Source organism: Phaenicophaeus curvirostris, chromosome 4 (assembly GCF_032191515.1).
Source record: "Phaenicophaeus curvirostris isolate KB17595 chromosome 4, BPBGC_Pcur_1.0, whole genome shotgun sequence".
NCBI lineage: Eukaryota > Metazoa > Chordata > Aves > Cuculiformes > Cuculidae > Phaenicophaeus > Phaenicophaeus curvirostris.
The window spans coordinates 36,722,722-36,866,900 of record NC_091395.1 but is presented as its reverse complement, the minus strand read 5'-3'; the positions used below and the strand labels follow the sequence as shown (position 1 = coordinate 36,866,900).

Sequence of the window (144,179 nt, the reverse complement as noted above, 5' to 3'; positions counted from 1 at the left end):
GGATGAGGAGGTTGTCAACACAAAGCACAGAAATTAATTTTTCACACCTCTAGTTTTTCATTTGTCATCTGGTAGCACTGGAAGTTGAAAACAAACACGACATAAAGGTATTGTTAATGTATTAGTCACGCTACTTACAAGGCTTATCTCGAGCTAAGTACGTCTTATATGAAGTATTTTTAACCAAAATCAAAGTGCTACATACTATAGCACATTGGTCGACGTTTAGACTAGAGGCATCTCCCAGCATAAAACAAGCATTATTTATCATCGATGATTAAATAAAAGTATATTAGCAGCTTACTTACTTGCAAGACTCAAGAATCACTGCTGTCCCAAGCTATGTAAGAAGTTTGTGCATTCAGTCCAAGTTTCTGACAATCAATAGCTTTAATTCCAAAACATTATTTCCCTCTGCTGCTTTATAACGTGATCTGGTGTAATTTGCATGTAAGGAGGTGCTGCCCTTGTAAGGCCCTCAGATGTCTTGCCTGCCAATGCTGCTGTTTCAGAATCAGATCCACCTATTAGGAGACACATTTTACTACCCACTTCCCATGGCATAGTGAGTCAAACAAAGTGAATAAATTTAAACAATAGATTTTGTTTCAAATTCTTTCTAAAACTTGCAGTCTGAACCAACTGATGTCAACCTTTGAGAAACTTTCAGTGTGTGCCCTGGAACTAGTAGATGCACAAGACATGGTGGAAGGCTTGAATGAGGGAAGAATCAAGCTGCCAGCCATTAGGACTGGCTCCAATAAGTAAATCATTACCCCAGATGCATCTGAGACCTCCTTCTTCACAGTGACTGTAAGAGTTAGTTCATATCATAGTATCTCTTGTTGAACAGAGGATTCTGATAAACTCAGAAAAACTCTAAAAAAGCACACAGGTCTGTCTCTCACACCTTGACATCCACAGGCTTACATGCTGTATCTTCCCCCAGCTAAAAAAAAAAAAAATGCATTTTTTCCTCTATATTTTGCTGTAGTTACTACTTTTCGCCATACTTTTGTCTTTGTGGAATAATAAAGTCTTTTCTGATGTCTCATAGACATCTGAGAAGGGCAAGTATTCACCACATAATTATGAACAAACAGGTATAACAAAAGAGCATCATAGTTCATCTGATAGCTATCCTGGCTACTTCTGTTTCTTACACATTTTAACCCGTCCCACTAACCTTCAGTATAAGGACTGTTGGGGTAAAGGACAGTGTTGTGCCGGAGGGTTGTGCAATACACCTAGTTCCTTTCACTAGTGTTAGATGTTACACTCTGTAAAATATGTTTACTCTTACTATTCTGACATGGTCGTATTCTGAACTTACATCAACTCTCCTCCCCAAGTATGTAGGTACAGAATAGTATATAACAAATTGACATTCACGCACAGGGCACTGAAACACAGGAAGGCTTTTTGTTGTTAAGATGACATTACTCTTTATCACTTTCAGAAATGGTGAGAAAGCAGTTTTCCAAGTCTTTGGCTAAGGTTCATTGTCAGGAGGGATACTGAGTCTGAGGCCAGGGCGTTACCCAAAAGCAGTGAAGAGCTCAGGGACAGGCAACTATTAAAGCCCTTGAATCCTGAGGGTAGCTGTGTCAGCCAGCCTGCAACCCAGGCTTGTCGGTATTCCTTATGCTGTTTATACAGCAGAAAAGAGTTTAAATGCTCATTAAACCTGGAACTTTTCCAGATGCTAAAATGGTATGCTGACTTTTCTAGCCTTTCAGATACGACAGCACCATACCACCCTCTGTTTTTTATCACCTCCTACACTGAAAAGCCCCACATCTAGGCCACTTTAATTTTTCAAAAATAAATAACATCTGCTATGCTGTTACTACTTATGGTTAGTCACACATAAATATATGGAGCATATTATAAGAATTAAGCAATCTTTATGATAGCACTGCTTGATCATTTAAGCACAGATGTTCTCCAATGACAGTTCTTCATACTGACTGATCTTATGATACTGGCTTGTAATAATTTCCAGCAGCTAAATTGCGAGGGAAGACAGCTCAAAATCATTCAGTACTTTCTCAATATTCCTTAGTCATACAAGCAATTGCTGTTTTATCCTAGCCACCCAGTGTGATAGTAAACAAAAGGAGATTGCAGTCAGATTCTCCAATCTGCTCCTGCTGCACTGCATCAATAGACTGCAACTTACCCTCGGCAGGGTGGTGAGGCAGGCTCCAGTCCTAACATTGCTCCCCTTCAGTTTAAAAATTACTTTTTCCTGAATGAACCCCTGTGCTCTGTAAAGAAAAACAATGTCTTGTATTTCATCTTATTCAGGACTCATTTCCTTAGAATGGCACAACTAAACCCACCATCTGTAACTTGCCTTCCTGTGTTTTACGATGTTATTTTGATGGACATCATTTACAAGAACTGACAGACAACTAGAACCAAAGAGCAGACACAGGAAAAAGTTCCTCAAATCAATATTTTGTTGCTGAATTGGAACAAGTTACAAGACTTATAGGACTCATAGGAAAATCTCTCAGCGACTTAGTCTGAATCATTATTTTGCATACATGGAAGGGTATTACAAAGCTCAAAGTGAAACTTATATCAAGGGAGGAACACATAATGGGGGGAAATCTCTGCAACAAAATGCAGATCATGAAATGAAATTAAAATCCTTACTTACATAGGTTCTGTGAATCACAAGCACTACTAAAACTGCCATGAAAACAAACACAAGAAAATGGAACACCTATCCCTATTTTCTCCTAAAGTAGGCATAAAATTGTGAAGGACCTTCTCTTCTTCATTCAGTTAAACATAACTCAAAACCCAGTACAATATATATTACAAAGTCTTTAAAGAAGACTCCATACATTTTATAGAAACAATAATCCAAACAAAATATGCAGTGGCCACTAACAGAACTGCTAGGTAAATGAGAAATATGTTGTCAGTATTCATACATCACAAACCATAGCAGCCTGTCAGAAGTTTGCCACTGGTGTTTATTGTTTTCTTCCTTACATTTGCTTAATAATTTCTTTATCTTATATCTCTTCTATGACTGATTAACAAATTTTACTTATTGTGGTTGCTCTGTTTTTAAAAAATAGGGCTCATTTGTGCAAAGAAACCACATATTCAACACACATCATGCAATGTCCGTTCATGTGGGTTAGCAAAATGAAAGCATGCGCCACTGAGTCATATCGCATGTCTTCATAGAAAAGATTTCCCATCTCGAACTGGCAGACAAAGGACCCAGAGCTGAGGGGGAGCCAGGGCCACGGGGCAACATTTCCCTGTGTGAAGTGGAAATGGATCCATGCCCAGCTGCCCTGTGGCATGCTGTAAATTTTCCTCTAAGAAACACAGATGCACAATAAAAGGCTGCTTGAAAGTCAGTGCCATAAAATTTTCCTGAGCCACCAGCACTCAGGAAGCATATGAATTCCAGCAGTTGTATATAAGGCCATTCCCTTTCCAGATAATTCCCACTCTTCTCCTCAATATTCAGTATTTTATGTCATACAGTAACTTTTATATGTGACTAATGACAATTATAAAGCATGTTTATGTAGTGCATAAGTTGATCTTGGAAGCTCCTTTACCAGTGACCAGTTTTTCTCATTTTATGATCAGCAACACATTTGTCAGTATTGTCTTAATTAAGACCATTGCTTATGTTGATATACTTTTAGAGTAAAAAATGAGCTTAGGGAATACCAGATCTGAGAACTGGATCCCTCTCCAAGTTATGCAGTAAACACTGTGCGTTCCCCATGCCACGGCAGAGGAAGGTGTTGGCCACTTGAGCATTTAGAGATCAGAAGCTGCATCAGTGGGTACAGTCTGCCAGCTGCCCAAAAGTCAGAGCAAAGGCAAAGAAATAGCCCTTCTCAGAGACATGTTTGGGTATTTTCTCACACAGCTACAGTTTTGCTGGCAGTAAAATAACTTCCTACAAATATGCCTAGATCATTCACAGACAGCCCCTCTCATCTGAGCAGTTCACGCAGAGGGAATTGCCAATTTTTAGGAGGAAAATTGTAACCCATTCCTATGATGTTTTGGGAGCTATTCCTCCAAAAGAATAGGTTGCATCCTGTGTTCCTAGCTAGAGACAGTGATGAATTTCAGATACCTCTATAGCAACTACATTTATTACAAAAAATAAGTAAAACCTTTTTTTGCATCGTATAAATAGTAGTGTCTATCTCAGGGAGTTTAGAAAGCGGTTTTGTGTTGACTTCTGCATGCACATCACTGCTGCTCCTTTAAAATTAGCGTTTGCATCTTCTGCCTACAAAGAAAAATATGTTGGACTATAAAGGCAAATCAAGGCTGCACCAGTCTCTAATCATTAGTAATGTTTCTGTGATGTGCAAATGGAGAGTGTCATTTAAATATAATTTAAAAAAACCAATTGTTTCCTAAAAAATCTTCATTGGTGAAAGGAGACATTTGCATAAATACAACACCCAAATACAACAACACTTATTCTGCATCTTCCCTAGCTGAATGAATAGTGGAAGATTTTTTTCTCATCTGAAACTTTATTTTTTATAACCAAACCTTTACTTTAATAACACCGGGTATTTCCTGATCCACACTAACTTAAATTTGTGCATGCTTTCATGGATGTAACTGGCAGGAAATTGCATTTATGCTAAAATAAATAATATAAATAAAATGCAGCTTTCATTGCTGTAAACTGATGTAGACAGGATGTTTCCAGAGCTCAGCCTTACTTAAAGAACACCTTGTCAAGTAGTGAGTCTAGAAACTGAAAATATGGAAGCTATAAAATATAAGCTGAGTTTCAGGCTGAACTGCCCAGGAAGCATCACACTAGGGTTAAGTAGGAACCAACACACTAACTAAACTGAGTAACACTCATGGCAGATCAATATACTACACCAACCTGCACAACAAAAACTGTTTTCCCTTCATGTCAGTGCCTAGTAGAAATCTTTGATTAGAAGCAGAAAAAAGAAACTGCAACTGCTATTAAAGCCGGGAGAGAGAAAAAAAAAAAAGATTTCAATCACAGGAGTTTTAAAGCCAGCTGTTCCATCTATGCTGTATAGGTCTTTCACAGAATGAAAAGGCACATTTTAAATTAAAAAAAAATGTATTTTCTAAGTCCAGATTGTGCTTCTATGTACACTGCTACGGAGACTCGGCTCTTCCACACAGGCTTGCTAAGCCCTGAAGCCAAGCTGACTGAAGCTAGAGATTATTGCCAGTGGTAGAAAGAAACTTGATGCTCTCTGAATAATTTTTGTTTTGCTTTGGAGTTCAAAAGTGTTTTCAAAACTGTCCCTGATGATGCAATTCACACAAATACACCCCAACACACACCCCCACACACACTCAAGCACACACACAAACCCCTTTTTTATTCACAAATGATTTTTAAGATATATTCATCACAAAGCTTTATTTTCAGCTATTTTAATCATCCCTGAGTACGATGCCATTTCACTGCAAGAAAAAAAGAAGGAATTTGATCCTGGGCGTGAGATGATCTATTTCAAAAGGTATTCATTAATAAGACCTCTTAATGGGTTTTACAAGTGATACAAAAAAAAAATCCAACATTTTTGGTATGTATAATTACTTCATCCTAATTGAATAAAAATTAATTTGCTTGTAGTTTTGCAATACAGAAATATACTGTAACTTTCAGATTTCAAATAGAAGTATCCAAAGTATTAAACTAGTTCAGCTACAGCTTGCAAAGTATCTGCATGGGCTAAGAGCTCATAGCAGCTTCATAACTCAAACATTTATGCAATTTCTGAGAGTTTTGAAGTCCATATAGAATTCTTGGCTTCTGTGCCAAGACTCCATGACATTAGCTGGTTAAAATAGGTTCATTCAAGTCTAGTCTAGAAGGAATTTTTGCCTCTAAAAACCACTCTGTCCCGTATGAAGAGCTGGAATAAAAAGCACAAGTAGATTTCAGGGATACAGATGTATTTCAATGAACTCCTGCATAACGAGGCTAGAGGACTTTTCAATTCATTGATCAAGGTGCACATAGTTCACATTTTGAGTCAAGCAAAGCAGTGAAACAGTAATTCCGAACAAATCATTTTCATCTGTCAGATTCTCAGGAATCACGTAAAAACTTAAGTTCTTGAAAAAACTGTATTTTTAAATAAAAAGAAAGTTTCAAGATTTTGTCACCTGCCAATATGATTTTAAACTAGATCATATTTTTTATGTTCTCAGATCTGAAAGAAATATGGAAGGAACGTAGACAGCATTTTCGTAGACCAAAACTCTGGATTAATAATCTGCATTCGGCCAAGTGGTTTTTAACTGCCAATAAAATGAACAGTCTCAAGAATTCTTGTTTGAAGGACAAGCACTCTTATTTGTTTTCATCCTCCTACATCTAGGAAATTGAGCATCCCTCAGGAGCTTTTTCCCCTTTGGTGTAAATTTTTTTCTGGGATTTTTGGTTGTTGTTGGTTTTATTTGTTTGTTTCTACACACTTTCATATATTAGTTAAATACAATTGAAGGCTGGTCACAACTGGTGTTCCCCAGGGCTCAGTGTTGTGTCCAGTTCTGTCCAGTATCTTTATCAATGATCTGGATGAAGGCACTGAGTGCACCCTTAGTAAGATCGCAGATGACACTAAGCTGGGGGGAAGCGTTGACATGCTTGAGGGTAGGGAGGCTCTGCAAAGGGATCTGAACAGCCTAGACGGCTGGACTGAGACCAGTATGAATGGTATGAATTTTAACAAGGCCAGATGCCGGGTCCTGCACTTGAAAGACATTGAGGTGCTGGAGTGTTTCCAGAGGAGGGCAACAAAGCTGGTGAAGGGGGTGGAAAACAAGTCTTATGAGGAGCAGCTGAGGGAACTGGGGTTGTTTAGCCTAGAGATGAGGAGGCCTTATCACCGTCTACAACTACCTGAAAGGAGGTTGTAGGAAGGTGGCTGTTGGTCTCTTCTCCCAAGTGCTATGTGATGGGACAAGAAGGAATGGCCTCAAGTTGCACTAGGGGAGGTTCAGATTAGATATCAGGAAAAAATTCTTCACTGAAAGGGTTATCAAGCACTGGAACAGGCTGCTGAGGTAGTTGGTTTAGTCACCATCCCTGGATGTAGCTAAAAGATAGGTAGATTAAGTGCTCAGGTGTGTGGCTAGTAGACAGGTACTGTTGGATTCAATGATCTCAAAGGTCCTTTCCAACCAAGTGAACCTATGATTCTATGATACATAATTTGCTTCTCAGCATAAGAGAGTTCTGTTTAGCAAGACAGAGTGTTTGTGAGGGGTAATCTATATGACCGTCTTAAACCACCCCAAATACTGTTTTCAGATCTCAGACTGATGTTTCTACAGTTACTTTAATCCAATAATTTAATGGAATTTATTTTTAGCATTATTCCTTATGTGGCCCTGAAAGCAGTAAAGACCATAAGGCTGCAAAAGACAAAAATTACCAGCACCAAAAATTAATTACAGAAATAAATATTGAAAGGTTTAAGCTAAAACACCATTGATATTAGCTAGGAGTTCTAGGGTTTTCTCAGGAGCATGACAATAGAAGAACAGGAAATAACCAGTTAGGCTAGTTTTTCTTCTATTTATTCAAAAAATATTTGGGTTTGTGGAGGAAAGCTTGTTCCAGAACTTGTTTCCTTTCACAGCTAGTATTTCCATTTGATGCATTTTCTTTAGATTGCTTCCCTCAAGGACTCCAGGCATAAAAATATTACAGAGCAGCAGAAGTCCATTTCCCAAGAAAAAACATGGGCAGGAAACCTAATTTATCTTTTCATCATATAATAAATTGTACACCCATCTAGTTATTTTTAGCCAAAATCACTAGGAATCTGTGACTGCCAGGCTACTTTTTTTTTTTTTTGGGGGGGGGGGAAGTAATGTTTGCTAAAAGAAATTTATTCACAATTCTTTTAAGAATTTTTTTACAGCTATTTATTGAACCTACAGCATGTACTACCCCAGAAACATGTTGTGTATTTAATTAACATCTTAATCAGATTTGTTTCTTTACTATCACTAGATTATTTAGTTTTCATGTACCATTCAGCTCAAGATCAGGAGTTAATATGAAGTAGGGTAAAGGAAAAAAATATTCTTTTTTGGTTTTGTAATTTAGTTAGTCATCAGCTATTAAGTATATGATAGCTATCAGAAAGTCCATATAAGATCATCAGGGTTTTTTTCCAAGGAACTGGAGTAGCTGAAAGACAACAAAACAAACTCATTATGCAAATTTAATTATTGCCTTTGCCTCATCTTGGTAAACTTTATCTAAGGAAAGGAAAAAAGGCAGGCAAAAAAAAAAATAATCCTCCTCTAAATATTGGTGGTTTTCCAACACATGTAGCATTGACTCTACTCAAGCCACATCATTTGTCAAACACAAGCTCTCTGGGCCACACCTAACCCAAATTTACTCTTAGAGCTAGGAGCATCATTCCTTCTGGCCAGGACCTGGCTTTCAGCTCCTGCTTCTCCAGGGCACACTTCCACACACACAGAGCTCTACTCACTGCTTATGAATCAGAGCTTCTTTTCTATTTGTCCACCACCTAGAAAACCATTTAATCACATGCCATAGCCTTTCTTCTGTTCATCTGAACCTAAGGGATTTATATTATTGACTAAAGCCTCCACTGATTTACCAATTACTAAACAAAAGAGCATGAAACTATTCCTTCCTTTAGCCTGGAGAGAAGGATGGCTACTCCAAGAAGTTTATACCCAGACAATACCTGTAGTCAGTTTAGAAGTGATTCAGCCTTGTGAGTTCAGAAATCAAGATGGTAGGAAGTAGTAAAACATGGGGATAAATACTAAAGTATTTATAATACTTATGTATAGTACTGTTCCAGCACTCCACTCTCATTTCCTTCCTCCCACACAGACATTTGAAGTAAACAGAAAACATGAGGTATTGCAGACTTTTTTCAGAACTGAAATGTGACTGCATGTGCAAAACAGGTATGTACCCTGCCAAAATATTCAAAAATACAAAGATCATATTCATCTCTCTTAGGAACTAAAATATATGATGCGATTTATGTAGCTTGTCTGCACTGGTTCAGGTTAAAATATCCAAACACTCACCCCAAACACTTACAAATCTGGAAACGTTTACAGAAATATTTTGCTAAGAACTCCATGTACTAAAATGATAAGGAAAAGGGAAAAAACATAAAATAATGTATTGTTTACCAGCTATTCCATCACATGTATTGGCAACCTAGACAGTCAGGTAAGACCTGACCATTCTATCCGTTATTCCCCTCAGTTATGTTAGCCCACCTTCCCTCAGTGTTTCAATTTTCCTGAAAGCAATACTTGACCTCCACAAGGAAGATCTTAATGGTGCTTCTGCAGTGCTGGATTTTTGTACAAACTGTTCAGCTAATCCTACCTTTCTGCCATCTAGGAAAAGGCAAGCAGTATAATGGAAGTATTTAGAATCACAGATCCTACTTCATAGCAACTCCTAAAATACTGAGCTCTACCGATAATGAACACATGGAGTGTAGGTGCACATAGGTAGATATAACAGAAAAATAATTTTTAAGCTACTTTTGAGTAAATTGATCATCTTATGTTTGTTTATGAAATTTTATTTACTTGCAAGAATATTTTATTTCAAATAACTGCTGAAAATACCATACAAATTTGTACAGCATGGAGGAAAATCCCAACAAAGAAGTGCCATCACCACCAGAACAATGGTAATCATTTCTGTGATTAGATGTACTATCTACTGCAGTCTGTATTGAGGTCAAGGATTTGTATTCTAAACTGTTCATAGTATTGCATATGGTGACGCTATTAAAATTCATAATACTATATGCAATGTTTTCTATGATATATAACAGATACATTTGATTTATATAGCTATATGTGAGAAAATAGTAGGCAGTGTGATAATATAAGGTCTTTTTTTATTATTTTTAAGAACTTCAGGTTAGATAATCTCTCTGGTAAAGTTTTATCTGTCAACAGTCCATTCAGAAAGAAAATAATAATGTATACTATTTCTTGGTCATTTTTTTTTCTTGCTTAATGTTAAGATACTTCTGAGGAATAAGCTTCAAAACAATGACAACTCATTTTATATCCTATTCCTTTTCTGCTGTGTAATTTCATTAATATTTCATCTGATGCTGCTTTTTTCTTAGTTTATTAACAGCATCTGCCAAAAGATATCTTACAGTATTTCACTGCTAGAAATTTAAGACAGATTATTTATTCCCTATCCCTTTTTTTTAAGAAGGGATACCTGATATCAGCAGGTTTTTTTAACTGGAGGATGTTTGCTTACTATTCACAAATTCAGTTACCCTTCCTTGGTATAGAACAGTCTTTTACATTATTTTATTTTGCACTTTCAAGTTGCTGATTTTTGCTTTCCTTGCTTATTTAAGCAACCCTGCCATCTTTTGATGATGTGTCAGCAGGTCTTACCATGGGGGAAACAACCAACAGTCAAAAAGTAGCTTCAATTCACACTTTGAATCAAGTTAAGGTGTAGATTTCTTGTTTTCCTGACAAGATTAAATCTTTCTCATAGCAGATAAAACAAAAGTGCCTGGTCTCTCACTCCACCTGTAGCTGACTCTGAATCTTCCCCCACTCATTTCAGCTGATCTGGGAGAAAACAAATCATAAAGACCAGGCACATTTGCTCTATTTTACAAAAATGTGCCATCCTGGAATGACACAATTGAAAGTTTGCATCATTAAATGTTCTTATATCCTCTATTTTGGCCTTGCTGGTGCTTGACACTGAAAGCTCTTGCTGGTGCTTGACACTGAAAGCTCTTGCTGGTTTGAGCAAGACCTGTCAGCACTGTGTCCTTCCCAGCAGTAAAGCTGCCTCATGCTCGGCAGATCTCACTACACCTTTAGATGTGCAGCCTTTGGGAAGTGCCATTTCCAGCTGTGGTCTCCCATGCTCATATTCCACATATCCATATCCCTTCATGTCTCAGCTTTAGTTTTCCCCTCACTCTAACCACTGTTCTACTCTTCAGCAGCACTGGCAGTAGTGCACATTAAATCTTTTGGGGTGGTCTTGCAGATTAGCTTAGCATCACTAGAATCAGCTGCAAAGAGAGTTAAGGAGAGGCAGCTAAACAGAGTTTGTAATAAAAAACAGGGTAACAGGCAGACACTGATGTACTCAGCTACGTTTTGTTAATCATATCCCAAAATAAGATTAAGAATGTGAACATATCTATGCATAGATAAGTCCCAGAAGTCATTAATTCAGCCAATATCTACATTTGAATAAAAGATTCCTTTCAGGAAACTGAAATATTCATAAGCCACAAATTCCTGTTATCCTAAGAGTAATCACATGAAACTGCCAGTGTGAACAACCACTCACTTTTGATATGGGTATTTTTCATACTGTCTAAAAATAACACAATACTGACTTCATGTTTACAGCAGGCCTAAGCATTTCAGCCCCTAAGCAATTCACACTGGTAGCAGTTATATTTAGACCTGCTCTCAAAACCCCAAAGAGTACTCTTGCTCTCCATCATTACCTCAGATGTCAAGCTCTCCTATCTCTCCCAGGCAGAGACTCTGCTGACAAGACTTGCTTCCACTGGAGTAAAACCCTTCTCTTAATTGCCATTTCTGCTGCTCACATTTTGTCACAGCACAAGCTGAATTTCTCTCCTGTTTCTCATTTGCCAGGCTGGCTTCTTTCTACTTTCACGTCTTACTGTCCTTGGTAACAAGAACTTAGGAGTACAGGTTAGACAAACTGTCCTGTGCAAGATCTTAGCTGACATGGAAGCACTGACTTGCACCAGATTTTCTCAGAAGAAAATGTTCTACTCTGAAGAAAACTTGTGATATATTTATCTTAATTCCTCTGAGACACCACATGCTGTTCATTCTTTGCCATGCTGGTGGAAACAAGGACTTGTGCTTTTAAAAACTCCGAAAAATAGAAAGTGAGGCACTGACATTCTGTATCTTGCTAAGAGAAAACAACACTTTCACAGATGATGTGGTCCACTGAGCATGTCCCCCACTCTACTAGTGCTTTGGGATAGTTTAACAAAGGTTGAATTTCTTCTTTCCAAAAATTGATAGAGGACAATGAAACACAAATAATTTCCTAAGAAATGGATCAAGAAACAAAATAATGTGATAGTAACAGATCATCAAAAAGAATGTAGAAGCAATCTAGCAGAACTTTTCCAGGGTGAGAAAGAAGAATGGAAGGTTGCAGCTGCTATGTTTGTGTAATTAGAACTAGAGTTTAGATCATAGCTTAAATTCTAAGAAGTGGAGGAACTGTACAAGCTTTGCAATTCTGTAACAAAGTGGAAAAACCAAGCCTTATGTTGAGTCATGATGAGGCAAAAACTTTGAAAGAGTCTTCACTCAATCTGTTTCTGCAAAACTCAAGATTTTAGATACTTAATTTTCTGTTTCTTCCTGCCACTGCTCTGAATCTAGGTTTAAGTTGGTTTCTGCCACCCCAAGAGGTGATTCTGGAAGAAGGTTGCACAGAGAAACCAACTAGAGGAAGACAGCCATCCAAACCTCAGAAATGCAATTAGTCAGAGATCATATCTGCAGCCTTGCATTTCTTATTCCAGTTTTCTTTTTCCAAAGCTTCTTTTATCCTTTCCCCTTATTTCCAGCCTTCTCTTGTAACATTAGAAAGGTATCTGCCACTTCTCAGCTGTTGATTCTTCTGGTACGATGCAGCTTTCTCTCATTGCTGGCTCTACTTCATCTAGTTTTATTGCAAGCACTCATCTGGACCTGTTGGTCTTACCATGCAATAACATCATTGAAGCCACAGAAAACATCAAGGTTTATGTGCTGCTATACAAGTGACTGAGGGTACAGCAATTAGAAACTAAATGGGATCCTGTGACTTTTAATAGAAAATTAGTGATTAGGAGTCATATCTCCAGCAGAGTCTTACCATTCATGATAGGTGGCTCAAGCCTTCTTCAGTTTTATATTTTCTTTTCTTCTTTTAATTAATGTAATTTATTTAATAGAAATATTTAATATATACACAACTGGAACAAATGCTGCATAGCAATGACTTGGATCAGAATACAGTGACTCTTCACACAGAAAAAGTAACTGTTTTCTTCAAAACTTTACAGTCCAAAGAAGTTCCCTGCCACATGGTTAGCACTTCCCTTCTTTGCAGTTTGGCACAGAGAAGAGGAAATTTGTAACAAGTATTTAATGAAAAGCTTTTATATATTGTCCACAGAATGCAGAAATGTCATACTTTGAATTTAATAGTTTACACAGACAATTAAAAAAAAGTCTTAGTGATAGGAAGTAGGAAGATAAAGTTAATATAAAGTCTGTGTTTGTTCAGTTTTTATTAATCTGACCATCAGCATCCTGGTGAAGATTTTCCTAAATTTCTGAAGGAGTTTTCCACACTGCAGAGATTCCTTTGCCAGCCACAACTGTTTCAATATACCACTGTATGTCTGTATTCACTGGTCAGGCTACTAAATCTCTGTTACACATTTTTGGTTAATGCTTACAAGTATATTCAGTAGCACTAACAAGGTACAAGGAGATGAAAATGGTTCATGAAGCACTGAAAGGTTTCCAAAGGTGTTCTACTGCATTTCCAATATGAGGTTTCACCTTCTTTCCAATTACTCCTTGTCCAAAACCAAATTAACACAGAAAAATAATGGCATGTATTTAGAGTTAGTTAATCTATTCCCAGATATTGCATTAAATGTCTCTGTCATTTAGAGGAACAGTACAATTTATGTCTAGGTGGACTTAGCAATGAATAGCTTATGGTGACTAAGTACCTCCTAGCTTATCCTATATAGACATAGATGATTGCTAAAGGTGACAAGTAAAATGACTTTCGGCAGTTGCGCTCAGTTCCCCAGGGAACAGCAGTCAAATTCAGAATATATGCAATAAGAGAATGTTGTGTAAATGTGCTACCGAGTCTGACAGGTTGAAATAGTCTCAGTAGTATAGCAAGGACAGACTGAAACAAATCAGGACCCATAAAGGTTTGCACAGTGTTTGGGGGTTATATTATTCAAGTGGCAGGGGTAATAGAAAATCAACACACCGCTTCCTTATCACAAAAAAAAGTTCCACTGATTTGATTTTGTCATCACACTCACCCCAGCTTCTAAGCTAATAACAGTTTGTGTAAAGGTAGTGCTGTAAAATGAATTAGTATGTGTAAGGTAAAGATGGTGTGACTGTGTTGCCCTCTAATAATGGGTTGTACACTACGTACTGAATTTGCAAGCCCTCAGGACTGAGGCTGATCCAGTTTGGTCTGTTTGATATTTTCTTGACCTGCCTGCACCCTTTTTTTACTTTGGCTAGCTCTAAACAGCAGATTTTCCTAATTGGCCAGGATCTTGGGCTAATTTCATTTACCTGTGTTTATCTTCTATAATACAATCATAGTTTTATACAGAGAACAAGGAGTTATTCCATGTAGAATGACATAATTATGCATAACACAATAATAGAGAGAAATACAGGCCTGGTGCAGTAGCAGAGGCTTGAGAAGTGGAAAAACAGGATGGAGCAAAGAATAGTATTGGCATGAGAAAATAAAAACTGTGACACAGGCCTGGTACCAGGTACTCTGCAGCTATAAACAGTTTATTCGTGAACACTAAAAGAAGAGTGGACCTGGACAAAAGTGGGATTTTGTGTAATAAAGAACAAAGAAGTAGTATCCAATACATGTGAAAGGCATGAAATTTGGATGAGAATTGGAGCTGTAGGCCAACGAAGAATGACAAACAATGAAGAAAGAGTAAAGGCACAATATCATGTTAGCAAACATACAAACCAGGCCCATACAGACCCTTGAGCAATAGAGAAGAAACCATCAACATGAACATAAAGTTCTTCCCACTATACACCGACAAACCACTGTAGCACCCTCACCACCACCCAAACAAAACTGCTGGGCTTACAACCCAGATGTCAGAAGAACAGGGGAAGGGAAAGCAAAACAATTTCTGATCCTTTCCCTCATAAGTAGTGTGTGAATAAAAACTTTAACTCTGTTTTCATTATTATCAACTTTTGCTGTATAGATGTATTGTTTCCCTTTTTGTAATAAATACTTTTGGACCAGTAATAGTTCTTGGATTAGACTATTAAGACTTCAATTCTGTTTGCAATAAATCTTGGCTTTTGGTAAGGTGTGTTTTATTTTTGCCCATAAACAATATTTTGGATGCTGCAATGGTTGGTAGTTCTAACTACATGGAAGTTAAACAAATATTAAACTTTAGATTTGTTAAGAAAAGGTCACGTTCTGAAGAGTAGTTATATTTCTATATAAAAAAAGAGAAAAGTATTATTCAAATGTTGTGCTTACTTCCCCAGATACATCTGTAGTGTTGTATACAAATAGGACTGTATCTTTCATTTTGAGACCGTTGTATCCTATTCTCCTTCATGGCTTATTGTTTTACTGTCAAACAAGCCAATAAGATCATAAGACTGAAAAGTCCCTCCAAGGCCAAAATGTTAGTCGATAGTATGTCAGAAAACTTGCTAATATTGCTATTCAAATTAGCTACATTTTGCCTACAGATGTTTATGCACTGTTTGTACTTGCCAACGCTATTTGTTACTCAAAAAATGATCTTCACTGTCCATGGTTATCATTCTAAAATATTCAGTGACTGGTATCATACTTCTCAGTCTTTATCTTGCCAAGCTTTTAATTGCCCCATTGAGCCAAACTCTAAATTTTCCTTAATAACTTGAACCCTTTTTTTTGCTCACTCCAATTAAACTCTTCTGAATATGAATAAGCAGATAAGATAGTCCTACTACTAATCCATACTATTAATCCTTAAGTGTTTGCCTTACCTTTGACTACTAGATTTATTGTTAAATTACACTGCATTTTTCCAGTGCTGTCCAGCTTCTTCCGTTCTTACCATATTTTCTTCAGGGTCTTTCAGCACACTGCAAATGTACATTGGCCATTACATTTTAAAAGTGCGCTTTCTGTACCTCAATAACTTCTGAAATTACTGAATGTGATAAGTCTTAACTTCAGGATCAGAGGGGCACCACTTGAAATCTCCCTTTATTTTAGTAATTCCCCCACTCACTTTCTATTTAATCTGTTCCGTACACAACTCCCATGCTTTAACTCAGTCTCTGTCTTAATCTACCTTCTGCTTTCCCATGCAGCACCATGTCAAATGCCTTATTGAAATGTATACAGATTACACATATTCTTGGTTGGTTGGTTGGTTTTTTTTTACTGGACTATCATCCCTCCAAAAATATCAGGTCAACTGGCACTATAAAAGAAGTCAAGCTTGGACTTTTTTGGTAGCCCATGGAATCGCCAGGTCGGAAAAGATGTCCTGGATCATCGAGTCCAACCATTCCTATCTGCCACTAAACTATGTCCCTGAGCACCTTGTCTACCCGTCTTTCGAATACTTTCAGGGATGGTGACTCAACCACCTCCCTGGACAGCCTCTGCCAGTGCCCAATGACTCTTTCTGTGAAATCTTCCAGCTTCTTCTATTAATTCCAAAGAAACAGCTGCCTGCAGCTGAAGATCTTGTGTCTCACTGACCTCAAAGCAAACAATTTCAAAGGATAGTATTTAACCTGTCTTCCTATATTATTACATACTGAACAGAAAATTATTACAGTTTGTATGTCAAAATCTGTAATTGAAGATCTACATAGTTCTCTACCAAATCTCTAACCCGTTCAATTTTATATATAGCTCTTCAACATCAGAGGCCTTAAACCAACATTTAAAAGACAAGAAGATATAAGCTAAGCAGTTATTTAGCAAGTATTCCCCATTAACAACCTCTGCATTGAAGCAGGGTCCATCTATAGAGGTAGCTGTCATTTCAGCAGTATGGCATCCTTCTCACCTCACAGTTAATCAGTGTAACCTACATCAGTGCTGTATACTTCAAAAATTTCAGGTTAAGAAATTGAATATTTTCCAAAGCACTTAGATGACATGCCAAGCACTCAAGAGTGCCTAATAGATTTGAGTTCTCTGTTTATATGCAACTATCTTGTCTATGAACTGGAAAATCTGAGAGGGACTAAATGCCTGTATATACTGGTAAAATAGAAGCAGTCCAAACCGTTTCTCTTCTTGGGAGATTTAAACAGTCCCCCTGGGAGCACCACGACCTGGAGCACGGCAAAAAGGAGTAGGGCAGAGAGGAGCGGGGCAGTTCGAGCGGCAGTTTGAGCGGCAGTTCGAGTGGGCAGGGTGAGAAGGCAGGGCGCAGAGAGGACCTAGAGACTAGACAGAAGACACCGAGGACCATGGTGGCCACCAGGCAGAAGGTTAAAGCTGCTCCGTGTGCTGCAGCAGGCAGGATGGATGCTGCCACTCAGACAGAGCCACAGTGGGTGCAGGCAGCTCCCCAGACCCTGGGCTGCAGGCAGTGCCCCCTTCCCACACCAGCTCGTGCCTCTGTTACCGGCTCCACTTGTGAAAGCTGCGCTTGAGTGGGGGAACTCCTTCACATGGTGGAGGAGTTAAGGGAGGAGGTATAGAGGCTGAGGACCATCAGGGAGTGTGAGAGGGACATAGACCAGTGGAGTAGTGCCCTCTCACTAACCCAGCAGCCTGCTGGAGCTGGTGTGTCCAAACACCATCCACCTGCAAACTGCAAGGTTGGGGTTACAAGAGATGGAGAATGGCAGCAAGTTCCTGCCAGATGAAAGAAACCTGCTCCCCTCCCCCAGACACCAAAACCCCAGACCCCTCTGGTGAACAAGTACCAGGTGCTGCAGGTGGAATCCAACCCTGAGGATGAGGATGATGGTTCCCACAGCCTAGAATCCTTCCCTAGGCCACACCATCCTCAGAAAAAGATAAAAACACCCTCCATTAAGAAGAAGAGGAGGGTGATTGTTGTAGGGGACTCCCTCCTAAAAGGAACGGAGGGACCCATTTGCAGACCGGACCCACTCCACAGAGAGGTCTGCTGCTTCCCGGGGGCATCAGTGAAGGAGGTAGCTAGAAAACTTCCTGGTTTTAGGCTGGACATTAGGAAAAAATTCTTCACAGAAAGGGTCATTGGGCACTGGAACGGGCTGCCCAGGGAGGTGGTTGATTCACCTTCCCTGGAGGTGTTTAAGGCACGGGTGGACGAGGTGCTAAGGGGCATGGTTTAGTGTTTGATAGGAATGGTTGGACTCGATGATCCGGTGGGTCTCTTCCAACCTGGTTATTCTATGATTCTATGATTCTATGATTCTAAACTGTTTAATGCAGTCCTGGCATTAATTAGCAGCCTTCAAAATGATTCCTGGCCTGGACACATTTCAAATGTTAGCATAGGATGGGGACCATTATGAAATCTGCAGTTTTTTAGTAGCAGGTTGACACCTCCCTCCCTCCCTCCTTTCCTTCCTTCCTTTCTCCCTCTCTCCCTTTTCATGGCATAAGAGCATTATTCAGTATAATCAAAACCACAGGTGTAACACATCCTCTATTAACAGGCATCACAATGCCTTAGTTGAGAAGGGGGAAGCTAGTCACTTTTCTATCCTGCCCTACGCTTGTTAAATATGAGCTTAAGAAAGAAAGTTTCAAGGCCAAACTGAATCAATTTGTAAATGTTTTCTGGTCTGGGTTGGTTTTTTCCTCCTTTACTTTAGACTATCAATAAAACATTAGATGTGAATGACTGGTTTGTTTCAGTTCCAGCAGGTATGCTCCAGGCTCACTGCAAGGCTTTTCATTTTAAAAATGTTTTTGGTATAATATTTCTATGTTACCATCTGCCTGAGTGACAAATCCCAGATAAACAGCTTTATTGGGACACATTCTGTCCCTTAACATAAAATATATGCTAAACTTCCACAGGCAGTTTAAAATATCTTAAAACCAAAACCAAGCACTACAAACTTGCACTGTATGGAACACATTGAAAGGTTATACTAGTAAAGGCCAGTAAAAAATATATGCTGTACTTATTATCTATTAAGAATGAGAAAAAAAAAACCAGTCTACAATCCAAGCCATATTGTTTTTCCATCTCACGATGGATGTCACAATGACCTGCAAGGAAGGAACGGGAACGAAAGAAGAGAGTCCTTTACCCTGGTGATGAGGTAGGAGTCTGAAAGCTTTAGGTACCTCATAGCATATGCTGAAAGAGCAAAGGTCCTTTACTGCCACCACCTGGAATAAATGAAATCAGGAAAACCCCTTCCTTTTCAAGCAACACAGTCAAAACTCATTGTGTGCTTTTATGCAGATAGAATGACAACATAAGCTTGGTTCCTCATGAGAGTAGTCAAAAGCAGCAAAAGCAGCAAAATTAGAAAATGGTATCCCTCAAGAGAAAAGGGTATATCTTCACCTAGCATCTGCACAATGAAACCAAGTATTTCTGCAGAAACAGGTAGCGTTCTACATCCCAGCAAGGCAAGGGCTTCCACCCATGCTGTGCTCACAGAAGGACCTGCAGAAATAAACCCGCAGTTAAAAGGTGTTAAGAAAACAAAATGAGACTCCATAATATTTAGGAGAAAATACAAGAGCGTAAAGCAGAATCAGCAGGTGTGTCAGACAGAATGGCAGTGGGGCTCTCAAGTCTCCATTTGTTGATTATGGTAAAATTTAGCTAAATATTATCAACTTCCCTTATGTTCCATGCTGACACAAAAATGCATGCAGTTGATGTTTGGAAAGAAACAGCCACAAACAAACATTCTAATCTGTTTATATAATTTATCTGCTTTTCAGTAGATCCCATATAGACCTTGCAGCAACATGTGATGGACATTACTAAAGCTGAAACCAAAAAAGGAACACTGAGACAATGATTACTGAATGCCCTTTATCCTCTGCTGCATAATCATTCAGATCTGAAAAATACTGAAGAAGTCTTACACTGAGAAACTAGTAAGAGCTTCTCTATTTAAACAGGCACCTCAAAACATTATTTGGATCAATAAAGATTAATCTAGTAGCTTTAAATCACCTCTCAGAGGTTTTTTTATTCCCCATTTTAATTCACTGCAGTGATGTAGCCTTAAAAAATACTCAGATGGTATGTGGAGCAGGTCTATATTTTCTGCTGTTCAGCATATCACTAAGGAGTCTTAAGACTTTTATCAAAATAATATGGGAAAAAGGTAACCATAATTCTTTGAATGAAATCTGTGCTGTCGGGGAAAAAAACCTTCCATAGGCTTAATGTTCAATAAATTGTCTTTTCTTATTCAATAAGTAAAATGTCGCTAAAAATGCTGAAGCTGCATTTCAAAGTATGAAAGGACAAGATGTCAGAAATGTTGCAAATTCAAAGAGCAGAAAACTCGAAATATTAGTGCAATAAATTTTTCCATTTCCTTAAGTGTGTGTTAAATTAACAGGGGAGAGAAGATGCACAATAACTGGCAATTTGATGGCTCTTGAACACTTGGCAAAAGCTGCCAGCTGCAGCTTTGATTTGGATAAGCAGCAAGCAGGTTAAAGGTCTGTATTCAAACAAATTTTGTAGATGCAACAGTAGTTAAAAACCTAGTCATAAAATTCTACAGCTGGTGTAAATACTCATGGCTCTTTCATATGAAATAACTGTTCTTAGTGTTTCATTATGTCCATTTTCAAATCGAAGCAGAAAGAGAAATAGACTGAAGGCCGACACTGAAAATTAAGTCAAAATGTATACATGCTTTATCAACGTTTTAATTAAATCTTTATGTCCATCTCCTGAAAATGTTTCTTAGCTGTAACACTTATCCTAGGTCAAAAGTAATGGGCATAAGACACAAAAAATCTAGGGTAATAAATACTTTACTTGAAAGAAATGATAACAGGAAGCTTGAGAATAGAGAAACAGCTCTGGGAGGCTGGGGTGTGAAGAGTATATGTTCTACAAGAAGAGGCTCGCTTGTGGCAGCATACCTGAAACAGAAGTCTTGTGAGGAGGTTTGCTACGCTAGAAACTCACTGCTTGCACACAGAAATATTTTCAAATGCAATTTTGACAAGTTCACTTCACAAAAAATATGAACATTTTTTCCCATGACTATGAAATACGGGAATTTGCCCCAAAGAGAACCCTTGGTGAATACAAATTTTGAAAATAAAGTCAAATGCCAACACTATGTATGAAAACCAGCAAAACCAAAAACATAAGCATAACTACTAATTTAAGGCATGCATCTCCTCAACTTTAATAGAAGCAAAGCACCCAAGGGAAGGATTTCAAAATCTGCTAAAGACCTTAAAAACCTGTATCCCACTGCAAGTCATGGATTTCAAGGAGATTATTATGCTATTAACAACAGTGTTTAATTTTTTCAAGGTCCTGTTGTAGCAGCAGAGTTAAATCTCAATTCCTGCCTTTGCCACATGTACAAAGAATGTGGTTGGAAGATACTTCTGAAATGATCTATTCCAAGACCCTGCTGAAAGCAGGTGACTTCTGAAGTTAGGGCAGGTACCTCTTCCAGCCAAGTTTTGGAAAGCTCCAAGAATGAATATTTTTTATGCTCTGCATATAACTTGTTTCAGCTTTGGAAGGTCATTCAAATAGTCTGACTTCCACCTGTAAACCAGGGTAAGCCACACAACCCTACTTTCAAGCAGTTGTCTGGTAATAAATTCAGTGTCTGTGACACATGCTTACCTTGATTAGGAGATCTACACCCACACATAAGCAATGTCTTAAATTCCAATGCATTTGAATATCTCTCTGCTAATATTTAAAGACTTGGGAATGTAATTTTAAAAGATTATGAGGATCTAATACTTCCAGAAGGAAATTCTGATTTAAGGATCCATTTTGGAATACTTTTGAATAGTATGATATTCAAAACTATAAGAGAAACTGGAATCAGCTGCTTTATGAAGTTCAACAATACACTATTTTATTTTTTTTAGAAGATGATAAAAGCTTTTTAAGAGGAACCGTCCACTGCCTTGTTATTGCACAACACACTGCAGAATAAACCCTTCCATTTTCCTCTTATCCTCATTTAAGTTCAGGCCTTTTAGAATTGCTTTATACCAAAATTATAATAGTTCCTTTTGATAAACCAATTCAGATTTTATAGGCAATTGCTTTTCCCATAGAGTGACCCTCCCTCAATTCAGACACAGCTGCAGAGTGCCCTGCAACAACAACTTCAGTCTAAAACATTTCCTAAGATATTTTCTTTGGATGAAGTTAATGGCCCCTAGTCTTGCTTCAGGCCATTAACCCTCTCAGTCAGTCATTAATCCCCAGAAATTGGCCAGGGCCTCATCGTTATTGCTTAAACACACTAAATTACTTTTTGAACAACCAGAGCAAATGAAGGTCAATATCAGGAAACTGAATTCAGTGGAAATTAAAGAAAACTCTGAGATGTATTCATAATAATATATCTGAATCAGTTCAAGGGATGCAAGGACTTTATCACAAGGCATTCTCTCATTAGTGAGGACAGGGCCAGAAGAGCAGGGAGTTTACTTCAAATTTCAATAGGCTTTAGTACAGATGCTTAATGCTCTAAACTCTCCCTTCTGGTACAGGGTGAGGTTATAAAAGGTGCCTGCAATGTCAAAATGCTGAGAACAAATTATAGTTGCACAATATTTTTCGTTATCCTAGGGTAGATGATGCATTTCAAATACACTCTGTCACAGGACTTTACAGATACTGGAAACACTTCTTTCCAGACTTTCCAGAGAAAATGTGATTGATTTTGTTTGGCCTCCCCCCCCTCACTGAGTAACCAGCAAAACGTGCAAGTTAGTTAATATCAAATAATTAGCCAAGCAGAACTTAATGGTGCCTTAAGTTGGTCACTTCATTCCATACAGTGTAAGAGGACTGATTTTGGAACACATTCATTATTTTCCATGGTTTTTTTGGAGATGCTGTACAATTAAAACTCCTTGGTTTTGCATGGCCACTGATAGAGCTCCTACATGCTACTGCAGTACCAGTAAATCAATACGCTTACACAAGTAAATCTACTGGCTACCACTACAACACAAGCAAAGATTATGCCAAAAGGTTTGTCATTTTCTCCTAATGAATACATGCTTTTTGTCAGCAATACCTGACTTTCACAGCTTTCCAATGCAGTGCAACAGCAAAGGAACCGCGCAGGTATCAGTGACATTTGATCTATATTGAAAAAAACCCATCTATTGCTACATTTTATGAGCATCACAGACTGCCTGACATGGAATATGGCAGATATGGATTTTTATCCTCATTCCCACTTTCATCCCAGCTAAATAATGCAGAAAACAGCATGAGATCCTTTTATACTTAACTGTAAACCCATTCTGCTAATAAAACCCAACATTTTTACTTCTTAGTCAGATATTAGATCTTGAGAACATCATATCCTTTGTTTCGAATCTATCAGTGCCTTATTAGTCTCTTATTAAGCTAACATTTTGCTCTGACTAACACAGAGCAACAGAAAACTATACAAAAAAACTACATATGGCTACATATTTTAACCTGTTTTTACTACTGCTTTATTCTGGACAATATGCTCACAATCGAAATCCAAAGATTGGCTGTTAGGGTTCCACCTACATCTATGCAGACAAACTGGTCTCCCTCCTTCTGCAGTCTTTGAGTGTCAGGAAGTTGTATCCAGAGTTAGCTACTGTTTGGGGAAAGAGCTTCCCACAGCAGCAGATGCAGATATCCCATCCCCAGCCTGGCAGCATCAGGATAACATCTGCCCAGGGCCCCCTTCCTTATAGAAGGCTGCTCTCTTCCTGAGGTCACTGCCAGTGCAGGTATAATGGTCTTTTATCACAGGGGACGGGGAAAGGAACAGGCCAGCCTGAGAGCAAGAGAAGGAAACATTTCCTCAGTCCTTCAAGATCCTCTGAGCACTCCCAGATCATGTTCCTTTCCAAGAATTCCCCTTCACCATCAATCTCTGGCAGTCCACCATGACCCAATGGCTTGTTCTCACATCACTTCTGAGCTTCACTGATTCCCTCGTGTTCTTTCCACAGACCCTCAGAAATCCTACAAGTCTCTTCATAGTCCTCCATACCAGCCTCCCAAAGCTTCCTCTGATCTCCAACCCCACATTAATCTTTCTCTGACACCTGCCAGTTCTAACATCACTGAAACCTCCCAATACTTCTAAAGGAATATTGCATGTGTCTACAGACAACTGGGTGCACAAACTACCTGAATACACATATATGTATGTTTTTTCATTCTTTTTTTCTTTAAATGAGTCATAATGGTTGAATTTGAAAAAAAGCAGCAGAAAAATTATACGGAAAAAATCCATAAAAACTTGCCAAGATAAAACCTGCCATATTTTTGGTCTACTGTCACACTTTTCTAAGTGCCTACTTTTCACTGTTCTCAGAGTCAGGAAAGTGTCCCAGATACACAATTGGTATGACATGTTTTTACAGTCATTTTCAAAACCAAACACTTGTCTGTGAAAATCTTTACAGTCACTCCTATTTCATAAACATTTTTTTTACTCTGTTATTCTATTGCTTGACATTGTAAGAATTACTAATCTATTACTTCCAAAGTATTTGTTATGAAATTTGAGGGGTATCTTGCAAACTGTAAGCATTATTTCATTCTAAGAGCATGCAGGGAGAGAAACAAGAAATCTTGCTTGAAACTGAAAAAAACAAATTTTGTTTAGATCTAGAGTCGCATTTCTCTCAATGGTAGACAGGAAGAGTCATAAGCCAGCAGAAACCATCACATCTCTACTGTTGAATTTATCTCAATTTACCTGGCTGAGTACATCCTCCTTTTCTCCTTCCTTGAACATTTTATAGTGATATTAAAATATGTTGCAAATGGAGTTGCATCAGCAATTATTCAAAGACATTAGTTTCTACTTATTTCAAAATTATTGTGGCAAACAAAGATGGACCTAAACTGACCTGCCACATATTGCAAAACTGCAGTGAGAAATGAGTAATTTCAGTATTGATCAAGTTAGAAGTAGGCAAGTGACAAAATAAATTAAAAAATATTTATTATTCCAATGCAGACAGTTCCTAGTGTGAATGTTCTTTTAAAATAACATTACCCTCAGTAACGTACTAGAGTAAAGTAGAGCGAAGTACTTACAGCAGATTTTGCTCACTTCTTCCTATGTGGCACCTTCTTCTTCAATGCTTACTTAGAGCTGGATTTTATGAAGTTATAATACTGAATTAAAAAAAAAAAAAAAAAACAAAAAAAAACAACCAAACACGAAAACAAGTAAAAAACCCAACTATTCTTCTGCTTGTTCTCTGGAAATGTCAAGAGGAAAAACGTGCCCTTGACTTATGTTCTCCTTGCCAAGAGAAGGTCAGTATCACATCTTCAGACATAGGTTCTCCTGTCCATATTCCTGGTAACACCAAAAACTGAGGGCATAGAGTAAGTACAGTTGCACGGCTGATCTGCACTGGGGATTGACAGTATTTCCATACTGAACTCTGGATAAACTTGATGCTAAATAACATTTCAGAGGAACAAGGCAGGGAGCAAAAAATCCCATAAAGGCTTATGTATACATTTAAACCACGATCAGAACTGCATATTAAAGGTTTTAAATATTAACAATTTTTAGCAGGAGCCCTGCACACCCAGGAGTGCTTAACACGAAAGAAGGAAGTGTCCAGTCTAAGGTATGGGGCAGACAGTATGTAACATAACCATGAGAAATTAATATAAGCTGTTTTATTTATTCAGGTATTGTAGGTGTATACACTATATATGTAAACCAAAACTGAAAGAATTGTATGAAACTGAGTACCTAAATTAATCCCCGAAGAAGTGATATGTACAGTTCTGTAAATGCTTACTTCAAGCAAATGGCTTTGAGCTTTGTCTTTTATTTAAGCCCAGATAAAAAGGGTAGCTGCTGATTTAATTAACTTGTGACAGAGGATCTCAATTCACTTGATTATGTTCAACCGTAAAACTTTCTACCAGTTTGAAAGCACCTATTATTTTATTATTCTTCCACTCCAAGAATTCCTCAAATTGACAACCTCCAAATTAAACACTGCAAAGGCAGTCACTGTCTATTTGGCAGCCACTATCTATTTGGCTGTTGCAATTTATACCTCCTTACTCATTGCAGTTTTACACACAGCCTGTGCATAGCTAATATATCACCCTATATTCACTTGGTTCTGTGTTTATTGACTCCTTTCTTCAAGTTCCTGATTAGCTAGAGGTACCCAGACATTGTGTCACCTCTTCATTGTTGCTCAGAAGAAAGGCAGAATTCTGCCTGCTTTATCTAAAGTAGCTCTGCTTACTGTTTTATCTACTTAAGATTATTTATTGTTATATTCTCACATAAATGGTATCTCATGATGCTTTTAAGATATTTCTGTCTTATAAAATTTCAGGGACCTGGACAAGCTGGAGGAGTGGGCCTGTGTGAACCTCAGGAGGTTCAACAAGGCCAGCTGCAAGGTCCTACACCTGTGTTGGGGCAAGCCTCAGTTTCAATACAGGACGGGGGATGATGTGATTGAGAGCAGCCCTGCAGAGAAGGCCTTGGGGGTGCTGATTGATGAGAAGCTCGACATGAGCCAGCAATGTGCACTCGCAGCCAAGAAGGCCAATTGTATCCTGAGCTGCATCAAAAGAAGTGTGGCCAGCAGGTCAAAGGAGGTGATTTGCCCTTCTATTCCTCCCTTGTGCGACCTTACATGCAGTTATTTGCAGATTTAAATTTTTGGGGGTTTGGCGGTTTGTTTTGTTTTCTTAAACAAGTAATTAATTGCTGGTAGCCAAGGCTCTAAAAGAGGAGTGGTTCATGCCTGTTTTTTATGGATGCCACAGCCAAGATTTGAAGACAGACCCTAGAAGCGGAGCAACTTTGAAAATCAAGACACCTAATGATACATGAAAATGACATTTAGGAACTACATTTAATGCATTTAACAGGAAAGCTCCATTTCATGACAAATGTTAAGGCATAGTAAAGAACTATATTTTCCTAAGGCCTGACAACATATCCAGTTCTCCTGAATTGTAGCACATTAAGTTGCTTTTAAATTATCAAGGTGCCAGTAACTGCACAACCTTGTGTCTCTTTTTGAAGATAAAATCATAATTTCTCAAGGCCTTTTCCCCAAAACGTGTAAGAATCTTTCCACTGTAGAAGAAGCCAGGTATCCATAAGTAATTATGAAATTTAGAAGAAAATTCACAGATTCCCTCACTTTTTCCTCTGTTGTTTTATACCCTACTCAGCTGTTTCAAAATGTTACAAGACAGAATAATAGACATAATGACACAATCCTCAGTGGTAACATTAATCATTACAAATATGTAACTATGATATCAAACCTGTATTTCTAAGTCAGTTGCTATGTATTAGGCCCTCTAAGGAGCTCTCACAGTGAGTTTGTCAGCAGCACAGACTCTGACGCTAGCTACAGCATCAGTAGGTAGGGAAGATGAGAAGGGCAGTCCTTCGTGAAAGAAATTTAATTTCACTATGTGCCATGCTCTTTGCACACTCATAAAACAATGCTGATGGGGGACTGGGTTTGCACTGCATTCCTGAGACAACTGGTAGCAGCTGAAAGATTTTGGGATGATAGGGGAGACCTGCGTGAAGCTCACAGTGCAGCAGCTGAGCCAGTCCGTGTAAGAAAGCATGAACCATCAGCATTGCCGGCTGTTAGCAGTCAATAGCTAACTTAGTGTGCTGGGGTTGCTGGTTATCCTCAGCTGGAAAAGGCACTGAGTAACTGGCTTTAACTGGACCTGGTGTCATCTCCTCTAAAATAGTTTCAGGGCTCTTGAATCTTGATCTCTCCACTGAAAGTAAAAAGATCCTAACTCCAAGTAATCTGCACAAGGCTCATAGACCATTACTAAATTTCCAGTAAAGGTCATTTATTAACATGACAGGATCCTCGGGAAGGATGTCACTTGAAGTTAGTTGTATATGGGTGTCAACATCATCTTTTCCTGTTTAATTATCCATGGTGGCATATTTGTCTCTTTAAGAAGTTTACAGAAGAATATGTGAGTGAAGTAAGGTGATTATGAAGTTTTACCGTTGTATCCTGAGAGAGTTTTGACAGAAGAAGCCAGACAAGCTGAAAGATGTGTGCTAATTGAGACACCACAGAAGAGGTCATTAAGATTTCACAACGAGGGGAGGAATCAACAACTGAACAGTAAACTATATCATCCTGTGATTTGTCATCGCCTAATCATTGCTGGGGAAAAAAATAAAAATTCTTTACAGGACTGGAGAGGAAGCTCAAGTTTTCCAGACTGACCAAGAAATGCCAGGATTCACAAAGCTGGTTTTGTTCTGCATTTCTCACACCCTGCCAGGTAGAGGGAGTGGAGGATCAGCAGAAAGTGCTTTGGCCACAGAAGCAGAGTGAACAAGAAGAATTTCACAGACTACGTCAGACTTGGGGTGAACAGCGTATTTAGGCTGTCATCCTCCTGAAGAGGAAACACTGAAAAAATAAAGAACAACTTAAAAAACACTCGTGCAAACAAATAAGTCTGAAAAATGTATCTGAAATGAGATTGTGTGTGCTCTCCTTCTGTACACATCACAGAAATGTTTTCGTCCTTACATGAACAGGATAAAATGAAACCATTCTTTCACGGTTGAACCTTGTCGAATAACATAATTTACTCTCAGGATATCTGATTAATAGACTATACACTACTTTTCAAACAGCATTAGACATACTGGATTATTGTTGGATCATCCCGTGTCCGGACTAGGCTGAGGGCACACAAGTGTCTGTTCTGCAACCCTACCTCTGCAATCCTCGCCATTAGCTCTTCCCTGCATCACAGACTGGCCGTTAGCTGCCTAACAAATTCAAGGCACATCTCTGATAAAACACATCCATATCACCTTGACTCAGACTGCTTTATTTTTCTGAGCTGTATATATGCCACTCACAGAGCTTTTCTACACCAGATAAAGACACTCAAATGCACTGACCTGAAAGGGGAGCCATAGCAGTGTGAATGCCCAGCTCGAAGCAAATAACACTTCAAATCTTTGAAAAGATGCTCTCCTAATGAGAGATGAAGAGACCAAGAGAAACTGCCACCAGTGCAAGGTAGTGCTATGTTAGCGTTCAGATTACTTGATGCACTTATAAGCAGAAACATTATCGAACACAGATATTCCTCCCGCCAAGGCAAGTTAAGAGCTGTGCCAGGCAGACAATGGCTGCTTCAACAGTGCCAGGCAAGCTGGGTACAAATTACACACTTGGCTATAGATTACTTTCAGTGGTGTTTGTTTAAATTTTTTTTTTCTTCTAAAGTTCTGATACATTAAAGATACCCATAAACATAAATTCTTGAAAATCTTGTGGATCAGTATTGAAAGAGGAAATGTTGCTCAGGTATTGCTTTTTTCTTAATGACCTGGCTTCAGCTGTACTATGAAACAGGCTTGCCATGTCTACTGGCTTCAGCTGTACTACGAAACAGGCTTGCCATGTCTACTTCCTCTCTGTAGACTTCCTTAAAAGGAAACAGAAGTGACTCTCTGCTCAGCAGTTTAGAAATTTGAACGTGCTGAGAAGAAATACCTACTTAGAAGACAGAATCAAGAGAACAGATGTTTGCCTGAAAAAAAAGCAACAGAAGAGTCAGCAATTTTTAAATCTGACTTAGAGGAATGTTAATGGAACCTTTGTGAGAGAAGGACTTCAGCAAACTTGATTTTCAATCAGCAGCTTGTTTCATGGAATTCTTAACATATCAGGCTATTTTTCCTTATTATACACACAGGACGAGTTACAAGGAGCCACAGTGCGTTAGGAAGATAGAATCCATTATGCTGGTAGGTAAAGATCAACTGCAAGTCATTGATTAAAATCAACATAATTTTTCTAATAGCTTATTCATGGGACTGTTAACATTTGTGATATCCTCAAATCTTTCTTTGCCAGAATTAACAATTATTGGATTCACCAGGCAGTATCAAAAAATATTGAGAAATATTGTTACAGAAAATTAGGATTGAAGTGTTAGTTCAGCAAGACAAAAATGTATGCATTTTTTCCAATGTGCTGCCCTACATCTACCATGTAGGTCTTTTTCAGTTACCATGTGAGTGTTAAGTGAATTTTAATTGCTCCCACCATATTTTCTTCTCAGCATTTTCTTCCCAAATGACTTTAAAAACTATTTTCCTGTTCTGCTATGGTTCTGTCACCTGTTTTGCTATGGTTCTGTTCTCCTATGTCCACACTCATTACTATCACCTCCAACCATGTACAAAGGGTACAAAGGCTCACAGTCTTCTCACAATCAGTTCTATCACTGATGGGAACAACTACTCCCATTGTATGATGAAAAGCAGTATTATTCTTGAAGAGTAGGAAGATATTCCTTTATGTCCTGACTTGTTTTTATACTTCACCAAGGGAAGCTAATGCATGACTTACATATGTTAGGGCCTGAGAAACAGAGAAACATCTGTAATCAAGTTTTGGATCATTAAGTTTCAAAGATAAACAGTTATCATGAGTTTAAACACAAGGCTGTATTCAAATCATAGCTTCTTCCATGAGATATTCAGTTCATCAGTCAGTGATGAGAAAAATGTCAGAGCGCAGATATTGAATCAAAAACATAGACTACAGTTTTCAATGCAAATGGCTGCAACATTTACATGAGTCATGTACAACATTTTGAAGTAAGCAGTAAAAACGAGAAAAAAGGAGAATAGTGGAAAAAGATTCACCGACTACAGATCTGATGATATTTTGTAGAACTTGGACTGGTGGCAACATTAATTGTAAGGCAAGAAGACTACAGTATAATTGCCATCACGGAAACGTGATGGGATGACTAGCATAACCGGAGTGCTGCTATGACAGGCTGGATAGGCAAGGAAGGAGAGATGGTGGAGCAGCCACTCTCTATGTCACAGAGAGTGTTTTGATACCCTAGAGCTTAATGATGGTAATGATATGTTGAGTGTTTATAGGTAAAAATTGGCAGAGCGCCTATCAGGGTAGATATCGTGGTGGGAGTCTCCTATAGACCACCCAGCCAGGAAGAAAAGACTGATGAGTTACTCTACAAGCAACTGGGAGAAGCCTCATGATTGATAGCCCTTGTCCTTCTGGGGGATTTCAACTTGCCAGATGTCTGCTGGAAGTATAATACAGCAGAGAGGAAACAGTCAAGGAGGTTCCTGGAATGTGTAGAAGACAACTTCCTGACACAACTGGTGAGTGAGCCGAGTACAGAAGATGCCCTACTAGACTTGCTATTTGTGAAGAGAGAAGGCCTTGTGGGAGATATGACGGTTGGAGGACACCTGGGCATAGCAATCATGAGATAATAGAATTCTCAGTTCTAGGAAAAGTAATGAGGGTCAGCAGAACAGCCACCTTGGACCACTGGAGGGCAGACTTTAGACTTTTCAGAAGGCTGGTTGATAAAGCTCCATGGGAGACAGTCCTTAAGGACAAAGGAGCCCAAGAGGGCTGGATGCTCCTTAAGAAGGAAATCCTGACTGTGCAAGAACAAGCCATCCCTGTGTGACAGAAAATGAGCCATCGGGGGAGAAAACCAGCTTGGCTGAGCAGAGAGATCTGGGTGGATCTCAGAAAAAAAGAGGAAAGTATATGAGCTTTGGAAGAAGGGGCAGGCATCTCTGGAGGACTATAGGGATGAGGTAATATCATATAGAGAGAAAATCAGAAGGGCTAAAGCCCAACTAGAACTTAAATTGGCCAATTCTTTGAAAGATAATAAAAAATCTTTCTACAAATATATCAACAACAAAAGGAGGGCCAAGGTGAATCTCTATCCTTTACTGGATGCAGGCAGTACATCAGTGAAAAAGGACGGGGATAAGTCTGAGGTACTTAATGTCTTCTTTGCCTCAGTCTTTAATAGTAAAGTAAGACATTTTCTGGGTGCTCACACTCCTAAGCCAGAAGACAGGGAAGGAGAGCAGAACAAAGCTCCCATGATCCATGAGGAAATGGTTAAAGACCTGCTCTGCCACTTAGACATTCACAAGTCTATGGGGCCAGATAGAACCCAGCCAAGGCTATTAAGGGAGCTGGTGGAGGTGCTTGCCAAACCCCTTTCCATCATCTACCAGCAGTCCTGGCTGACGGGAGAAGTTCCATTGGACTGGAGGTTGTCAGATGTTACACCCATTTACAAGAAGGGCCTGAGAGAGGATCCAGGAATCTACAGGCGTGTCAGTCTGACCTCAGTGCTGGGGAAGGTCATGGAGCAGGTCATCTTGAGTGCTATCACACAGCAATGCAAAATAACTGGGCAATCAGTCCCAGTCAGCATGGGTTTATGAAAAGCAGGTCCTGCAAAACTAACCTGATTGCCTTCTATGACAAGGTGACCTGCTTGATGGCTGAGGCAAAGGCTGGGGATGTGGTGTACTTGGGCTTCAGTAAAGCTTTGACACCATTTCTCACAGTATTCTGCTTGAGAAGCTGGCTTCCACTGGCCTGGACACGTGTACCCTCTGATGGGTTGAAAAATGGCTGGGGGGCCGGGTTCAAAGAGGGGTGATAAATGGAGCAAAATTCAGTTGGAGGCTGGTCACAGTGGTGTTCCCCAGGGCTTGGTGCTGGGCCCAGTTCTGTTCAATATCTTTATCAATTATCTAAATGAGGGGATTGAGTGCACCCTTAGTAAGTTTGCAGATGACACTAAGCTAGAAGGAAGTGTTGATTTGCTTGAGGGTAGGGAGGCTCTGCAAACGGATCTGGACAGGCTGGACCGCTGGGCTGAAACCAACAGTATCAGGTTTAACAAGGCCAAATGCAGAGTCCTGCACTTGGGACACGACAACCCCCTGTAGCACTACAGGCTTGGGGGAGAGTGGCTGGAAAGCTGCCTGGCAGAGAAGGACCTGGGGGTGTTGGCTGACAGCTGAATATGAGCCAGCAGTGTGCCCACATGATCAAGAAGGCCAATGGCATCTTGGCACATATCAGAAACAGCATGACCAGCAGGACCAGGGAAGTGATTGTGCCCTTGTACTCCGCATTGGTGAGGCCAGACCTCAAATACTGTGTTCAGTTTGGGGCCCCTCACTACAAGGAGGACACTGAGGTGCTGGAGTGTTTCCAGAGAAGGGCAACAAAGCTGGTGAAGGGGCTGGAAAACAAGTCTTATGAGGAGTGGATGATGGAACTGGGTTGTTTAGCCTAGAGAAGGTGAGGCTGAGGGGAGACCTTATCATTGTTTACAACTACCTGAAAGGAGGTTGTAGTGAGGTGAGTGTTGGTCTCTTTGCCCAAGTGACAGGTGATAGGAGAGGGAATGGCCTCAAGCTGTTCCAGGGGAGGTTCAGATTGGATATTAGGAAAAATTTCTTCACTGAATGGGTTACCAAGCACTGAATAGAACAGGCTGCCCAGGGAGGTGATTGAGTAGATTAAGTGCTTAGGGATATGATTTAGCAGTAGACAGGTATGGTTGGACTTGATGATCTCAAAGGTCCTTTCCAACCTAGGGCTTCTGTGATTCTATGATTAGATATTTTGCACAACATCAACAAAAAGTAAAGACAGCGTTACTGGATATGTCTCTTATTGATAGATAAACAAAAGGATTTGTGTATTTAAAAAAAAAAAACTTAAAAAGAAAGTAAGTGTAAAGGAGTAACTATAAATACTGGCTAAATAGATCTGACAAATGGGATTCCCAGCATCATGCACTAATGGCTCCTCTGTGTAAAGTGCTGTTCATCAGAATACCTAAATGCTGCAGGAAGATATAAGCCATTTTGGTAAATGTAATTAGCTTGGAAAGAATGAGAAGGAAGAGTAATTCAAGTTGCACAAGTTTCTACATGCATCCGCAGGCTTAAAAATAAGGTTCTACAGACAGAAAACAATAAAAATTCTGTGTGGATTTAAGTAAATTCTGTAGACTGGAGGCTACATTACCTTTGAATGTGCATGAAAATTAACGGTGATTTTTCAATATGGAGATCTGATTAATCATAAAAGGAGTTTTCATTTGCCTTTTAACAATAAAAGAAACAGGACTTTATATCTTCCTTGTCATGACGATATTGGAAATTGAGCTCACACTGTTTATTTTCAGCCTAATGTAGCTTTTCCTGCTTCCTGCTTTGTAAGTTATTTATATTCACAGTACAATATATTGCATACAAGATAGAGCTATATGTCCATATCAGTTCTTACTTAATGTTTTTCATTTACAGCATCTATTTTAAAAAGGTACTGTTATACCCAGTGATAAAGGGAAGATGGAGACACAGACAAGTAAGTCTGCTTTCCCATGGGGCCTCAGCCCATTAACTGCATGTCCAAGAACACACACCAGGCATCCTGAAGTCCTTTTTTAGGTTTTTACAAATTATTTCTCACAACACTGAAAATGATGACCAAAATATAGAAATCATAACCTCAGATTACCACAGACAAGAGTCATGATCTCAACACTGGAGAGGAGGTTAAAGATGATTCTTACTTTCTACAGCTAACTCTCAAAAGTTAGGCTTATGTTACTGGCTATGCCTGTAAGCTTTCCTCCTTAGGCATACTAGACATAAATAATATTATCTTTTGAGATGAAAGTGCATATGCTAGTGCCAAACTTACTCCAGTTACTAGGGCAACGAGGAGAACACACATACAAAATGCACAAGGCAGATAAAATCAACTCCTGTTTATGCATGAGTTGTGACTATCAGCAATGGCAAAGATTTTAAAAAACAGACAACCGGTGTTAGGCTATTAAAAAGACACCATAAATTTTACTTTCTTCTACTGCACACAACAATTTTCATCACATTTCACTTATGTCCTTTTGACTTCACTATTAAGCAGAAAATTGCTCTACCTTAAATATGGACCTTATTATCATTCCTTCCTTCAGATCTAGGCATCCAGATAAATGAAATTTCAACATTTTTTGGCATCAAGCAGCATCTAGATTCAAAGGCTAGTGGAACTGCTCAGGATTAAAAGTGGTAAGAACAGGCTTAACTGTCTGCAATAATGTAGGCAAAATATCATGTCATTTTTATGTTAAGTAATTTGACAGTGAAGCAATAATATTGCACCTTACATTATACCTAATCAAGGGTAAATTATAGCATCATATCAAACCTTTATTAAATTCATCTTTGGAAAACAATTCTCACATAAGTTGATTCACTCTATCAATAACACTTCAGTCACAGCAATAGCAGCTCTGCTGTAAACAACTTGCTAATCCTATTTCTTAGTCTTTATGGTGGGGGATGTACTAACAGATTTAAGCATGTCATTACAACAGAAAATTTCCTCGCCAGAAACAAAAGTTCACAAAGAAGCTATGCTCTCCAGATAAATTGTAGTTACCTCATGTACCCACCCACAGCCACTTTGTTTCTTTATGAAAGCTAGCATGATAGATGAATGACATATATTATCAGCCCGAGCATGCAGCAGAGAAATATTTCATCCTCTGCAAGATCAGGAGCTTGCATAATGGAAACAGCATCATAATTTGACAGCTTAGCATACAAAAAATCATACATTCATTATGTTTTCTCCAAGCACCTGTGTAAATCTGTGGTCTATAACCACGGATTCATTTTATATGCTAGTTGTGCTATAACTTACAGTACATGATAAAACTTATAACATTTAAACCAAGCATCAATGTAGAAAATTACAACTACATCTTCCAAACACAGTTGGGCTTAACAAATTGTCTAAATTCACACTATTTTGTATTTTATTTATAAAACTTCCATTTTAAAAGTAATGTCCTGTCTATGGGAGCATAGTTCAGCATTTCATTGTATAAATTAGGAATCTTTAGATGTTCTTCATAAAACATATCAACTTCTCGAAGTGTTTGAAATAAATTCCACATGTGTAACTATCTGATTTATTTTGAAATTGTTAATAGATAAAATACATGTCTATATGATTTATCTGCCATGAAACTAATAAAGTTAGTAATAAAATACCGAGTTAATCAGAACTGAGAATTCACCTTTACATAGCTGTATTTTAAACTGGAACACCATTGTACCAAGAATGCTATGAAATATTGCTGCTGTCTACAAAAATTAGTAGTGAAGAAATCTGGTGACTGTTTCCTTTTCATTTTGTAATAATATTTTAGACAGCAGCTTTAGAAGCCTCACTGCTAAGATAATTATGTGGTTTATGGCCCCTTCCAATTTTTTTTTTCATTTCTGTGCAGATTTTCTTAAAGAAATACTTTTTCCCACTGTTAGGCTCCTAGAAAAAGTGGATTATGTTGAGATTAATAAAACAAGCCATTTTTAAACACTATGCAGAACATCCAGGATAATGTTTTAAGTAGTTTTCAGAACAATTCTGCTTAAGTATAAGAAAACACTTCCTAAGAGGACTCACTTCCATTCACTCATATTTCTACTACCTCACCCCATAAATTCCTGAATGTATCATAGATCCACTATACTCTGTAAGTTTACGTTTGCCTTAGGCATAAATTAATTTTCTCTACAAAACGTCCTGTCCAACCACCCTTTGAACAGTGTAACATTCATTTAAAAAGGAAAAATAAAGAAACAGTTCATATAGTGTTGGACTACAGCCATATCTTCTAGGTCAACAAATATCTGTCTTAATTCGTACAAGTATTTCCTTCCTATGGTGAATATATTTAAAGCTTAGGCTTTTTTCTTATAAATGCCAATTTCTTTAGCCTTCTGGGCTATCAAAGAAAAATGACTAGAGGGAAAATGCTAAGAGAAAAACTCCTAGGGCAGAGTTAAAAGAAAGCATTTTTGTACATTCTAAGGGTGAAAGAAGCACATTTTTTATATATACACCTTTAAGGACTCTTTATGCCTTAAAGTACAGCTCTATGTATTAAATTCCTGTACAAGTCCTTTCATCTGCCTTCTCACAATATAGTTCATTCCAATTTCAATGTGGATTTTATTTTGTGCAAATTTACATGTATTTTGCTGTTTACATTACTATATAGGAAGTGTAATTCAGAAAGATGCCACCATAGGATTTAAGCGCAGATATGATGGATGCATTTGATCCCTTAACCAAACCAGCGATAGTTCAGTTCAGGCTTCAGAAAATTATGCTGTTGATCAGCAGAGGAGTAAGAGAAATATCTAATAGGTCTACTCTGGTCTTGAGAAGAGACTCAAATCAGGATTTTGTGTGTTCATGTCTAGCCACTAGTCCTCCTGTACTCCTACATTTTAATGCTTTTTCCTTTTCTCTAGTGAATTTTACATCTCTATATTAGTGTACTCGTAGACTCCTAGTTATTATCAGCTATTGCACTAAGTGAATACTTTTGAGCCATTATCATAGAATCACAGAGTCATAGAACAGTTTGGGTCGGAAGGGACCTCCCCTGCCACAGGAAAGGACGCTTCCCACTAGATCAGGCTGCCCAAGGCCTCCTCCAACCTGGCCTTGAACACCTCCAGGAATGCAGCATCCACAACTCCCCTGGGCAACCTGTGCCAGTGTCTCACCACACTCACCATGAAGAAATTCTTTGTTATAGCTAGTCTAAATTTACCCCTCTCCAGTTTTCTGATTAACATCATTCTATGATGTTAATACTCCTCTGGAGCAAGACATTGATAGGAAAAAGGACTTAATAAGCTAGTCACACAGTTTTTACACAAGCAAGCATTCCTTTAGGCTCAACAAAGCCTGGAGTGGATAAAAACTTTCCCAAATTTGACAATAATTTACTAAGGAGTGGTAAAATATGCAAAATACAGCTCAACATGAGATACAAAGTGTAAATAACTATGCCTGTGAAAAAAATTTGCCTTTAATTTGCTCATTTGAATTCTATCTTTTTCACTCATTATCTGTAATCTTGGCAAATACAATACTTGACAGATAAACAAAGGAAACAGGATTAGATATAAACTATCAAATGTAAAACAAACAAACAAAAAAGGCAATTTCCCAAAAAAGGAATAATAAATTACAAAAAGCAGAATGTTTTTATTGTATACACACCCTCTGAGGCAACATAAGTGCTATACATTTGTTGTACAAATATGTATTGTATTTAAAGTCATAAAAACAATTACAATGACGTCTCCCTCCATCTGTACTGCACAGCTTACTGTGTTATCCATGACTAAACATTTTAAACTAACTTCTGTAAAGACAATAACTTCTGTGAACAAGGATAAAAACCAGTTCAGTTTGTAAGTGAAATAATTCTTAATGCCAATTATCAGTTGCCATGGTAACAACTGACACTCAACAAATACATATTTTTCTTGTTTGGCATAGACAACTTCCTTCCCAGAATGGTGCACATAGAGAAAGTTAGGTGTCTGTAGGAAGACAACAGCAAAGAAAGATACTCATCCTACTAGTATTTACACATTGCCATTAAAGGTACATGTTAGTACCTTTAATTATTATGTTTGGCTATCTTCTTTTCCTATTTTTTAAGCAAATAATTGGTAACGGTTCTAGGCAACTACTACTTGACCAAAATTATTTTACTACTTAGGGGTACTTAACAGTATAGGACTCTGGGGTAGGGAACTTCTAGAAGTGCAAAAATGTCAGTGCAGGCCTAGTATAATTCTCCGGTATCCAAATCAGTGACACTCAGAATTGACAAGAACTCTGCAGGCTCAAGACTCTTTTCACCTTCTTGTGCTGATGAATGACTGGAAAATGCAAGTCTAAATTATACTGACACAATGATGGAAACCAAATTTTACACTCACCAAGTAATAATGTTTCTGCTATTTCTAGAAGCTACACCCACTGCACCTTCCATTACTCAATGTCTCATTCAAACCCTACATTCTTCTTTAAAAGCCTCTATCACTTTACATGGTCAGCCTTCTGTCACTGGCAATATCCCAAATAGCAGCTGGTAATCACCCTTCAAAGCTGCAGATCGCCATATTCACAGTCCTCATTGTATTTGGTATTGTCTCTGTGTACACGCACCATGCTCAGCGATCTTCTCAGAAAGAGGGCAGAAGGTGGCTCTGGCAGCCCTAAGGGGAAATGACAGGTAGATAAATGCTCAAATTTATTTTGTAATCTAAATATGGACTTTGGAGTTGGAAAAGTTAAATTTGACTCACAGATCCTACAGTGATGCATTGCGTTAAGGTATTTACCACCACATACTTCACTTAATCGTGGTGAGTAAGATTCTACACATGATTATAAACTCCCACAGTGAGTGTAATTACCATTGCCACAATTTTACACACCCAAGACTGTCACAATTTCAATACAGGTAGAGATTACCCTTCCACCACTATTTCTTGACCTCTGTTGTGTACTCACACATTCTCTACTATGTTGAAGGCTTGCAGTTCCACCAGCTCTGGTTATATTCACATTTTCTTTCCAACACATAAACAGCATAGACAGCAGCACAGAGTAAAAAGTCTTATGCTTTTACCACATTACAGCTTGCCACTGTAGCAATCTTGGACAGAACCATCAGTAAGAATGTGTTAGCATTCACATTTCTATATCTGAACAGACTCCAGAGTAATACCCTAAGCTTATTATAGCAATAATGTGAATTTTGGTTTTAATTTATAAGTAACTGGCATGCTAGAACCTAATTTTCAGGGAAAACAAACAGAATAATTTCATATTAAATCACTTATGCTTCTTATTTTAATTAAACCATTCCTTTTTAGAAGCATGTGGATCTCTAATTAGAAATTAGTTATGCCTCATTATTTGTACTCAAGGTTTCATTGAAATGATCAGTTGAAATGTCTAAACCTAAGCACATCAATGAGCAGGAGAAGGGAAGTTTGAGGAAGAAGTTTAACACAGGTGAGAAATTCCATCATCTGGGAGGACCTGAAGAAGAGGAACTGATCCCTCCTTGCTCCTACAGAAAATAATTAAATGTCTCCAAAAAGGAAGAACGAGTAACAAAGTGAGAGAGTTGAAAATTAAGAAGGAGCAGAAACAGGAAATATTTTAGAAGGAAAAAGGAAAGGAACCAGGTGCCCTATAACCAGGTGAGAATTGCAAAGGTGAAATAGAGGGAGAAACAGAAAAAGATCCTTTCGTCTGTCGGGTTCACTGTGAACAGGAAGACAATTCAATTTTTTTACTTCCCCTTGCAACAGCTTTTATTTTCTTGAACTGTTAAGGTTTCCTTCACTTTTCTTCAGTCTAAAAAAACTGAATGTTTCTTGTTTTACTGTAATTATTTATGCTCTTATTTCTTCAGTCTCCCCAGGTAGTCCTTATTGGTTTTAAATGTGAGATTGCAAAAAACACCTGCAACACAACTCCTTTGGTTTTCCTCCAAAACATATGATAAGCTCCTCCCCTAGAAATTATTCACACCTCTGACCTACCTAGTCTTGAAGAAAATTTAAAGGTGAGATTACGTTCAACACATTCACTCTGGTACACGAACGTGAGATCTATTTTGCTGAGCATTATATGGACATGTTTTGCATTTCCTTGTTGCAAGCCATGCCTCTTGACTTGGAGGGGACATGGCAGGAGAGGACGTTCACAGGAAAAAAGAATGATGAAAGTTCCTATTCTGTTGAATGCTTTGTCTCCCAGTTTCTCTAGACTATCTCATGACTTTTCTCAGAAAGATTAATTAAAAATTGAATCTAGTTCAGTAATCAGTTAAGTGCTTTCCTCACATTTTACGCCAGTATTTCACAGAATAACAATTTTTGTCTACTTATTTACACCCTGTGGTTCCTGACCACTGAAGGTTTTGACACAAGAAGACTAAAACATTGCAATCCGATAAACTTAATCCATTTTATGTTGTACTGAAGATTAACTATATTACATTGTAATCACTACAAGGAAATTCAAGTAAAATTAGAGTTTGAAAAAGAGAGGCTTACAAGGTTCTCATATTCTTATCACTGCTTTAAAACATGTATTGTCAGGATACTGAACCCTGCTCTAGTTACCACTTTCAGTACCTCTTTACATTAAGAAAACCAAGAAAATTTGAAGTAATTAATTCAGATTTTGAGCCACTACTGCTGTCCAACTATTGCAGAAATATTATCTATACTGGTATCCAATCATGATAATGGCAGCCTATGCCTTCCATTCAAGATGTAGTAGAGGACACACAGATTGATTGTGTACTTCTATTTTGGTTTGGGTTTTTTTGAGAAAAAATTTTATATCCTCAATGGTTTATGACAGTAACAGTCATCATTAACACAAGAAATACATGGTGTTACTTAGATATACTATGAAAAACATGGGTTTGCTGTCAGTTTGTATATTTTGGACTGTGTAAGTCTTCTAACAGAGCAGTGTTATAGGATTTTTTTTTTATGAGCTCTTTGCAGGATTTTGCGAATTGTAATATCTGAAAACATCAAGGGAGACTCTCATCTACATGGTTCCACTGAGGCCCAAGGATCTGCCCTCATTACTCCAAGTATCACATAAGGGCTATCAAGCCTCTTCTTTTGCACGCCAGGTACAAATAGTTATTAGAACAAGTGATGAGCTGAGCAATTTCAGCACAAGGAAAAAAGGAACTAGACTCAACTCAATCTGAAATGTAAATGATTAACACACGCACTTTCTGTGAGTGAGCCTCTCCTCCTGTGACTAGCTGAATTCTGATTGTTAGAATCAACACAGCCGAACAGAGGGTGTTGTACTAATGACTCTGTTTACCTATGTTATAATCATATTTATTCATATATGATTAATGACTATGTATACAGTGAATCTATAAAACCCTATGACGTACAGTACTAAGCAGTGTTCCTGCTTTGTTGTTATTTTGGAGCCTAATGTACTTGGTATTGCTTTGATTGAATGATTTCTCTCAGTCCAGTAAAACAGAATAAGAGCTAACTTTATAGTTACTGAACTGCTAGTTTTATTCTAGGAAAGCTACCATTTTCATCTCAACAGAACTTGAAGATTTCTATCAAAATGTATTGTGGAAATTATGTAAGTATTATCATCTGTTCTCTGAAACCTTTCAAAACTTTTCATTGCTCTTGATTTGTTGCCATACATGTTGAGACCTATTTCCCTCCACTGCTAGAAATTAATCTCAGGTGAAGTTAATACTTTTGTGATTTGGCTGTAATTCTGGAGTTACTTGCAGTATATATGTCTGAAATATCTGAAAATGAGAACTATCAGCTCCTGTTTCATAATTTTAGACCTTTCAAGAGAAAATAATTTGTCTTTTATGCCTTCGTGTGAGACTGTAGGTTTTCCATATTTGTTCTTAGTTGTTATCCAAGACACATAATTGTATACTATCACCTAAATGTACTAAAAATAAAAATGTGAGTTGTTGAGAATACGCTGATTCATGGAACCATTTTGGTGGGTTTCTATTTTTACAAGACAGCCTGTAACTACATAAAGTAACTGAATAATTTTATCATTTATAATCACTTAGGTTTGTTCAAAATATGAAAAAATATTTTAAAGCAAAGAAATACTACCTCTACAAGGGCCATAACACAGGAAAAGCTATCCATTATTGCTCTCCATTAATAAATTATAGCAATATATTAAATGGTTTCATTAGCACTCTTCAAGAAAATAAAAGTTCATACTGCAATTTTAGATGTCCATTCTGAAAGCTACTACATATTATTTCATGACAGCAAAATATGAAATAGCTGCACCTGGCAGAAATTACTGATAATCAGAAATACTGATAATTATGTCCACGAGGGACTTTCATATTCTTTTAATTATTATTAATAGGAATAATGATTCATTCCTCTCAAATGTTTTTTGCATGTGCATTCCCAATAATTTTATAGAACAATATAGAATTTTCTTTTTAACTACATTATTAACCTGTTCCTGATAACTAAACAAAGATAGGAAGAATAATTCCATCAACAAAGCTAGTAGATTCATTTCAGCTGGAGAAGTCAGGAAGTTCAGTTTCTTTTCTTCTACTGATTTATTGGGAGCAATTGTATTTAAATAATTGACACTGCATTTACATATCATATGTTGCCTAATATTAATGGCAGTACATTATAAAATAACTTATAGAAGAAATTATTTTGCTTTTTAGTCATTAAAGTTGTAATCATAATATTAGTCATAATATTGCAAAAGTTTGATAATAGTAGGAAAAAGTCCAATAGATCCCACATTAGTTCCTAACGGTGGGAGACATTTACACCACTTATTTCAGGCTTAATTTAATGTAATGGTTCTGCACTAGTCAGCCTTTAGGACCACTTAAGCAGAGAAGGAACTTAATTTCCTAATTTTGATTCTCTGAATTGAATTAAAATACTCCAAAATAAAAGATGTGAATAGCACCTTTCTATTCTTTCTGCTTCTAAACATACTGAGACGCACTGATTAGACCCTATTTTTTTATTATAATTATTATTGCAATCACAGAAGTAAGAGTGTAGAGAAGCAACTGTAGACAATTGAGCACAATCAGTCTCAGGAAAGACATCAAAACCTGGCTACAGGCTTTCTCTGAAAAGTATTGTAATGGATTCTTAGGTTGGGTAATTTTTTTTTCTTTAGTCCTATTTCCATGTGTTATGGGATGGAAAGAGAGAGAAATTAGGGTTTTGTATGGATTAGATCACTGGATCCTAAGCAGTCAAGCAGACTTCCCCGCTGAAGCATCCAGACAGATTGGGGACACGTAGTGTGGAGCCTACGCAAATGATCTCCCCTGGATGTCCACTGGTTCCTTAAGACAAAGTCAGTCATGGATCAGGGGCAGTTTTCTCAGATAAGACACAGAAACAAAACAGCAGAAAAATCACTCTTTCTAGAAAATCACAAGCAAGAAAGCTGAGTGTACACAGGACTGAGTGGTGAGATTGTTGAAATTATTTCTTGTCGACCCTTCTTAAACATAACCCTTGATTGAGAACAAGTCTAAAATGTGCACTTAAGTCTTAAAGGTATTTTTCAAGGAATCCCAAAACATTAGTATATAATTAATTCAGAAGCATACGAAACTTGAAAAAAGAATTGCAAGTATTACTTCCAAAACATACTTGGTTCTTTCAGATCACCTCTTTTATGATACACATATTAATAATTACATATTTTATACTGAACAACTGGACAGGATGGAGTCCCCCAAGAACAAGAATGAGATGTACAAAATGTTAACAGCAGTAGTTCTGCCAGATTCAGCAGTGCAGGGAGACATTATCAGAGATTACATAGAGAAAATGGCTCCCTACAGTACCACGGAGGTAAAACTGCCAGAAACTACATAAAATGACATCTGCAATCTCTCTAATATACATACACAGGGAAAGATGGGAGGTCTTGAAGAAAGAATTTTCTATGTTTAAAAGCACGCCTTCTCTTAACTCATCATATATTATTCAAATGAAGCATAACACATACAATAAACTCACAGTAAATCAAAATACGCATGAAAGTTTTATTTAATAAAGTTGCACACAAAGGATGCCTTTGCAAAAGTATAGCTAGCTCATAGCATATAGTTAACTAATAAAGCAACCATTTTATTTTAGTAGATATTCCCTATGGGAAATATTCAGACTAAGGAGTCTGACTTTGCTTCTTATCAGCCGAATGACTTACCGAACAAATATTATTAGAAGGTTGTTCATACTTCAGATTTCTTTTTCCATCACAAGATTGAATTGACTGAACATTACACATCAGAATTTGATAACAGCAGTCTCAGATTTCACTGATACTTTTGTTAGGGCTTTGGTCAGGAAAAGTGCTCTCGCACAGAAGGAAGATATAGTCTAATTTTTCAGACTTATTACAAATTTTACTGTCTCTTTCCAATCCTTTTTGTTGTTTAGATGCATTTCACTGACACCACATTTCACCAACACCAGGCAAATCTGTTCTGTCTGCATAACTGTTTTGGAATCAGTTCCTTCAAAAGAATTAAATGTACATGTGCAAACACAGAGATACGTATAAAGTGGCCACCTGGACTAAGTCTATGGAAAAAGACCTGAGTGTTCGTAACTTATCCTGTCATCAGAAAGAGGATTAAAATCCTTAAAGTAAAAAAATCACTGCATCACCTCTGGAGATTTGTGTGCTTCACCATTAGGTACTTGGGTACTTTGTGGGGAAAAGAAAGCAAAATACTGTTGATTTTCTTCCTTCTGAATAACAGATATCCTTTTTGTTGGGATGCTGCAGAAGATGGTCAGCACGAAAACCATTTCTCCACACTCAGATACAGCATCTGGCCTAAGCTAACCCATAAAAAGGACAAATTGCCGTCAGCTGGTCTCTGAAGGGATCTTCTTTCTAATGTAGAAAGCCCTGCCATGCTGAATACTATTCTTGCAGAGTGCAGCAGCAAATGGTGCATATATGATGAGGAATGCTAGAATCCAGATATCAACATTAAAACGGTCTTTTGTTGAATTCTTCATGTTCTTTCAGCAACCATACCAGGCATGGTTTCTTGAGAAAATTTGGCTGTATTTCTGTGTATCTGTCCATCCATCTGTCCCTACTAGTAACTTTAAACTTGATAGGGAATTTCTATCATAGATGGCAAAGAAATGGCAACCTCTTCTGAAGTGTTGTGAAAATACTGCTTAGTGAAACTTAGAGAACCAAATTCATTTTCCAGTTAAAAAAATACAGCAGTTTAAACCCAACAGTTTTTTATTCTATTGGCCTAGCATGAGCCAAGAAGTACATGCATACTTTGGACCTAGTTAACAGGACAAACCATCTTTTACTTTGCCAGTAGTTGACTTGGAAAGGACTTGATGGTTGTGAATGTAGATGGAGATTCGATGAACACAGAGGGAAAATTAACTGCTGTTGTGACTGGAAGAATTAAGTAGGAATACAGAGTCAAAAGAATCTGGACAAAACCAGCTGTTTCTAGGTGCAGTACTCACAGAACAACTTGTATCACAAAACAGTGTATTTCAAAACAATACACTGTCCTAATAGCCACAAAATCCACATTCTTGCACGCAGCTGAGTAACTGAGTGGGACATTGCTGGTGCAGACAACTTGAAGGTAAATTTTCCTATTATTATATCTTGTCTGCTGTACCTAATGAAAATATCTAAACATATACAAATCTGGTAAAAGTCACAGAAGAATGTATTTGTTTTCACAAGGTTCATTATAAAGAATGTGGGAACATGCAGGGTATTAGTAATGAGGCTATTTGAAAGATGTCTGGATAAGAGAGGAGTTAGGAGATTATCTAAATTTAACTATCATCTTGTGTAAAATGAAGCATTACTGATTATGACAGAGTTATGTACACTTACACAAACTGTGGCCCTAGCCCATATTTATTTTATGTGCTTTTTAGATCCGTATTTCCTTAAGGCAATATTTAGATATCCTCTTCCGCTACTACTTTTTTTGTTGTTGTTGTTATTGTTGTTGTAATGAATTCCTATATTTACCATGAAAGAGTTGAATAATGATCTGTCTGCACTGATGCTGATCTGATTCCGGATACTTAGTCGTTCAGCTCTGCAGTTTCATGTCTGCTAATGTTTCTTTTGAAAGCTGTAACTACATTCAGGTACTGGCAAACTATTGAACACCTTCCTTACTGTGGCATCTACCCTAGATTATTATAAATAAAGCCTATTTAGGGAAGGAATCTTTTTCATGGGATTCAACTAAATTCATTCAGATAAATCGGTTTGATGTAGCTTCCATACAGACATTATAGATAGGTTCACTTTATTTTCTGTGCAAGTATCAAAATCTGTCACTGCTAACAGTTAAATCTCTTTGGATCCATGCTCATTATATCTTTGCTAGTTTCTCTTTTGGGAAATGAAAATGCATAAATAAATTGCACATTAAGTTCATAGTGGTTTTATACTGACAATGTACACAGTTCTTACCAGCACGATAACTCAAATAATCACATTACATACAATGGACACCAGTGATCACTGACACAAATGTCAAGTTTTGTGCCTGATCCTATAAAAAGTATAGAATTCTTCAAAGCATATGTCTGGAACTGGTGTACACCTTGCTGCAGTTGGAGAGATAATGATGCATTTTGCTCTTAAGAGAGAAGCAGCAATATATTTATCGATATAAAGCAGATATTTAACTAAGTTGATAATAAATGTGACAGTAACTTACAAGGTTTGATGGCTAGGTACACTGGATTATTTACCACATGGAGGACAGGGTCAGACAGAACTGTCAAGGGCATCCTCACATTGTTTCATGAGGTTTACCCTTGCTTTCTAAATCCCTTCTCAAAGAAGAGTTCAGGTGTGGCTGGATCCAGACTTAGACTCAGACTTGGTCATCAGTTTACATCTAAAGGATCACATATGCACAATCAATCCTTTATACCTCTCAGCTAAGATCACAAAGTTGCAGTGCATTTATTCTCAACTCACTTGCCAGGGGTCTGTTGCCATACAGATTCACTCAGCTTGGAGGAGTAACCCTGAGATGCATCCATTTCAAGGGCAGATCCCACTGTGCAGCCCACTGTCACTTCAGGAGAGCTTAAAAGGCTCTTGGGTTGCTTACTGTTTATGGAGTAAGATGATTGACTCATATTCACATACTGACCACAGGTGCCAGTTTCTTCCAGATTTGGCTTGAGCTCAACCCTGACCAACATTGTGGCCAGGTGGGTGTATTTCTCTGAATTAACATTTACAGTACTGACCAGAAAAGTTTAAGTTAAAAAAAGCCTGCTTTTTACAAATCAAAGAAACTTATTCAGTCTGCATGAAAGGCTAGAATTTAAGTTTTAGCATTATAAATTATAATGTAGAATTGCTGAACAATAACAACTTTAACTGTAAAACTATTTCTCAAGAAAGGGATAGACGATGTCGGTACAATCCTAGCCTTCCCCCTTAAGCCACTTTTCTCCTGATCCTAGTCTCCTGAATTCTTTTGTCTTTATTCAATAGCACTCTAGTGTTTAAGGTGTACAACATGTTCAGATTTTTGTCACAGTTTACTACTACTCTTGCTGGGCACATCAGTAATATTTTTCTTCTTTTCTGTCTAGGGTGGCTTCTAAAAAAAGCATATATTTTTGGGGGGGAGTGTTGGCCCCTTCTCCCCCCCTTTTTTAAGATGTTCATCACTTATTCTTGATTCTCTGTCTCACAGCGGTTGCCAACTTGTATCTTCTATTTTGCAGAGGAAGTTGTAGTGGTTCTGCAGGTTTTTTATACAATTTGATGTATGATGTGGTCTCTGGTCTTGTAAAATATTTCCAACTAATCTTCAGAAGGAGTTGTTGTAATGTGATTGCTGCCTCAAAACTGTTGGAATATAATGATGATACCAGTGCTATGATTCTTCCGAATAATTCATCTTGATCAATGGGGAGATGTTGTTGTATTACTCAGTACTCAGTTGGACATTTCAGTTTGGACATTTCATTCACTGAAAGGTGTTTAAAGGTTTATTTCTTCCCTATGTAGGTAGCTTTTTTCTTTCACATAAATTTCACTTGACGTTAGGATCTTCTGGTGGATATTTGGAAGAATTAAATATATTTTTTAAAAGAAATAGTAAGTAAGAAAATGTCAACAGGGATGTCATGTCCCGAATCCATGAGCTACACACTTGTGTCCAGGCTTTCTTTTGACCTACACAGTCAAAAGAAGGTGGTTCATTTATCTGTACGGCAACCTGGAGACCAACAAGGTCACTCTCAGGGTGAAAACCAAAAGCAAAATTTATTCTGACTTCAACCAAAATAAACAGAGCAAAGAACTTGGGTGCACAGCTGAGATACGGGGGTGCAACTTTCCAAAGTTACAGAAAATACATTTCAATCTGTTCAGATGACAATCTGATCCCTGAACACACCCAAGGTCACTCAGATTTGATCCAACACACACTGATACCAGTCAAGGAAACACAGTAAAGTAAATGAGATAGAGAGTGAGAGAGCATGGGGAGAGAGAACAGAAAAAGAGTCACCACTCCAACAGGCAACAGCAGTTCCTCAGGAATATGTGGTTGCTCCAGCAGTAGCTTCTGCCAGGCCATGTGGTCCAGGCTAGTCTGACTGCAGTGATGGGCCTATCCATCACATGGCTTTTTGCAAGTTCTTTATAAGGCCAGTCCATGCCCCCTCAGCATGTGTGGGCGAGGCGGGGAGGTGCTTGCTCCTGCACCTCCCTTCCCATTGAATCCAGCATCACGGTTGAGGCCCTCAGGCAACATCCTAAGATCAGTCTTTGGGGAGCACCTTCAGACATGTTCCCATTTGCGAGAGGAATGAATTCACATCCTTGCAGTGACCATCTTAAGGCATATAGGAGAAAAGTCACAAGATCATATTATTAAATTCCCTAGGCTTTTCCGAGCTTAGGGAGAAAAATATGTGCAAGTGTCACGGCCCACTTTGAAAAAAAGGTGAGCTCTTTATCCCAGCACAGCGTCAGATCGATCCAAAATCATTCAGGAGGAGGGCGTAAATGATACTTTTTACTAAACAAGGTGTGTGCCCTTAAAACACTGGATTCAAACAATCAAACAACCTGTACGTGACAGAGCACCCACAGAAAACCCGCAGCTGCTTAAGTTACCAAACAGCCCCATCACTTGGCAACATTTTATAAAACTGCTTCACTGATCCGCGGAAACAGCAGGAAGGGCCCTCATGGTGCCAGAGTCAAAATCAAAACAAACCCACCAGCTCCAGCCCGCTGCAGCCACATGTGTTGCAAAGGGAAAATGAAGAGAAAGAGAGAAAAGGGAGAAAATTATAAAAGAGAGGAAGAGAGAAAAGGGAGGAAAGGAGAAAACAGAGAAACAGTCACAAAAGAAATAGGAAAGATGAGAGACAGTCACCACTTTTAGGACTCCACATGTTGCAACACGTGTTTCTTTGTCCAGCGGGTCCAGAAGATGGTAGGTGTCCACACACAACACTACAAGACAAGACAGACCATGGAAGACATGAGGTTGCAGGCTTTTGTGGGGTTTATTAAGCTCTCTGTCCCCGCCCCTCACCAGATCAGGTAAGAGAGCAGGCAACATGCTGTCATGCCCCCGACTAGGCAGGTTCAGGCACACTCTTCAGCATTTTATGGTTGGACTTGATGATCCGGTGGGTCTCTTCCAACCTGGTTATTCTATGATTCTATGATTTTCCATCTTGCCACTGGGGACTGGGGGACATCATCTGCTTTGACCCATTAACCCACACCATGCTGGGTCCATACAACAAGCAAAACAGAAATGGCCAGACTCAAAAGTGGATGTGCTGATACTAGAGTCCAATAATCTCTGACAAGGTTCTTTTAGATATTCTACTCGTGGAAGGTGAAATGTTTAGTATCAAATTTATTTATTTGAAGATAAATGATTTTACACAATTTTCAGTCTAGCAGAGTTACTACAAAATGTATTGGAAACACAACACAAATGTAATGCCAATGTGATCCCCATTATGGGTCTCTATGATATGCTCACTGTTGTGACGCTGAGCATGCCTAGTCGCATGGATTGAAGCCAGTCCAAGCCCACTACTCTCTCCCAAATTATTTTGCTAGTTCTTACTTTTTATACTTTATGTTGAGCTGAGCCACATATTCACTTCCCTCATGCTTATCTGGCTACTCAGGAAGATATTCACAGTCCTTTAATGAACTCGGGTATAAACATAGACACCACCAGTTCATTCACCCAACTGTTGAAAGCTGTGGCCTTTTTATTAAGATAAAATCAGCTTTCTTCAAGTAGCTGTTTTCAGTCACATCTTGCACTATTCCCTGAGCTCCATGAGTACACTGCCCTTGCCCAGCTCCTCTGAGCCTCCTGCCATCATAGGGGTTTATTGGTCAGTCACAGCTGTCTTCAGTCAAAATAAATGAAGTGAAATACCAGTACCTGCAGCTACACTCAGGTGTTCAATTAACCCTAAAAAGTGCCCTGTTTCAAAACAAGGCAGTAGATATTCTCTATCCAAAGATAATGGAAAGAAACAACCTATTCCCACGTAGTTGCCTGCTCCCTGATCAGAATTCAATGTGTTGTAACTTCATTCAGTTACTAAATGCCTCAGCTCCCTCAGTTTGTGCAGTACACAGCCAATAGGTACGCATTTCCTAGGCACATTTAAGCATGCAAACCCTGTATGACTTTTTTGGGAAACGTGATTTTTCACCTTGGATCCTAGATTATGGAAGTGGAGCCCCAGCTTTCCCAAGGTGAACATTGTTTCAGTATGTTTCCTCCTTTTCTTGAAGAATGTGGAGCAAAACAGTGCTGTAACCACAGATGTAAAACAGGGTAGTAACAAATCTTTGCAAGAGAAAATGCCTGCCACAACCTCCTGACTTATCTCTTGGAACAGGAGTTTATTATGGGCATTCAGTCTTGTTCAACAACTCCAAACTACATCAGCTCTGTCATGCTCTCACTCTCCCCATAAAACTACACCAAAGGACATTAGAGCAGTCTCTTGCTCAGGAAAGCAACCTCTTGCATCTCTGCATTGCTTTTGAATTAAGTTTTATCCTTCTCACCTGCTGTGTAGCAGCTTGTCACCACAGGACAGTAGTGTTACCTACCCTGTCCTCTGTGACAAGTGTTTGGATTGCCTGCACAGGATTTACTTCAGAGACACAGACAGCACCGCAGTGTCCAAGAATCCGTGCCTGTCTCCACTGAACCATCTACCAATAAATTTACTTGGCTTTGCCTTCCGTGACATCACACAGCACTCTCAAATTATTTGCTAATGCACAGAAAATGAATGGCTAACATGATAGGCTATGGCTGTGTGATCACACTTGAATTCAGACATAAAATTGCCAAAGTTCAGCTCTAAAGGTTTGGCCCAGACCTGCTTGTGCCCATATTTCAAAAATTCAATGAAAACAGGTGGAATAAACTTAATAAGTAATAAAATCCTGAAGATTTTGAAATTACGTGCAAAAAGTGAACCAGGAACGCTCAGCAGGCTTGTCAAAGACTGAAACAATGAAAGTGGTTTCAGGATGAAACTGACACAGATTGTAATGGGATAAATCTCCCTGAAAGTCATAAATGTAACTGTGTAAACAATGCAAAGTAGCAAAGTACTTCCTGCAAGGTAGGCAACATTGCAATAATAACTCTGTGAGCGATGCCAGCAGTAAAACATCATTAGTTATGTCCAAATTCCTTCTAATAATCCTGATAGCAGGTATGCTGTAAATCTGAGATCTCAGCTGAGAGAACACTGAACTTGCTGAGAAACCACTCTGAATATCCAAATACAAGGTACACTGAAAACCCCTATTAGACTAGACATAAAGAGGAATTTCTTCGCCTTGAGAGTGGTGGGGGACTGGCACAGGCTGCCCAGGGAAGCTGTGGCTGCCCCATCCCTGGAGGTGTTCAAGGCCAGGTTGGATGGGGCCTTGGGCAGCCTGATCTAGCGGGACATGTCCCTGCCCATGGCAGGGGGGTTGTAACTAGATGATCTTTAAGGTCCCTTCCAACCCAAACTATTCTGTGATTCTATGATTCTAATTTACAAGCCTGCAAGTCTGTGTATTCAAGACTATTTTTCCTATGAGCAATACCTCTATTATATTTCTGCATATATGTATTCATGCAAGGCCCTTTTTTTTTGTTTTGACTGTTTCATGAATAAAGATATATATTCAGAAATGATTAACACTTGCCTTCGTTTTGACAGAGAGATGACATCTATTTAAAAACACACTTCTACCCATTCTCATTCCCAGAACTGTGCAGTAATCTACCCTTCACTAAGGGTAGATTCATTGAGTTAGTCACTTATTTCTGATTTTACTGCAAGTATGCTAAATGCTGGAGAAATCAATGACTTGGTGGTTTGTTTTATAACACCACAAACCTGAGTATGTTAAAGGAAATACTTTGAGACAACTAACCCTTAAGAGAACTGAACCTGTTCGAAGCTGACGCAAAGATGAAGAGACAACACCGGTATTTTCAATTAGATTTGAACAAATGCACACATGTTCTACATTTTCTCTCCTCTCTACCATCACCCTTCTGAACAATGAGAGTGGTGGTAGGTTCAAAGAGCTCTTAAACTGAATGCCAGATATTGCTGTGATTTTTACCTTTGGCTTAAAGTGCAGGCTAGAAGTCTTTGAATCTTGTATCGGTTACTTGCATTCCATCTGCATCCTACCATTCTTGATTATTAATCCCTTCAAAACATTTTGTGTTTTGGCAACACTAACATTTTATAATATGTTGGGTTTGGATTTGTTTTGGTTTTTCCTTCAAGATTGATGAGCTTTTTTAGGTCTCCGACATCTTGGGAAGCATGAATTATAGAGCCAGAAAACTAAAATTTATTTTTTCCTCACATAGAATATGTCATTATATATTTTTCATTCTGCCTCCTAACGGTGTCTTCTAGTACTTATTTCAGTAGTGATTTTGTTTATTAGTAAGCTCTGATGTGGTTTGTCCACCTGACTAGCTGAACAGCTCAAATGTTTCTGTCTCCTGAGCTGCAAAGAATGGTGGTTGAACTAAGGTCAGCATTTGACATGCTAGCAAGGGGCCAGGAGGGAATGGAGCCTTGTGTACCATCTGGCCAAGCAGCCACTCCACACTGCTGCAAATAGCATGTGCCTAGGAAACTTCTGGTGAATTACATTTGAAGAAGTACATGTAATGTCAATAACTAGGATGTCATGAGGATAGAAACTCTCAATTTCTGAGGCTAATACCCGCAGAGCCCTATCCTAGAAATACATAAAGTGACAAGTGAGGCCCAGGGTATGCAGACAATTCCTACACTGCCAAAGGTAGACGGAACAGGACATATCTTAAGGATGAGTCTGCAACTTATTTTAGATACAACAACATATATCAGCCTACAAAATTTGACATCATCTCATTGTCTTTTCTATGGCCAGTTATTTCTGTTGATATTTCCAAAAGAATTTTTTTCTCATTATTTTCCTGATTGTTACAATAAGAAAAAAAAGCCATTAAGTATTTTATGTTCGGTTGTAAAAGTAGGACCTCGTATTTAAATTATGAACAAATTCCGGAAGGACATTTGTTTACTGGCAAATACTTCCTTTTTGGGGGAGTAAAAGCATGTTGCCCTACTTGTACTTTTTAAAGCAACTCCTTAAAACCTCTTTAATTTCTGACCATACATTCTTTTCTTCACTTAGACACTGACAATTTGTTGCCCCTACCTTTGTTTGGTGGGTGCAAAGTAATGATTTAACATATAAACAAATGATGTCTTCCTTGACGTCAAAAATATCCAGTTCTTGCTTGGTGGCTTTTAATGACTTCGCTAAGACTGCAGGCCAGGGAAGAATGTATGAGTAAGTCATAACTACTGAAGGCATAATATATGAAAGGTTTTCAAGGGTATGTAAAGTGAGCAGACAAAGAAATTTATTAGTCTAATGTAACTCCTGATTCTAGGAGTTTTTGTAGAAGTACTCCATTTATATTTGTAAATATATCCCATCTTTCCTTTAAAGTCTCAGAGGAACTAAAGAGATTATCTGGGGGACACAGCTCAGTAGCTTTCAGTCTCAGTTATTTTCTTCTGCATACTTCTGTATCATTGGTCTGTGATTCTATGAAAATGAGTTCATCAGTTCCATTTACTATCCCCATATTTTATAAAAACAATAAGAAAAAATAAATGTAATAAAGAAAAATATATTAAATAATGTTCCACTGAGAATGAACTGACAGTAATTTAATCGGTTACAAAAACAACTGTAGAAAAATAGCATTGTCTTCTACATGGCATATCAGAAAGCTCTCTCACATTTATCAGTAACATAATTTCTTTTAAAAAATCACTAGGTTTATAAGCAACCTATATATATCATTCATCATTTTCTCATTAGTCCTTTCAATTTAGAAATACCATGAGAAATAGATTATGGAATATTAGAATCACTTGTTTGGATAAGACTTTTGAGATCACCGAGTCTAAACATACCTGTGCACAACTAAGCCATATCACTGAGCACTTCATCTACACATCTTTTAAATACCTCCAGGAATGATGACTCACCTACCTCCCTGGTCAGCCTATGCCAGTGCCTGATAACCCTTTCAGTGAAGAAATTTAGATATTGAAGACCGTCAGGAATATCAGGAATTAACATTGAAAAATAAAATAAAACTTAAAAAAAAATTGGGAAAGAGATAAACACAAAATTGTGGTTACATTTTGATCAAAAAACCCCATTGATTAGTTGGTTTGGTTTGGTTTGGTTTGGTTAGTTTTTTTCCCAGGCCTAATTCATGCTAGGGGCAACCTGCTCAAATATGGTCTGTCTTCCTAGGGCTTACTGCAAGTTTAAGTTCTGTTTCGTAAATTAAAATCTTTGCAACCTATTCTTTGTGAAGCAAAGGCATTTTATTTTAATGATTGTTGGTTTTCAATGGAATCACACAGTGTTATGGATCTACAGCACCTTAATTAAAGCTTCTTTCTTCTTTAGCAGGTACAAGGAACAATTTTTCCTGCACCAAATTTTAACCCTATTATGGATGCTCAGATTCTAGGTGGAGCCCTACAGGGAATTAGTGAGTATCTTGACTGATTCTAATACATCCTTTTTTGTCTTTTTTCTTTTTTTTTTTAGAAAGTTTTCAGAAAATAGCAAGCATTAGGCAGAATAAGAAGAAAATTAGAAGTGATCATTCTTCAATATATATCCCAATGAGACACAGTGGTGATGTTCAAATAAATAATGTATTTGCATTTGCAGGCACTAAAGATAGAGATTAAGATTAAGATAAATCTAAAACCCATACCAACGCTTACAGTAATTGGTGCTTTCCTACGAAAAAGGTAATAGAATTTTGTGTTATGTCACCACAGTGAAGACCGACAACAGAAAGGGTTTTAATCATGACTTCAACAACCAAATATTGCCAGGGACGGTTAAGTTTTAAAATATCAGTCATGAAGAGATAAAAATAAACTGAGGAGAAATGTTAAAGAACTTATTAACTTTCACTCATGACCAATATTTCTTTCAGTCTCTGAACAAACCAAAATTTCATTCACCAAAGCATATTTCTATGTTAAGATTTTTGTGTCTTCCCATTGAACACTGTTGATATTGCTAAGGGTCAGAACATTTGGTTTCCTTTTTACTATCTCAAATATTTTCCTCACATTAAAATTGTTTTCTGTATTAGAATTTTTATACCTCTTGGGCTTTTTGCAATGCTGTACAGCTCCAAAACTTGCATTCCATTTTCACCTTCTTTAATGGAAATATGAGGGTTCAAACTTAATATCAAATGGACCACAATGGGTATTATTGATTAAGGGGAATCTTTCTGAATAAGTTAGCTACAGATTAAAAGTTGCAAACATTTTGTTTAATTTCAAACAGTACTTTCAATGCAATGTCACTAACATGATGATGCAGAGATGATGCTCTTCATTTAATACTTTAAATACAAGTGCATTAACCTTACTTTTAATTCGCCTATCAAAATACATAGAACAAAGTTCTAATTGAAAGCACAACTGGCAAAATAAAAAGTTCAGTTTAAGAGGAGCTTAAGTCTCCATAGCCTTTGCAGGCACTGACACCCTGACTCCAAATCTTTCACAACATTCATTCTTGTGAGGAGGTTTAACTACATATGTTGTTCCAATACTACTAGTCGTATTACACAAATTAATAAAGTTATTTAGGTTTATAAAGATTTCATGAGTACTTCTTAGCTTTTACTGTAGAAACTATGTAAGCTGCACAGATTCCTAGCGATAATTATTTTCTGAAAAGTGAAAAGAAATCCTGATGCACATCATTTGAGTAATGTATCCATTTTGTGAGTTCAATGGAAATTAATCAGACTGATGTTAAATCAGTGTTGCGCTAAAAAACTGGTGTCGTTGTGACTAGATGATCCAGAAGAAGGAGATTTAAATCCAGTTTACAATGAGCAAATACAGATGACTTCTGCCAACTTGAAAAGAAAATGTATTCAACGTCCAATTACATTTATGTCAAAATCAGTTATAGATTATATGATAAAATCTGCCTAACAAAGCTGTAACAGGTACAGAATGCTTATCTTTTATATATATATATGCATCTATATAACAATGATCAGTAGAAACTTGGGAGTCCACCCTACCCCATTCACATGCTAACTGACACCCATGCTTTCCAGCCTAACTCATCTCTGTCACAAGTGTGATAAAGTCAATTGATCTACATTTGGAGATACATTTCTGCTGGAATGTCATTTGGATGTTAAGCCATCTGAAAATACCAAGAGCCAAATTCTGGGATGAAGAAAAAAAAAATCATAAAATAATTTTCAGAAAATGGTAATCATTGTCTTCTTTTTCATAAGAAGTTAATACTGATGCATTATAGAAGTTCAGCAGCTTGGTCTAGCCATCCAGCAAAAGATCATAGGTAATCTTCAACAAAGTGCCCTTGGAAACTGGTTAAAAGATTACATTTTTTAAAACTTCATAACTGATTTTATATAGCTCCTCTGAAAATATGTATCTTTCAGTTTTTCAGCAAATGGTCTGACCATAATATTTCATCCTTATAAAAGAGATCCCTAATCATGAAATGACAATTTAATCAATAACAACTGAGCATACAAGTATGACGTCCCAGGTTCAGCCACAAATTCTGCTAGTGTGCCTAGTTCTGAATAGATGAAAGGCTCTATCTGTTTTATTGATGCTTTCAAATCCCATGAGCTTGAGAGGGATTGTGATGCATTTGATAATAACAGACTACCTCACTTTTTGCTGATATTACACCAGCAAGTGAAAGGTACATAAGCACAGTAAATATAATTGATGTTGGTAAAGATATTAATCTGTTGATCTAATTTTCTCAAGAAATTAGGTTCATGTGCTTGAAAAAACATGAACAATCTCAAATGTAAGTAAATAACAACACTTTGCTAATTTAGAGTCTATCTTGTGTTTCCTTTACAGGTTGTGAAAAAGATGTGTTGATTGATATCCTAACGCAGCGTTGCAATTCACAGCGTCTCATGATCGCTGAGGCATACAGAGATATGTATGGCAGGGTACGGCAGAGCCATTTTGTACTTTTGTTTCTTCTGTCTGTCCTGTCTCCAGTGTGGCTGGACAGCCCTTCTCTCAGGTCAGTCACTGGAACCAAAAGCCTGGCAGACAGCTGGCTGGCACAAACAAATTGGCACACAGTTTCAATACCTCTGACAGAAGTATGTCTGCCCACAAACAAAGTTTAAAAAAGGAACCAGGAAAGTTTATTCTGTATTTCATTCTCCTCCTCTATTGACTGAAGCAGAATTTCTGGACAGATATTTCCTCCTCTATGTGCTTCATGGAATGCATAATAAAATAGTTTTGCATTTGGGTTGAAATACCAAATTAAAACAGCATACCAACAATTACAGGTAGTTGTATCTTACTCACATACTGATGAATGTTCTGAAATACTCCCTCACTTTCCTAGAACTGGGAGAAGAGCTGGATTTAATCAGTGTAGTGGGTTGATTTCCTGTTGTTACTCACCTATAGGAGAGCACTGGCTTTATTTGTGATATTTTAGATCCAGAGTTGAATGGATTAGTACGTTTCAAATACATCAGAAAAGAACAATAATGGAATCACTGGTATCCTTACCTTCCAAAGACTGACAATGATCGAAACCAGTGAATCAGTATGTTAAAAGTGTTTTTTCTATTATGAGGCATTTATTAGGTTCCCATTAGCACTACACATGCAAACCACAAAAGTTCAGTGCTTATCCATGCAACATTACTCACTGAGTTTTAGTTTTACTTATAGAGAACTAAAGCACAGCAAAGGAACCTGTAATAAGAAAGCACCCAAGCCTATTCTTCCCAAGTCTTCATTTAGCATCTTAATCACTAGACAGTGTTCCTTTTCTACTCCTCAATAGCAGCTGGCTAGCTTTTTTTAATCTTTTCTCTAGACTGATTCAACTGGACCTATCATTTTAACAAGGGAAGATATTTTAAAATCCACATCAATTTAAATCTTTAATTTCTGCCCTCTCACACATGAAGATGACCTAAAGGTAACAATAATAAATTCTCAATAAAGAATTCCCAAATGTCTTTCAGGAAAGGAGTTATGATTTGTCATATTTAGTATTCATAAAGAAGAATTATTGACTTGCTCACCACTGATCTGTTTGGATTTTTTCAAATCCAAAATATAAATTTAAAAATATAAATAAATCCCTATGAAAATATACCACCTTTAAATTCATACTTCTGTCAGCCATATCCAGTCAACCTAACATGCTACAAAGCCAGTCGCTGTAGACCTAAAGATCTAGAAGTAAAAAAAAGCAAAAAAAAAAAACCTCAGATGTCATTTTTAATAATTTCTGTCTCTAAAACTATGACTAATAATAGAAGGAAAAGGCAAGCACACTGTTTTTATCTTCCACCAATGGACTACAGAAAATTCTGAAACTTGTGGAATAACTTGCATATATACAGACAATTTTAATTTAAATTAATCCATTAAGCACTGGGTAGGCTTTATAGTGTAAGATATACCACGATACCCTTGACAGCTTTTCAGTAAAACCTACCTCATTCTACCTTTTGCCATGTTGAAATAGGTGTCAGTGCAAACCAGTTCTAATCTAGTTCAGAGATGAAACAGGAATGTCGAATTGTTTTTGTCTCACCTGCTATAGCAGATATACTGAAGTGGCTAAACTGGTTAGTGCTCCATGCAGTTTATTTGATTGATCCCTCAAAAGTTTGCTGTCTTGAGCAGGAACCCCTCAACAGGATGGAATGCATCTTGCCCTGAATTGCTGCATTTTACACTTCAGAAGATACCATAGCACACATCAGTGATAGCATTTCACTGGCTGTCATCTGTAATAATGGATATATTGCATTGGGCAAATGTGCCATTCCGCAGTCACAGTTTATGAGTGGTAAACTCTGCAGGACAAAGACAGACAGCAAGGCAAAAATAATTTCAGCCTTCCCAGTTTAATCTATGATAAACCTGTTAGTCCAATCCTCCACCCTCTTAATTTCAGTTCAGTTCAGACTGTTCAATATGGTAGACACTATGCCTATTGATTTGACAAATGTAAAGTGTAACACGTTAGAAGGAGAAATATTAAGAAAAAATAATAATAAAAAAAGAAAACACTGAACTGGCTGCATGATTTAGACATACAGACAAGCTCTAAGATTTGCTCTTACAATTACCCTTCAAGGATTTCTTAGACCAGAGATGATTAGGAAACATTAATAATGACAATTTGGAGTTGTCTTTTCTTATTTTTCAATACCTCACTTCCCTTAGTTCTCATTGCAGGAGTAATTTTTAATTAGTATCCATTTGTATTATTAATCTATTTTCCCACAGGCATGTTGTCAGAAGTGAAATGTCTTAATGAAATTATTTCTATTCCATGTGTGAGTTAGTTGTTGTCAAATACATCTAAATGTGCATTCATTGAAGACTGTGTGTATGTTTCTTCATCATAAATTTCTTCATCATCAATGTATAGGCCTGAAAAAGATGCAGGTCTGAAAACATAATAGTTTATGTCATAGAATCATAAGGTTGGAAAAGACCTTTGAGATCATCAACTCCAACCATACCTGTTTACTACTAAATCATGTCCCCAAGCACCTCATCTACCCGCTTTTTAAACACCTCCAGGGATGGTGACTCAATCACCTTCCTGGGCAGCTCGTTCCTGTGCTTGATAACCCTTTCTGTGAAGAAAAAGTTTCTTACTTAATTTCAGCCAGAATTCATCTTCAACAGTTCATCTGTTCAAAGTATTCATCATGAATACTATTTTTAAGCTGTCTTCATGAACTGTGACTATTTAAATAATCCTGTCTATTCATTTTCATTTTCTTTTTCTTTTCAAGGATCTGATAATGGATCTAAAAGAGAATCTCTCCCATCACTTCAAAGAAGTTATGGTTGGCTTGATGTATCCACCTGCCTCCTATGATGCCCATGAGCTCTGGCATGCATTGAAGGTACTTGTCTAATTCAGAACTGCTTAGAGTAGCAGTCACCAGTTACAGTACTGAACCTCTTTTAAATTCTTTTTTTAACACTTAAAAGGTTGATAAACTGCTGGAAGTTAGTACAGTAGGTCATCAGAAATACAGTATCCATCGTATGCTAAAACCAGCATAAATAATATCCTTGTCATGTAACAAATACAACCCATGTAACACACAGGGTGAACTCAGTAACTGAAGAAATATTTACACAGAGAAATTAAGGCCCTGGTCCTGCAAGAATTTATGCATGTTACTAACAAAATTAATTTGAACAGACAGTGACATGCACTAAGCGTCCACTTCTGAGAAGACCAATACTTCTTAAGGAGAACACGTCTCATTACTCTGTGACAAAGCAATGATTGCTTCACTTGAATAGAACTGATTACACATTTTGAAGGAAATGTTTCCTTTCCTTCCCAGGATCTCAGCCTGTGCTCCTTAAGCAACTGAAATTTTGAAACAAACAAAAATACTTTTTCGAAGATCATGTAATTAAATTATTAAATTCATTTGTGGAGGCCAAAAGCACAAAGCAGTTCATAAAGGTCTTCGACAATTTGTAGAAAACAGGTCCACTGTTGCCTATTCAAAATCATAAACCTTGGCAAATTACTTCTCAGGAAATTCCTAAATTGCCAATTCCTGGAAGATAGGAAGGCACATCAGAGCTCAACACTCTTTCCCTTTTCTGTCCACTGTCACACATAAGACACAGATTATATAGCTCTGAGCAAGGTGATCTATCTCACATATTTTGAGAATCCCCCTCAAAAAATATTAACACTGTTTTGCTGTGTTTTCTTCTCCTTCAGTGAACTAAACCAATGCACTTTTTAGAACTATTGAAATACTTTTAATTGCAGTTGGCATTAAAAGGATTGTGAACTATCATTTGTAGCACCAGAAGCATAACTTTTATTAAAAATATTGGCCGGATTGCCCAAGTTATGTTTTTTCCTAAATGTTGCTCAAAGTTAAACTTCCTTATTGTATTCTTTCTATCTTGACCTGGATTCATATGAATCTGGATTCGTGTTCTGGCCAAAGTAAAATATACGTCATAAGTGTCTCCAGACTCAGGCTCAATGTTAAATTCTCCCATTATCCCAAATGCAGAATACTCATCAACACTACACAAGTGCATATCAAAAGCAGCATATCTTGCAGTAATTCAGTTTTATAAAACTGTGAGGCAAATACAGGGATTTGCAGCATTGCATGTATGGCCATGACACTTCCCTTAAATACCAAGTTCTACAATACACGTTACAGACTGTAGCATTCCTACATAAGAAAAAGAAACTGTTAAAGAAGATAAAAGCACAACATAATAGTTGTGCTCATATCTGCTTCAAATTGCCTGAACATTTGCTGAGGATGTATGCTCAATTTTTACGTATGATTTCTTTCAGCAAATCTTAAATTCTTACTAGAGCTTTAAGATTCTTCCTATCATGTTTCTGTCAACACTAGTCTTTCTTCAATCATTACTTGTTAATATACATACTGAAATGTAGGAATTATTTTATATATGGGGTTCTACCATTAATTGAAAGTTATTTTCAATTTAAACCATGCAAAAGTACACTTCACATTGCTCCAGCAGAGACTGCTATCCTTTTATGACCTCTGATAAGCACAAGATTGCTTTCTTCTCAGAGCTGAGGTTTCTACTAACAACACCTTTTCATATTTACTTTTTTCCAAACAGGGAGCAGACATAGAAGAAAAATGTCTAATTGACATATTGGCCTCAAGATCAAATATGGAGATCTTCCAGATGAAAGAAGCCTACTTAATACGTAACGTTTTTTTATAAGTGCACAGAAGCAGTCATGTATGTGCTCTGGAAGTACTAGCATGCATCAAGCAACTGAATTCCAAATGTGACTTCTCAATATTAGCTGGTTCCCTTTCTTCTCCTCTTCCATAATATACACAAAAGGCTGATGCAAAATGTTTGAAGTTGAAAATATGTCCTACTATTTCTGAGACGTATTGCTGGCCATGGCATGCAAAATACCTGGCAGCTGTATCTGGAGATTTTTAGAACCTTTTGCACACTTTATTAGAAAAAGTAGATAAGTTTTTATCCTTCAGAAAGGGCTTACTCAGGCTGGACACTCCACTTGCCTGCCTTGATGGGGCATTTCTAAGGATCCCACTGCCACACCACAGAAGCAGTAGTGGTGGGGATGTGCCCACGGGTGGGTGGACAGGCGAGCCAGGACAGCGGCTCAGTACCCCTAGTAAGGCCCAGGCAGACTGGTCAGCCCCATGGCAAGGTCTCTGTAGAACCTGTGCTGGTTATTGTGCAATAATCACCATAGAAAGTTGACATGGATTAGCACTCTATGTATTTATCATTTGTTTGCTAATATTTATTAGCATTATCCAGAGTAAGTTCGTTTGCGATTTAGGTTATATGTTTTTGTCTTAATCTAGAATACAATAATGATCTTCAACAAGATATTGATTCTGAGACTTCAGGTCACTTCAGAGATACGCTCATGAACCTTGCTCAGGTACTGTAAAAGCAAGCAGTATAACTTTCATTTCTAAAAAATTCATAATAACTTTTTATACTGTTTGAGAAGTCTGAAATTTTAAAGTAACCGTGGTTAGAGCCAGTTCAATAGGGCTACACTATTGAACAAGAAAGGCAGAAAAGCAGAAGAGGAGAAGAACTTGAATTCTTTTATCTACTTTGACTCTGACTTTGGCCTTCAGATGGAGACAAAGGTCAACAGTCTATTTTATTGAGTAAATCCCTGGATATTCAAGTGCTAACACTCTGCTCAATCTGTCTCATCTCAGAAGGACTCTATTTGCATACATAAATGAGATTTTTATTTTTAAAATTCTGTTTTCTATGCTGTTAGAATATATGGTTCATAATCCAGTCTAGGCATTATATAAAAATGGAGATACATCCATATTTGACTATGAAAGAAAGTATTAAATAGTTCTGTGTTTTAAACATTAAGTTCTTTGTGCTACTGCATATGCTAAATCTCAGTATGTTTGCACACAGGCAAATGAATTGTCACTATCACACACCAACATCTGCAGTTTTACCAGTTTGTATTTTTATGCAACAAAGTTAGTCATCCTTGTCAGAGTCTGAGTTCCCATTCTTGTTGTAGTCACATGTTCATTATCTTAAAAATATTTTGCAAACAAGTGTAACAAACAATGACGAAAGGACTGCCAGGACATAACAATATTCATAATATACATATGCATTTTTCTATATATGCGTGTCTGGGGGAAAAGTGTTTCCTCCTAAGATTTGAAACAGCAGCAGGCTTCACTGAGGTAGAGATGAAGAGCAGATGTTTCAAATGTAGAAAATATAAACAGGAAATAATTTTTCTAATGTAGAATGCTTTTTGCCCTAATAATGAAAATTCTTCCTTGCCTAAAAATTAAGAGCTACAGGTTAAGCAACATCACTTCTCATCTTTATTAAAACAATGGGACACACATTACCCATCAAAAGGACAAATTTAAAATAAATTACCTGAGACTACATTATTAGTCCTTACTTTGTTAAACCACAGATATTGATAAAGACACCTTAAATCAGTAACTTCTTACCTAACAAGATCCAACTGCTATTTTTCTCAGCTTCACTCAGTTATACTGTATACTCCTGAAGATTATTAGTTGAACCATCCACGTTCGGATATGATCATATATTAAAACTCAGTGATTTCATTAAAATATATACTTTCTAGTTCTAGTACCATGCAACTTACAGAGGATTATTTTACAGCAACATTTCTAATGCACCCTTTCATGCTTTTTTCCGACATATTTTCCTTTGATTTCTTTTAAATATTGAGACTGATGACACATCTGACTACAGACAGAAGTAAATGTGCTTCACATAAGAAGACCAAACTATTCAATTGCTCTCACATGGTATTTATGGTTTTCATGCCCACATTGAGGCAGATTAGAAGTTATGGGTTATAGTCTTTCCTAAAAAACTTAACAGAGTTACAAATTTAGGCTTACTTATATTCTATTTGGGGTATTGAATGAAAAAAATATCATTTTCTACAATTTAAAAAATAATGATACATCTTGTGTGATTCTCTGGCAAAAAATTACCAAGAGTAGTCACTGTTATATGGTACTGAGGAAAGGGGGCATTTAACTCATGTAAACTATTATTTAACTTATTTTTTTTGTTCACTTGTCTGTCTATTTTTCCTGTGTTTTCTTGTGCATGTAACTTTATGCTGTCATTCCAGCAAAATTTCCTTCAAGTAATTTATCTTTTCACTAGGCATTCCAGTCCTTACTGCATGAAATTCTTGCAATTTAATTAAAATATAAATTAACATTTTTAAGAGGAAAGAGCTACAAATCCATCATTCTACAAGTTGACAGGCAAAACAAAATCCTCCCTTTCGCAGAGAGGGCAAAATGACAGTAAATTTTAAACTACAGTAAATTGCTTCAAATACATATCATTAAGGCAGTGATTACGTGCAGCTTGAGATAGTTAAGAGTTCTGCAACCAAGTCTGATTTATATCCTTACAAGGTGATTATGGTTAAAAAAGCAATTCAAAACTTGTGCACTTTTCTCTTTTTCTAACAACTATATAATTCAGATCATAGTGTGTTTACTAACGCATATCAGCTTGATTTGTGTAACTGAAAAGCTATTAAATGCATGGGAAAATTAGAAGCATTCTTTTGTGGTTTATGTACCAATGCCATCAAACAACTTTCTAGTCTTGGGTCTTAATTTTAAAGAATTATTATAAGCAAGAAAAATCTCCATTTTTTATATGCTTGCTCCTATGGTTTGTGTAGAGAGAAAAAAAAATGAAAAAAAAAGATTCTTCTGGTAATATGCTTATTGATATGAAATCAATATGGCAAATGTTACTTCTATCCTTATCTTTCCCTCATAGTTATAGTAAGCAATATAACTTGCTTAATATCGGAAATGGTCATGGCATGGTGGTGTTAGGGTAAAAGCTTCTTTAAAATGGGACTAAAACTGAGATAGGTTTAACAACTCCACCCATTTTTTCCTCTCACAAGACCATTTGTCATTCCAGAGTTCCCCTGCTTAGAGGAAATAAAGACATAACGTGACAGCTTGATGATCTTTTCTACAGCTGCAAGTTCAACTATTGAATACATTGATCTGATCTAAAAGCCCATATGTGTTATCACAAGAAAGAAAATGTACCTTTGTAAAGAGACAACTTTATATTCCTACAGACTTTCACGATTTAACTTTTGAAGAAAAAATATCTTTTTTTCTCCCTCAGGGAACAAGGATGGAAGGTTACGCAGATCCTTCTACAGCTGCTCAGGATGCAATGGTAAATATAGTCAAATAGTAAATATAGACAGATGCAAGCTTCTCAAACATTAAAGGAAAAACAACAAATACAAATGTTGAAAACTGATTTAAGACTTAATTAAAGCCTTTTGAATTTTTTCTTCCTTTTTCTCGTATATTAGATTCTATGGGAAGCGTGTCAGCAGAAGACAGGCGAACACAAAAACATGCTGCAAATGATCCTCTGCAACAGGAGTTATCAGCAGTTGTGGATGGGTAATCCAGCCATTCAGCTCTTTGTACATTGAGTGGAAATAAAAAAATCTGACTTGCTAATAAAACCACGGTTTACATATCAAGAAGCTCAGTCTGCAGCCTAAAACCTAAGTGTGAACTGTTGGAGCTCACGGACACTCACTGATGTTAATGAGATTTTGGAAGCAATGCAAAACTGAACTTTGCCTGATGACTAAAGGCAGCTGTAGATAGGACAGACATTAAGATGCCTAATAATGGAGAGAAGTCCAACACTATGGCTGCACTGAGTTCACACACAGTAAAACAGAATGACGCAGATTTTTCAGAACTATTTTCTTAATTTTTGCTAAGTAACTCTTTCCAATGAGTGAAAACATCTTGTGAGAAGCAGTAGGAGGCAGCAGGAGTATTATCAGTAAATTTTTGTATGTGAAAACACTTTGCCGTGTTGAAGCTTTCCCACAGAAGTTTCAAAGAAGTTTTTGATAGGAGAACTTCAGGGTCTGCATCTGCTCTCTCTTAATGAATATACTCACAGAAATATAATGAGGTATTTTTACTTAAAATAGATAGTCACACAGAATTACAGCTTGCAAAAAAATTATGTGAGATCTTCCACTGTAGAAAAGAAACTTGTTGTATCTGTTTGGTGACAAGTCTGACATATCTTTTGCTCTGCACTGAAAAAACAGCCTGGTGACAACTTTATCACTAGGCAGCAAGCCGTATTTCCTATGTCAATTTTCAACAGTAGCTTAGAACTACTTTGCTGTCACGGATCAATAAATTAATTCTTCTATCATGACTTCTGTAAGGCTGGTGATGACAGAATTAATGTAATATAACACACCTGCTTATACTCCACTCTCTTTCTGTGCCAGAGATCTGAGAGCTCTGCCTGTAACGTAGCCAGCCCTCTGTAAGTTTTGTGGTGGGTTGAAATTTTTTCTCCTCACCAAAAGGAGTAGCACACCTAGTATTTTTGTGTGTGTCTAACTTTGGATACTTACATTATCCAAAGCGTGTCCATGTCTGGATACTGACATGTTACACATGTCATGTCATAGCTGCTTCTCACAGTCTTTGAATCCCTAACCAGTTTTGGCCAAGCTGAGCTAGGAAGTTCTCTTAATGACGTGACATGCTTAGAAGTTCCATGAACAGGTTGTTAGACAGAATTTATTAAAGCTTCCAGGAAAAAAAAAAAGAGAAAGAAAAAGAAAAAAGGCTTTGGCATGAATTCATTTTATTCTGTATACTGGAGAACACAGAGAGATGATGTCCTGGAAGTCAAGTTTCAGGCTAGTCATTTAGATTGCCTTACCTGGGGGAATAAACACTGAGAATAAATAAGGAAAAAAATAAACTCAATAATTAGAGTACTGAGGGAAGCAGGAAAAAAAGAAGCAAGTTGATGATTATTAATGAATTAGAATAAAGCATGCTTGTTGCTTTTTTTTTCCCTCAAGTTTTCCAGGAGTTCCAAAATATCTCTGGGCAAGACATAGTAGATGCCATAAATGAATGTTATGATGGATACTTTCAAGAATTACTGGTTGCAATAGGTAACGTAAGATCATTACTTTATACTAGCAGTAATCTCTTAATAAATATCTAGTAAGCTATCTCTGGTGCATCAATATTATTTTACTGATATTTTAATCCACTTTCCTCTCCTGTATTCTGTAATTAAATTTTCAGAGATAATTAGAAAAGAATATTTGAACTACTTGTCTATGTTTGCGTATATCTAAAAACTGGCAAAGTTTTCAGGACTTAACATGCCTTTGTTTTCCATTTATAGAATGAGAATAATAATATTTCTACAAAGATGTCATGTAAGCATGTTCATGTGAGCCCTTCAGTGCAACAGCAATGAGTACCCACCCAAAAGAAGTGCCTGACTTCTAAATTCATATATATAGTCATGTTTGTGAAAACTAGGAGCTTAATTTTAACCTGAGTCATGGACAGCACTACCCAACTTTATATTTCAAGGAGCCCAAAGACAATAGAAATTATTTTATAATAATCTTATGTTTACCTGCTACAACTTTTCTCTTCTAGTTCTCTGTGTTCGTGACAAGCCTTCCTACTTTGCTTCCAGGCTTTATAGTGCAATTCATGTAAGTTGTCTTTCTTCTTCACATTTTATAAAAAGGTAGCTTTCATGGGTTTTTTTTATTTACTTGTTTTTTCTTAAGAAAGTACTGACAGATCAGTCCATTTAGTCTTTAAGGTGTAACCGTGTTTTTTAGAACTGTTGGTACCTACGTAGATTTCAAAGCAGCAGGGCCAAAGCAGCAGTTGGGGTTTAATAGTAACAGTAAAGGGTTAAAATATTTAGATTCCTTAAAAAGAATAAAAAATCTGTCTGGTAATTGTCAATTTATTTTTTTTTTTAAATTGAAACCTTTCTTTTCTATGGACTGTATCTCCCCCTGCTGCACAAAATTCAATGTGCACTTCTCTTACTATGCAATTTTTTTTAATCTAGAGATTTAATAAGTATCACTTGAAATGAAATCATAAATTAGTGTTACACTAAAAATGGTCATATTTTCTTGTGGCACTCAATGCATGTACGCAGGTTCTTTGTGTGTAAGTGATAACATACTAAAACAAGAAGAAAGGCGGGTAAACACAAAGAAACATGAACAAATTCTTCCTATTAGAGGTCACTGAAGGCATTTTCCTTTGCTTTTCATTCATAGTGAAAACAAGAAGGAATTATGATACACAACAAATAAAGCATAATCTTTTAAGCTTAATCTTTTAAGTGTAATCTTTACAAGATGACCATAAAGGCAGCCATGGGTAACATGTGAAGTATCATCATGGAGGAGGAATGATAAAAATAGGATTCAAGCCAGAACCATCGAACAAAACTATTCAGCACACTTCAACAGGGCCCCAGTATCCTCTTCAAGATACTGCCACTACTGCTGTCCCCTGTTTCAGCTAAACCAGCAACAGCAACAGTGACAGCAAAGAACCAAGGAAAATCCCAGGGAGAAGATGGGGCAGTATTTTGTCTGAGTGCTCAAAAGAGGATTCTGGTACTTGACATGAAAAAGGTTTGCAAAAAGTACCAGGAAGTACCAGCTATCACGAAAAGGGATGTTTCTCAAAGGTCCTGTATCAAGACCAATTCTCAAGTTAATGCCTCATTTTTAATTTTAAGAAATACGACATTGATAGTTTTGTTCTATATTATACTCAGACAATGCATGTGATGCATGAAAAATTCTTAATTATTAAGAATAAATATTTGCATTTTATTTATATTAATATTTTACTCTGTTTTCACATTGTTTAATGAACACAGATAATTCTCAAAACAACTGCAAGAATTTAAAATAGTATCTGTTTTTGCAGCCAAGTTATGTCCAAATTATATCAAAGGGTTTAATATGTCCGTTTATACTACAATATCATAAAATCCAGCCAGGATTCTAATGTTTGAAATCATAGTCCATAACAGCGTTTAAGAAAGATTTTAATCTAGCCATCAAACATGTATCAAATTCTCCATATGCGGCTTTTTAACTTGCTTTTCACAGAACAAGATTTCAGTTTTAATAGCTAATTGATAAAATTACTGTTTAGCTTTAAACAATCTAAACTGGTCTTCAGTGGCCCCAAACCTAGAATTGTTCTGATTACTTTTATTGCCACTGGATGTCCCCATTCTCCACGTGATTGCAATATGAAAATGCATTTAGAAACAGTTAAAATAAAACGCAGCTGAATACAAGCTGTGTAAATTCTAACTCAATGATTAAAAATCTCACTGAGTTTATATTTGGCAGCAGTTGTTGTGAAACTGATTTTTTGCTCTGGTACAGTTTGAATGGATTCCACAAGGACAATCACAACTGTTACCTACCAAGCCTAATACGTAAGACTACCTGCAAAAGTTCACCAGGTTTTCTTATTAAAAGATTCAGTGCCTGGTATAAACACTGACATGAGGGGAAGCTCTGTAATTCAGGAACATGAATTCTAATATTCAAGTATGTAAAAAAAACCTGTAGAATAAAACCTTTGAATGCTTAGACTTCTTTAAAATATGGAATAACTTTAAGGGTAGTCTAATTAATTGGCTTATTTATTAAACATTAACATAAGCATATATAGAGACAGGCAAACATATATAGAGATAGGCAAACTGTCAAGTTTCCTCTCATTTTCTTTTCTTTTTAGGACTTTGGGTTTCACAATAAAACAGTTATAAGGATTCTTATTGCCAGGAGTGAGATTGACTTGATGAATATACGACAGAGATACAAAGAGAGATATGGGAAATCACTCTTTCATGACATCAAGGTAAGTTTTTACATGCTTTTGCATACATTCAGCACTGGCACCATAGAGACTGTGCCACGCCCTAAAAGAAAATAATACAGAAAGTTAATGCCCTCTCAATCACTTGGTTATAACAAATAAATAAATAAATTAGTAATTACCACAGCATATCTTTTCAGTGCCTCAGTGACTTCAGTAAATGAAGAGCTGTGAATTCTCAACTCACTGTCATTCAGTGTGATTCTGTCTCTCTCCAACAACAAGGGGAAGAGATAAACAGGGCAGAACCGTATATGCTGAGGAAAAGTTTGCATTAACAGTTTCTACACTAACTGATACTATCTTCTTTCACACCCTCTTGCAAGGTCAGGCTGATACCACTTTTGCACAAAGCTGAGATAAAAACCTGCTTTCATCCCTGTGCTTAGGTAGTATCAACCCTTAGAAAAAAATATTCCTTTTGTACTCTTGCTCTGTATCTTAACACAAAACTCTGACACTAGTCACACAATTCAATTGTACTAAAACTACACCTACTAAAACACTACCTTTTTTACATTGCTATAATCCAAAAGTAAGATGTGCAGTAACTGCAGGAAACTATGATTTTTTTTGATAGTGAACTTGAGAAGTATTAAACAGGTTTGATCCACCCTTTCAAAAATAGATTTATTTCCTAGGTGTCCCAGCAATCAAAGCCCAAGGTATATGAAATTAAAAAGTCTTGGCCTAGAATCCTTACAAAAACACTGTAATATTTTACAGAACCTTACAACACAGCTCCAGTCCTCTCCACACACCAAGAGAAGAAAAATTAAGAAAACATATAGTCACAGAAATGTTGATTTTTTTTTCTTGCAGCATTTTGCTTCAGGGCATTATGAGAGTGCTTTACTTGCTATCTGTGCTGGTGATGCTGAAGATTATTAAGAAAGAAGATCAACTTTCAAGGCTGTATAAATCTACTTTAAACAGAACTTGAAGCTATACACAACACACTAAGAAATCCCTATTCTACATAAAAGCACAGAAAAAATTCAGTATCAGTGCTGTACACTTACTAATATTAAATCTTTTTTGAGACGGGAAAAATTGTTGGCAGGAACGTTGTTTTATCCTTATATCTGACTAATATTTCTGTTTCTGTAATTAATGTAAATTAATGAAGCAAGTAGTAAAATACCTCAATATATGTTTATCATTTAGTCCCGCAACATCCCAAACATTAGACTAAAGGCTCTGGAAGAACCTACTCACTTCCACACTGGAGAGAAAAAAATATTTTTGCTTTATTTACTTTTAGCAGCATGATTTTTTCCTTTTAAGTATTTTTAACTTTTCTTTCCCACTTTCTATGCCTCATATTTTATCCCACTGAACATTACTGGTTTAGTCACTAACAAACTATGCATCTTCCTCAGCCTAATAGCAATCACTCACCGAAAACAGCTTTTGTGTTTTCATTCATTTAGCCCACGTACTTAATGGCATTTCCCTTTTTTCATTTGAAACAAAAGACAAAATAGAATCAAGTATCTCAAACCATCCTTAATTTAATGTGATCCACTGGAAACTCCTGGAAGAGCTTTGAGCAGAAAAGTTCCTGAGGATTAAATTCTGAAATTCCATTTGCACCCCTCTCACTTTAATCATTAATTAAATACTGACCCTCAGAGCACTGAGGTGTTTTCAGGATGTCCTGGATGGTATAATTCAGAAGTTGACCAGTAGTAGGCAGGACCATATCTCCAAATGAGGTCGAAGGATGCAGCACCTCAGAACAGCAGCAACCATCAGCATCCTGACAACATCTGGTGACAACAACTCACGCTGCAACAAGAAAAGGCAACAGAGCCCAACCTTGAGTCCTCATCCCACAGGAAAACAGAACACTGCTTTTAATTGCCCCCAGTCTCTTCAGCGCAGCCCATTGACAAGGCTGTGTATTCATTCGTACCTCCTGTGGGTCTCTTACATAAACAGACGTAAATAAAAGAAAACAGATGATCTTTAAGGTCCCTTCCAACCCAAACTATTCTACAAAAATGGAGTAATACTCACTAAAATAACTGCTCTTTTCCTCTTGCTGCTGCGGGGTTGCAACTTGGCACGGACATTGTAGATTTATTTTTTTTAAAATGGGTACTTTCTGCAAGCGTAGCTTTGTTTATCATAATAAAGCAATGCTATATATACACGCATGCCTTGGGCAGCCTGATCTAGTGGGACGTGTCCCTGATCATCGCAGGAAGGCTGGGACTGTGATTCTGAATAGGCAGCTGCGTTTATACCGTTTGCAACCATCTCACTCTGTGAAAACAATGATATTCTCAGCATATCTTCCTTTCTGCAAATCCTGACTTTATGTAACAAATCCAGCAATTTACAATAAACTTAAAATTGGAGCCAAGCTGTTCTCGCTCGGAACACACTTCAAATATTAAGCTAGAACTGTGGCAGGAATGGTCCCAGGAGGAAAAACAAGAGAACCAAAACAAGAACTACAGACTGAACAAGTCTACAGACTGGAAAAGACTGGCTAGAAAGCTGCCTGGAGGAGAGGGACCTGGGTGTGTTGGTTGACAGCTGACTGAATATGAGCCAGCAGTGTGCCCAGGTGGCCAAGAAGGCCAATGGCATCTTGGCTTGTATCAGAAACGGCGAGACCAGCAGGTCCAGGGAGGTTATTCTCCCTCTGTACTCGGCACTGGTGAGACAGCACCTCGAATCCTGTGTTCAGTTCTGGGCCCCTCACCACAAGAAGGATGTTGAGGCTCTGGAGCCACCACAGTCCCTAAAGACCCAACCACAATCCCAGTGTCGGCCCCAAACCCACCCTAGAGGCAACCCTGAGTGCAGCCCCTAGCAGAGCCCGCGGCCAGGCAGTACCTGCACGCAGCCACTGAGTCACCTGCCTGGCTGCCCCACACACCCCAGCTTTAAGGCTCTGGGCACCGACACCGCCCCAGCCACCAGCTTTCACTTTCTGTTCCCGGACCAGCAGGGCAGCCCAGTTCAAGTTTTGTTTCTGAGCTGCCAGGAGAGCAGCTCCCCTGAACGCAGCACTGCTAAATATCAGCAGCGTTTCCTGGATTCCATTCAATTACACGTTTCAGTCGCAGTGGCTTCAGCTGATGGTCTAAGAGCCATTAAGCCAGAATTGTTTCAGATTAGTGTAAATGCAGGTTGCATGCGCAGTGCAGAAAATATTGATTCCTGCCTCTGTCCCTTTATTCACCCCAATCCATTCTTCTACCAGCCTGCTTTCTGGAACTGGGAAATTACATATAAAAATAGACTAAGAGATATACTTTACACAACTTTTTAGCATTTCCAGCAAATCTTTTAGTGCAAACAGTTCTGGACCCGTTTCAGTTTAAAATAGTAAAGCCTTGATGCGCAAGGGGACCTGAGTAGCCAAGTAGTGTTGGGAAGACATTTAGTAAAACAGAGTTTATATATCAGATTGTCTTGTCTCTGGAGCGAGTCCAGAGAAGAGCGACGAAGCTGGTGAGGGGGCTGGAGAACAGGCCTTATGAGGATCGGCTGAGAGAGCGGGAGGTGTTTAGCCTGGAGAAGAGGAGGCTGAGGGGAGACCTCATTGCTCTCTATAACTACCTGAAAGGAGGTTGTGGAGAGGAGGGTGATGGCCTCTTCTCCCAAGTGACAGGGGACAGGACAAGAGGGAATGGCCTGAAGCTCCGTCAGCGGAGTTTTAAGCTGGACATCAGGAAAAATTGTTTTTCGGAAAGGGTCATTGGGCTCTGGAACAGGCTGCCCAGGGAGGTGGTTGGGTCACCTTCCCTGGAGGTGTTTAAGGGACGGGTGGACGAGGTGCTGAGGGGCATGGTTTAGTGTTTGATAGGAACGGTTGGACTCGATGATCCTGTGGGTCTTTTCCAACCTCGCGATTCTGTGAGAACGACCAATCGGCCGAGACCCTCTTCTCTCTCCAAACAAACGCGACCAGGCGACTCCTAGCGCCGCGCGCCGGGTCGCCCGCCGGGTCCTAGCGCCGCCGGACGGCGGCGCTAGGACCCGGTGGGCGCCCCGGCGCGCGGCCCCGCCCTGAGCGGGGAACGGTCCCCGCCCTACCGGCCCGCACTTCCCGGGCTGTCGGAGCCGGTTGGGAGGGGGGAGTCGCGCTCGGCAGATGGAGGCCAGCCTGACGTGCGCCGTGTGCCTGTCGCTATTCGAGGAGCCGGTGACGCTGCCGCTGTGCTCGCACAACTTCTGCCGGGCCTGCGTGCTGGAGTGCTTGGCCTCGGCCGAGCCCGCCGCCGCCCGCCCGCCGGGCCGCCTGCCGCGGGGGGGAACGGGGGCCGTGCGGGTGCCCTGCCCGCTGTGCCGCAAGTCCTGCCCGCTCCCCCGCGGCGGCGCCGCCGCCCTGCCCGTCAACACCACTCTGGCCGAGGTGGTTCGGCTCTACCGGGCTGGCCAGGCTGAGGTGGGGGACGGGGCCCGGCCGAGCTCCCCACCGGCGCTCGGGGGAACCTGCCAGAAGCACCCGGGGCAGCCGGTGCAGCTGTACTGCCGCATGTGCTGCCAGGCCGGCTGCGGGCAGTGCGTCTCCGAGCAGCACCAAGGCATCTTCCACGCCGTCAACCTCCTCTACACCGTCTACCAGGAAGAGAAGGTGAGGGGGCGGTGCTGCTTTTACTCGGGAAAACGCGGGGGGGGTGGGGGGGCGGCGGGCGAGAGAATTGTAGAATCGCTAGTTTGGAAAAGACCTCTTAGGTCATCGAGTCCAACCATTCCTGTCTGCCACGGAACCGTGTCCTTGAGTACCTCGTCTGCCCGTCTTTTAAATATCTCCAGAGATGGTGACTTCTCAAGGCTAAACAACCCCAGTTCTCTCAGCCACGCCTCGTAAGACTTGTTCTCCAGCCCCTTCACTAGTTTCGTTTCTCTTCTCTGGACTCTCTCCAGAGCCTCAACATCCTTCTTGTGGTGAGGGGCCCAGAACTGAACACAGGATTCGAGGAGCGGTCTCACCAGTGCCGAGTACAGAGGGAGAATAACCTCCCTGGACCTGCTGGTCACGCCGTTTCTGATACAAGCCAAGATGCCATTGGCCTTGGCCACCTGGGCACACTGCTGTCCTATATTCAGTCAGCTGTCAACCAACACCCCCAGGTCCTTCTCCTCCAGGCAGCTTTCTAGACAGACTTCTCCTAGTCTGTAGCACTGCTCAGGGTTGTTGCGCCCCAAGTGCAGGACCTGGCATTTGGCCTTGTTAAACCTCGTACCAGTGGTCTCAGCCCAGTGATCCAGAGAGAGTCAGCAAGGGACTGCGCTACATTGAACTGGAGTCGGGAGTTGCTTGTGGACTGCTGGGATGCACCTTCCTCTGCTATGATTCTATATATATAGTATGCTTATATGTTGTATGCATAATTCATATATGTATATGTATTACATTATAGAATCATTGAGTGGTTTGAGTTGGAAGGGACCTTAAAGATCATCTAATTCCAACCCCCCTGTGATGAGCAGGGGCATCCCACTAGGTCAGGCTGCCTGTGGTGCCATCTGACCTGGCCTTTAAAACACCTCTGGGGTGGAGCATCCACAGCTTCCCTGAGTAGCCTGTTCCAGTGCTTCACCACCCTCATTGTGAAGAATTTCCTCCTTATGTCTATTCTAAATCTACGCTTCTCGGATTTATAGCCATTCCCCCTAGTTCTGTCACTACAAGCCTTCCCCGGCTTTCTTGTATCCCCTTCAGGTACTGGAAGGTCACTATAAGGTCTCCTCAGAGCCTTCTCTTCTCTAGGCTGAACAGCCCCAATTGTTACAGCCTGTCTTCATATAGCAGAGGTGCTCCAGCCCTCTGATCACCCTTGTAGCCCTCCTCTGGAGTGGTTCCAACAGTTCCATGTCCTTCTTATGTTGAGGATTCTGTTGTGTTATTATATCTATGTTATATATATTTATTTTATATATACATACATAAATAAAACGTAGAGACTTGCAGACAGGCAAAAAGCCACTGATGCTAAGCATTTATTGCATTTCTGGATACAGTTTTTACAAGTTCAGGAGGATGCTAGTCCTACTCACAAAAATACCCCACCCACAGATGTATTTCACTTATAGGCTCTCGGAGCTGATGTATGTAATTTGGGTCACAGATAATTGCATATTTAGAAATAGATGGTTTAGCTACGTGATAATTTAATAAATATAAAACCTAAATGCATTCCTGTTTGCATGAAGAAAGCAACTGCCTGGCCTAGTGTTTGTTTGGCTGCTTGTAGTCGTAGTAGTTGTGATTTATGCCAAAATGGCTACCATTTTGGTAAAATGAGCTTTTCATGCCCTTGTAGATTGCATGCAGAATGGCATGTCATACAGCTGTTTTACTGTGCAGCAGTTGAAACAAGTGCAGGGCAGTGGTGGAAAGTACAAGTATAGAAGTTTAAGCGCAGCACCAGCTACTTTTTGTGCCAAAAGCTGCTTTTGCGCTGATTTCTCTTCTGCCTCTCCCATTGCTGATTGTGTGTCATTTGGGAAGCCAGTGGGAAAAAAACAGGCTTTGCACTAGACTTTCTATGTAAAGCTTAGTGATTATGTAGTAAAGGAGGGAAAAAAACAGTGATAATCTTAGTTTAAACCCAAACAGAAATAACTTAGTTATGGACAGTTTTCTAGTGTAAAGCATAAAATGAAACCAAAAAACAGTATCGCGCAGTTGCTTGTCAAGCTGTTCTAACAGCATTAAAACTCACATTGTGATAGGTTTGTGTGTGAGAGAAGAGGTTAAAAAGAAAAAAGGCTGAGGGAAACAACAATTTATCTGTAAAATAACCCTGTAGTCATTGTAACAATATGCATTGTAGGTGAGTCTAAAAACAGTTTGAGACAGAGAAACAGCAAAGGAAAATTTGTGTACTAATCCAGTAAAGCATCACGTGTTATTACGTGATGTTTTGAATCACAACCTTTGTTTAATGTGTTGTACAGAACATCCCATTATATGTTTCTAGATAACCAGTGAAATGTATTTATTTTATAGAGTAGATAAAGTTTTAACATATTTCAATTGTCTTCCAGTTAACCTTCTTCAGCAGTCTGAAAAAAATGAGAATAATAAATGAGAAGCTGATAAATGAAATAGCAAGTCAACCGAATGATACAAATGTAAGTTACATGTGCTGGATACTAAAAAAATACGTGTGTCTTTGTTTTTCTTCTCATGATGAATTAATTACAACATAGACCATACCAGTGTTTCTTGTGGCATAGGTGTGCTCTGACCTTACTTAGGATAGTGATTCCTGTAAATGTTGGTACTGCATTTTCATCTGTTTTTACGTTCTCATGCTTCTAGATGGTGTTGAACAATGATGCAGAGATAATTGCACAGGAATTCGCAGAAATTTGCAAAACTCTGGCATTAAAGAAGCAGCAATTGCTAGAAAGTGTTGAAAATCAAAGAAGCAGAAAAGAGAAAGAATTTCAGATTTGGAGGAAAGTGAAGGAAACTCACAAGAAGACCATTGAGAATTTTTTGAAGGATTGTGAAAAGCTTGTTTATGAGTACGATCCTCAGCGTTTCCTGGAGGTGATGATCTTTGTTACTATGTGATATCAGTTGCACAGTGAACCTCAAATGTCATATAGAGCCTGCTGTATTGTAGATTATGATAATGACTGGATCAGGAAAAACATATTCAACAAACAAAAAATACAGAATATAACACCTCATACTTCTTTTTTTAATAACAATGGTTTTTAAGTTTAGAAAAGTCTGAAAAGTTTTCTGTAGCTTATCAATGATACAGAGTGAATTAAGTAGAACCCAAGACAAAAGCTTAATCTTCACTCTTGCCTAAGCTACCGTAAGCCTTTTCATCTCATTTATGTCAGACGCTGTGGCTGAAGTTGTATGGAATTGAGGCACATGGTTGGTGTGGGATAGAGTACTTAAGCAAAAAACAGACTTCAGTAATTGTTTAACTTCAAGGCTTGTGCTTTCCTAAGGAACCACAGCATGTTGTTGTTATCTGCAATAGGTCTTTTTTGCTGCCTTCAGATAAATAAGCAAAGAAAGTTTCACTAAGTTTTTGGTAACAACTCATTAAGGAAGATTTCACTTGTAGTCAAAGTAAAAGTGACTGCCACTTTTGGATGAAATATTCTGACTCCAGTGATTGTATGCTTGAAACTTGGCACCTTCTTGCCTGCCCCCTATTACAGTACACAACTTATTTCATACTGCCTGGCTGATGTAAAACAAAAAGACAGCAATGTTTACAAATATCTGAACATCTGAAGTGGATTTGATAACCATGTGGGATTTCAATGCTTTCATTTGGCTCTGAAGGAGTTCTTTCTGTCTTTAACTCAAATAATTACAAGATAAATCATTGTCCCACGCAAACTTTTTTTTTTAACCTTTGTCTGCTTGTTTGTGTTTTTTTCTTTCATTTTTTTTTTAAAGAGTTAATGGGTTTATTTCCTATAGCTCTATGATATTAAGATGCGGTGTTCAGTTTCTGAAGTGTTTTAATGAAGCAATTATCTCCTTTTGAGAGTTGGGGGAAGACTGGTTCATATCTTACAAATTCTTGGTTTGTGTTTTGTTTTTTTTTATAGGTGGCCTGTGGCTTGAATGCAAGGTATATATATTTTTTTATGCTTTGTTAGTTCTCCAGTGTAATTTTAAGATTAAGAAAATAGTTACTTTGGATATAGTCAGGTATAGTGATTTAAAATGAAAATAGTATCTAGTAACAGATACATTTAGACAGTATAATGCTTTCAGATTTTTGGATACTTCTTATTCCAAATTTTAGGAAATATGTCAAGAATTTTAGTGTTGTACAATCTGGGATTAGAGTTAATCAGTCTTTTGTAATGGCTTCCTGACAAAAACTAAGTACAGTAATTGGATTTTTTTTGATATTTTCTTTAAACTCAAGAATACCGAAGCAGGACTAGAGCTTTTTCGGAAATCTTCAGACCATGTATGGAAGTTCTGCAGTGTCTTCATTTTTGTGTTTGCAGTGCTCATACCCCATGTATTTCTTTCTAAAGATTACCAATTACGCATTGTGTTTTAAATCTTTTTGCTGAAATACAGGCAGTGCTTGCAAATTTCAATGTGTATGAAACCTAATTTGAATGAACTGTCAAGTTGAAAACTTGACGCTTTATTAAAGACTTTTTCCAGTTTCTTCTCCCTTTTAGTGATTTCTTTTGAAAATTATGTTTTGGTTTAGGCAGGTGTAATTTGGTTTTTGGCATGTGAGACTTAAGAATAAGTGTTAAAAGTTTGGTTTCTTTCATTTTTCCTTTTCCAGAATGAAAACTCAGCTTGACCTGATGAGTATAGCATCTAGCTACGAAAAAGCACCAGAGTATACACAAAAGAAGATGGATATCAAACCTGTGATTAATGAAATCTTGGCTTTGAAGTTAACACCTGTTAATGTAGGCATTGAAGGTAGGGAAGAGGGACTTAATGTTCAGGAAGTTACTCTGGGAACCCACACGTTTTGGAACTAATTACTAATAAACAATCTGCATGGCAAAAGTATGCAAGTTTTCAGAAAGCAATTGAGCAAATTGATAGATGATAAATTAATCAAGATCTTTAAAATGCATTTTAAATCTGTGTTTTCTCTATAAAGTGCCTAGGCTGTATTTTTGGAAGCTAGAGGAAATATTATAATTTTCCTGTATAACCAGTTTTGCCGCTGTTGGAAATGCATTGCTGAACTAGACAGGTATTTGTTGTAGTATAATATGAACGTTAACTATGCTCCGATTAAATGCTTTGGCCTCACAAGAGTGTTTAGGTTTGTAGTAGAGCAGGCATCTCTGGGCATTTAGTAAACTTTCTCAGGCCTCTGGCTTTATATCACAGAAGTTTGAATAAGTCTGAGGGTCTCAATGAGGGTAATATACTTCTGTTCTTAATTGGAATCTGTGTTGGAATCTTACGTTTAGATGCACAGGAACCTTTCAGTATCTTCCATATTTAATATGCTTTCCATCGGTATTCTTATATTCTTTCTAATAGATCTACCTTCTGGAGGAAATGAGAGCTCAACAAAAAGTACTCTATTTAGGAATAACATAAAACAATGTCAGGACCAGAAAACTATATCTAACACAATTGTAAGTTATTGACTATGGAGCTACAACATTGTGCTATTTTGTTTATTTTGTCTTATCGAGTGAACTACAATGTCTGCTGCAAAACATTTTTTTCAGCCTGTAGTGGGACAAGAGGAAGCACTGGCAGATGGTAGTAAGATCTGCACTCGTTTAACGTCAGTATCAGAAATGTCATCATTTCAAAACATGAGTCATGAGGTATGATTGAACATCTGTTGTATCTATGTCAAAGTTAGTATTTGTTATGACACAACTTTCTAAATAAGTTTTTATAATATCTTTCAATTTTCTTAATAGAAAGGTACCCTTCTAATTCTAGAATGTAAATCTGACTAGTTTATTAAAGCTCTCAGGATTTTACTCTCTCTTTTCTTTAGAATGCTGGAATGTAATTTTACTACTGACTTCAGATACTTATATTTTAGTGTGGAGTGTGCTTTTCGACACATTTGTGGCTTTCTAATTCAAATAAGCTTCCTTCTGCCTGTTTGAAGAGGAAGTATCTGCCTGCGTTCTGTATTCTGAAGACAACAGAATTCACTACCTAAATTGCTGATAGCTTGACATTTTCAGTGTTTCCAATTTCCAATGATCTAGTTATACAACTAGATTTTTTTTTCACTTAATAGCAGTTCAGCGTTGGGTAGCTGAATATTGTTCTGTACAGAATAATTCTAGTTACAGTTAGTGAAGCATGGCTGGTAGTGAACGTACATTCTGAGACTGCCGGGGCAGATGATTAAATGAAAAAGTTGCTTAGGTCCTTCATACAATTATTTTCCTTTTGCTCTATTATTTGATCACCTACACTGACTTCAGATGGTTATTTTTCTTGATAATTTGAAAATTTGTCACTTAATGTTTAAGCTAGTATTTTTAGCTATTTCTGGCTTTGGTTTTAATATATAGTTCATATAGTGACTTTAAATAGTCTAGTTTTCTATGATCTTCTATTTCAAAACCTACTTTGTCATCAGGGTTCCATGTGTGTAACTTGCTCAATTGTTTTTAAAGAACTTTTTCCATAATTATATGTGTTCTGTTGCCTTCTAGTGGCAATGGAAGAATACATCACAAGTGGTGTAGAAGATATGAATAATTTTCTTCAGTCTTAGCTTTGTATATGATTTCTATAACTTCCAAATCCACAAATGCTGTTGTACTTAATGGGATTTTTTGCTGTAATTGTAGGAGTTACGTTACAAATACTATATGGAACATCAGATGCCTACTGAAGAGTTCAAGATGCAAACTTTTTCTGCAAATAAAAAGTATAAATTTGCACCTGCTGAGGCTTTGAAGGATAGGTCCTCAGGAACTCCTTTTGTATCTTCACCTACCAAAGCGGATAAGACAGATAAAATAAAAATGGGAACCCTGCAAGGAGCAGCAGATGGCTTTGAGAGAGGCTTGTCTGGAACCAGTGATCGGAGCATCCCATCCACAAACATGAACTTTTCAGAAACAAGTGGCAACTTAAAATTAATTCATGAGAGAAGTTCCCAGGAAGTAACCACTCCGGCCTTATCAGAGAACTCTAAAGACTTAGTAATTGAAGAAAAATCACCGATGCAGGCATCAGCAGTTATTGTTTCCAACAAAATAGACACACATCCTACCACTTCACCTGGCTTAAAACCAGCAGCATCAGTAGCTGTTACTGTTTCAAATTCAGAATTTCAAGATGTTTCTGCAGAGAGACTTTCTGCTTCACCTTTTGCTTTCAGTGCATGTAATAATTCATTACCCAGGTTTACTAAAGATACAGGTATGTTTTCCTTTCAAAAGAAAGATGGGAAATACGTTTTCCCTCAGTTTTATCTGGGAAAATGTGATCGTGTGGATAAAACTGATAACCAGGATGAAAGCAAACTAAGAAAACATGACCCTTTAACAAAAAACACGGTTTCTGATGCTTCAACCAGTCCCAATGTAGACTCAGCAGAAAGTAAGAAGCCAGATTTTTCGTTTCCCTTTCGCAATTCAGAAAGAGGTTGTTTTACAAGATCGCTGTCCTCACTTCTTAGGCAATCTGAAAAGCCACCTGACAAAAATACATCGTCTCACTTGAGAGAAAAAGCTGATTCTGCAAAGGAAACTGCAGAACATGGCACACAGAAACCATCTGTCTCAGGTGGACAAAAAGCTAATGCCTCAGAATCCACTGCAACTGTAGCTTGCAGTACTTCAGAAGCCAGCACTGCAGCTGGGGTGGGTGGTGTCTCCAAGTGTCTCCTCACCCCCAGTAATTGCGTATTTTCTTTCAAAAATAACAGTTTTCAGTTGCCTTCACCAGTATTTTCATTTGGCAGTACTGTCAGAAATACCTGTGATTCACTGACTTCCTCCAGGGTTTTGTCTGGAAACGGTACTGAAAAAACGGAAAAGAAGATGAAATCTCCTGACAAAGCATCTCTAAATCTAGGGAAGCCTGAGTCTTCAGAATGTACGGAACCTGCTTCTATATGTAGTAATCCAAAATGTGAAGGTTCATTCTTTCCCACTGAGGAAACTGAAAGTGCAGAAGTGCTTGCCAGTAGCAATTCTTCTTGTAGTCAGCCTTTATGTTCAATTGTCGTTCCTGTTAAAAATGAGAACATATCTTCCGCTCAGCTAACGATTAGAGCAACAGAACAAGAAACAGAAGTAAATGATCAAAAAAATGAAGCTGTTGCTGAACACAACAACCGTCTTGGGAGGGAAGATGAACCCAAGTCTGAAACAGTACAGAATGTAGCTTGTTCTGTTCCCGACACATGCAATGAACCGTCTTCTGGAGGTTCTGTGCTTGCAGTGAATGAGGCAGAAGTGCCAAGTGACAGCGATTCTGACAGTGAAGAGCTAAGTCAGGTATCCTCCTCTACCGATACCAGCAGTGCGTCAGAGTATTATTTTGTTGCCGAAGACAAAACATCCACTGGAGGAAAATGAGAGATATGAATAACTATGCCTAAGCTTAAATTGCACAAATGCTACTTATCACATTAAAAAGTGGAGACACCTGTGATTTTACAGCTGTTGCTCTCTTTTGTATTTGTACTAGTTGAGATATCTCTGTGTTTGAAACATAACTGCTTATCAGCAAGTAAAATTTACTAAAGTGATTTTTCTAGCACAAAGCCAAACTGAAGAAACGTACCAAAAATGTTACGTCTTATTAAACACTCAAATATACCCATTTGCGCTGTATCTTTAAGAATGCAGGCCTTCCAAGAAATGGGATGGGGGATGAGGTGTCACAGAAGGCAGGTTCAGTGAAGCCCCAGTGTCACAACCCAGACCCACGAGCGTGTCTGGCCCTGATGGGGCGGGGGAAGTGGATTCATTTGTCTGAGTGGTGATCTGGAGGCCAATAAGGTCACTCCCAGGGTGACTATCAAAACAGTATTTATTTCTGGCTCCAGCAAACCTAAACACACCAAGATACCGGGGCGCACAACAAAGACACGGGGGCGTGCAACCACGCAAAGTTACAGAAATGAATCCCCGAAAACAACCCAAGTCCCTAGAATTCGACCCAACACGCACACCATGAGGTAATGGGGGGGGAGGGGGGAGAGAGAGAGAAAGAGAGACGGAAAGGGAAAGAAATCACCACATTGAAGGCAGCAGATGATCTCCGGAACACGTGGTCCAGGCCACATGGTCCAGGCAGATCCAATCGAAGTGTGTCAGTGTGAGCGAGCATGGAGGTGAGACCCTGACTCCTCCCTCCCAAATCCTTTTATCTCCGTGGTTTTGGTGGGCTCCAGAAGCCAGCAGGTGGGGGGGTAGTGGGGGCAGCACCAATGCCTGCATCCCCCCACCCCCGCCAAAGCCAGCTCTGGGGCCCGACTTCACCCCAGAGAGGGAGAGCTGAACTGCTAAACCGTGGCATCACAGCCAAGCTGGTGCCACAAGTGGGTAGTCGTCAGACAAAATGTTTAAGGCAAATAGATAAACACAGTCTGATTCACACCCCGCGACAGGAAGCAGTATATTGCTGTCTTGGTACATGCGCTGGGATGAGATCAGTAATGAGGGCACAGACAGTAGCCTTCCCATTACAGGCAGGGAGGGAGCAGAGCTATGGGGAAAATAAAGAGTATTGAAGGGCATCACTGAAACCTGTTTTGCGTATCTCCCTTCAGCAGTTTTCTTTTTCTACAATGCATTTAATGTACATTGAAGGTGCAGCATATAGTGTAATGTCAATTTCTTTTATGCTTTTGAAATTAAACACTCCATCCATGTTCTTGTTACATGTTGTGGAAGGTTATCAGCTACGCTCCTGAAATGCTGCTTTTATGAAAAGTAACCATCACAATTTTCATCTCCATTTGGCACCAGTTTGGGAGTCAGTAGACAAATTCTAACTTCCTGTTTTGATTAAAGCATTAGGAGAATCTAGCTTTTCCAGCACAACAATCTCATTTTAAAACTTATGCAATGTCAGGGAAACAGCACTTCTTGCTGTAAGTATTAATGATCCAAACTCATTGAATTTTTAGTCTGTGAAATATGATACAAAGTGAGCATTAAAATACCATCTTTTCTAATTTCTTAACCATTTTGGTGCGTCCAAGAGATAATTATGTGTTTGCTGTTAGGCTATGTGGATAGTAGTACTATTTCAGATTAAAGTTCCACTTCATTTAGTGTTCACTCTCCAGCAAAAGGTGCTGTCAAATATTTAATAAATGAATCATGTATTAGATAAATATGTCAACTGGGAAGTATTAGATCAGAATGTTTAATATCCCTTCAGAATTCTTCACTGGCGACTAGATATTCATCTTTTCTTTAGAAAAAAAATCCAAATTGTATCTGTAACTTCAGAAGATAAATATTACTTAAATTTAAATCTCTGCAAGGCTTACCGAAATAATTCCTGAGACAGAGTACTTGTAAGTGCTATTCTTCACTTAAGAAATTTTGATCTAATGTTAATTTAATTTGCATTAAATTCTTGGTCTCAGTTTTTTTGTGGTGCCCATTCCTCTTTTAAATGTGCTGAAAAATAGTTTATAGAATGTATAAAACTTGCTGAACTTCCCTTTGCATCTGCAGTAAGGAGAGTGGTGAAAATTCTCAATAATTGTTAGTTTTATATTTATTTATGTTTATCTCTTAAGTCTTGCAGTATTTCAGTTTTCTCTTAGGAGTTGTTCTCTAGACATTCTTGTCATGTTCTTCTGCGTGTGTAGGAGAGAAATGTTGAAAAGGTATTAAGTTAAATTACTGGAAGACAAAGGCTGTGGTGAAAAAGCCAGAAAGTGTCATGGATGGAGATTGATCTCACTCCAATGAAAACAAGAGAAATTGAACAATTTTGGAAAGACAGATAAGGCGTCAATAAAACTTGTGGACAGAGATTTTATAAAGTTTTTATTTTCTGCTACAGTGACAAAAAAAAATTCCTAACAAGTTAAGGTTATGCAGAAACCCTACAGGGATTCTTAGAATTTCTCTTTTTTTGGTGTATCTTCTGTTCATTTCAGTTGCAGTTTCTTTGGAGTTTAATAAAGTTAAACTTGAAAGCAGATACTTTGTCATTTAGTGAAAAGACACCATTTTAAAACCAGAAAGCATTTAGACTATGATATGTTATTTTTAAAAACAGAAATTGTAGGTGTGGGGTGTCAGTATGGTCTCAAGACAACTTCTCAAACATGGCAAGTTATTGTCCAAGTGTGTTACAGCTCAGCATTAAGGTTTTACAGCGGAGATAAATGGTAAGCAGGATGTCTTTTATTTACAGGAGGTTAGAGTAAATTTACAGTCCATCCAGATATTACATCAGTAGAATTACTGATTTTTCTAAAATTTTCACAAATGGATTCCTTGGTCATTTTGACTTAAACACTTGATCATCATTCACTCCTTACCAAAAGCCATAAGAGGAGTGAAGTGTTTTTTGTATACATTATTAAAAGTGAAATGCTGAATGCTATTACTAATGCTTAAAGAGACATTACAGTCTTCAGCAAATATAAGTAGTAGCCTGTGATAGATCTAATAAGTTTGCTTTCCACCCAGGATTTCATGCTTACTTGTCAAAGTACTGAGAACACAATAGTACCAATTTCTGACTTCATTCTTTGATCAATTCATTATACCTTGGCTAAAAAGGTTACCCTATTTATATAGGCAAATGTGAACATGAAAAGGCCTAAATACAGTCACTTCTACCCTAGCTGAGAAACAGTTGTGCAAGATTTATGTGCGTATAGCATGAGTGTCAGACAGTAAAGAATAATTGGAGTAAATTTTATTGTCCAAGCGAAGTTGTAACAGTCTTTTCTACCACTGTGTTCTATTTCTGTCATAATTTTGTTTCACACATTATAAAAATGGAAGAAGAAAAAGTAAGTCAGTTGATGGTAGCTCAGCAGCAGTACCCAACTACGTACAGGTTTTCCCTCCCAATATTACCTGGCAGTGTGCTGCATGTAGTTCAATGCTGCCTAAAGAGATTTCGAGTCAAAGACTTCATCAGTGGTTGATGAACACTAGATCTAATTTGAAGAAATGGGATTCTGAATTGTCCTTAATGCACATTTTGCTTATTATTAATAAAGAATAACTTACATTGCTTTCTTGGTCATCTGTATAAAATTGTGTGCGGCCATGAGGACTGTTGTCAAAATCTGTGTTTAGAAAACCTAAACATTAGTGTATGTACGTATGTTTTTTAGACTGAGCAGACTAGAATGTAGTGTTAAAACTGAAGAATTCTATTGAAAATACTGCTGAAATCTTCGCTTATTCCAGAAAGAAAAGGGGAAAAAAAAAACAAAAAACAAGAAAATAGTTAGGAAACTTATTTTACTAAAGTCAGTTTGTATTACATGACACTGATATGTTTGCTAGAGGTGTCCTGAATCTTTCTTACTCTTAGGGGTACAAGAGATGAAAAATGAAGCATTTCTATATGTATTTGGAACAATTTATTGATCAAACTTCATTGTACTGATAAAAAAAGCCTATTTATATTATAGAATAATATTGCAGAATAAATTAAAAGCTTTTATAATGATTCATGAAGGTACTACTTCATAGCTTAATAGAAACCTTGGAAAATAATTAGAACAATTTATTTGATTACAATTGCCAAAGTAATTGCTAAACATCACAAATAGGCTGAAAGTTTCCAGTGCTGTCCTGAAATCATACCAGCTGTCGGAACTGTGACATTTTTTCCATATATTTCTGAGAGCTGTCTTTACATATATATCACTGCTTGAAAAACAAAAGTGCATTGACAGATGTGTGCAATTACCTAGTTTTATAATCTATTAGAAACAATTATTTAGTTTACATTGGAGCTGCTAAAATGACAATGTGTAAAGGTTTGTTTTCCAAAGTAAATTTTGTATTCTTGATATTGGTTATTGCTAAAGCTTTATTATGAAACACATTCGATAACTTGGACCTGGTCAATTCCTAACTTAAAAGGCAGATGATCTGTGTGGTAAGAGTATTAAGTACTGTGTCTTTTTTTTCCTCCTTCAGCCAACGCTATTCAATTTCTCTTCATAGATTTCACCCAGTTGTTGAAATGCCAGTAGAACATTATCCTTTGGATCATCACACAGTTCACTCAGTGAAGTTCTGTTTTGTTTTTTTTTAAAGAAAAAGAAAAGAGCATATTTTCATTTTAAGTGGCTTTAAAGATCACATGTATATTAAAAAAACACAAGTTTATCATACCCAATAGACTTAATGAGGAGTGAGAAATCCTTGAGTGCGTAGTAAGCATCTCCTTCATTTAACCTAAAGAAAGAAAGAAATTCAAATGGATATGCACTATATGATACTATTTTACCTTTAATAAACCCTGTAATGTAGGTTGGCTAAGGATACAGAAGGTTTATTCCATGGCATCAAACACTGACAAACTAGTTCGTTAGGCTTACTACAGAATAACTATAAGCTTGAAGTAATTTATAGTGCTGTAGAGATATGTTTTTTTTAAAAATATACTAAACATATAAAGCACTTACGAGTAATATTTGAAAGAAAAATTAGTGTAGTAATATTATCTTGGGAAAATTGTTTCAACCATTTGACAATATTGCTGGAACCAGCTAACCAGGAACACTATACTTCAGACAAGTCTGCTGGCTAAATTGAGCAGGAGATAGTATAAGCTTCTTTCATACGATGAAAATCCTATATTGTGCAAAAAGGACCACTGATTACTCAAAAACAAGTTAACAAACTCAATTTCTAGTAATTAAGAATACCACATTTTAAAAAAAAATAGAATCAGTATTGCATTGAAAATGATAACATGACAGAATGGTTTGGGCTCAAAGGCGCCTTTAAAGATCAGCCAGTCCAACCCCCCTGCTATGGACAGGAACATCTTTCACCGAATCAGGTTGATGTAATCAAAGGGTGCGATACGTAGAATCAGTTAATTTTGTCTCTTCATAGTGTGGCATTGCTGCCAAACTTCTAGTTTAACTGCAACAGTGCCTAGAATGTGCATTCTCATTGTTCTTATTAGAATCTTATTTGAAGAGACTACAAAAAAAACTTAAGTAAAATCATGCTCTCAACAGCAACTACAGAGTTCAGAGTGAGATGTTTTCTTACTCATAAATAAAAGTTACTGATTATGGATTTGAAACCAAAATAAAGGTATTTGATAAAGTAGTTGGGAAAAGGAACTTGTTGAGCTTGTTTTGAGCTGAGGTTGGTAATTAAACAGATAATGTGAATGGCTTCATTAAGAACTGCAAGCTAGAAGTTTTTATAAAGAGGTGGATTTAAAGAAAAAGGTTACAGAAGGCCAGTGAGTTTCAAAGGTGAAAGTGATAATGATTAAATTAGAAGGCATCATATTTAACAGGTGCATATCTCAGACTGAAGGGGACAATAAGACTGTAAATGGCAAGAGCAAAAGAATGAAAATCTCAGATTTAGCTTCTGAGAAGAAACAGAAGACTGATGCAGTTTACCAGTTGCTTAATTAGAACAGTGAAAGTGCCTCAAAGATCATTTGTCTGGAGGCCTATCAAGTGTAAGGGCTTGACAGGCTCTTCACAAGTTTGTTTTTGTCTTTAAACAATGAAAAAGGAAAGTCCCTGAAATGAGAAAGCCCAATGCAGTAGCCTTGAAGATGGTAATGTAATAGCAGAGAGATATCAAAACATTGGTCAAATAATAAAGACAAAAATAGATTAAAGGAGGAATTAATGATCAGAAAGAAACAGACAGAAGACTGTAAAAGAAAAGATTAAAATTCCAGTTTCAGAAAAAAGGGGGGAGGAAGAGAGGAAGACTGTATGCATCACAGGCTTAAATATGAAAATATGATGAGATATGTCAGTGGCTGACCAGCTTGGGTGCAGAAGTTTTGGTCAGCTGTTTTTTTTTCCTTTAAAGAGAGGTGATAGTATTAATTATCATGACAATGTCACTAAATGCGTAGAAAAGTTTGGGGGAAAGTATTGAGTCAATACTGACACAAACACTGAGTTACTGGCAAATTTTGCTTTGCAACTCTGAAAGTCAGGTGTCAATTATAATAATCTTCCTGTACCGGAAAGTCGTTTGTTTTCAGTTCAGCAATAGTTTGAGATTACGCCGCTATTTGGTCAAAATAACGTGTGTCACTGAACTCAAGACTTTCCATTTTCGGTACTGTTTTAAATGCCCAGCTAATACTTTACAGCCATTGCCATTGAACCTAATCATACTATGCCTTTTATTCTCATTAAAACATTCAACTAATTTAATCATATTTAACAGCTATTTCATCCCTAAATTCTGGAGGGAGAAGGTTCTAAAAACAAAAAGATGCACTTATGTATCATATTGTAAACAAAGCTGCTGTTTAACTGTATTGGAAATGGTAGTACATACCAGTTATCAGTTGTCAATGCAGTCAGGGAACCATGCTTATAGAAGTCCAGTGCATATGCATTGAGTGGCCTCCTCCTTCCCTGATTATCGTACTTGTTCAAATAAAGCAGGGGGCAGTTTGTGACATTAATTCCAATGGAACGGAATATCGCCTTAAAAAAAAAATTTATCCGCTGAGTAGCCATTGGGGTTTTGTTACATGCGTATTTTGTCAAACCTACATCTTCGACCTATGGCTGGAAAGTTCCACACTTCTAATCCTAGACCACTCCAAAAATTTGCACACATACCTATAAGCTGTAGACACAGGAGAAAGTTTATTAGCAAAGTGACTTACACTGCCTGTGCAGCTCTGGGATATTGCAATTTAATGTTTGACTAGGCTACTGACTTTCTCTTGAGTTTTAGGTGAGGATTTTCCCATATGCATAGATCATGTACTCAGACTCTCTCACTGATGCTTTGAATGTATTAATCAACCTTAAGTATGGAACATTCTAAAGGCAAAGGTGAATTTCAAATCTCCAATTGTAGGAATTTAAGTTTTTCTATTACAGTGATAATTCCCTAGTGCTACAAAGCCCATGTAGAAGACTGCAGGAAAATACAAGCAAACAGTTAGCGTGCTGATGTGTATTACAATTAAGCTAATCCATAGGCTATTTAACATGATCACTGAAATCCTGTTTGTGAAGTAAATTATCAATGCAATAATGCAACCTTTTGCTAGGACCCTTGAGAATACCGTGTGATTGATTTAAAAAAACTAAACTCCCGACATGGAGAAAACAAACTGGGGACATGAATCTGAAATTCTAGAGTAATATACTTGTCTTAGAGTTGAAAGGAACAGAGACTTTGTAAGAAAGGAAACTACTTACAGAACTTTTTTCCTACATCCATCTGTTCTGCATTTCTTGCATTGTGATAAAGTTGTGCTGTGCAGTGCTGATTAATTTTTTTGAGACCTTTCAATTTGTTTCTCCTAAAGCATGACACTCAAGCACAGTGCCATCATATACAGAGAAGCAAGAAGACTGTAATAGAAATTATTTTTACTGAACTGTAATAAAAATTCTTACCCCATGAAGAAGATAACTTACTTTATTAATGATCTCCCCGTGAAATAGATTGTTATCAACCACTCCAGATAAACATGCAAAAGGTGAGATGGCAGATATTCTTTTAGAGCTGTCCATCAAATAAGATGCTAGTTCTGAGCCATGCCAATCCTTAGATGTAAAATCTAGGCAAAAAGTTTCAAATACAACTTAAGCTATGCAGACACAAGCTTCCTTTCAGCAATTTATTTTAAAAGCAAGAAATTTTCAGTTCAGTATATAATGACAAGAAATAGAGTGAATCTTCTAAACTGAAATTCTTCTTGATATGTTTACTTCTTTTGTTCATAAGAATCTTTATGCAGCTGATTATAGTATATAAGAAAGTTTTCTAGTAGTAATAGTAATTACCTCTCAATCCCCCTTCACAACTCAAGCCTTTCTCTTTGACTCATCTGTAGCCAAAATTGCTAACAGTGTGAAGTTGGGCCAAAACCAAAGGGAATGTTATGATAGGAAGACTTATTCTACCTCCACCTTTATTCTGTCCTACATTGAAAAAAACCCAGTTTTTTTCAACCTGTATTTATAGATCTTAATAACTAGACATCTAATAATTTTTATTGCTATCCTGTGGACTCCCAGTCAACATTTTTCTTGAATTATGGTACTCTAAAGAATGAATATTCCAACTGAGGCCCTGTTAAAGCTTAAGTATATGAAGGTCATCACACACAAGCACTCTGCTTTATACAACCCAGTATGAATTTCTGGGTTTACAACAGCATGGCATTTCATTTGGCTTATGATCTGCCTATAATTTCAATCACTGGCTGTAGAAGTCTGTCTAGCTATTTCTAAATATATTTGTACTTTTGATATTCCTTTTCTAAACAGAAACTTATGCTTTCTTTCCCAATTCTCAACTATACTTCCAATCCTCATACTGGAACCTTTTCTGCTCTGTGTTATGGTAAGTGTGCTGTAGTTACACTGTTTATGGCATTTCATTATTATGATAATCTTAGTAGCTCAACTTTTTTTTGTTTGCAGCCTTGCCCCAAGTTGTGGTAAGTACAAAAGTCTCTACCACCTCTTAAACTGGACATGGTTTGATCTTGCATTTCTTTATCTGTAAATTTAACAGAAAGCTTCTTTCAAAATGAAACAACTTCAGCAAAATGGGGGGAATGCAATCATATTACACCTTCCATTTAAACAAGAAAGTTTACTATTCAAGTAGAATAGAAAATTGAATTTTTGCAGTTCACATCCTGGAAAAGTGTAACTTGAGTAACATGCTACATCCTTTATATATAAAGGAATATATATCCTGAAAGTGCAAGTCAGCCCATGCTCTGCTTTTCTAATTCGGAATTTCATCTTACAGCTTTTCATTTCACAGATTGTTCAGGTAACATATCAAGGTGTGGGGTCCCTCCATTGTTAAAACAAAGAATCTTAAATTTAGTATGAAAAAGTAGGATTCCACTAAAGTTTTGATAATGTTATACAATTACACAGCACTTTCCCGTGCTGTGTAATGGAAATGGAAATCTCGAGCCATACATAGTATTCAACCTTGTTTTTCACTCACCTAATCTTTCTAGTCACCTAAAACTTTCTATGATCTAGGTATCCCCATACTTAAAACTCAACATAGATGATACAGTATGGTAGGTTGTTATTCAGGCTTTACATATACACATACCTATACACACATATATTTGTACACAGCAGAGACAAAAATAATCAGTATTAGTATTTTAGAAGGCATGTTTTTTTTAGAGGGGCCAGGCAATCGGATAGTGCTATATTTCATTGCTTTTATCTCTCTCTTCCAGGAAGTAAAATGAGATTATGCAGTAGTAACAAGTTTTTCACCCAGTGACAATCCATATGGCTTGATAATCTTATAGTCATGTCTTTTCATATTGCTCTGGTTATTGGACGTCATTTATTGGCATAGGGAGCTTAGTTGATTTAACAAATGGTACAATATTCTCCTTTAACTGTCTATTTGATCTTCAGAGTGTTCAGATGTTGAAAATCTAACCTTTGTAAGACTCTGAAAGTATGACAGACATTTGAAGACCTGCAGATGCATTGCTGAATAGATACAAAGGCTTTTATTCAATAATTCCACTTAATGTATTTCTCCTTTTATAAAAAAACCCTTTAACTTTTATTTCTGCTACAAAATAATAAAAAAAATCTTTCCTATACAAAACTTCTACCACATACAATATAACCTATAATGCTTGTAAACCAAAAGTGAAATAGAAATTGTAAATCTTTATTAGCATGTCTGAAGTCGGCATTTTCTTTACAAAATAAGAATTAACCTAACTTCCCTAATAAAATCAATTTCACTAATTATGAATATGCATTAATTTTTCACTTCCTACCTGTCTTTGACAGTGGAAGCCTGTATTCTTCTTCCATATCTGCCAGCTTGGCAGTTGTCAGAAGAAAATGAGCAAAATTTTCCTTTACTTTGGTGTTGTACTCATTTACAGCATTTGCAAACTCTCGTGGGAGATCTTCCAGAAAGACCTGAAATAACACGCAGTTTATTGCTTAATTCAGGTTGTTTTTCCAAAATCATAAATTCTACATTGGTGCATATATAAAGTATTAATGCACACATAGTGAAAGAAGGAAAAAGTACAGCTCCAAACATTACGCAACTTGTCAGACTGCCTGACCATTTAGAATTAACCGATCTTAAAGTTGAGCATTCATTTCATGCAGAAAAAGGCACGGAAGATAAACAGTAAGTATAAAATTCCTAGATTTTTACTTACAGACTACTTGGCAAACAGCTCTATTAAAGGTGTTTCAGCTAACTGAAAAGGAACTTCTGAAGGGCTGCCTTCTCCTACATGACTTTTCAGAAATAAATAACATTTTTCTTCTTGGAATGCTTGCAGGGAACTGGCCACATAAGCATCTTCACCTGGAAGAAGTTTCCTTTGTTGTCCCAGTCATAGCTGTGTCCTCCAAGCTTTTAAGGCTTTCCATAGAAGAGCCAATAGGAGCGCATTACAAATGTTTCACCTTCTGCCTGTACCCAGAATGGGTTAACTTCGTGCATAACTAATGCTAATGATCATCCTACTAATATTGCCTACACTGTCATGTGCCACAGAGCATGCTGGTGTCCTTCTGAGTCATTTTTAAGTGTCGTAAAATGCTGCAGCTCCTGAGATGGACACAAAATTCTAGCAGAGGGAGGAGAAGAAAGTATATTGCCATTTGGAGAAGAGATATTTGAGTTGTATTCTATAAAGAAATGGTGTGTCATCTATAGCTTTACCTTTCGGAATATCATGACAGTAACTGTGTAATTGTCTGGTACTTTTCATTTAACCTGACAGCCAACTGCTGCTTCTGTGGTTAAATCAAGGCTTCTTTATTTTAATCCAGTAAAAACTTTTTTCATTATTCTACCTACTTTTATTGCCTGTAGGTGGTAAGGGGTTGGTGGGGGGTGGAGGTGTCAGGGAAGGCACTTGGTTCAGGGCCGACTGGTGACAGCCAGCCAGCTCCAATGGCCCCACCATAGGACAGAGCTGAGCCCATTAGGTACAGGTGTAGCACATTTGTGAAAACTTATTTAAGAACAAAAATGTCACACAGGCAGAGTGAGATGCAGCAGTGCTGACACAAAGATTGGAGAAGAAACAGGAGGAATCGCTCAATGTATGAAGTGAAGATTCCCCTGCAGCCTGTAGAAGAGACCACAGTTGAGCAGAGGTTGCCCTGTAGCCCTACCAGTGGAGATGGCCATGCTGGAGCAGAAATCCATGCTGCAGCCAGTGAAGGACCCCACACCAGAGCAACTGGATGTTTCCTGAAAGAACTAGGGCCCATGGAAAGCCCACGCTGGAACAGGGGCGTCATGTGTGGAGGAGGGAGTGGCACAGCTAGCGGTTAAGATTCAACCACAGCAATTCATTTATCATCAGCCCTGCACCACTTAGGGTGAGGGGGAGAAAAAGGAGTCAGGAATGAAGGAGTAAAGATGAGCCTGGTGGGGAGGGAAGGGAAGGGAAAGTGGTGTTGAAGTTTTTTTGTTTGTTTCTCACTAACAATATCTATTTTAGTTTGTAACAAATTAATTTAATTTTGCACTATGTGAGGCTGTTTTGCCCATGATCATAACCAATAAGCAATTTCCCTGTTATTGTCTTGAACCATAAGCTTTTCTATTCTTTTTCCTCCCCCATACTCTTTGAGAAAGAGGAGTAAGAGAGCGGCTGGGTGGGCAGCTATCTGCTGGCTGGCCCACCAGACTACTGTACAGCCATAATGACATTAATCTAACTGACAAAAGGAAACAAGTTCATTGAAGTGGTACACAACATATGTTACAGAACAGACCAGTGCTTTCTCTACCTTTGACTGGCAAAACTTGCGTTTATATTTCATTGAGCAGGCTGGAAGATATTTTCTCCCAAATAGGTTTGCTAGAATGAGCACTAGCTTTTCCAGGACATCTTCTGAAAAAACAGTTGAGCCTATGTCAGAACAGAAAGCATTTGGGTTAAATATGAAAGTGTAAAAAAAATACATTTTTTTATTTTACTTATTATAAACAACTCCTATTCAGCAGTTTCCTTGCCAGCTACCATTGTCATGACAAAGGTTATGCAAAACTTTGTTGGCTAAAGATCAACTCACTACATACTAAAAATTCTGGTAGATAATTAAGCAATTAATAGTGTATTCTTAAATGTTTATATAGTGCAGCATATCTCAGTGCACAGGAAGGATTTTAGACATGTAATGAGACAGTAATAATTCATTTTGTAGGTATTCAGAGTAGTCATCCATCTTATTTGCTACATAGTATGCAAATCTTCCTCAGGAATCAGATTTATTGTTTTTTCTATGTATAGCATTCTTTTCTACTTCATCAGAATGTTTCGCAAATAGTAAATTTAGATTCATGATAGTAGCATTGCCATGTGTGTGCCTTGGCTTTCTCAGACACAAATATAAGCACATGCAGAGGCCAAGGATATGAGGGTAGAGGATAAGCAAGCAAAAGGTGGCAGCAGCAAGATGTCTCCCATAAAATTTCAGGACAATTGAGGTTACAGAGCCCGCCACAGACTGCAATTAAGATGCATGGAGCATTATTTACCTCTAATTGGCCGGCACAGTTTGTGGAATAAACCTTTCACAAGAAAGCTCACTAAAACAAAATTTGAAGGTTCATAATAGTGCAAGTGTGTCACAAGTCCAGCAAATCCTGTGGGGTTACCTTCTTGATCCAAGTAGTACTATTTAATTTAAAAGGAAAAAAAAAAAAAGCTTAGTTGTGAAAGATGAACTTGGATACAACAAAAATGTAAAATGGCGGCATTCAGAACAGTCATTCAACCTAATGCACAGGTACTTACTGAGACTATTCAGTTTCTACTGAAAGGCAAAAATTTGCCCTTAGTGAAAAACAAGTCACCAACTACTTAAGTATTTCCATGAGAGATCTTCATCTTGACTTTATACTTTTAGTGCTGATTTAGATCAGGTTGCAAATGAAAAGCGCATACAGTCACCAGAGTAAGATTTGATGCAATTTTCATTTAAAAAATATGAATCAAAATGTTTGATGGAATAAAAGCACAGCAAGCAGTGATCTATCAAATACTTTGCTGAGTACTTTTCTGTAAGATGTTGGGTGCTAAAAGATTATATAGTTTCAAATAACAACAGGACAAGCTCATGGAAGAGAGCTCCATCAAAGCGTATAAATTCCCAGACATCTCTCCTATCAGACGTCACTGCATCACCCTGTAGGGAGTAACCAGAGAATCATCATTATATGGTTGCCCTCCCCACTTTTTGTTTCATACGGTTACCTGGGAAAATTACTGGAGACAGGATTCTAGGTATGTGGGCTAGGTTTTATCTTCTTATCCTAGCTGCAACTTTTTTGAAAATGTTACTAATCTCATTTGTACACTGACTAGATTCTTCTCTTCAATGGGATTATCAGGCTCCTATTCTCACATAAAAGGGACACCCAGAACAAGAGGCAGAAATGTTGTTTAGGGCTCCTATTGAGAGCAGGACTAAGAAACCTGGGCACAGATTTGTTAATGTAATCACATTATTGGTGCCCATTACTGCCCGCAGTTCTGGGCTGCAAGCCAAAATGGAGTGATTCATAAAAATTTTCAAAACTGGTATCCATCAAATTGAAATCATTACAATGGAGAGACACTCTACTAATTTTCAGTCTTCTCCAAGATGTACTTCCTAAATTTTTATTAGAAATATAATTTCTCTCAGCATTCTGAAAATCACATCATATTTAGTGTGTATTAAACTCCTATAATTTCACACGCATGCATCTTCCTATACAATATAAATGCACAACTCTCACTTTCCTAATCAATTCGTAATCATATAGACCATACCATAAAATTTTCCCTATTGAATTTATTCCATAATATAAGTAGTTCAGACTCAACCCCAAAATTAAAGCACTCTAATTTTATGTTTCTTTACATTTACTTCTAACAGAAATAGCCTGTTGCTATGAAATATAAAATATATGATTCTTTAACTGAAAGCATACTAACCCAAACAAATGAGAATCTGTAGATTCATGAGCTACCTTTTACAAGAACAAGTTAAAACCTACCTCTTTGATAAGAAATTGCAAGGAAAATATAAAATAAATCTTTAATATTTCAGCGTATCTTTCTTTTTTGAATGACATCAGTGAGTGCTTCAATACTGACAATGCCTGGCCGAAAAAAAACCACAGAAAAAAGAAAGAAGACATTAGAAATAACACTTGTAACAAGCAAAAAAATTATATATCCAGCTTTTATGCTTTGTTTCAGCAATTGGTTCTCAGGTTAAAAATGCTGAATTATGTTGTAGTTTTATTTAAATTGAATGCCTAACTCCTGAAAATTGTTGTGAAAAAGTCCATCTTCTGTCTGTCAGATGTGTGTGCATTTTCTAAATTTATGCTGAGGTTTGTTAAGTTAATTACATGAAATTCACATAAAGATCTAAAAGACAAGGATTTAAGTATCATTAAACTAAAACCAGGAAGTGTTGAAATTATTATTTTAATATTTAACGCAGAAGTTTAGCTATTTACTCTGTTATCTTAAAAAGACTTAAGTTTGAATTCATTCAGTGAGTCTTTGAAAATAATTTTCTAGATACTGAAGTGGATGTAAAAATCAGATCATTTGGAGGTAAGAGTTCCCTAATTACAGAGGAAATCTATGACCAGTTTGCAGTCATTCTCATGGGTTATTTACTTAAATCACTGCATTAAATGGCAAGAATAAGACTTCTTTTATTCCAGAGAATTAGTATGCAGTTTTAAACAAATCAGTAATAGTGAGAAAATTGTATGTGTTTCAATTGAGAAAGCATTTCATAGCTCCCCTCTTCCTTATGGAAATGTATATTCAATTTTTTTCCTCAAACAAAGCTGAGATTTTAAATATTGGAAGACTTTCTGATTCTCCAATTTAACGCAAATATTGCATAGAACAAGAGTCAGTAAAAATACCTTCCTGCTAGTAGCCTTCTTTCTGATGATAATATTTATTGCAAAGAATAAATGCATGAAAATTAACAGTACAGTACTTTGGAGAAGATCACACAGGAACTAAGAGCAGATAGCAGAGTATGCAATTTAATTCAGAGGCAGATTCCTTACTGCAGAAGTCCATAGCTTTCTGCTCATGTTAAGGAGACATTACAATTAAATTGCTATAAGAAAAAAAAATTAAACCTTTGCTTTGGCATCTGCTTTGTCATCAGCCTTCGCAGCCAACAGCATGAGTCTCAATATTAAGCTAATAGTCAGAGGAAACTGGCCTTTCAACTGAGGTACATTGGATTTGATAAGTCTTTCAACTTTGGGCAGTGGAATGTCGTAGAAGAACACATTTCCAATCATATCTTGTCCCCGTCTTCCAGCACGTCCTGACATCTAAGAATAAAATATTTAATATTTATATTATTAAAACAATAAAAATATTAATTTTAAAATAAAATATATGTAAGTTGCATATACTGGTACTATCTACACAGTCAATAAAGCATTTATGCAGAATATTAAAATAATGTTTGCAGAATATATTGTACCTCAAATATAGCTGGTTTACAAATGTGGCAGGTTTATTTACTTTTTTAAATATGAACTTCCAAGTTTTGTAAAAGACCTAAACACTGACCAGGACATATGTGATAAAAACATCTCTCTCACATATGTTTTTAACATTTATAACATTTTATAACATTTTATTTATAACATATTTATAACATTTTATTTAACATTTATAACATTTTATTGAGTTCATGGTAAGTTTTAACTTAATTTCTACCTATACACCAGCTTTGTTTTTAAGTTACGTTTAGCTCTCAATTATTTGTGGGTATATTTGGGGTAGAGGTGCTCTCAATATGAATACAGAGCACAGAATATGAATAAGGAGCAGAGAGAAGCTGCCTAAGGGTGTATTTGCTTGCTTGGTTCACCTGTTCTTGGTCAGGTCCGTTGTGGTGACTTGCCCCATGTACCAGATGATTTGACAAAGCTGTAGTCATATAATTTACATGGAGCAGAAGGGAGGTTCATGCGGGTCCAGCTACTGCACAGATCCACTCACGCTCTGAATCTGAGAGCCATTTGCCAGCCCTCTGAACCAGAGGCCAACTGGCAGTACTTCAGGAAAATACGGGTTTGGAAAACCAGCACAAGAGCAGGAAACGTGAGCTAGTGAAGAGGTTACAGTCTCTCAACCCACCTATTAATTTGTGCCATCACTAGAGACATTCTGCTTTATTGCATTTGCAACCTCATCTACACACTGCTGTGTTGCATTGTGTGGAGTGCCACCTCTAAGAAGGAAGGAACTCAAATGTCCCTATTAATCCAGTCAGCAATCTTTCGTTTCCTCGTTACATCCCAACTGTATGTTCTTACAGTATATTTTTAACTATTTTGGAAAAGCCAGGCTAAAATAAAACAGCTTTTGTTTTTCCAGCTCCCATAACTGCATCTATGCCTTTAATTCACTGAGCAATTGTAATACTTTCATTCCTGATATAAGTCTTCTGACTACATACATTATTCGTCAGCTGGTAGTTCTGAAAAATTAGTAAAATAACCTTAGCTAAAACTATTATCATCACCAAAGGGAACAGCTAAATCTCAGAATATACCCAGAAGTATACATAAAAGACATTTTTTTGAATTTGTGTGTGATGACAGCTACACGTGTGCTGTTCTTGTAATAAAAAGTGGTTTATTTCCATACCTGTCTGTAATTTAGGGCATCTAAAAAAACAGAATCTTCAGCAAAGACAACAGATTTACACGGCATGTTGATTCCTAGTGCAAGTGTTGAAGTAGCTGTGACTACCTATAAAATATCAAACATGAGTATATGTATTAGAAATGGCGGTATCCTTTTTTTTTAAAAGAAAGCTATAATATCAGCTGAAATCAACAGGAACTTTACTATCATTTTTCATATAGCTAAACTTTCATCTGATTCATTTAAAAGAGCTATGAACATACATGAATCTCACTCTTTAGTGTAGTTCATATAGCTATTATATATGCGTATTAAACTTTTATATCCAGAAAGTTTATACCACATATTTATGGAACATAAATTGAAATTATATTGAAATTGAGCACAAATTGATATATCCCATGAAGACAGCAGAGAACCTCAAAACTACATAGAGTTCACTTAACTAAAACATATTAAGTTGGCTGCTGTGCTAAGGACAATTAAAAATGTTTCTGTAAATGCATTAGCAACTAAAGAAGGGCTAAGGAGAATCTTCACTAGAAGTTGCAGTGAGGTGGGTAATTGATCTCCTCTCCTAAGTAACAAGCAAGAGGACAAGAGGAAATGGCCTCAAGTTGCTCCAGGGGAGGTTTAAACTGGATATTACAAAAAATTTCTTCACCAAAAGGGTTGCCAAGCGCTGGAACAGGCTGCCTGGGGAAGTGATTGAGTCATCATCCCTGGAGGTATTTAAAAGTTGTGTAGATGTGGCGCTTACGGCTTTAGTGGTGTTTTTGCTTAGGTTTAGTGTCAGACTTAGTAGTGCTAGGTTATGGCTGAACTTAATGATCTTAAAGGTCTTTTCCAACCTAAATCATTCTATGATTCTATGATATGCTAATCTGAAGGATAGAAGCTGTTAGAAATAAAGTTCTATAGCTATCAGTTCACTTATTTTATTTGTTAGGAAACATTCAGGTCAACATTTTTAAATGAGCATGACAAAGTTAACACAATATATTTTACCACTGGTGAAAGGTACTCTACATTTTTTATTTAAATATATGGAGAAACTAAATTTTTTGGGAAAAAAAAAAGAACTAATCTTGATCCCAATTTACCAACCTTGATATAACCCAGTCTGAAAAGCATCTCCACTACTTGTCTTCCTTTGGCACCCATAGATCCATGATGGTACCCAATGCCCCTCTGCGCCATCACTTGCTGCAGATAACCACTTCTTTCAAATCTAAGTCGATGAAAAATCTTCTCCAAAGTCTACAAAGAAGTTAATTAACATTAATCACAACCAGATGTTTTTAATGAAAAAGTCCTATCTGATAAAATTCCAAGCACTACAGAGAAATGTAGCTGGTTGTGATCTTCAGTGAACCTGAAACCCTAAGTGCATAACTGGATGTGTACCATCAATAGCTTCATTATGAGGACAAATCTAGGCTCATCAGTACATTTCTATATACTATCCGTATTTTCCACCTTTGTAACAAGTGCCATTACAACAGTCCCAACTGTCATACCATGCAGCTAGATGCAACCAGACATGGTATGCTTGCAGTCATCTACTACTGCTGGAAACCACATCATATAAATATCTTTCATAAATTATTCATTAATTATTTGTATATGGGCATAAGTACACTAAATAGTGTTGAAAATTTTGCTTTGTGAGACTGGAACTTTTGGAGCCTAAAAATTATTATTATTATTATTGTTATTTATTAATTAGTAGGAGTAGTACTTAGTATTTTTACAAGATATGAAAGGCTTATGAATGTTTTGATAAGCATGCAAAGTTGCCACACAGCCTATGCTTTTAACTTAGTTAAAAGAATAGAAATCTGATATCTGATCAAGTAACAGCATTACATTGCTGATAGTTCATGAAAATTTACTGCAGTATACATCTCAGAACTCCTATCACAAGGACAATTCAACATATTTTTATTTGGGAGAATGAAAGCTGTACGTGCATCTTAAAAATGAAGTTATTAAAGACTGATACCAGGAATCAAATTTAAATGGAAATATTTAGAGTGTTTAATTAAGTCAATGAGTACTGTTATGACAAACAACTGCATTGCACATTATATGTTTTATGTATTTATGCACAAATTCATGCATTTTAGACATATGAAACTAAACCCATGTTGTAATTACCAGCAAATTACTTACATCTTTATCCACTGCTTTAGGATCAGCATAGGTACACTCAGAAGGGACGGCAGTTAGCTTTTTAAGACTTATTTCTAACTGTTCTTTTTTAGTCAAAAGATGTAGCATAGTTTGCAATTTACTGGAGCTCAACTTTTTTAAATCCCTGTATGAAACATGTAATCAAAAATATTGTTACTGTAATTAACATATATTTCTCAATTTTAAAATATTCCTTGGGTACTCAAAGGTGCAGACTTTTAAACTGTAGATTCAAACACGCAGGTAGATCTGTTTAAGTAAATTTTCTGACAATGCTAACAGCTTCCTTTTATCATGGTTCTACGCAAAACAGCAGTAATGGTGATATACAAAAATAAAAGAAGATAAAGGCAATGACTGTAAGTACTTCATTTAGCCAATAAGTAAGCTAACATGATTGCAGAGTAAAAGATTTAAACATGAAAGAGAAATGTGATGGATTTACCACCAGTAATGGCATGGACTGTAAGGATTTTGAACAGGATTTGAAGAAGAAAGGAGAGACATAAATCTATTTAAAGGGAGATTTTCAAGGTACTTCAATGTCTAAATATGTGTCTAAACTCCTACTGGATTTTCAAGTTCCCGCTTACTACCATTGAAGTCAACCAAGTTCACTCTTTCATGATATTAGGTCCAAAGAATGCACTGTAAATTGTCATGATTAGGAGGGCAAAACCACGATGCTTTATGTTCCTGACAATCCCGACAACTATAGCCATATTTCATTGCTAAATGCTTTATAGAAATACAGAAAGAAAATTCAAGGTTAAGGGGGAAACAAATACATTACAATCCAAGCGAACGGCTGATGGATATTCACAGAACATCTCACCAGTCAAGTTAACCAATACTTCAGCGATCCACCACTGTAACCAGCTATGGTGAGGCTAAACTATGTAAATATTCTCCCACGCTGGCTGAACCAGCACAAGGGTCAGATACTGTCCTGTTTTTAAGAGGTGCATGACAAAAGTTACTGTGTCGTCAAAGAGCCATTCTGATATGTTGATATGTCAGTAGTGAACTATTCTATATTGACCAATTTCATATACTCAGGTATGTCTGATTCCTGTGTTGCGGTTCCAATACTTTACATAATGCCAGCAACACTGGTATCTTCCTTCTGCCTGAATATGCAGTGGATACTGCTGATTGATACTGCCATATAGCTGCCTCTACTGTATGGGTTGCTAGAGTACAAAGAGGAGCAGGAACTGCTATACTGCAAGTAGGATGAATGTGCTGCTGTAAGGTACATTCCCCAAAAATAAATTATTCTGTCACAAAATTATTGTCTGTTATAATATATAATCTTTTAAATAATATGTAATTGTAATACTTACGGAGGGAATTTTCTTAGCATTTTTTTCACTTTTCTTAGTTCATCCCTTAAACATTCTTTTTCCCTCTCAGTATTAGGGTCTTGTAAACGTTTTTGTTTTTCCAGCAAATTGAGGAATACATTCCTGGCTGCACATTCTACTGAATCCAAGTTAAATCTTGAAATAAATAATACAGAATATATATCAGTCAGGTGAATCTTAATAGAGTTTTTATCTATATGTAATGCTGTTACAATAATATTCAGTGAGCCTTATCATCTGGCAATAGTTGGAATCTAATCATTAGGAGCATATTCCTATTTGACATGATTCATTTTCTTATGATTTTCTCAGACATCATGCATGCACAAAGTAGTAAAATGCTCCCAGTCTTATTTCAGCTAAACTTTTAGTGCCATAAAAGTGCATGAGTTGATAGAGCCTGTAGGCCTTTACTTCGTGTGTTTTAAAGCAAAGGTAACAAATACCATACAAATGGCATTTGCCAAGCTTTATCAATGCTTATCTCTAAAATCTATTTTTCTGAATATAGGCAATATACACATAATACATGGAAGATACTTACATAAAAAATATGGCAGGCAACTTATCCATCTCATGTAATTTCTCAACAAAACCTGCAAAATTCTCCCACTTTTTCTCTTGTGAGCAATCCACAGGTTTTGGCTTAAGGTCCTCCAGTAGCTCATTCACCTGAACAAAGTAGTATCATTGTGGAGATTTTAATGGCAGAAACTTCGACCATGGGATAACACATGTGAAGACTCCATTTTCCTGTGTCAACTTCTATCACCTCATCTTTTTTAAAGCATTCAGAACTGCAATAGCCACACATAGTTTACAGACTAAAAGGTCTGTAAGTTATCAGCTGGCTTTGGTAAGACCTCAAAATGCAAATTGTTGTAGCGTTCACAACTACCATCCCTGTGCAAATAATAAAGTATCGCTAACATACTAATTATTATATGTTTTAATAGTTATGTGTCATAATTCAATAATTTGTATTTTCTCCAGATATTGGTTTTTTTTTTCCTTGTGGCAATTCACCACCCCCTCATATTCCCTTTTATTATATAGGAATAGCTGGTCTCCAATCTAGAACTTCTTTTTTTTCATTGCCTCTATTTCTCTCTTTTATATGGAAACATACCTTCTGTCTGTACTGTGGGTACACGGGTTTCAGATGAACAGCAAAAAAGAGGTACACTAAAAAGCAGAGTAATGGTACAATAGTCTTACTAATTGTAGCAAGTACCTAAAGAAATACCCTATGCAGTACTATAAAAGAAGTACCCTATGCAGTGCTACAAAAGAAGTACCCTATGCAGTGCTACAGACTAGGAGAAGTCTGTCTAGAAAGCTGCCTGGAGGAGAGGGACCTGGGGGTGTTGGTTGACAGCCGACTGAACATGAACCAGCAGTGTGCCCAGGTGGCCAAGAAGGCCAATGGCATCTTGGCTTGTATCAGAAACGGCGTGACCAGCAGGTCCAGGGAGGTTATTCTCCCTCTGTACTTGGCACTGGTGAGACCGCTCCTCGAATCCTGTGTTCAGTTCTGGGCCCCTCACCACAAGAAGGATGTTGAGGCTCTGGAGCAAGTACAGAGAAGAGCAACGAGGCTGGTGAAGGGGCTGGAAAACAGGCTTATGAGGAATGGCTCCAGGTTGTTTAGCCTGGAGAAGAGGAGGCTGAGGGGAGACCTCATTGCTCTCTACAACTACCTGAAAGGAGGTTGTAGAGAGGAGGGTGATGGCCTCTTCTTCCAAGTGACAGGGGACAGGACAAGAGGAAATGGCCTCAAGCTCCACCAGGGGAGGTTTAGGCTGGACATTAGGAAAAAATTTTTCACAGAAAGGGTCATTGGGAACTGGCAGAGGCTACCCAGGGAGGTGGTTGATTCACCTTCCCTGGAGGTGTTTAAGGCACGAGTGGACAAGGTGCTGAGGGGCATGGTGTAGTGTTTGATAGGAATGGTTGGACTCGATGATCCGGTGAGTCTCTTCCAACCTGGTTATTCTATGATTCTATGATTCTATGATTCTATGAAACGAGGAGTTGAAATCTTGTAGCAATATCAGAAGTCTGATTCCCAGAGAAGCTTGTGAAAACATCACCTTGAAAACACTTATGGAAATGCCACAAATATTAGTACTTACCTTGCAACTATGGCAGCAGTTAAACCTAATAAATAAAGAATTATGGGAGGAAAAGCTCCCATAATTATATTATTATGTGTAATTACTATTATTTTAAAGCTGTACACAATCTTAAAAAATACCCTGAAACTATTACCTTACGGTTTTGGCCAAGCTCGATCCATTTGGTTAGTTCTTTCTTTAGTTCCTGTTCATATTTCCTCACATCTGGTTTTTTTATTACTACTTTATTCTTGAAAGAGACAAATTCCTCAGGATCTAGCTCCTGGAAAACAACATTAGAATAAAACATGGCAGTATCTTGTAATCTGTTTATTTGATATATTTTGCCCAGAGCTGTGTACACACACCTGTGCTCTTGGCCACGCTTGCCAGACTTTTACCATTGTGTCATAAAGTTGGATGCTCTCTCGTGGAGACAGAGAAAGATCTGAAGGAATTCCATAGTTCTCAATCTGCAGGATTTTAAACAAAAGAAATATTAAGGAATTGCTTTGATTGAATCCATGTTGCCTTAATGTAACAGTTGCTAAACAATATTGACACCAGTATTATGCTTACATGATTGACTGTTAATGCAGCACATGGATGACAATGTTCAATGATAAAATCATTGCCCTTTAAAGAACACACATACTTTTCCAAATCATTGTATCGTTCTTCATACAAGACTGTAAAGAGACAAAAATACTGTCATGATGCACTTGGCTGTTTTAAAAAAATAGTAATTAATCTTGCAAAATTTGTTTTTATTTGAAAGAAAAAGTGAAACAAAATACACTTAAGTTCACACACTATGGTTAAAGTTTTTGCAGAAGTAACACTAAAATTTATTTCTTAGTTTTGAGATATTCTGATACACACCTAGTCTAACACGGTATGATTTCTTTTGTTCTCGTACTTGAGATTTTGCTTTACATTTTCTGGTAAACTTCTTTTCAGAATTTGTGGAACTTCCTTCTATTGTACCCTCAGCATGTTGCCAATACCTTTTCACTGATTGTAACCACCTACAGTGCAAGAATAAAATAAAATTAAGGTGTAAAAAATATTTTAAGAAAATTGCTACAGTTAAAATAGATCAAATACTACAATCTGCTCAATTTCTCCTATAGAATTTCCGATCTCCCTCTCACATCTTAGTGCAATTTTCTCCAGCTTACTGCATGGTGCAAATAACAAATGTGAAATAGCACCATTATTTGTATAAATATAGCACAGGTGTCTTCTCTGATTGATGATAGACAAGTGTGCTTACCAGCCTTTGGCAATTCAAATAGATGTAAAAGTCTCCTAAATTCTTCTGCACAGCTCAGTTACAGAGTCTGAAGTAGTGCCTGCTCTCATTACAGAGTTAAGACGCACAATACAAATAACAATATAATTCCAAATCAGTTGCCTCCTGATAGTAATTGACTCCTGTATCTAAAAGAGCTCAAATCCACTTTAAACATGCTCTTGTGAGCAAGAAAATTCAACACATACTCAGTTAGGTGTTCTGGGTTACTGACAGTAGCAGAAAGTGCCAAAAATGGGCATCGAATTGTTACCAGAAGATGCTCCCAAACTTCTGCGCCAATTTCACCACCAAGACAATGGACCTATGTTTTGGGGGAAAAGGATTTTAAAAAGAAGAAAATAAGTGTTCCTTATCAAAGCACACCCATAACAGGAGTTGTTCTGCTTTTTGTAAAAATCAAATGTTTGGCAAGATCGGTACTGAATAATTCTTACATTGTAGCAAATCACTGTGAGATCCAAATCAAAAGTCTAGTAAATCCCTCTCCACACTCCACTGCATAGCAAATTAGTCTAAATTTCAATACTACATTCATTGTTTGTATCCTAGAAACTCACTGGCATAATTAGGAATTAATTCTATATAAAAGAAAGAATACAGTAGGAATTTTAAATTTAGTAAGATTAATCATTGACTTTTTCCCTAGAAAGACTGACATGTACTGTGTGATGTGAATCCCAGTCTGGAATACTCTATTTGTACCCCTGAGATGACAGTGGTGGCTTTTAGTTTGTCAGTTGACTGGCTTGAGAGAAATTAATGAAGTTCCTGGTAGCTTTGACTGAACTGTATGTCCTCTTGAGGACTAACAGAGTTTTAAGTTCCTTCATTGGAGCATGTAAACACTATCAGCAAACAGGATAAAGCAATTAAGTCTGAAATATTATTTCTGGAAGTTGTTTGGTTTTTTTAACCAGCAAGAATGTATACAATGAAAAACAGTCACCAACATTTTTTCTCGAGATGTTTGGTATATTGGTTAAACTGGTAACTATTAAAAGATGCCTACCTCATCAAATATAACATATTGTATCCTTTTGGTCCATTTCTGGGAACGAGGAGACAGCATCAAGATTTCTAAACATTGAGGCACTGTCACTAGTATCTAAGGATAAAGGTTTGTAAAGCATGTTTTAATAAAGTGAATAACAATTAAAAATAGATTCTCTATTTAAAAGCATTTAATATATATATGTATTCAATTTAAAGGTAAACTATAATGAATGAATGATTTGTCACTGCTATCTTCCAGAACAGCAAGAAAAAATATCCAGGAAACTACAGGCTGGTCAGCCTCACCTCAGTCCCTAGGAGGGTGGTAGAGCAACTAATCCTGGAAATATTTCCAAGCACATGCAGAACAAGAAAATCATAAGGAGTATTCAGCCTGAATTCACCAAGGGGAAGTCATGCTTGAACAGCTTCTATGAAGAAATGAGTGGTTTGGTAGATGAGGGAGAGCAGTGGATATTCTCACAGACAAGCTGTTGAAGTATGGGCCAGATGAGCAGCTAGTGAGCCAGACTGAAAACCAGTTGGAAGGCTGGGCCCAGGGATTGGTGAGTAGTGGTACAAAGTCTAGCTGGAGGCCAGAAATTAATGGTGTACCCCTTAGGTCAGTAGCATGTCTGTTTAACATCTTCATTAATGATCTAGATGATGGGGGAAAGTGTACCCTCAGCAGGTTTGTTGATGACACCAAAATGGGAGGAGTGGCTGATATGCCAGAGGGTCATGCTGTCACCCAGATGGACCTAGACAGGTTGGAGAAATGGGATGACAGGAACCTGATGAAGTTCAACAGGCAGATGTGCCTTCTCTGGAGCGAGTCCAGAGAAGGGCAACGAAGCTGGTGAAGGGGCTGGAGAACAGGCCTTATGAGGAACGGCTGAGAGAGCTGGGGTTGTTTAGCCTGGAGAAGAGGAAGCTGAGGGGAGACCTCATTGCTCTCTACAACTACGTGAAAGGAGGTTGTAGAGAGGAGGGTGATGGCCTCTTCTCCCAAGTGACAGGGGACAGGACAAGAGGGAATGGCCTCAAGCTCCACCAGGGGAGATTTAGGCTGGACATTAGGAAAAAATTTTTCACAGAAAGGGTCATCAGGCACTGGCACAGGCTACCCAGGGAGGTGGTTGAGTCACCTTCCCTGGAGGTGTTTAAGGCACGGGTGGATGAGGTGCTAAGGGGCACGGTTTAGTGTTTGATAGGAATGGTTGGACTCGATGATCTGGTGGATCTCTTCCAACCTGGTTATTCTATGATTCTATGATTCTATGAAATGCTCCACCTGGGGAGGAACAACCACATGCACCATCATGTGCCGGGGGGCATCCAGCTGGGAAGCAGCTCTGTAGAAAAGGACCTGAGGGTCCAAGTAAACATCAAGTTGAATAGGAAGCAGCAACTTGCCCTTGTGGCAAAGGTGGCTAATGGTATCCTGGGCTGCATTAGGAGGAGTGTTGCCAGCAAATCAAGGCAAAGTGTCCTTCCCCTGTGCTCAGTACTGATGAGGCCACACCTGCAGTCCTGTGTCCAGTTCTGGGCTCCCCACTAAAACAGAAACCAACTTAGTGGCCTTCTATAAAGGAGTGAACTATGTCAGTGGACAAGGGAAGAGCTACTGATGTATTCTATCATCTGAACTTCTGTAAGGCATCCGCTGTATGCTGGCAACCAAAAGGATTTTAATGTTTTTTTCATTTTTTTTTTCATTTAACCAGAGCAAGTAATCAACTGCATGTCCCCTAAGCATGAATAGTAAGGTTGTATGCCATAGACTAACAGTTTCTGGCAAGCAATACAGGTATGCTTAGATTTTTCCTCAACTTTTTATTTAGTAATGGCACAGTTTTTATAATTAGAATTGACATTTTCAGAATCCAGATGGAATACAGAATTCATTATTACTGTGACAGAAGACATAAGACCATACCTGAGAATTCATTACGTCATTGCGATAATCTCGTGTGAATACTCCACACACTGTCAATCCATCTGGAAGTGTCTTGGTGAATCGACTGTATATAGTTCCCACCACTTGGTTTACAAGGGCCTTAAATAAAGCAGGTCATTAACAAAATTAAAGAGCGTACATCTAAAGGCATATGATATTCCAAGGTTTAAAAAACCATTCCATTTTGAAACTGATATTAATGTTCTAGACCATAATGTACTAAGTAATGAATTGTTAAGTCTGAACTGTCGACAACATCAACTTTAAAAAGATATGGAACTTGATTTTCAATTATACTCAAGTGCTTTCAAAGAAATTTAGTGCAGTGTAGAGTGAGTTCTACATTATCAACTCTATATTTTAATTATTTTCAGGGCAGTTAAATATAGGTCATGTACTACTGCATCTACAAACACTTTCAGGATCTCAGACTCCTGGAGCTGCAGTCCACAACTGAACTGTTACTCAAATGAAAAGATGATTTTGACGCCAAACCTGAGTATAACCACAAACAAAGTGATTTTACTTACAGAAAACAATCTATAAGTATTGTTATTGAATAACAGTGCATGTAATTCAATATCCAAAAATTGTATTACTGAACATCAGAGTAAGTTTCGGAAGAAATCAAAATATTGTGCCTCAGCATTTAAGACAGTTTTTAACTACTAGGCTAGAAGACTCATTTGAAAGAGTCCCACTGCCTAGAGTCTCATAAATTTTCTCTTGAAGCATCTGACAGTGATCTCAATTAGAAAAAGATTACTTGCTTAGTCATTGTTCTGTGCTAATATTACTTTCACTATGTTTGTAGACTGTTTGTAGACTTTCACTATGTTTGTAGACTTTCACTATGTTTGTAGACTGTTGTTCAGCATTTATGTATACGGTAGTGAAAATCCAATTAGCTATACAGATATTAATAGACAAACTATAAGTGAATTTAAATATTTTGAAGATTTTTTTTGTAAACGTGCTTTTTCTAATAAAAGTAAATGTAAAATAGAATGTAAAGATTCCATTTCTAATTAAAAATTAAATATATAAACTAAATTTGGGTAACAAGTTACGCTAAATGGTTTCAGAATCATGCTGAGAAATACCGTAGTCATACATACAAAATATATAGTAGGATGCAGCCTTACCTTTGTAGGAGCAACATAAACAACTACTCCATCGTTGCTCATTTTCAGAACTTTTTCCATGCAATAGTATGATGCATATGTTTTTCCTGATGAAGTGGGAGCGACAATCACCGCAGACTCATTATTATCTACAGCATCGAGAAGTTCTCGCTAAGAAAAAAAGCAGTCAGTTATGTCAAAATGTCTTGTTATAGAGTTATTCTTGAGTAAACCAGCTCTTTTTGTGGAAACATCTCTTATTTTTACATGTAAATTTTATACAGATTTTAGACTACAGAAATATAGAGTTAAACTAGTCATCTTATGACTGTATTCTTTTCTCTTAAACTGTTAGTGGAAAAACAATGGAACTTCAAATTATAAAACTTGTCTATTTCAATTACTTGGTCTGAGATACTGGCATCAGAACATTCTGGGTCCAAAACTGGACATTTTCAAATTAAAAAGTAAAAGCACTTAACTCAGCAATGTATAATTTAGTTACAAAAACTTACTGTTTTAAACAAGGTAGTATTTTTTTCTTGCATTATAACAGTTACACCAATACTGTTCAAATCTCTCTTCTGTCCTACCATACAGTGTTTATTAATCTGTTTTCTTCTCTGTTATTGTCTTCCTCCACACTCTCTCACCTTACATAGGTCTGTGAAAGGATGAGGGAAGCAGTACAGAAGAGGAAACAGAAATAGTACTAACACTATGTTTCTCTATCAGCACATATGCCAAGTTTGAAGCCGCTTTTCAAGAGATACAGGCAGATACAGGCAGGCAAAGCAGCAAGTTCAGGAGGCCTCTTCAGGTCAATAATAAAAAAAAAAAATCTAAGTCAGACTTACTTTGCTTTAGGCAGAAAAGATATTTAATCTCTCCTCATGCTATGGGTAATTCTTTAGGGACAAATGAGCAGAGGATGAACAGTCAGAGATTATCAAAATGAGGTGTTACCACCTCCAAATACGGTAATAACCAGTGGAATCCCATGGATCTGGTATTCCTTATGTTGAATTCCTTGGACCAAGCTCTCTGTAGAAAAGCTTTCAATGCAGGAAGAACATAAAATACAGCCCAAAATGATCTTCAGACTTTGTTAAACTTGTTAGAAACATTAAATTTGTTAAACAACACTATCTTTAGCAAGTAGTATAATAATGTGTATTTTTAAATGGGAAAAAGCAAATAATCAAAGATCATTTCCATTTACTTTATGCAAAAAGTTTGTGTCTTGTTACCTGCCATGTGTCTGGTATAAAATGTTGCACTCGGGGATCTGGGTCATTTCTTTCTTCCCTAAGCAAGTAATAATCCATGTATTGTAGCTGAAAGCGAGCTGGACCCACTTCAACAGCATAGTTGCTTGTCTTCTGATCTTTACTATCTCTTGTCTGTAAAGTCAAATGAAAATTCAAGTTGGTTTGAAAGCTAGCAAGAGATTAAGAAAATGGCACATCTTTTACTCTGTGGAACTCTGCAAGCTCTGAAAAACATGGAAGTGAAAGTGTTTTTTAAATAACTTCTTGCAGAAATCTACATATAACCTCATGTCAGAGTAACACCTGTATCTCTTCAAATAAGACTATGTTCCAAAACCAGTATACCTCCCATAGCAAGTGGTAGTGATGGTGTTTTTGTTCACAGAAGAGCTATCAAAGAAAGCTCAGCCTCTTCAAGTTATTGCCTGCGAGAGCCTTCTCATCCTGTACTTATATGTCTTTTCTTCAGCCTGCTCTGACCCCTTGTACAATGAATTAATTGCAAAAGGAAATTCAACATAAAGACTGAGTATGATCACAAATTTTATAAATGCCTGCATACCTTAAGACACACCAAATTTAATGTTCACATCTGTTTAAAACATCTGATCCTGGAATCCATATAGAAAAGCATTACCTGTTACAACATACCCAGAAGATCAGAAAATCACATATAATTTAGGTTACTGGGGATGTCTGCATGCCAATTAATCCAAATCACTGCTAGAAGCAGATACATTAGATAAGGTCACTCAATTTTGTGTTCAGCCAAGGTTTTAGTATCTCCATGGATGGAGATTTCGCAATTTCTTTAATTTCTTCAATTTCTTGAAAGAAAATTGAAGTAATATTTTCCCTCATCTGATCCTCAAGGAAGGATGATAAGCACTTTCCAGAAACAAGCTTTCAAAAATTCCTGCTTCTACTGTGCCTGAAAAATGAGACACTGAAGTGATTGTTTATGGGTTTGCAGTTCGCTGTAATCTTCCTTCTTTTTGCCATTGACTTTATATTGTGCAGGCTGTGAGTTATATCCTCCCTCTTCTGCCTGAGAGCCATGAATAACATCCCACAAAGGTATCAAACTGTTCCTAATATTAAATCCAGCAGTTGGCAGATTGCTAACATGCAGAAAAGCTAAAGGTCTAGCTGGTGCTCTTAACTGTGGCAGCAAAGACAAGCAATTTGACACTATTTCCTTCAGAGGTGATCAATAATACTGATCAGTAAAGTATTGATAGCACATTTGGGCCTGTTAGAGAGCAGGTGCTCAACACTTCGCTGTCAGCAGTTATTTTCGACACATAGATTTTAGCTGATGTGATGAATTGATCAGCAAGTACCTCTTAGAGTTGTCTAAGGCTTTAGGCAGACTTAACTAGAGCAAATTAATCTTGATCTGTGCTTCAAAGGTACCCATACAAAATTCAGCCATACAAAATTCAACTTACTAAAGGGAAAGTGGCATATTGTGCCAGCTAGCCCTCAAATCAAGCAGAGAAATGTATCCATAGAATTAAGGAAGATTAATATCTAAAGCAAGAACAGACAGTTCCAAATATTATTATACAATACAAAATAAAATAAGTGCAGTATAGATCTTCTACACACTATTCAACACTAATGTAAACATTGCTGATATTCAGCTACAGATCCAGTTACAGTAGAATCATAAGAGTCTATAAAGTTACCTGATCAGATAGAGAGCATGCCAAATACTCAAATCCAAGAAGTCTTAGATATTTGCTCAGCTTTTGTAGGTGTGGTTTCTCCAAGAGATCTTGATATTTTTCAAGGAGGATATGAATCCTCCTCATGATTTGAACAGCTTTGCTTAAATCTTTTGATTCATTACCTTCAAGAAAAGGAAGCCTATAGTTACTTGAGAGCTGATTGTGTCACTGGGAATATTGTGATATTCAGTATTTTCAGAACAGACCTTATCTGTCCAACCACATTAGTGACAATTTAAAAATGAATTGTATTTAAAGACAACTAGCCAAAGATAATTCAGATTCCTGTGACATCTACAAGGAGTGCCATCAAAGACCAAGCACCCAAATAATTCTACCTGCTTCTACATGCTCAGCTAATAAAAGGGAGTCATACTTCTGACATCTACACAATAACTGAGCTCCCCCATTTCACCTTCCTGGCCCACACGTTTGTTATTAGTAACATATTTCACTACAATGTTTACAAGTATCTTCAAGACATTTAGAGCAGTGTGTGTTTGGACTCTTCTGACTAAGGCTATGGATAAGCAAGTTAATTCTGGTGAAACAGGAGGCCATTTCTGTGCAAATTGTCATTTTTCAGACTGAGAGCCAGCCACTTCATCTAATTAAAGAATCCACTGCAATATAGCCACATTTTTGTGTGTGATACATAATCATTACAGATGTATACAACAAAATATTTTTTTAATTTGTGCAATGTTTATAAAGCAGAACAGGAAAACATCTACACTCTAATTCCATTAGATACTTTATGGCTGACTCAAACCATCTTGAAATTGCAGAAGGAGACCAGAGCAGGCTGATTATACTTAAAAACACCTTTCATGCTCCTGAAACAGAGCTGTATTTACACTCATTTATCCCAGCTAAGAATGTCTGAAGTCACTCACTCTCATGTTTAAAGTGAGTGGAAGTTGAGTACTGGACATGAAATTTTGCTGTCATACCTTGCTCTCTGCAGTGTTTCTTCCACACATCTACACAGACAGACAGTCCTCTCATTTCTATGCTGTACTTCACAGATTTAGATTTAAGAGTCTTGAGAAACTCGTCCAATTTATTTATTCCAACAGTCAGATTTTCTTTAATTTCCTTTTCAGTTGATATACGCAAGGCTTCCCATTGCTCCTGTTCTTGCTTTTCTTCTTTAGATTTTAGTCGCCTGTTGTTTTCCTCTACAATTTCTTCTGCTTTACTTTTCTATCCAATAAAAAGAAGATACTTAGAACAAACCATCACTGTACGCAAGCATCATCTAAGGAAAATCATCCATAAACACAATCATAGCAAGTTTATTATAGTTTTCAATTAATCTGTGTGATGCTTTGTGTTTCAGGTGTTGTTTAAAATACTACCTCATTTTGAAGGAGATACATTTTCTGTATCCCAATATGTACTGTTCAAAAAATCTTTCCTAATCTTAATTTTAAGTCAGTATAAAGCTTCATAAGGACTATAAAAAGGCACAAATGTGGTAAAATGAAATAGCAGATATCTGAAAGTTAAACTTCAAGCTTTTATTTTATACATGTGTAATAGTAATTCTGATCATATTGAGATGTAAAATTAAGAGTTCGGTCTTACTTGAAGTTAACAAAGTTATTTTATAACAGACTTTCACAGGTAATTCAACAGGCCATAAGCTATAATCCATTGTAAAGTCTATTATAAAATAATACTTGGATTACTACTGCTCAGTATTGTTCATGAGTATCCAAGTACATGCTACTTACCCTACGATGTCTGACTATGTTCACGCAGCTAGAATTAATTGCAATATCTACACAATCTTTCACAGATCAAAATAGTGCAGGGAAATAAATAACTGAATAATGGTTTAGTATATTTCAATAGTTTCTCAAAGTAAAATTAAATTAATGAACTCCAGTTTCCTTCACTCCACATTATTATACTGGTCACGAGCCAAAAATTATCATACTTTTCAGAGTTCATATTTATTAATTTTCTTTATTTACTTGTGCCTGTTAAAATATAATCACTCATTAGTATTCATAACTAGGAACAGAAATACTTCTACAAATTAGCTAACTAAAATATAAGTACAAAGGAAATTGAAATTTCTTCAGCTGAGAACTACTAGTGCATTCAGAATATAAAACTTCAGCTGGGGGAAATAGTAGAAATATTTTCCTTGATAGCAGGATTTGGAAAGAACAACTTGTATATACACACATGCTTTTTTTGTGTCTTTTTGACAGCAGTGTTAACATTCCCGGACACATGCTGTTGCTGTACAATAACTTTTGAAGTGCTGCCTCCCAAAGTGCTTCCATAAAAACGACGAAAAGTCTGTAACTTTTGTATTTGTCTTCTTTCTTCTGGATCTTTGGATTTTGCTGCAAATAAATGCAATTGTTTAAAAACACTCTGATAGAATTCCAATGGATAAATTTCCTAAAAATTCCTCATTGGTCTAAAGGCCAAAATCACATTTTGAAAGAGGCTGGCTACTAAGACTAGCTGAAATCAAACAGTATTTTGAATTATTTGAGAGACAGGCAACAGAAACTACTTTGGGCACGTATTAAAAATAGTGGCAAACTTAATATGCAGAATGCTTGGAAAGAAGTTATAATTGCTTGAGCAAAATGCCTAAGCTTCCCACACAGTACATGAAAATAGGAAGTTCTCTTCCAAAGGCAATTCACACTACTAGTAATAAAAGATGACTCTGTCGTCAGAACATAAATAAAGGTGCTAGTATTAGGAAGATACTGAACTGAGCACATGGATACTCCCACACTCAAGCCTAGGGATTTCTCTCTGCCCTAAAATCAAAACAATGAGTCACGTTTCTGAGTGAAGATCCATTTCAGATCTATTTTTCACAAGAAAGAATGAAATTACACGTCAGCATCCAGACTATGAATACAAGGAACGGGGTGAGGGGGGCACCTTTCAGCTGAAGTGGACATAAACCTTCAACTCCAACATTATGGAAGGTGCTTTGGGTACTGTTCTGCAGGTTATGCTCTGCAACTTCCCATTGAAATCACAGTGCATGGAAGAATGCAAGAAATCATCCAGTTAGAGAGATAAGCACATGGAACCTTGCTTTCATTGGTGGTGCAAATACTCACTCAGGAAACAACATTTTTAAGTCACTGAATGAAAACCATAAGCAACACCAGAAATACCAACAGTAATCCATGACTTTTTAGCTCCTGATAGGTTTTTCACAGTTTAATTCACTTTATGGCGCAATAGAGGACAGAAACATGTTTAAGATAAATTTTTGTAGTGCTTTGTGGTACATATGGTATCTTATACTTAATTTAATGTAAACGTGAAAATCTAAGATCAAAACTAAGTCCATGGTTTGTTTTTCTTAGTATCTCTAATTGGAAAAAACTTACAGGAAACTACAATCCACAACATCAAGAATTATGATGCAAACAACTTTTGTTTACTTTCTATGCCAGTTTTAGTGGGATAGAATTAAATTTCTTCGTGGTAGCTGGTACAGGCTTTGTTTTGGATTAGTGATGAAAAGTGTTGATTACACAGGGCTGTTTGAGTTACTGCTTACGCAGAGTCAAGGCCTTTTCTGCTTCTCACACCGCCCCACCAGCAAATAGGCTGTGGGTGTACAAGAATTTGATAGGGAACACAGCTGGGACAGCTGACCTCAATTGACCAAAGGGATGTTCCATACCATATGATGTTATGCTCAGCAATAAAAGTAGGCAGAAGAAGAAGGAAGGGGGGCGATGTTTGAAGCCATGGCATTTGTCTTCCCAAGTAACTGTTGTGCGTGATGGAGTCCTGCTTACCTAGACATGGCTCTAAACACCCGCGTGCCAATGGGAAGTAGCAAATATATTCTTCATTTTGCTTTGTCTGTGTGCACAACTTTTTGCTTTACCTGTTAAACTGTCTTCATCTCAAACCATGACTTTCTCACTTTCACTCCTCTGACTCTTTCCCTCAACTCCTCTGACTCTTTCCCTCAACTCCTCAACAAGGGAGTAAGTGAGTGTCTGCCACTTAGTTGCCCCCAGGCAACTTCTTTTACTTCTTATCTTAATTCTGTTCTCAAAATATAAGATTGGCTATGCATGGAATAAGCAAACATCAGAACAGATTTTGCATATGTACAGATATGCTTAAAAAGCATTATTCAAAGTATATACTCAAATAGTAAACTGACTGCACACATTCATATAGTTTGCTTATATAAATCTGTGAAGCATTTCACAAGCAAAAGGGAATGCATTATGAATATCTGACCATAAGTGTTCAGTTTTGCTTATTACAGGTATTTAAAATAATACACAATGCATACACATAATGCACAGCACATCAGTTTAAGAATATTTTAACTGTTACAGTAGCTCTAGTTGGGCAATTATTTATACGTTTGCAAATATTTTCTGAAACAAGAAGTCCTTCTCTAAAGCCATGATAACCTCCGCAATACTGTTGCAGCCAAAACAGAAATGGGGCTTTGTGTTAGCTTTTCTTACCATCAGCATTACACCGTACTCGCTCATATTCCTCCGTCAAAGGTCTGCCGGAATGCCAGTGACGAAGCTCATCGAATTCCTTGTATTTAATAAGTGAAGTAACTGCAGGATCATTGCTGAAATAAACAAACATTAAACAGAGCAGAAATTAAAAGTGTTTTCCAGCATCTCTACTGAAACATTCAAAACATTCAAAAAACTAGGTATTGATAACACGATTTTACTGTGGCAGAAAAACAACACAGAGTTTAATTCTATTCCCAATAAAGTATGGCAAGATAGCCTCAGAAAATCTCTTCTTATTTTTCTCCAGTATTTTTTTTAATGTTTTTCTCTTCCTGAAATCAATCTAAGGCTTGAAATTTAGGCCTTTCAAATACAAATTGCACATTTAGAAACAGTTCCAGAATGTAGCCTAAGAATCAAAGATTATAATGCAAAGAAATAACAGCATGAGAAAAATATCAATGTACTGGTTCTTATCCATTCTTGTTCTGAAATTTCTGTTAGTATTTACATCAGAACACATAGATGTAAACTCTTACCCAGTCCTAGCAAAAGCATTTCTCTGTTTGTCTAAATTTAGCATATAATGGATGTAAAATGGAGGGGAGTAGAAAATAAGCACAATATTATTTCATTAAATTAAAATCCATATATGTACCTTGCTAAAACAGGTAGGTCTTTCAAAACATCTCCAGCATATTCTTCCACAAGATCAGATTTCACTGAGATTAGTCCGATGTTAGGAATTTCTTCTTCATAAACTTTATAGTGTAAAAAATAATATTGCTCAATTAAGAATATATATAACTGCATATAACTCTTGAAAATTCTGTCAAGTTTAATTATACATTAAACTCCATAAGGTAAAGTTTTCTAAAAGTAAGCAGCAGTTCACTAGTTCTCCTTTCCTTGTTTCTTCTGAAGCATGGAAAGAAGAATGAAGCAGACATCATTATTGCCTCTGCACAGATATTCTCACAGTCCATTTTAGATATCTCTACTACTGTTTTGAATGCTACAATCCATCCCACCGCACAGGCACTTACTTTCCTGCACTGATTCCATAAAGACTATAGTTTCTTAAGTATACACTGTCAACTGCACTTACTATGGATGACTAAAGATAACATGTAACATTGCTCATCCTTCCTATGTTTGAAGTCTTGCCAGAACTTCCCCACTGGAGCCCACTTTGTTCAATTTATATCTTTGAAACCAGCTGAAGAAAACTCACAAATATAAGTAAAATTATATTCCAGACTTTACTGAATTTCTTACTGTCTCTTCTAAAGACTTATACAATTTGATAGATCCAAACCAAACATTTGAAGGTTGTAAAAAAAAAACTGCTTCTCAAGAGAGTCAGATATCAGGCAAAACTCTCTACCTACTCCTTTCAGATATTCAAAACACACCTTGTAAGTAAGGGAAGAAAACAAATGATCTCTGAGCCACCTATACAATTCCACAATTATGGGCTACTAAACAGTATGATGTGGGATTTAAGGCACTTAGAACAAGTCATATTTCTACAACCTTCAAGGACTGCAATGTGAGCTACAGTGATGACTCTCCTGGAAAGGAGGACAGGACCCATGAAATACAGATTAGATTTGTAATTAGGATAAAATCAAATCACTACTCCTAGAACTTTTAGTGATAGAAGTTAAGATAATGCCTTTAACTCCCAAATTTTTGGAGTTGTCAGTACCTCTAAATAATGTCTTTTTCTGTTCAAGAAATCGTTGGGAGGTCTGTCGTATTGGGAAAGCATCTCCAAAACTGTATTTTGCGGCCAGTTTTGTTACAGTGTTCCATAAATATTGGTATTCATTCTCCATTTCTTTACCCAATTCCTTTTTGAACTCTGCTCCTGCACAGGGAAGAAAGAAAGAAAGACAGAATGAAAAGGGGAAAAAAGCTTTAAACTTTAACGTTTCTCAAGCAAAACCTACCTATTCACCTATGCAGCATCATTCCTATTCAAGGTCTTCTGTCTTTAGAACAAATTAGAACAGAATGTAGTATATTCACAGTTTTTAATAGCCAAGGGTATAAAAAACTAAATGTACTGAGAAAATGTATTTTGGAAAAAGCACCACATTTAGACTGTCTGTGGAAGTCTTCAAGCTCCACAGCTAAAGACCTACCCTCACCTTCACCTACTGCAGGGTTGAAATTATAATTTTCTTTTTAGGGCCCCATAATAAGTATTATTATAAAAATAAATGCTTCAAATTCCTGTGCTTGCTTTACTGAGGTACATACAGGACATCTTGTCACCAGATTAATGAAGAAAGGATTCTGGTTTGTTATCGTATGGGCATACTCAAGGCAGAGGATTTCAGGTAAACAGAATTGCTCTCAAAGAACTTCTGCTACAAATATTTTTGCATACTTTCTTGCTTTGTCAGCTTTCACTATTTTTCTTTTGTGAATCATATCTCATCTGATGGTGTTCTTAAAGGTCCAGCTCCCAAATTCATGTATTTGTAATACAATATATGATTTTGCCTGAAACAGTTTCATCAGAGGTTAAAAATGGTATCCAATGTCACAATGATAGTAGGGATAGCATCTAGTTTCCATGCTGACTGTGTTGCACTGAGACAAAATTAAATGGATAGAAAACAGGCTGAAAAAACAAGTGGTAGAGAATACCCAATAAGAGTGACCCAGAGCTCATGCAAAGGAAGAGTGATACTCCATAGGTAGGAAAAGTACAAGTGGCACATCAAAGATATGAAATTGTAAAGTACTCTGAATGAGTACTGGTGAAAGACACTTTCATATGTGATTTTCTAGACTTGGCTGTAGAAAAAAGTTTCCCTATTATTCCATAAATGTATTCATTATTATACCAGTAATTAGAAAATTGTGCTCATTTCTGCTTGTACAAGCAGTTTCATTCTCATTTTGAAGTTTAATAAAGTTAGACATGTAAGAAAGCAATCTGTTCAACAAAGATAAATACCTTCGGTGTTTTCAGCCTCATAGTAATATGCAAGATTTATGAGCAGTGAATCATCATTTAAGTCAGGCAGGTAAGTTAAATCCAATTTCCAATCATTTGTATCACTTAGCTGCCTCAGAGCAAAATGCGTACTCAACTGTTGCTGTTAAAATAAAGCAAACAATTATTTCTTATGGAGTACCTTTTCATGTGGAGGTATCAAAGCACTCTTCCAAAGCAAGGTTAACTACCACAGATTTTACTGACATGAAAAGCAACACAGTGTTACTAGACTTCTCTGCGATCAGAAACTACCTTCACTGTTCTCCTTCACTGTAATAATCAACTTTAAACAATAAAAAGACCTGCCGTCAAACTTCCCATACTGGATGATTCTTTGATTCTATCATCTATCCCAGTACCCCAGCACTAACACTGGCTAAATGGAGATGTCTAAGAAGAGGTCAGGTATAGAGATGTTGCCCAATACATTCTCCTAGCCCCACTGATGTGTGGTTCACAGGATTCCTGAACCAGGTAAGGTTTGTTTCCAGCCAGTACATTACGTTCCCTGATCTCATCAGATGACCAAAGTATATAAAAGAAAATGAAATCTGAAATGACAGTTGTATCTGATGATGAGACAGACTACACATACCACTTTTATTAATGGTAAAACTTGCTTAGTCCAGTAGGATTTCAAGATCCTAATCCGAGCTCTCTGTGAAAGAGGCATATGAAGAAGAAATGCCACTGTAAGGCATTGCATTCTATAGAGGTCAGCTGCTTCTTCCAGAGAGAGGTATTTAATTCTTCCCTGTTGAGAGATGACAAATAAAAAAGTTTGACAATATCATTCAGTAAAATAACTGTGTTCACTTCTAATTAACTCAGTGGTTTGCACTTTGTTAAAGCAGACAATAATTTTGATCTGTTTAAACAATTTCTGCATTGTAAGTATTTGTGGATATACTTACTTCAAAATGAACTGTCTTATACACAAATAATGTAAAAAAAAAATCTTGTTTCTGAAAAGAATATGAAAATCAAGACAAAACTTAAAAACAATTGTCAGTGTGTCTGGCTAGAAATGTTATTATTTTAAAAGGAAACGTTAACATCTAGATACAGACCTGTGCTATTTTCTCAACAGCACAGCAAAGTCTGTACAGAAATCCAGCTGTGCTATCCACTCATAGCTATCCTACAGTCCACTGAATATGTGTTGCATAAAATATTACCAATATATTGTGTCTGTGTTAATCTGATGAAAATACAAAAACCTTGTAGTATGGTCACAAAAATTATGTCATGACTGCATCTAGAAAGCAATCTTTTTTTTTCCTGAAATGTCTTACTAACTTGAGAAAAACCATATTCTTCTGTAAAAGCTACTGTGCCACTGAAAATTAGGAAAAGAAAAATGACAAGTGCAACTACCTTGTAAGGTGACACTTCCTATGGAATTGATTTCACCTAAGCTAAAACTGTCCCTGGGAATAGCCACTGCAGCAGGGAGGACAGGGCCATTTCCAGACAGACTGTGCTCCTTCAGAAAAGCTGTGGCCACAGTAATTGTCTGAACCAGACTACTTACAAAGTGCAGTCACAAAGGAAGGAGCTAGGCCTCTCTTCAGCTTGGCATCTAGAAGGACAGGCATCTCTCCTGTCAGCAAAATGTTTATGGTCACTGTATTGAAAAGATATTAAAAAAAAAAATCTTACTTTTGTTGATTTCTGTGTCTCTGCTGCCATGGAAGGATTTGCATTTCCCAACATGTTGCTGTACATTTTTAATCCTACGGCACAAGCAAGAACACAGACCACACGCCTAATGTCAGATCCTTCAGGCCACAAATGTTTCAGCAGATGTATAGTCTGGTGAACCTGTAGTCATGAAAGCAATAGCACAAATGACTGCTATAATAAAAAAATGTTTAAAAACGACAAATCTTATCCTTTATGGAGTTCCATGAGAGAAGGACACAAAAAGGGTAGAAAGAAATGGAAGGAAAAGTGGGTAAAATCATTAGTAAAAAAGTGGGTTTTTTGTCATGTCCCTGAGTGCCCCAGCAGACCAGACTGCCGCTGCCCAGCACCTGGCACTGCCCCCACCACCCTGGGCCCCATTTTAGCCCCTTGGGGCCACCGGTCCCTGCCCCAGGGATGCCACAGCAGTGCCAGTCTCCCCAGCAGCCCAGCACACTGACAACACAGTCTGACACCAAGCCATTCCCTGGGAGATGCCCAGTGCCCGGGGCAGCAGCTGTCCCCTTGCTGCCCTGCTCCTGGCTATCAGGTCCTGCCCTGATGCCTGTAAAGGAGCTCCTGTGGCCTGGACAGAAAAGGAGCTGCTGCCTACCCTCGCTACACCCTGTTGTTTTTCTGCTGCTGGTGTATCCAATTATAGAACTTGCCTCAGGAAGGATAACCATGATAAAACAAAATATTATCAGTAGGCAAGCAGCCATTATCAGTTTCTACTGATTTTAACATACTTTCTAAGTAACGACATTTTTTTCTGGACTGAAAAAATCACCTTGCTGGACCAGTATCATTCCCACTGAAATCCAAAGAAACCTTGCTGCTGCTCTCTGCAGGACCAGAAGTACCGTCACAGTCGCAACACTGCAGTCTAACACTCAGGAAAACAGCAGGTGTATATTAGGCACTAAATGCACAATATGTATATAAACTCCTCAGATTTTTAAGATTGAAATATTGTAAAATGAGATTAATTAATCCATCTCTTCTGGGCCTCTCACCACAAGAAGGATGTTGAGGCTCTGGAGCAAGTCCAGAGAAGAGCAATGAAGCTGGTGAAGGGGCTGGAGAACAGGCCTTATGAGGAGCGGCTGAGAGCGCTGGGGTTGTTTAGCCTGGAGAAGAGGAGGCTGAGGGGAGACCTCATTGCTCTCTACAACTACGTGAAAGGAGGTTGTAGAGAGGAGGGTGATAGCCTCTTCTCCCAAGTAACAGGGGACAGGACAAGAGGGAATGGCCTCAAGCTCCACCAGAGGAGGTTCAGGCTGGACATTAGGAAAAAACTTTTCACGGAAAGGGTCATTGGGCACTGGCAGAGGCTGCCCAGTGAGGTGGCTGAGTCACCTTCCCTGGAGGTGTTTAAGGGATGGGTAGATGAGGTGCTGAAGGGCATGGTTTAGTATTTGATAGGAATGGTTGGACTCAATCATCGGATGGGTCTTTTCCAACCTGGTCATTTTATGATTCTATGATCATGCAAGTACAGACCTTGCAACTGTAATCAAGCTCTAAAAAAATTCCCAGATTGTGAGTACTTTTGTAGTTAACAGCATGCACAAACTTTGGCAGCTGCAGCAGGGAGGTTTGGACTTTGAGATGTCTCTGCAGATGAGGTCATTGCTGGCAGCAGCACCAATTCTTACCCAGTGCTGCTGAACATACCCTCCCACACTGAACCCTCAGGAGCCAGCTGCTTCTGTAGTGGTGAGGCAATGGCCACAGTGTGCCCAGAGGGTAGCAGCCACACCTATGGGTGGACTGATGCTACAGGTGATGTTTTCCACTGAACAGGCTGGTTCCTATCTTCTACAAGATAAAAGCAGTTGCCAAAATGGGGACATCCCTTAAGGGGCATCCCACTGACCAGCTTCCAGTCGAGCCTTACTATTTTAGTGAATTTTAAAGAAAGAAACAACTTCAAGCTGCTGTGCAGAAGAGTCAGCACAGAGGAGACCTTCTCAGACTCAAGCTAAGGAAGAGATTCCCCAGCTCTGGCTAGGAAAGTATTTCAGGTTAAAGAATGAAGGAAGACAGTCAACCTGAGGAGAAAAAAGAAAAAAAGATGAAAGAAATCCAATTACCTCTTTTTGTATGCTTTTCAGGCTCAGCTTGAGGTGTTCATATAGACAGATGAACGGCTCTTCATATCCGACTATGTTTGCACAGGCATATTGCAGATCTTGTTCATACTAAGAATGCAGGAGTCAAAGTTATAGGCAAAAGTCAATACATAAAATATACCAGGAACTCCTAACCACAGACAAACCATTCTGATGTACAACAATCCTCAGTCTCCAAGAAACATCTATTCTGAATGAAACTCCTTTAAAAATCACATTCCTAGTCTAAATGCTAGTCTTGTCTGGCATATCACAAGTCAGCTACGACACATGGTACTGAACATATGGGAAAGGCTGTATTTGAGACTATCGTATCTTAAATGAACAAGGATATGAATGAGAGTAGAGAGAACAGGGTAGGGATTTGCCACCAATCACAATGTTTGCCTGTTAAGGATTTCAAGACCAATAGATTAAAGACAGATAAAATGAGCCACGTACCAGTGCTTTATAATTCTAACATGCAAAATATAATGCTTATATTGAGATACTTCAATTAAATCTGCTAAGTAGAGCTAACACCATTATTGCAAACCAACAACAAAGCTGTGTAACTTACCCTTTGAAAAAATGATCTGTGTTTATACGCACTCTGAACATGATATCCGTAAACTCTAAGAATATCATACTCCTGTCCTGAAGCAAGCACAACATTGATTTTCTTTGACAATGAATGAGCAATTAAAATAGAGAAATAGTCTGTTTGGAGAGAAGTCAATCCTATGTCAGATACGATGATGAAGTAAGGATAGCTTTTCTTCAGGAAAATCTTCCATTCAGATGACAAACAATTGGAAAATTCTGTATGAACAGTGGTGCCTGTGTTGTGTCTCAGGTGTTCTATTAACGCAGTACGTAAGAAAAGGAAATGCGGATACGAGAAATACATCTGTTCTGCATCCTGTGGGAAATAAGGACAATTAAATTATTCAGTTACTTTTGTTGACACAATGAACAGTTTCCTAATCCTGACTGGAATCATGCAGTTGGTTTTGAAGGAGTGTAGTAGTTTAAATAGCAAAAAAATGTTACTTATTCAGTACCTTGAAGAAAACAATGACATATTTTGCTCCTTTTTCAGTGAAATCTTGCAGGAAGTGTTCGATTTGGTAGAAGAAGTTTAGACATTGTGCTTCTTTATCTAAAAACATAAGTATTAAGGAATCCCCATCTATCACAAAGAATTCAGACTCAACAAAGTCTTTTAATAGACTGACATACCTGAAAGAAACAGAAATAGCACGTGGATAAAATTACTTCAAGCAAAGTTAGGGACATGGGGAAGAAGTCTTTTGCTTAATAGTAGATTCTAAAATAAATGCTTTTCTTAATAAAATCAACTAAGCATCAAATGTAAAATTAAATCAATAGCAAACCATCTTTCCTGGATCTAAGGCTAGTGCTAAATCACTTACAATCTTTTCAGTTATATTTACTGTATTAGCAATTGTCTCTTTTACAACTCTAGATACTTTTGTAGCATCTGAGGTTTCTGTGACTTATGCGACACCTCTTGTCCACATCTGCTTTTGCAGAAAGTTAAAAATACCCCACAGGAGATAACCACAAAATACATTATGAGTCTTCCTGCCTACGTCTCCAGCTAAAAATAATAAATGGGTTATCAACAACTATCTTGACAATGACAACTACTTCCCTCATCCAAGGAACATCCATGGCAAGAAAAATACCTTAATAGAAAAAGGAATCCAATCATTTTTACATTCCTCCAAGACATCAAACAATTAAGACTTCTTTCCCATTTCAAAAAAATTACGGAAGTTGATAAAATTTGCATTAATCAATCTTAGGTCAAACTTGAAACATTCTTTTCACTGAAGACAGCAAGTATAAACAGGAAACTCAATAGTTTTTAACACATCCTAGGAATTGGCTGTGTTCTCCATCTCTTTAAGAATCCATAAAAATCCAGGGATATGATGTTTTACCCAGGACAGATAGAGGAGTGAAGAATTCTTCCAGGTCTGGATGAAGAAGAGACAAGCTCTTCTAGCAAAGGTTCTCTGCTTTCATGTTTGTCTATTAGATATTACAGTACTAATGCAAAATACAAATACATCCATACTCAAGTGCTAAGAAGGTGCTTGTTTTCTTCAAGGCTGTTAAAAATGCCTGATACACATCACCTTAGATCCACACCTAGGAAGGCCCAGCTTTCTTTTCTGGCCTCTGGTTTATGGCCCAGTTTGCTATCTGATGCAATGAGTAGCTTTCCATGAACAAAAACTATGTAAACTTCTGTCTTACACATTTAAATAGTCTTCCTTTACTTAACAATAAACTTTTTAGCATGTCAGTTCAGAATGCAGAGAAGACACTTCACTGTCAAAAAGAATGGAACTATTGCTAATCTTTTTCCATATCAAGCTGAGAAAATAATCAGAACCTGGAGTAAATATGCTTAAAATAAGTAAATATGCTTTTAAAAAAGTATGACAGAGGATTTGAAAAAGAATAAAGAGCAATAGTTAAAATTCTAGATCAGTCCCTAAAACAGACTGTCGAGTAGACAGTCTCTACTTTTTGAGCAGACTTTCTCTATTAAATTAGGAATCTTCCTTCATGTGGCTGGAGGAAGTATGCCTTAGATCTCCTGGTTTTACGCAAACCTAGGTGATGAGCACATAGCTTCATTCTCAAAGGACACTACGTTGCAATGTCTACTTAGTTCAAAGAAGCTATTTTTATTACCATTTGTTCTGTTTGTTTCGATAAACGCTTTTGTACTTACTGAGCTCTTGATAGGAATGCCCAAACATGTAGCCTCAAAGTCTCCAGAAATGCAGCATGTTTTCTCCTTTCTAAAATAACCACAGACATGGTTATTGGTGGAACCGTATAACCATAACTAATCAATTAATTACAAAAAAAGCCAAAAAGCAAAACACTGCAATAAAAGCCACAGACATGAGTATAAGCTAATAGCAGCTCCTCACCAGGGTTTCGGGAACGGCATTTGTGCTGAAGAACTCTGAAATACTTGCTTTCAGTTTGTGATGCCTGTTGTATCACTTCTTCAGTGGTCGAGATACTATAAATCTTACTGTAATCTGGGTCTCTGTCTTGTTTATCTTTATTTTCTTTAAGCATCTTCCTAACAGCTGCTTCTGCTTTGTCATTTGTCTCCTCTTCTTCATCACTGATCCTTGTACTCTCGCTCTCTTTATCTTCCTCCATTGGATTGATGCCTATGTTCTCGATGTTGCTACACTCACTATCCTTATCATCATTATTAGCATTCTTGTTTGCATCATTACGAATTGCTTTCTTGAAACGACTTTTTGCAGAATCCATCACAGATCTTGATTCTGGCAGCCAAAAAAAAAAAAAACTCTATGAAAACAAAAGATAATTTTCAGGAAATACGATATGTTCAGAGGATTCAACCAATAAATTATCTATTTCCCATCATCGAATGGGAATAAAACCTTAATAAAAATCAGAAAACATTTTATGAGCGTCCTTGTTGGACATATTTTCATTTTAAAATCAAAACTTATTTTTATGAACCATAAGGAAAACATCAGCTTTGTCTTTCTTAACATTTACTAAAGAGGAGCGTTACATATTTACATATCACTTTTGTGCTTTGCATTAAGGGACCCATGGGAAAGTTAGTCAAAATTTGCTATATTAGCTTTATCTAAATGGCATGCTCCAAGGAATGATCCATGTTTCCTAGTTCAAGTGACTTATACCCACACTGTTCACGTAGTCCAATCACAAGTAGGCAAGCTACAACATCTTCATTGCATGATGGGGGTAATTATGGTTTGGTATCAATCCCACTTTTAGTGTCAGTTTCACCATTTTTTCTTCTTGTTTTTCAAGGGTAGAATTCTAAAATCTTGAGTAAGCACACAACTGCAGTCATTAGGGCAACTCCCCACTTTACAAGCTCATGATGTTGTTCTTTTGAGAGAAAGAACGAGCAGCTTGAGATAACCCTACACAGTCCCTACCACATGAGCTCGGTTCTTCTGAACTTCCGTCTTCTCTCGTTTCCATTCAGGTAACAGCCTCATGCAGTATTTATTGCAGCATTTGCCACTGCAACATTCAGATGACTTAGACATGGTTATAACTCATTTTCCTGAAACCATAAAAGGACTATTCCATCTTTAGGCATCATTTTTGATCTTGTAACATTTCTTAAAAAAAAAAACAAACACCTCAGTTTTTGACATTTCGCAAACTCAAACCTAAGCTGCAATTTTCTTTTTGATATCCATCTAATTAGTTTAAATTCTTAGCAAACAAAGTTGCAGGAAAAAAGAAATAAAAATACATTTTTATTATCAACTTGTAAAGTACTGAATCTATAGTGTGCTATATTACAGTGGTGTGCTTAACATAACTTTAAGTTACAGTTGAACTTTGATACCCATTCACAAAATGTAAGCTGTTTATATATAAAGAGCTACGTAATGTCTCCTTTTGTGTACCTGCATGCGTACTTTTTGTCAAAGCAGCAATAAACCTGAGACTTCTACATTTTTTCTTATCTAAATTGAAAAAGCTGGCTTCAGAAAACCATTCCAGGTCGTATTATTTTTGCATGATGAAATCGTCACTTACCTAGAAAACAGCCATCAGTAGTTCAACAGTCTCCTAAGCAAGAGTGACTTTCCGCATCTGAAAACAAAAACTCAGCTGTTTTTGAGCAAAACTGTATCTGTACTCATGTATGGACCACTACATTCCTTTCAAAAAAAAAAAAAAATCCCCAGTCAGTAAATCAGTGCTTTTCTGCAGTGCTCCCAGTGACATCTGAGCTGCCTGGGGCTACAGTGTGGGCAGAGGCAACCAGTTGGTTTTTGACACTGCCAGAAACCCTGTAACCCCTCCACCCTAGAGGGTGCTCCCTTGCTGCCCACAAAGTCCCAGATGTTCCCCTGCATGCTTCCAGCCCCTCATCCAGACCTAAACCAACTGCAACCCTGATGTGAGCCCCAACCCCAGCTCCAGCGCCATGCCAAAGTCCCACCACAATCCCCTAAGACCCAACCACAATCCCAGTGTCGGCCCCAAACCCACCCTAGAGGCAACCCTGACTGCAGCCCCTAGCAGAGCCTGCAGCCAGGCAGTACCTGCACACAGCCACTGAATCACCTGCCTGGCTGCCCCACACACCCCAGTTTTAAGGCTCTGGGCACCGACACCGCCCCAGCCACCAGCTTTCACTTTCTGTTCCCAGACCAGCAGGGCAGCCCAGTTCAAGTTTTGTTTCTGAGCTGCCAGGAGAGCAGCTCCCCTGAACGCAGCACTGCTAAATATCAGCAGCGTTTCCTGGATTCCATTCAATTACACGTTTCAGTCGCAGTGGCTTCAGCTGATGGTCTAAGAGCCATTAACCCAGAATTGTTTCAGATTAGTGTAAATGCAGGTTGCATGCGCAGTGCAGAAAATATTGGTTCCTGCCTCTGTCCCTTTATTCACCCCAATCCATTCTTCTACCAGCCTGCTTTCTGGAACTAGGAAATGACATATAAAAATAAACTAAGAGATATACTTTACACAACTTTTTAGCATTTCCAGCAAATTTTAGTGCAAACAGTTCTGGAACCCTTTCAGTTTAAAATAGTAAAGCCTTGATGCGCAAGGGGACCTGAGTAGCCAAGTAGTGTTGGGAAGACATTTAGTAAAACAGAGTTTATATATCAGATTGTCTTGTCTCTGGAGCGAGTCCAGAGAAGAGTGATGAAGCTGGTGAGGGGGCTGGAGAACAGGCCTTATGAGGATTGGCTGAGGGAGCTGGGGTTGTTTAGCCTGGAGAAGAGGAGGCTGAGGGGAGACCTCATTGCTCTCCACAACTACCTGAAAGGAGGTTGTAGAGAGGAGGGTGCTGGCCTCTTCTCCCAAGTGACAGGGGACAAGACAAGAGGGAATAGCCTCAACCTCCACCAGAGGAGGTTCAGGCTGGACATTAGGAAAAAGTTTTTCACGGAAAGGGTCATTGGGCACTGGCAGAGGCTACCCAGGGAGGTGGCTGAGTCACCTTCCCTGGAGGTGTTTAAGTGAAGGGTGGACAAGGTGCTGAGGGGCATGGTTTAGTGTTTGATAGGAATGGTTGGACTCGATGATCCAGTGAGTCTTTTCCAACCTGGTGATTCTATGATTCTACGAAATGGAAAGCCCAGATCCTCTTTAGATCAGATGCTTGTACAGGATACAGCACAGAAAACCTCTGGGGTTACATGTGTAAGTAATCTGCTCCTACATCCAGGTAAGTTTCTGACAGTCTCCCTAGTGGACAGCTATCTTGCAATGCTTGCCATCTAGACAAATCAGAGGTCACTTCCACATCCTGCATTTCCTTTGAAACCTGTACAAAGATTCCAGGAACTCAGGAGAACGATATCTTTTACAGCACAGTAACACATCCCCAGTGCTCCATCATATCAGAACTGTTTTGTTTAGCTAGCTGGGATAAGCCCCTGCTCCCTCATCTCAGTATACACTTTCTGTTTCGTTGGTAGGTAACAATCAGAGAATTAGTTGGAACTCTATTTTATTTCTTCAAATTAAATGGGAGATGAATATTAGCCCAATGCTTCAATAGATTTTAATATAACTTTTAATTAGGTCCTGAAGACAGATTCAATTCTCCACCCCTTTGGATGATGCATTTTGATTCAGAAAGGTTTATTTTAAGTCATGACTAAAATGCAGATCAGGCACATTACTTTCCTGAGGAAACTGGTGCCACTTCCATGAAAAAATATTTAAGGAAGAGCAAAAACACCACTCAAGTCCAGGGCCGGAAAGGGAGAGAGGGAAAAAAAAGTGAGTGAGAACCAGTTGTGCAAACACCAATGTCAGGTCCCCTGACAGAGGACCCTACACTGGAATAAGTGGATATGCTCTGAAAGAACTGTATCCTGTGGAAAGTCCATTGAAGGACTGCAGCCCATGGAGAAGACTCACACTGTAGGAGGGGTAAAGCATCAAGAAAAATGGCTATGTCCTGATAAATCACCCCAACCCTCATCCTCCCTGTGCTGTTCAAAGGATGAGGAGTGATAGAGAAGTTAAGAATGAAGGAGTGAAGTCGAACTGAGAAATGGAAGTGTTGGGGGAAGGTGTTGTTTATAATTTTATTTCTTATTTCTCACTACCAAAATGCATTTTAACTGGCAATAAATTAAATTACTTTTACCATGTCGAGTCTGGTTTGCCTGTGATGGTAACTGGTAAGCAGTTTTCCTGTCTTTGTGTTCACCCACTAGCTTTTCCATCCAGTAGGATGCCAGGTATGCATATCCCTAAAGGTAAGACCCCTGGAAGAACTGGTCCAGCCCAAATATTGGAGAGACCTGGGCACAACAGAGAGGCTTGTTTCCATGTGGATGTGGAGTGCCTGCACAGAAGGCAAGTGGGGGAAGCCAGGAACCATGGCCAGCTGCTGGATAGTGCAAGTGCACAGGCACAGCTGCTGGTGGGATCTGCATTGTATGTATTTCCCGATAAAGGTTTCACTGACCATGTTAATCTATGTGGCCTGCTGTTTATGTATATATGTATGTGTGTGTTGTATACATCTGTGTTTTTATACCTGATGGGGACACATGCTTCGCTCCTCTACAGCAAAGACCAAATAGTACTGCAAGCCTGATATTATATGAGATTATGTTTTCCCACACAGAAACACACATATTGTCTTCCAAATCTTCTTGGAATCCACAGAGGAGTTTGTTGAAGTACGGCTGCTTATAAAAATAGAATATTTACCAACCAGTTTCTAAAAGGAGAAGTCAATATTCTTATTTCATATCAGCCATTCTAGAAGCAATCAATTGGAACTGGCCAAGAGTTCTCCTGTTTTGCTGTTATACTCAGTTAATGCAGCAACAAAAACTTCTGGGAGATCATTATGCATTACCTATAGGAAAACACAATTTAGGTTTATGTTTTTGAGCATCTAGGAGAAACCATAAAATGCTATAATCAAATCAAATGCCTGAAGTTCATTGTGATACAGCCACAAAATCAATCAGTGCAGCTGGGGAGCAGGAGGAGCTGAGCCACTCCCAGTCAGTGGTGAGCTGGCACTCTGGGACAAGGCACGTCAGGGCAGAGAAGGGTAGGGGAGGGCAGAGCTGCACCCCACCAACGGCCCAGTCATTGCCAGGCAAAATAATAAGCCAAGGACAACCTGGGAGCCTCACACACCAACTCAGGAACAGTTAAGATGAGCCAGCTGCAACTGGATAGATCTTACATGGAGCCCCACAACTTGGGGAGCACAGGGGAAGGCTCCAAGTGAGGCTGACCAGGACAATTAATGCCAAATAGTACTCTCAGGTCCCTGACAGTGTCTGAGCTTAGGCTGAATTAGTTTTCAAGCAAGTTTCAGTATATTAATTTCCAAGAATCAAAATTGACAGAAAGCTAAGACCCATATATTTTGCAGTTTTGAAGCAGAGAATTTCAAAGCAAATCCACTCATTAGCTTCAGGATTTTGCTAAATATTTTTTATTTTGTTCAATGAAAAATCAAAACCTAAAGAACATAACGATTAGTACTGTTATCAACAATAGTATTAAAATGTGTTAAGAATAGTAGCAAAAACTTTTTACTACTCTTCCTCAAATAACAGTTCTTTGTAGAGAATAGTAATACAACGAAGAAATTACATGATGGACCATGAAAATGAATTTTATGTGCAAAACTCTGTCAGATGGGAAAAGGACTATGAAAGGCAGTAGGGATGAAAATATGCAAAATTATTTAGCATGCTGAAATTGTGTCAATTTTTCAAATTATGCAGACATTCCATTTCAGTAAGGATTGATATCAGCATAGTTCTGTTTCGTTTACACATTTAATGTATTTAAGGTTATTTTTTTAAGGGATTGTGCACATCCACAAGTTTATCTAAGAGGAACAGGCAATTTACAACATAGTCAGGTAAGCTCTAATGTCAAAGCTTATTCAGGGGTAAGCCAGTTCTGAGCTAACAGGAGAAAGAGCAGTTAGTGGATGGAAATACCAGTGTAACACTGGAAAAAACAAACTATAAAGCAGCATTTTCTAATACTAGTCTGTTCCTTATACTGCCCTTTCCTATACTGCCCTTTCCAATACTGCAATCAGCCTTATCAGCAGCCTTTGCAGAATAAACATTTATACTTATTTGGTTTGACGGCAACAAAGCAATTGCTCTCTAGCTTTGAAAGAGTTGGCAGCATTAGTTAAAGATTAACCCTTTCAGCATTAGGTAAAGATCTTTTTCTTAAACTAGAGTGTAGTTATTCCACATTGGTAAAAGCTATTGGTAAACCTCCCACAATGATAATAACGTCTTTATTGCAGCTAATAAACTGTATAATCTTCGGGAAGAAAAGATTTGTATAAATCCTTCTCTGAACAGCATCTCTACAAACTGTCTTCTTTTGTGGTCTATAGTAACATGATGATATCCAGTTCCCTTCCACACAAGTGTCTTAAGTGATTTGTTTTATTTCACTAAGTGTTCAATCCATCAACTTCTGCACAGCCTATGATAAGTAATAATTAAAAAAAGAGGTCTTCTTCCATATGACATTTGCAAGTTCGGTGTCAAGAAATCAAAATTGTTTCTTAGCCTTAAGGACCATGGCTGACAACCCGATGTATAAGATACAGTGGTACCTAACAATGTATCGGTAAGGATGGAGGACAAATAAGTTTCCCAGGGAGCCAAAGAAATTACAAATAGAGCTAAAGAATGTGATAAACTCTTCACTTTTACATAAAATTCATTAGTTTTTCTCTGCCTCACTGTAGAGAGGAGAATCACATAGCAAAGGATAAGCATTGTCAAAAAAAGGAAAAGACTACAGAAGACAATGTCATGAATATTAGTTCTACACCTACCAGCAGTACCACAACCTGGCAACATGTGGTAGTAGTAAGAACAGAAAACACATATAAAACAGTATTTTTGGCAAAATATTTGTGCAATATGAAAAGAAAGCATCAGCATCTTTTTTTTCTCACCTTTGTTTAGGCAGCTTGGCAGTTTCCATATATGCAATCAAGAAGAATTCTAGTAATGTTCAAGTGATTGCGGCATGTTTTGCTATTCAACTTGACTAGTAATATTTTTTTAATTTTTGCTACTGTTCTTTTCATGACACTGTGCAAAGCTAGTAGCTTGAACCTTTACCTAAGAAAGCTACAGAGTGAATATTTTGTAAGTTAATTAGAATTTATATTATCGTATACTTTCTTTTTCATTTAATACACTTCTATGCAGACAATTCACCTAACTCACTGTATGTAACAAGGCAAAGTACAGAGAATATTTTCTCAAAGTAAATCTGTCTAAGCCATGATCTGCCAGGTTCTCAAGGAGAGCACTGTGGGAGACAGTGTCAAAAGCTTTACAGGAACATACATACTTTACTAAATAATCACAGAATCACAGAATAACCAGGTTGGAAGAGACCCACCGGATCATCGAGTCCAACCGTTCCCATCAAACACTAAACCATATCCCTCAGCACCTCATCCACCCGTGCCTTAAACACCTCCAGGGAAGGTGACTCAACCACCTCCCTGGGCAGCCTGTTCCAGTGCCCAATGACCCTTTCTGTAAAGAATTTTTTCCTAATGTGTAGCCTAAACCTCCCCTGGCGGAGCTTGAGGCCATTCCCTCTTGTCCTGTCCCCTGTCACTTGGAAGAAGAGGCCAGCACCCTCCTCTCTACAACCTCCTTTCACGTAGTTGTAGAGAGCAATGAGGTCTCCCCTCAGCCTCCTCTTCTCCAGGCTAAACAACCCCAGCTCTCTTAGCCGTTCCTCATAAGGCCTGTTCTCCAGCCCCTTCACCAGCTTTGTTGCCCTTCTCTGGACTCGTTCCAGAGCCTCAACATCCTTCTTGTGGTGAGGGGCCCAGAACTGAACACAGTATTCGAGGAGCGGTCTCACCAGAGCTGAGTACAGAGGGAGAATAACCTCCCTGGACCTGCTGGTCACGCCGTTTCTGATCCAAGCCAAGATTCCATTGGCCTTCTTGGCCACCTGGGCACACTGCTGGCTCATATTCGGTCGGTTGTCAACCAACATGCCCAGGTCCCTCTCCTCCAGGCAGCTTTCTAGACAGACTTCTCCCAGTCTGTAGCACTGCATAGGGTTGTTGTGCCCCAAGTGCAGGACCCGGCATTTGGCCTTGTTAAACCTCATGCCATTGGGCTCTGCCCAGCGGTCCAGCCTGTCCAGATCCCTTTGCAGAGCTTCTCTACCCTCCAGCAGATCGACACTTCCACCCAGCTTAGTATCGTCCGCAAACTTGCTAAGGGTGCACTCGATGCCTTCATCCAGGTCATTGATGAAGACATTGAACAGGGCTGGACCCAGCACTGAGCCCTGGGGAACCCCACTTGTCACTGGCCTCCAGCTGGATTTCACACCATTTACCACCACTCTCTGGGCCCGGCCATCCAACCAGTTTTCCACCCAGGAGAGTGTGCGCCTGTCCAGGCCAGAGGCTGACAGTTTCTCAAGCAGAATGCTGTGAGAAACTGTGTCAAAGGCTTTGCTGAAGTCCAGGAAGACCACATCCACAGCCTTTCCCTCATCCAGCAGCCGAGTCACTTTGTCATAGAAGGCGATCAGGTTAGTCTGGCAAGACCTGCCTTTTGTGAACCCATGTTGACTGGGCCTGATCACCTGGTTCTCTTGCATGTGCTTCATGATAGCACTCAAGATCACCTGCTCCATGACTTTCCCTGGCACTGAGGTCAGACTGACAGGCCTGTAGTTCCCTGGGTCCTCCCTGCGACCCTTCTTGTAGATGGGCACAACATCAGCCAGCCTCCAGTCCAGTGGGACTTCCCCAGTCTTCCAGGACTGTTTTTAATTGTACATCTCTTCCTAGTGCAGTGTAAAAAAACATATTGAGAGTTTTAAATCTGAATATTAAAAGGCCAATATTTGAATCAGGCATTCTTAAAGTGATAGATTACCACCTTCTCGGTGACACCCTGAATGCACTTGGGCTTTGCACTGAACTGGATGACTGAGTAATATGAAGCTAAATATAAGCAGCCAAAAGAACAGGATTTTTTTCCACCTGGATGATGTCAGTGATCCATCCCCACAGCCTTGTACTAATTCTTGTATCATTACAAGTACAATTATAGTTGCAGCTGCTGAGGGCAAATTGAGCAGCAGAGGGAGGAAGAGATTCAGTCTATCTCTGTCATCATACACCATGTACTTTGTAGCGAAGTAGAAGTTAGTGTGACGTGAGCTGGTGACAGTTCATTGCAGCTGCTGGTAGTATTCCCTTTTCATAAAGTGTCTTTTTCAGCTCTTCTCTTCAGTCCACCCATTGCTTACTCGCAAGCACACAGACTCATCTCTTTTCTAGCTTTGTTTCTGTCACTCATTTGCTGATTCAGCTCACTATGATGGTAGAAAAATATTCTCTCATTTCTTGGGTTATTTCTTACTTACAAGGTCTTCATAATTCACTCACCATGGAGCCAGACAAGTGCCAGAGCCAGTGTGAGATATAATAGCTCATGAAACTGGGAGAGTGAAAAGAGGATGAGGAAGGGGAGAAGCAAAACTAGGTTGGCCTTTTTTTGCCCCAGCAAACCATTACACTGGCTTGGCTCACAGTCTCAGATGGTACTCTTCAAAAATCTCTGTATTTGCAAAGATGCTTCTCCCATCTATGTCAATGGTAACTGTAGGTACTAAAGACTCAAACACATCATTCAATTCTAAGTATTCATTTGTGCCTTCAATTCTAAATTAAGTTTCTAAAGTTAGATCTCTATATTTTAAAACTGTAACTGCATTTGACTAATATTTCAACTAAAAATACTTTAGTTTCCTCGACTTGCCCATTCTAACACGTTATGTGTTATTTACTGTTTTGGTAGTTTTCTATTTTCTCCTTGCTTTTTCTGGAATCTGTCAACAAACTGCAGATTTCTTCCTCTTTCTTCTCAGCATGTTGCCAGCATCTCTTTACTTTCTGTAACTGCCTAAAAATATAAAAATAAAATGTGTTGTATCACTTTTCTAGCCAATGTAGTCTACCTACAGAAACTTTGCAAAATCTTCAAAACAGAAGCAAGAAGAACAAGTGCAGAATCCACTGGTAAAAGGGTGTGGGTTTATGTCATTAAGGAACACATTTTTTATTTGAATTTGTCTAACAGCCATTGGGTGGCAGACAATGAACAGTATGTAAGTTGTCTGCTGTAGGCCTAAGAGGTTTCTTCATTTATGGACCTCATGCCTTCTTGAGGATGCATAACTAGCAACACGGCAGTGTCTAAGAAGTTGCTGAACTGTTTTTTGAGATACAATCCAGAGATTCAAACCCTCATCTTTTTGAATAAAATCCCAGTACAGACTTGTATTATTTTATACATTCTTTCCCCCAGAATTTGTCATGATAGACAAATGATGACAAAAGTTTCCTTCTGGAAAAAGCAAGTGTAAACTACAAATAAGGCAATTAGAAAGTAAACAAACCTAACATGAACCAATTACATGTGTTTATCCATTTTTATAATACACAGTATGATTTTACATTGTGCTTTTCTGGGTGTCTGCACGTCTCTGCGTATATGGGTAGCTATATGCTCCATGTGTACGTTTGAGTGTATGAGTGTATGGATGCTAGTGCAAGAGAAAAGGAATTGAAGCTTCAGATCCTGAACTCCATATGAGACCATGTACAAAAACTTTTATCTCTAATTTCTGGCCTGGAATTCTATATCTTCCAGCTGCCACTTCAATAAAATAGTTACAGTAAGTGCTAAATCAGTATACACACGCATTCCTGAAGTGAAACAACTGTGATGCTAATAAGAACATATTTGTTCTACAGTGTCAGCCCTTGTCCAAAGTGTTAGCTTTTGTGTGTTCTTATTTCTTTGGAAGTTCACAATTTAGAAGTAGACCTTTTTAATCCAATAGAGCCATGAGTTTCAATTATTATATTTTTTAAAATAATTGAAATAATATAGCATATCTAACAGGTGAGAGCATCATGGTGAAAATCCCATCCCAAAACATCAGTCACTGCTAAGCCATCTGGTACTGTTTTATTAAATTGATTACAAATATTTGCCCACACTTTATTAACAAGAGCCTGATTTTTGAAAACAAATGCATTACTTCAGTAATAAGTAAACAAACGTAATAGATTGAAAAGAGTATGCAAAGATCTCAGAATCAGAGAATCATAGAATGGTCTGGATTGGAAAGGACCAGGTCATCTAGTCCACCCCCCTGGCTGTGGTCAGGGACTTCTTCAATTGACTGCAATCTGTATTGAGCAAAACATATGTGTGCTTTGCTTTCCTTTGTCAGGTCTCAGAGTCTCATCCAACCTGACCTTGAATGTTTCAAGACATGGGGCTTCCGCCACCTCTCTAGGCAATTCATTTCAGTGTTTCATCACCCTCAGTGAAAATGTTTAGTTTATACTTCTCCTCTTTTAATTTAAACCCAAAAAAGTTTGTCCCCATCTTTCTTATAAACCCCCTTTAAGTACTGAAGGACTTCAATGTGATCTTCCCGCAGTCTTCTCTTCTCCAGGTTGAACCCCAATTCTCTCAGCCTCTCTTCACAAGGGAGGCGTTTCAGGCCTTTGATCATTTTTATGACCCTCCTCTGGACTCACTCCAGCATGTCAATGGCTTTCCTGTGCTGAGGGCTCTAGAACTGGACACAGTACTCCAGATGTGGTCTTAACAGAGAAGAGCAGAGGGGCAGAATCACCTCTCTCAGCCTGCTGGAAACATTTCTTTTGATGCAGCCCAGGATATGGTTGGCCTTCTTGGCTGCAAGTGCACATTGCTGGCTTGTGTCCAGCTTCTCATTCACCAGGATCCCCATGTTCTTCTCTGCACGGCTGCTGTCAATCTCTTCATTCCTCAGCTTGTATTGGTATTAAAGGTAATCGATCTTGGTTCAATCGATTCTTGGGTATCAATCTTGGTTCATCATCTTCCCGGTGACACAAAACCCTCTGATACATCAGAGGGTTGTGTGAAAAGGACTGACCACTGGTACACGTTGCCCAGGGAGGCTGTGGAGTCTGCCTCCTTGGAGGTACTCTAGGTGGTCCTGCTTGAGCAACAGATTGGATCAGATGACCTCCAGAGGCGCCTTCCAGCCTCAGCCATTCTGTGACTCTGTGATCACTGAACTACCCCTGTTATACTACTGTAACAACAACAATGTACTACTGGATATGGAAGTCAACTTAAAATACAGTTTCTAGAGATTATGAATGTGGTTTAATAGAAAGCAACTCAACATGCTACATATATCAGTAAATAATGATGCAACTAGTTTTGTACTGAATGCAAGAAAGATTGCACAAAATCAGATTAGCCACTTTATAGAGGCCATAATAAACATCTGCCAACTTTTTTTGCTTACTTCCATGTGGGTCTGGTCTTGTCTTCATTTATTATACCCTGAAAAATAAGGTTTTATCTCCCGATAGCAGGTGATCACCCTCCATTGTGTCAGCTTAGCTTCAAAAAGTATAATGTTACTGCACTACTTCACACATGTTGATGTGCTGTAATGGACTCGGTAGGCCTTGTGGAAGGCAAACACAAACTCACCGTGATTTTACAAAAGGGAGCAGTTCAGCTTGAACATCAGACAACTTTATCTGGTGAAACAGGTAGATCAAGTGATGGTTGAACGCTTAAATCTGCTGAGTGACACCTGGGGTGAGGCAGAGGCCTCAAAGGCTGTTGTTGCTTTAGTTAATAGCAGAAACATCCCCAGAAGCACGTAATTTGGTCCCCGCCCTGAAGGCATGATACAACACAAGGGCCTTGCCATGAACCAGTCACACATATTAATTGACTTAATCTCACCTCGGGGAGACGTACAAAAGATTTTTCAAGAAGTATAAAATCAGCATCTGAAAACCCTTTGGTTGGCAATGAATCAAATACCTTATCTGACAGACGGATCAACTGGCCTACACCTCTTCTCCACCAAGAAGGGATGCCTTCTTGCTAAAAATTGCACACCTCTAACTTCTTTGGATGTTTCCCCAGGAGTACAACTACTAACTCAAGTTTCATATAGTTACTTCATATAGATCATTGTTAACCAGTTGTAATCATCTAATGCTAATGCAAGTGAATTTATCAATGGCAATCCAAAACTTGTTTTTATCTGTCACTTAAAATAAATTACCTACTGTTTACACTAATCCTGACTGGTCACTAACACATATATGCATATAACATAATCCTTTAGTCATAAACCATCTGTGTGGACCTGGCCTGGCATGAGCTGAGTGGCTCAGAGCAGGTGTGTGGACTCTGGCCCCAGTGGCAAGGCCAGAAGTGCGGGAGAGTATGTCCGGACTAGTCTAAGGAGGAGGGACATGCCTGAGCCTGTTGCCGGTCCTCCACACCTGAACAGGTGAGGGGCAGGGACAGAGTTTAAAAACCCCTGCAAAGGCCTGAAGCTGTCTCTCCTCAACTACCTCCTCAACTCCCTCCGCAACTCTGCTTCTTTGTCTTGTCTCTCTCTGTTTGTCTGTCGTCTCTGTTTGCCTGTTTCCTCTGTCTGCCTGTTTCCTCTGTCTCTACAACTCTTTCTCTTCAACTCTCTCTCTCTCTCTGTGTTTGTCTGCTTGTCCCTCTTTGTTTACCTTGTCTCGTGTTTGTGTGCTGTGTGTGGACACCCATCATCTTCTGGACCTGCTGGGCAAAGAAACACGTGCTGCTGCATGCGGAGCTCCTAAGGTGCTGACTATCTACCATCTCTTACAACTATTTCTCTTGTAACTCTTTTATCCTTTTCTCCTTTTCTTCTTTTCTCCTTTTCTCTTTGCAACACATGCGGCTGCAGCGGGCAGTAGCGGGCGGTTTTGATTTGATTTCGGGTTTGACTCCAGGAAACACAAGGGCTCTTGGTGCTGTTTGGGGCTCAGTGAAGCAGGTTGTTACGCTGCTGTGAAGCATTGGACTGACGGGCTGTTTCAGTCACTTCTGCAGCTGCAGCTTTTCCTGTCCGTGCTCTGGCCCGTGCAGGTTGTTTGATTGTTTGAATCCAGTGTAATCGTTTGAATCCAGTGTTTTAAGGGCATGTATCTTATTTGGTAAAAGATTTAGTATACATCTATACCTCTGAGTGATTTTTAATTACTCTGACACCATGCCAGGAAAAAGAACTCACTTCCTTTTCAAGTGGGCCTTGACACCATCAACCAAGTCTGAGAGTAGAGACGGATCCAGCTACATCTAGGCTCCTCTCTGAGGGGAAGTTTAGAAAGCAATGGGGTCCATTTTGAACCTTGAAACTTGACGGGAGGGCATCCCTTAGCCACCCATCAGAGCTGTACCTATTTAACGTGACAGCTGATGGTATTGTAACACTGCAATGAACTATTATTTTCTATTAAGCCACACAAAGTAGCAAGTCATACCTTTGCGGGAGGAACACACACAACTATCCCTTCATTGCTTTCCCTTAGGGTTTTTTTCCATGTAGTAGTATGATGCATAGGTT

At 37.9% G+C, this 144,179-nt stretch overlaps 3 protein-coding genes across 3 annotated transcripts; 2 read left to right on the top strand and 1 right to left on the bottom strand.

Moving 5' to 3' along the window:
- Positions 1–55,441: 55,441 nt before the first annotated feature.
- On the top strand, positions 55,442–71,819 carry ANXA10 (annexin A10). Its single transcript, XM_069854882.1, has 11 exons — positions 55,442–55,520; positions 57,925–58,019; positions 60,864–60,977; positions 62,722–62,812; positions 63,456–63,535; positions 66,310–66,363; positions 66,506–66,599; positions 68,051–68,146; positions 68,649–68,707; positions 70,788–70,910; positions 71,751–71,819. Exons 1-11 carry the CDS (start codon positions 55,481–55,483, stop codon positions 71,817–71,819), a joined length of 915 nt encoding a protein of 304 aa, XP_069710983.1. The 5' UTR covers positions 55,442–55,480.
- Positions 71,820–75,013: 3,194 nt separating this feature from the next.
- On the top strand, positions 75,014–84,191 carry LOC138720047 (uncharacterized). The gene is made up of 8 exons (XM_069855773.1): positions 75,014–75,525; positions 77,946–78,032; positions 78,223–78,456; positions 79,491–79,513; positions 80,198–80,340; positions 80,920–81,017; positions 81,114–81,215; positions 82,209–84,191. The coding sequence occupies exons 1-8, from the start codon at positions 75,043–75,045 to the stop codon at positions 83,946–83,948; spliced, it is 2,910 nt and encodes a 969-aa protein (XP_069711874.1). The 5' UTR covers positions 75,014–75,042; the 3' UTR covers positions 83,949–84,191.
- Positions 84,192–87,795: 3,604 nt separating this feature from the next.
- Positions 87,796–129,986, bottom strand: DDX60 (DExD/H-box helicase 60). The gene is made up of 37 exons (XM_069855767.1): positions 129,614–129,986; positions 129,409–129,478; positions 127,700–127,877; positions 127,216–127,557; positions 126,618–126,725; positions 124,498–124,659; positions 123,431–123,589; positions 122,794–122,935; positions 121,531–121,692; positions 120,478–120,580; positions 119,814–119,929; positions 117,520–117,683; positions 116,274–116,526; positions 115,279–115,442; positions 113,567–113,719; positions 112,338–112,487; positions 111,172–111,291; positions 109,249–109,344; positions 108,425–108,540; positions 107,804–107,949; positions 107,501–107,610; positions 107,290–107,394; positions 107,076–107,204; positions 105,349–105,476; positions 104,784–104,939; positions 103,417–103,561; positions 102,349–102,501; positions 101,242–101,346; positions 99,711–99,911; positions 98,592–98,696; positions 97,086–97,224; positions 96,335–96,456; positions 94,342–94,489; positions 91,976–92,118; positions 90,873–91,024; positions 88,710–88,772; positions 87,796–88,610 (listed from the first exon to the last, which is right to left on the bottom strand). The coding sequence occupies exons 1-37, from the start codon at positions 129,969–129,971 to the stop codon at positions 88,508–88,510; spliced, it is 5,469 nt and encodes a 1,822-aa protein (XP_069711868.1). The 5' UTR covers positions 129,972–129,986; the 3' UTR covers positions 87,796–88,507.
- Between the last annotated feature and the right edge of the window lie 14,193 nt (positions 129,987–144,179).

Bases quoted from the DNA above. Each gene is read 5' to 3' on its own strand.
- ANXA10 (XM_069854882.1), top strand. From the start codon at position 55,481: ATGGATGCTCAGATTCTAGGTGGAGCCCTACAGGGAATTA. The intron at 58,020-60,863 runs GTACGGCAGAGC...TTTCTTTTCAAG, and splicing joins ACAGAGATATGTATGGCAGG to GATCTGATAATGGATCTAAA. The intron at 66,600-68,050 runs GTAATCCAGCCA...TTTTCCCTCAAG, and splicing joins TTATCAGCAGTTGTGGATGG to TTTTCCAGGAGTTCCAAAAT.
- LOC138720047 (XM_069855773.1), top strand. From the start codon at position 75,043: ATGGAGGCCAGCCTGACGTGCGCCGTGTGCCTGTCGCTATTCGAGGAG. The intron at 80,341-80,919 runs GTAGGGAAGAGG...TCTTTCTAATAG, and splicing joins TGTTAATGTAGGCATTGAAG to ATCTACCTTCTGGAGGAAAT. The intron at 81,216-82,208 runs GTATGATTGAAC...CTGTAATTGTAG, and splicing joins TTCAAAACATGAGTCATGAG to GAGTTACGTTACAAATACTA.
- DDX60 (XM_069855767.1), bottom strand. From the start codon at position 129,971: ATGGATTCTGCAAAAAGTCGTTTCAAGAAAGCAATTCGTAATGATGCA. The intron at 119,930-120,477 runs GTACATATATGG...TGTTTATTTCAG, and splicing joins GACCTACCTGTTTTAGCAAG to CAATGATCCTGCAGTTACTT. The intron at 88,773-90,872 runs GTATGTACTACC...TTCTTTCTTTAG, and splicing joins GCATTGACAACTGATAACTG to GTTAAATGAAGGAGATGCTT.